The following is a 132941-nucleotide window of genomic DNA, read 5'->3' as shown; positions in this document are numbered from 1 at the left end:
CCAATGTTTTGATCATGAAGTGATATTGTATTTTTTCAAAGGCCTTTTCTGCATCTATTGAAATGATCATGAAAATATTGGCAAACAGAATACAAGAATGTATAAGAAAGATAATTTACCCTGAACAAGTAGGCTTTATCACAGAGATGCAGTAATGGTTTAACATAAGCAAATCAATAAATTTAATACGTTATATAAATGGACTCAAGGACCAAAATGACATGATCATCTCATATGCAGAAAAAGCTTTTGACAAAATCTAACATCCCTTCATGATAAAAGTCCTATGGAAACCAGGAATAGAAGGAACATATCTCAACATAATAAAGGCTATTTATGACAGAACTGCAGCCAACATAATACTAAATGGAGAAAAACTTGAAGCTTTTCCTCTAAACTCAGGAACCAGACAAGGGTGTCCAATGTCCCCATTTTATCTAATATAGAACTGGAAGTCTTAGCTATAGCAATAAGGCAAGGCACATACATAAAAGGGATACAAATTGAAAAGGAAGAGATCAAATTATCATTGTTTGTAGATGATATGACTCTATACATAAAGGACGCTAAAAAGTCTACCAGCAAACTGTTAGAGCTGATAAACACATACAGCTGTGTAACAAAATACAAAATACACACACAGAAATCAGTAGCCTTACTATATGCTAACAACAAACAGCATGAAATGAGAGAATCACTCCTATTTACAATTACATAAAAAATACTAAATAAAGAACCTTGGAATAAACCTAACCAAGGAAGTGAAGCATCTGTACAATAAAAATTTAAAACCCACAAGTGAGAAATTGCAGAAGACACTAGGAAATGGAAAAACATTCCATGTTCTTGGATTGGAAGAATCAATGTTGTGAAAATGGCAATCTTACCAAAAGCAATCTGCACATTTAATGCAATCCCCCAAAATTCCAATGTCATTCTTCATGGAAATAGAAAAAAACAATCCAAATTCATTTGGAAGCACACACACACACACACACACACACACACACACACACACACACAACCTTCAAATATCTAAAACAACTTTGAGCAACAAAAATATGGCTGGTGGTATCACCATACCTGATTTTAACCTATATTAAAGAGCCATAGCAGCAAAAACACCATGGTAATGGCACAGAAACAGACGGGTAGATCAATGGAACAAAATAGAATATGCAGATGTAAGTCTGGGTAGATACAACCACCTGATCTTCAACAAAAATGCCCAAAATACTCATTGGAGAAAAGACAGCCTCTTCAGCAAATGGTGCTGGGAAACTGGATATGTAGCTGTGGAAGGATGAAAATAGATCCTTATCTCTCTCCATGTATAAGAATTAAGTCCAAATGGATCAAAGATCTTAACATCAGACCTGAAACTCCGAAACTGCTAGAGGGAAAAGTAGGGGAAAGTTTTCAACATATTGGTATAGGCAACAACTTTCTGATATAACCTCAGTTGCTCAGGAAATAAAACCACTGATCAACCACTGGGACCTCATGAATTACAAAGCTTTTGTATAGCAAATGACACTTTGAATATAGCAAAGAGGCAACCTATAGCATGGGAGAAAATCCTTGCCAGCTATACATCTAACAGAGGGTTAATACCCAGAATATACAAAGAACTCAAAAAACTAAATAATAAAAAATCAAACAACCCAATTAAAAAATGGGCCATGGAACTAAATAGAGAGTTCTCAAAAGAACACAGATGGCACATAAACTTCTAAAAGAATGTTATACAGCCCTAGTCATCAGGGAAATGCAAATTAAAAGTACCTTGATATTCTATTTCACTCCTGTCAGATTGGCTACCATCATGAAAACAAATGACAATAAATGCTGGCAAGGATGCAGAAAAAGAGGAACACTTCTACACTGTTGGTGGGTATACAATCTGGTGCAGCCATTGTGTAAATCAGTGTAGAGGTTCCTGAGATAGCTAAAAATAGATTTACCATATGACCCAGTGTGGTGGTTTGATTCAGGTGTCCACCATAAACTTGAGTGTTCTGAATGCTAGGTTCTCAGCTGATGGAGATTTCAGAATTAATGCCTCCTGGAGGCAGTGTATTGTTGGGGGTGGGCTTATGGGTATTATAGCCAGTTTTCCCGAGCCAGTGTTTGGCACATCTGCCGTTACTGTTATCCACTTTATGTTGCTAGGGGTGATGTCCACCCTCGGCTCATGCTATTATTTCCCCCTGTCATCATGGAGCTTCCCCTCAAGTTTGTAAGACAAAGTAAGCCCCTTTTTCCCCAAAAGCTGCTCTTGATTTCTGCCAGCAATGTGAACCTGACTGCAACAGTAATAGTTGGTACCTAGAGTGGGGTTGCTGCTAGATAACTGACTGTGTGGCTTTGGCATTTTGGAGCTTATTTTCAAGAGGAATGTGGAAGGATTTGAAACTTTGGCCTAAGAGACACCTTGCAGTGCTGTAAGTATAGCTTGCTGGAGTATATTGGTCAGAGTTGAAAGACCTGAATGTGGTAAGGACTATGGACTGTGAGATTTGGTTTATGAGGGTAAGAAAGAGTGGTTTATGTGAGAGACTTGCTGTCATGCCTGTGTCCTGAGAACTTGTGTAGTGTTGCATTGCATAGAAATGGACTGGTGTGAGCAGAGAGATATGACACAGAAATGAAATCTTTGGGTGAAACTGCTGACCATTCAGCTTCAATTGAGAGATTACAACCATTGAGATTGGGCCAGATGACCTGCAGTGTAACAAAAGGAAGAATGTAGACTCTTTTGAAGGGGCCTGAATGCTCAAGGAGTGTTCTGTTCTTCAAAGTCTTCTTTATTCTCCTCTGGATTAACAAATTGTCACCCTACCTGTTATTATGGAGTATAAGAAATGCAGGAAAGAAAGGGTCATTGAATTTGCAACACAATCTTGTGTTTTGGAAATGGCCATGGGCAGTGTGTAGTAGGTTTGCTGGACTGCCTGCATGGAGACCTGATGGAGCTATGAGGATGGACCATGGGTTGCAGTGGAGACCCAGTGGAGATGCCGGGACCATGAGATGACTGCTAATGAGAGCTTCTGGCCCTGATGAAGTTTTACAGGACTGTGAGTCGCCTAGCTGGAGGGGTGGAATTGGAAATCCAAAGACTTGTTGCTGGTTAGAATTATTGGACTTGGAGACTTGTCAATGAGTAGAGTTACTGGATGTGTAGCTACAGAGTTTGATGTTTGACCTGTTTAAATCTTTTATTGGCTCAATATTTCTTTGCTATGCCTAATGCCATCTTTTGCAGTGTGAATATTTATTCTGTGCCATCAACGGTTTTGGTATTATGGCTCAGTTAGACCACCTTGTATTGGGCTAGAGAGATGGCTTAGTGGTTAAGGCACTTGCCTGCAAAGCCTAAGGACTCAGGTTTGATTCTCCAGGTCCACGTATGCACCAGGTGGCACATGCATCTGGAGTTCATTTGCAGTGTCTAGAGGTCATGGTACACCCATTCTTACTCCGCTCTCTCTCCCTGCCTCTCTGTCTCTAATGAAAAAAGAGACCTTGGATTATGGGGAAGTTTGAATATCATTAGGATTGATAAAAGTATGGGAACTTTTAAAGTTGGACTGAATCTATTGCATTTTACATCATGGGTGGTTATCAGTTTATGGGGGCCAGGGGTAGAATGTGGTGGTTTGATTCAGGTGTCCTCCATAAACTTAGGTGTTCTGAATGCTAGGTTCCCAGCTGATAAAGATTTGGGAATTAATGCCTCCTGGAAGCAGTGTATTGTTGGGGGCAGGCTTATGAGTATTATAGCCAGTTTCCCCTTGCCAGTGCTTAGCACACTCTCCTGTTCCTGTTTTCCACCATATGTTGGCTGGGAGGGTGATGTCCACTCTCTGCTCATGCTGTCATTTTCCCCTGAATGATGGAGCTTCCCCTCGAGTCTGTAAGCCAAAGCCAACTAAGCTTTTCCCAAAAAACTGCTCTTGGTCGGGTGATTTCTGCCAGCAATGCAAACCTGATGCAACACCCAGCTATACCCACTGCAAGGCATATGTCCTAAGGACTTGTCTCACTTTCTTTTCTTTTCTTTTTTAATTTTTAAATTTATTTATTTGAGAGCTACAGACACAGAGAGAAAGACAGATAGAGGGAGAGAGAGAGATGGGCGTGCCAGGGCTTCCAGCCTCTGCAAACGAACTCCAGACATGTGCGCCCCCTTGTGCATCTGGCTAACGTGGGACCTGGGGAACCGAGCCTCGAACCGGGGTCCTTAGGCTTCACAGGCAAGCGCTTAACCGCTAAGCCATCTCTCCAGCCCTTGTCTCACTTTCTTAGAGATACTTGATCAACCATGTTTATTGCCACTCTATTCACAATAGCTGGGAAATGGAACCAGTCAGATGTCCCTTAACTGATAAAGATGTGGCACATTTATACAATGGAGTTCTACTCAGTAGGAACGAAAAATGAAACTATGCAATTTGCAGGGAAATGGATGGATCTAGAAAGGATTATACTTAGCGAGGTAACCCAGGCCCAGAAAGCCAAACATCTCATGTTCTCTCACATATGTAGATCCTAGCTACAAATGATTAGACATATATGTAAGTTGGAATAAAACTCAGTAGCAGAAGCCAGTAAACTAGAAGGGGGATATAAAGAGATTAAAAAGGGAGGGAGGGGGGACTTAATAGGATGTCACTGTATATATGTAAGTAGAAGAACGATTAATGGTGGCATAAAGGCCTAAATGAGGTCAGGGGAAGAGATTTAGTAAAAGAAAGGTGGAGGGAGGGTCAATCGAAATCTAAGAGGGTATGAATAAGTCATATGGAAGTCTACGTTTTTGGATAATGGCACACCCAGAAGCCATAGATTGTTACTAGAAAGTTTTCAGTGCCAGGGATGGGCTCTTGGATTCCCACCAGGAATAGATGGTAAGACCCTTGTTGTTGCTACTTCTCCAGCAAGGTTCCTTTAAGTTCCACAGCCCTCTCCAACAGTGCCACCATGTGGTTCCAAGTGTTAAAACAGTTGAGCCTAGGGCTGGAGAGATGGCTTAGCGGTTAAGCGCTTGCCTGTGAAGCCTAAGGACCCCGGTTAGAGGCTCGGTTCCCCAGGTCCCACGTTAGCCAGATGCACAAGGGGGCGCATGTGTCTGGAGCTCGTTTGCAGAGGCTGGAAGGCCTGGCGTGCCCATTCTCTCTCTCTCTATCTGTCTTTCTCTCTGTGTCTGTCGCTCTCAAATAAATAAATAAATAAATTTAAAAAAAATCACTTGAGCCTACAGGTGACATATTCAAACCACTACACCTCTTTTTTAAAAAAAATATTTATTTGATGGCTGGAGAGATGGCTTAGCGGTTAAGCACTTGCCTGTGAAGGCTAAGAACCCCAGTTCGAGGCTCAATTCCCCAGGACCCACGTTAGCCAGATGCACAAGGGGGTGCACGTGTCTGGAATTCGTTTGCAGAGGCTGGAGGCCCTGGTGCTCCCATTCTCTCTTTCTCTCTCTGTCGCTCTCAAATAAGTAAAAATAAACAAAAAATTTTAAAAAATATTTATTTGAGAGGGAGAGATTGGACACAACAGGGCTTCTAGCTACTGCAAACAAACTCCAGACACATGTGCCACCATGTGCACCTGGCTTATGTGAGTACTGGCGACTCAAACCTGGGTCCTTAGGTTTTGCAGGCAAGTGCCTTAACCACTAAGCCATCTCCCACTAAGCCATCTCTCTAGCCCTCAAAACACTGCACCTTTAAAAACAATAACAACAAAAGAGGCCATGCTTTGCAAGACTTTGCTTCAAAACAACCAACCCAAAGCAGGGCGTGGTGGTGCACGCCTTTAATCCCAGCACTCTTGGGAGGCAGAGGTAGGAGAACAGCCATGAGTGCAAGGCCACCCTGAGACTACGTAGTGAATTCCAGGTCAGCATGGGCTAGAGTGAGACACCTCAAAAAAACAATATATATATGTGTATATATATATATTTATACACACACACACACACACACACACACACACACGTATGTATGTATGTATTTGCAAGCAGAGAGAGACAGAGAGAAGAGAGAGAGAGAATGGGTATTCCAGGGCCTCATGCCGCTACAGACATACTCTAGACACATGTGCCACTTTGTGTGTCTAGCTTTACATGGGTGCTGGGAAATCAAACCCAGGTGGTTAAGCTTTCCAGGCAAGCACCTTTACTGAGCTATCTCTCCAGCCCTGGACTTTGTTTTTTTTTTTCAAGGTAAGGTTTCGCTGTACTCCAGGCTGATGTGGAACTTACTATATAGTCTTTGGATGGCCTGGAACTCACAGGAATCCTCCTACCTCTGCATCCCAAGTACTGGGATTAAAAGCGTGCGCTACCACACCTGGCATAACAGAGGGATTCTTTTTTTTTTGTTTTTTTTGTTTTTCGAGGTAGGGCCTCACTCTAGCCCAGGCTGACCTGTAATCCTGTAATTCACTATGTAGTCTCAGGGTGGCCTCAAACTCATGGCGATCCTCCTACCTCTGCCTCCCAAGTGCTGGGATTAAAGGCGTGTGCCCCCACGCCCGGCTGATTCTTTTTGTTCTTGTTGTTTTTATGAGGTAGAGTCTCACTTTTACGTCAGGCTGACCTGGAGCTCACTCTGTAGCTCCAGGCTGGCCTCCAACTCACAGTGATTCTCCTGCCTCGGAAGTGCTGATTAAACATGTGTGCCACCACCCCTGGTGATTTTAGACTGTGGAACAGTGTTGGAACTGTCGAAGACTTTGAGAAGTTTTTAAAATATATTTTTTATTTTTATTTATTTGAGAGAAAGAGAGAGAATGGGCACACCAGGGCCTCCAGACACTGTCAACAAACTCCTGACAAATGTGCCACCATGTGCATCTGGTTTATGAGGGTACTGGGGAGTTGAACCTCTGGGTACTTAAGCTTTGCAGGCATGTGCCCTAACTCTCCAGCCCACTTTGGGAACTTTTGAAGTTGGACTGACGTATTTTATGTCATGAGATGTCCATGAAGCCTACAGGGGCTGGGGAGAGACGTGCTCTGGTTCTTGTGTTTGAATACTCGGTCCCCAGCTGGAGGTGCTGGTTTGGAAGATGCAGAACCTGTAGGAGGCGGAATCTTGTTGCTGGAAGCGGGTTGCTGGGGGTGGGAATTTGAGGTTTTATACTCGGGTTCTTTGCCTTTTCTGAGCATTGCAGCTTCCTGCCAATGTGACAAGCCTCTTTTAGCTCCTTCCTTGTCTTCCTCCACCATCACAAAACTTCTTGAAAGTGTAAGCCAAACTAATAATAATAAAATAAATAAATAAACCCTTTACTTCCCTAAGGTGCTTTTGGTCATATATTTGTTCACAGCAATCAGTAGGTAACTGATATAATCACCACAAAGCAGTCTACAGATTTAATGCAATTCCCATCAAAATTACAATGCTACTTGTAAAACAAAACAGATTCTCCAACCAAGCATGAGAGCAGTTTGAGTTAAAGGGGGTATGCAAAGTTGTTTATGAGATTTTTGGTGTACCAGCCCACTCTTTCCTGACTATGGGATTTGACCTGATTTCCAGTACTACATATGAATTCTCTCCTACTGAGTGGGCCTCATATCTAATCAGAGAACAGTTGGTTACCCATAGAGGCTATAAGCCACTATTAGACAAGTATGTACTTCTTGTCCAGTTGGTTGATGTCATAGTCTGCAGAGTCCCCTGTGGTACCCAGGGTAATGGGAGTTGGGGTGAGGCAATAAAAGTGCTAGGGTGACCAGCACTACCAGATGCATGTGCTGAGAAAAACACCAAGAGTTATGCTGAAAATGTGTTTGCAGATTGTTAATTATAATAGTAAAAAATTGAAAACAAGATAAAAAGATATTTATTAAATAAACTTCAGTACATATAAAAAAAAATTACCATGTTAGGGCTGGGAAAATGGCTCATTAGCTGAAGGTGCTTGCTTGAAAAGTCTGTCAACTCAGGTTCAATTCTCAGGCTGCCCATGTAAGCCAGACACAAAAAGTGATGCAATCCAGCAATGGTGGTGCATGCCTTTAATCCTAGCATTCAGGAAGCAGAGGTAGGAGCATCTCTGTGAGTTTGAGACCAGCCTAGGACTACAACATGAGTTCCAGGTCAGTTTGGGCTAGAGTGAAACCACAACTTGAAAAAAAAACTACAAAAAAGTGATATAAGTGTCCAGTGTTTGTTTGATGTAAGTGTCCAGTGAGAAATCCTGGCATGGGCACAAACACACAAACATATGCAAATAAATAAACAAATAAGAAGCTGGCAGAACATGGTGGCATATGTCCTTAAGCCCAGCACTTGGGAGGCTGAGGTAGGTAAGAATGAGTTTGAGCCAGCCTGAGACTACATAGTGAATTCCAGGTCAGCCTGGGCTAGAGTGAGACCCTACCTCAAAAAACAAAAACAAACAAATAAACAATAAAACAGGGGCTGGAGAGATGGCTTAGCAGTTAAGGCATTTGCCTGCAAAACCAAAGGATCCTGGTTTGATTTTACAGTACCCATGGAAGCCAGATGTGCAAGGGAGCACATGCATCTAAAGTTTGTTTGCAATGACTAGAGGCCCTGGTGTGTCCATTCTCTTCCTCTCTCTCTCTGCCTCCTTCTCTCTATCAAGTAAATAAATAAAATAAAAGCCTCAGTTAAAAAAAAAAAAAAAAACAAAGACAAGTAAACAATAAAAATTAAGCCAGATGTACAAAGTGGTACATGCATCTGGAGTTTGTTTGCAGTGGCAGGAGGCCCTGGTGTGACACTTCTCTCTTTTCACAAGTAAATAAAAATATCTTAAAAATTACAATGTTATTCTTCACAGAAATACAAAAAAAAATTCACTTGGAAGCACAAAAACACAAAATACCTTGGCTAGCCAAAGCAATCTTGAGGGGGTGCAGAATGAGACTAGAGGTAGCATCAAACTTGATTTCAAGATGCAGTCTTCTGCTGGGCGTGGTGGCACAGGTTTAATCCCAGCACTTGGGAGACAGAGGTAGGAGAATTGCAGTGAGTTCAAGGCCACTTTGAGACTACATAGTGCAGGTCAGCTTGGGCTAGAGTGAGACCCTACCTCAAAAACAAAAAAAAAAGAAAAGGGCTGGAGAGATGTTGTAATGGTTGTGGTGGTTTGATTCAGGCATCCCCCATAAATTTAGGTGACCTGAATGCTAGGTTCCCAGCTAATGGAGGTTTGGGAATTAACGCTTCCTTTGTGGGGGCAGGCTTATAGGTGTTATAGCCATTTTCCCCTTGCTAATGTTTAGCACACTCTCCTGTTGCTTTTGTCCACCCAATGTCAGTGAGAAGATGATGTCCACCCTCTGCTCATGTTGTCATTTTCCCCTATCATTGTGGAGTTTCCCCTCGAGTCTGTAAGCCAAAATAAACCTTTTTTCCCCACAAGCTTCTTTTGATCAGGTGATTTCTTCCAGCAATGTGAGCCTGTCTGCAACAGGAAAGTTGGTACCAGAGGAGTGGAATTGCTGCTAGACACCTGATTGTGTGGCTTTGCCCTTTTGGAGTTGGTTTTCAAGAGCAATATGAAAGGATTTGAAACCTTGGCCTAGGAGATACCTTGAAGTGCTATAAGTATAGCTTGATGGACTATTCTGGTCAGAGTTGAAAGACCTGAGTGCAGTAAGAACTATGGACTGTGAAGTTTGGCTTGTAAGGGTGAGAAAGAACTTTGCCTGGACTGAGCTAGAAGCAGTTTATGTGAGAGGCTTGCTGTTATGTCTGTGTCCTGAGAACTTGGGCAGGGTTGCATTGCATAGAAATGGATTGGTGTGAGCAGAGGGATATGACACAGAAAAAAATGAAATCTTTCGGGCTGGAGAGATGGCTTATCGGTTAAGCGCTTGCCTGTGAAGCCTAAGGACCCCGGTTCAAGGCTCGGTTCCCCAGGTCCCACGTTAGCCAGATGTACAAGGGGGCGCACGCGTCTGGAGTTCGTTTGCAGTGGCTGAAGGCCCTGGTGCGCCCTCTCTCTCTCTCTCTCTCTCTCTCTACCTCTTTCTCTGTCTGTTGCTCTCAAATAAATAAAGAAAAATAAACAAAAACAAACAAACAAAAATGAAATCTTTGGGTGAAATTTCTCACCATTCAGCTGCAATTATATGAGGGATTACAACCATTGAGATTGGGCCATCTGACCTGCATTGGGATGACAGAAAGGGAATGCAGTAATTTTTTTTTTTTTTTAAAGTAGGGTCTCGTTCTAGCCCAGGCTGACCTGGAATTTAGTATGAAGTCTCAGGGTGGCCTCAAACTCACAGCGATCCTCTGTCTCCTGAGTGCGCCACCACACCCAGTTTAAGAATGCAGTCTTTTGAAGGGGCCTGAATGCTCAAGGAGTGTCCTATTCTTCAAAGTCTGCTTTATTACCCCCTGGATTAACAAGCTGGCACCTTACCTGGTATAGTGGAATATGAGAAATACAGGAAAGAGGAAGGTCATTGAATTTGCAACAAGGTCTTGTGTTTTGGAAATGGCCATGGGCAGTGTGAAGCAGGTTTGCTGGATGTGTGTGTGGAGACCTGATGGAGCCATGAGGATGGACTGTGGGTTGCAGTGGAGACCCAGTAGAGATGCCAGGACCACAAGATGACTGCTAAGGAAAGCTGCAGGCCCCAGGTGCTTTTCAGGACTGTGAATAGCCTAGCTGAAGGGGTGGAATTAGAACTCCAGAGTCTTCTTTCTGGTTAGAATTATCAGACTTGGAGAGTTGTTACTGACTAGAGTTGTTGGACTTGAAGCTACAGAGTTTGATGTTTGCCCTGGTTGTTTTAAATTTTGTATTGGTTGTATATTTCTTTGCTATGCCCAGTGCCATCTTTTGCAGTGTGAATGTTTATTCTGTGCCATTATGGGCTTTTTTGGGGGGGTGGAGGGAGGTTTGTGTTATGGCTCAATTAAAAGATCTTGGACTATGAGAATGTTTGAACATCATTAGGATTGATAAAAACTATAGGGACTTTTAAAGTTGGACTGAATACATTGTATTTTATATCACATATGGTTATCAGCTTAAGGGGGCCAGGAGCAGAATGTGGTGGTTTGATTCAGGAGTGCCCCATAAATTTAGGTGTTCTGAATGCTAGGTTCCCAGCTGATGGAGATTTGGGAATTAATGCGTCGTGGAGCAAGCGTATTGTTGGGGGTAGACTTTTGGGTATTATAGCCATTTTCCCCTTGGCAGTGTTTGGCACACTTTCCTGTTGATTTTGTTCACCTGATGTTGGTCAGCAGGTGATGTCCATTCTCTGCTCATGCTGGCATTTTCCCCTGCCACCATGGAGCTTCCCCTAGAGTCTGTAAGCCAAAGCAACCTTTTTTTTTGTTGTTGTTGTTTTTTCCACAAGCTGCTCTTGATCAGGTGATTTCTGCCAGCAATGTGAACCTGACTGCAACAATGGTTAAGGCACTTGCCTGCAAAGCCTAAGGACCCAGGTTTGATTTCCCAGTACCCACATAAACCAGATGACCATGGTTGCACATGCATCTGGAGTTTGTTTGCAATGACAAGAAGGCCTGATGTGGCCATTCTTTCTCTTTCCCTTTCTCTCTCTCTCTCTCTCTCTCTCTATATATATATATATATATATAAATATAAAATTAAAAATAAAACATCAAAACAAGAGTCAGGTATGGTGGTGCATGCCTTTATCCCTAGCACTCAGGAGGCAGTGGAAGGAGGATTGTCATGAGTTCGAGGCCAGCCTGAGATTACATAGTGAATACCAGGTCAGCTTGGGTTAGAGTGAGATTCTACCTCAAAAAACAAAAATCAACAACAACAACAAAAAAAACTCTGTCTTTTACTCTCTTGCTCTCTCATATATTTTTTTTTAATTTTAAAAAGGGGGGGTGAAGAGATGGCTTAGCGGTTAAGGCACTTGCCTATGAAGCCACAGGACACAGACTCGATTCCCCAGTACCCACGTCAGCCAGATGCACAAGGGGGTGCATGCATCTGGAGTTCATCTGCAGTGGCTAGAGGCCCTGGCTCACCCATTCTCCCTCTGTCTCTTCTCTATCTCTTTTTCTGCTTGCAAATAAAATAAAATAAATTTAAAAAGGGGGGGCTAGAGAGATTGTTTAGTGGTTAAGGTGAAGGTGCTTGACTGTGAAGCCTAAGGACCCAGGTTCACTCCCCAGAATCTACATAAGCGTGAAACATATGTCTGAGTTAGACTGCAGTGGCTAGAGGCCCTGGCATGCTAATTATTTTTCTTGTTCTCTCTTTCACTCTTTCATAATAAAATAAAATGAAAAACCAAGAAAAAAAAAGATATAGTCTTCCAATATGGACTAATACCAGCAGCTTTCTAGGGATCCTCCATGTCCTGAGTACCAGATAGTGAATGCTGAGGCACGTAGCCTTTGTGGACTGAGCAGCTGCTGGGTTCTCAGGCTCCCCAGCTTGTAGACAGCCATTGTTGGAGTGCCTCACCTGAGTTGTGTAAGCCAATCTACTAAGTGTCCTTTATAATATATATCCATTCTATTGGTTCGCTTTCTCTAGAGAATTATGACTAACAGAATCCTTGGCAAAAGCAGCCATTCGAGTGGGTGTGGTATAGTAACAGACTTAACTTTGAGCCCTTATCTCCTGTAAGCTAACCGATCTTGGACAAATTATTTCAGCTCTCTTATTCTCAATTTCCTCATCTATAAAATTCATATAGTAACTATTATATAGGGTAGTTGCCAAAATTAGAAAGAATCTACAAAACATTATTGACATGTAGTATGCCCTTAGTTGTTACAAAGAACGGAGGCACACAGAACTGGCATCCGAGACAGAGTAAAGGACCAAAATAAATGTTTATTCTTACACCAGCATGGGTACTGAGCTTTGATGGCTGACTTTTTATAAGACATTATAGCAGGCAGCTTGACATTGCCTTGAGTTCGTCACAATATTGGTGGGTAGACTTCTGGAATACAAGCCTGGAGATTACAAGTGGAAAATTACAGGCACTCGGGGGAGTTTGCCTATGACTGCACTAGCCAGATAACATATTGCAAGCAGGGTGTAGCTGCATAGGTTGGGAGGAGACTTAGGGTAATGCTATCTCCCTGATAGAGGCTTACACAGTAGAAACTACAAAGCAAGGGCCTGTAGAGATGGCTTGGCGGTTAGAACATTTGCCTGTAAAGCCCAAGGACCCAGGTTTGATTCCCTAGTACTTCCTTAAAGCCAGATGCATAAAGTGGTGCATGCATCTAGAGTTCCTGTGCAGTATTAGAGACCCCAGCATGCCCATGTGCTTGCTCCTCTCTCCCCCTCTCTCTCTGTATCTCTCTGCTTGTAAGTAATTAATTAAGAACCCACAAAGCTGTCAGGCAGGGTATGGCCTTGGCACAAAAGGGCTTTAGAGCATTATCTGCGTATAATTTCTTTGTTAAATTTCACCCATCACAAGTAACTAGCATCTTTTTTTTTTTTTTTTTCCCCGAGATAGGGTTTCACTCTAGCCCAGGCTGACCTGGAATTCACTATGTAGTTTCAGGGTGGCCTCGAACTCATGATGATCCTCCTATGTCTGCCTCCTGAGTACTGGGAAAGGTGTGCGCCATCAGCACTCCCGGCTTACCCATTTTTGTTTTATCGAGGTGGGGTCTCACTCTAGCTCAGGATAATGAGGAACTCACTATGTAGTCTCAGGCTGGCCTCAAACTCACAGCAATCCTCCTACCTCTGCCTCCCCAGTGCTGGGATTAAAGGTGTGCACCACCATGCCTGGCTCATCCAGTTTTAAAATTTTTTTGTTGTTTATTTTTATTTATTTATCTAAGAGTGACAGACAGAGAAAGAGGTAGAGAGAAAGAGAGAGAGAATGGGTGCACCAGGGCTTCCAGCCACTGCAAATGAACTCCAGATGCATGCATCACCTTGTGCATCTGGCTTATGTGGGTGCTGGGGAATCAAGCCTTGAACCAGGGTCTTTAGGCTTCACAAGCTAGCGCTTAACCACTAAGCCATTTCTCCCACCCCTCATCCATTTTTAAAGGCTTAGAGAGACTTTATTAGATTAAGAGAAGGAAAGAGGAGAAAGTACTGGGAACTCCTACCCATGAGAAGGCAGGAGGGGGTAGAAACCCCCCATTTTTATTATTATAATCGAAAGCAGAGTGTAGAAGTTGGGCATGGAGCTACACATCTGCAATCCTAGCACTCAGGAGATTGAGGCTGGAGGATCATAATTCAAGGACCACTTGGGCCACACAGTAAGATTTTCTCAAAATAATGAAGGAAGGTAAGAAAGAATTAGAACAAACTGGGCATGCTATCATACACCTTTAATCCCAGCAGAGGTAAAAGGATTACTGTGAGTTCGAGGCTAGCCTGGGACTTCAGAGTGAGTTCCAGGTCAGCCTGAGCTAGAGTAAGACTCTACCTTGAAAACAATCAAACAAAACAAGGAATTAAGAGTACTAAAATTCGAGTTGAATGAAAAAACATGATCCCAAGAATGAGACTCTCAAAGCAGTAGCAAGTTCTAAAAAAATTTATCAGACAATAATTGTATTTATCCAACTCATGATACTGATCTTACTGTGATGCCAAGTATACATTTGGCACAACTTAACGTTTTTCACAACCTTTCTTTGTCTAATTATATAATTACAAATGATGCCAATGAGAAAGAAAATCAGAAGCATGAGGGAAAATATTCATGCTGTAGAAGTTTCCTGATTAACTGAATTGTGTGTGCTGAGTCTTGAACTCAAAGTGTTATGCATACATGGGCTACCACTGAGTTACACCCCCAGCCAGTTAGCTGAAATATTAAACAAGGAACAAGCCAAACATTTCAGGTTTTGATAGTACAGCTCAGTTGATATATTATTAAGCACTTTATACAGGGTACATTCTTTCATTTTTTAAATTTGGGTCTACAAGTTATTAAACAATGACTTTAGACAATTAGACAATGTCAGTTTCCTGGTTGTCCAATCTTCAAATAGCCTTTGGAATTTGGGAAACAGGCCATTGTGTGAAGTGGTATCCTGGATCCCATTCATGAAAGCTCAAGGCCCTGGTACCCATTTTCTCTGATTGCTGACTGTTTGGAATACAAGCATGGCTGAGCAGCCATTTTGCTGTGGTTTGAATATGAAGTGTCTCTTTACAAGGCTTGGTCCCCACTAGTGGCACTATTAGAGGGTGATTGAATCATGAGGACCTTAACCTCCTCCATGTGTTGATATATTTTTTAGTTCATAGGAGAATATCTATCAAGAGGTGAGGCTTATTTGGAGTGTCTCATCCCACCTCACTTCCTTGTTTTTCTCTCTGCTTCCTGACTGTCTTGTGCCAATCAGCTTTGCTATGTTCACCATGATATTTCCTTTCCTTTTCTTCCTTTCCTTCTTTCTTTCTTTCTTTCTTTCTTTTTTTTTTTTTTTTGTGTGTGTGTTTTATTTTTCAAGGTATGGTCTTGCTCTAGCCCAGGCTGACTTGGAATTCATATAGTTTCAGGCTGGCCTTGAACTCATACCAATCCTACCTCTGCCTCCTGAGTGCTGGAATCACCATATTTCTGCCTTATTGCAACAGAGCTAGCTCACCAGCAATTGAAACCTCTGAAGCCATGAGCCTGAATACATCTTTTCTCCTTTAAGTTGTTTCTCTCAGTTATTTTGTCATAGCAGCAACAAAAAAAACTGAGTAATATACTATCCATATTAAATTGTGATTCTGGAGTGATGAGCAAAGAAAAGCAGGCTATGGGTAAAAGAATTCAGGCAGTTTTTGTGAATTCTGGCCATGCTGTCATGTAGCATCTGATGTTGGCTGAGTGATCTATGGTCTACATCCAGAGTCCAGCAAAAGCATCTTTTCTGCTGGGTGTGGTGCACACCTTTAATCCCAACACTTGTGAGGCAGAGGTAGGAGAATAGCCATGAGTTCAAGACCACCCTGAGACTACATAGTGAATTCCAGGTCATCCTGACTAGAGTGAGACCCTACCTCAAACCCCCCTCCCCAAATAGATAAAATAAAATAAAAGCATCTTTCCTGTGGGGTTATTTCATCCTCCTTCTTTGCTTTCTCTTCTTTTTAAATATTTTTTATTATTTAAAACTTCCATAATTATAAACAATAAAGCATGATAATTCCCTCCCCCCCACTTTTCCCTTCACAACTATACTCTCTATCATATCCCCTCCCCTTCTCAATCAGTCTTTTATTTATTTATTTATTTTTGTTTTTTTAAAGTTTTTTGGTTTTTCGAGTAGGGTCTCACTCTTGCTCAGGCTGACCTGGACTTCACCATGTAGTCTTAGGATGGCCTTGAACTTATGGCGATCCTCTTACCTCTGCCTCCTGAGTGCTGGGATTAAAGGCGTGCACCACCATACGTGGTCTCTTATTTTGATGTCATCATCTTTTCTTCCTATTATGATGGTTTTGTGTAGGTAGTACCAGACTACGAAGTCATGGATATTCAGGCCATTCTGTTTCTGGAAAAGTACATTGTAAGGAGTCCTACCTTTCCGTTGGCTGTTACATTTTTTCCACCATCTCTTCCGCAGTGGACCCTGAGCCTTGGCAGGTGTGGTAGGATTGTTTCAGTGCTGAGCGCTCCTCTGTCACTTCTCTGCTCTATTTTAAATTTTTTAGTCTTTTTAAAAAATACTTGTTTGATGGGCTGGAGAGATGGCTTAGCAGTTAAGTGCTTGCCTGTGAAGCCTAAGGACCCCGGTTCGAGGCTCGGTTCCCCAGGTCCCACGTTAGCCAGATGCACAAGGGGGCGCACGCGTCTGGAGTTTGTTTGCAGAGGCTGGAAGCCCTGGCACGCCCATTCTCTCTCTCTCCCTCTATCTGTCTTTCTCTCTGTGTCTGTCGCTCTCAAATAAATAAATAAATAAATAAATAAATTTTTTAAAAAAATACTTGTTTGAGAGAGAGAGACAGAGAGAGAGGGAGAAAGAGGCAGATAGAGAGAGCGAATGGGGCCTCCAGTACTTGCAAATGGACTCTAGATGCATACACCACCTTGTGCATCTGGTTTTATGTGGGTACTGGGGAGTCAAACTTGGATCCTTTGGTCTTTCAGGCAAGCACCTTAACCACTAAACCATCTCTCCAGTCCCCTCCTTTTAATTTTTTTAAACTTTTTTTTCTCAACATTTTATTATTAACATTTTCCATGACTATAAAAAATATCCCATGGTAATACCATTCCCCCCATTTTCCCCTTTGAAATTCCATTCTCCATTATATCCCCTCCCCATCTCAACCTTTTTTAAAAAATTTTTTTGTGTCATTTTTTTTTTAAATTTTTTTATTTATTTAATTGAGAGCGACAGACACAGAGAGAAAGACAGATAGAGGGAGAGAGAGAGAATGGGCGCGCCAGGGCTTCCAGCCTCTGCAAACGAACTCCAGACGCGTGCGCCCCCTTGTGCATCTGGCTAACGTGGGACCTGGGGAACCGAGCCTCGAACCGGGGTCCTTAGGCTTCACAGGCAAGCGCTTAACCGCCAAGCCATCTCTCCAGCCCTTTTTGTGTCATTTTTAAATTTTATTTATTTGAGAGCGACAGACATAGAGAGAAAGACAGATAGAGGGAGAGAGAGAGAATGGGCGCACCAGGGCTTCCAGCCACTGCCAACAAACTCCAGACGCGTGCGCCCCCTTGTGCATCTGGCTAACGTGGGTCCTGGGGAATCGAGCCTCGAACCGGGGTCCTTAGGCTTCACAGGCAAGTGCTTAACCGCTAAGCCATCTCTCCAGCCCCCATCTCAACCTTTTTAATTTTTAAAAATATTTTATTTATTTGAGAGAGGGAAAGAGAGAAAAAGGGTATGCCAGGGCCTCTAGCCACTGCAAACAAACTCCAGACACATGTGCCACTTTGGGCATCTGGCTTATGTGGGTTCTGAGGAATTGAACCTGGGTCCTTAGGCAAAGCCCCGGAGGATTCATGAACACAAGTCTGTCAGAGATCAAACAATAGACCAAAGCATGATTATACCAAAGTTCAACTTGGTGAACCCGTGAGTTTACCGGGGTTACTGAGAACAGGGTGCGGGCTGATATGGGAGCACCGCTGACGTGTAGGCAGCGGGGTCACCAAGCCCACCACAGCGGAAGTATGGACTTGCAGAGGTTGCATCTCTGTGGCACAGCCTGATGGGACAGCACTGCTGTTGTAACCTTGGGAGTTAAGTTTCAGCTTTCCTAGACTTGCTTACCTCCTCAACGTCTTGATCCTCCTTTCTCCCTCCAGGAGGGAATGTTTCTATTCGGAAGAAATTGCCAAATAACATTTAAGCACACAGTAAGCAGTACCTACCCTGAACAGGCAGTATGCCAGGTACCAAAGAACTCCAAAGATCATTATGACACAATCCTGACAGCATACCATGGAACCATCAGTTTTGTTCTGTTTTGTTTTGATTTTTCAAGGTAGGGTCTCACTCTAGCCCCGGCTGACCTGGAATTCACTATGGAGTCTCAGGGTGGCCTTGAACTCATGGCGATCCACCTACCTATACCCCACTAGTGTTGGGATTAAAGATGTGTGCCACCATGCCCAACTCAGAACCACCTTTTAAAAAAATATTATTTATTGATTTGAGACAGAGAATGAGAAAGAAAGAAAGAAAGAAAAAAAGAAAGGAAGGAAGGAAGGAAGGAAGAAAGAAAGAAAGGAAGGAAGGAAGGAAGGAAGAAAGGGACAGGGCATGGGTGCACCAGGGCCTCTTGCTATTGCAAACAAACTCTAGAAGCATGTACCACATTGTGCACCTGGCTTTACATGTGTCCTAGGGAATCAAACCCTCCACTGGCAGGCTTTGAACTGCTGAGCCATTTCTGCCTTCCTTTGAATTTTTTTTTTTCCAAGACAGGGTCTCACTTTAGCTGTTGTAGTCAAGTTCGCATTGCTGGCAGAAATCACCCGACTAAGAGCAGCTTTTAGGAAAAAAAGTGTTATTTTGGCTTACAGACTCGAGGGGACACTCCATGAGAGCAGGATGGCATGAGCAGAGGGTGGACATCACTCCCTGGCCAACAGTAACAGGAGAGTGTGCCAAACACTGGGAAGGGGAAACTGGCTATAACACCCATAAGCCTGCTCCCAGAAATACACTGCCTCCAAGAGGTGTTATTTCCCAAATTTCCATCAGCTGGGAACCTAGCATTCAGAACACTTATGTTTATGGGGACACCTGAATCAAACCACCACGTTCTGCCCCTGGCCCCCATAAACTGATAACCATTCATGATGTAAAATGCAATGCACTTAGTCCAACTTTAAAAGTCTCCATAGTTGTTAATCAATCCTAATGATGTTTAAACATTCCTATAGCCTGAGATCTTTTTTTTTTTTTTTTTTGGTTTTTTGAGGTACGGTCTCACTCTGGCTCAGGCTGACCTGGAATTCACTATGTAGTCTCAGGGTGGCCTCGAACTCTCGGCTACCCTCCTATCTCTGCCTTCTGAGTGCTGGTATTAAAGGCGTGCACCACCATGCCCGCCTAGCCTGAAATCTTTTAACTGAGCCATAATACCAAAAACATAAACCAAAACCCCATAATGGCACAGAATGAACACTCACACTGCAAAAGATGGCACTGGGCATAGCAAAGAAATATTCAACAAGTACAAGATTTAAAACAGTCAGGGCAAACATCAAGCTCTGTAGTTCCAAGTCTAGCAACTCTAATCAATGACAAATCTCCAAGTCCGATAATTCTAACCAGCAGCTAGTCTCTGACATTCCAATTCTGCCCCTCCAGCTAGGCTACACACAGTCCTGGAAAATTTCATCTGGGCTGGCAGCTCTCATTAGCAGCCATCTCATGGTTCTGGCATCTCCACTGGGTCTCCACTGCAACCCATGGTCCATCCTCATGTCTTCATTGGGTCTCCATGCAGGCATCCAGCAAATCTGCTTCACACTGCCCATGGCTATTTCCAAAACACAAGACTGTGTTGCAAATTCAATGACCATCTCTTTCTTGCATTTCTTACACTCCATAATACCAGGTGGAGTGCCAATTTGTTATTCCAGGAGGGAATAAAGCAGACTTTGAAGAACAGGATAGTCTTTGAGTATTCAGGCCCCTTCAAAAGAGTCTACATTCTTCCTGTTGCCCCAGTGGAGGTCATCTGGCCCAATCTCAATGGTTGTAATCTCTCATATAATTGCATTTGAACGGTCAGCAGTTTCACCCAAAGATTTCATTTTTCCTGTGCCATATCCCTTTGCTCACACCAGTCCATTTCTATGCAATGCAACTCTGCACAAGTTCTCAGTACACAGGCATAACAGCAAGCCTCTCACACAAACTGCTTCTAGCCCAGTCCAGGCAAAGCTTTCTTACCCTCATAAATCAAACCTCATAATCCATAGTTATTACTGCATTCACGTCTTGCAACTCTGATCAGAATAATCCATCAAGCTATACTTATAGAACTGCAATGCATCTCTTTGGCCAAGGTTTCAAATCCTTCCACATTCCTCTTGAAAATCAGCTCCAAAAGGCCAAAGCCACACAGTTGTCTAGCAGCAATCCCACCCCTCAGTACCAACATTACTGTTGCACTCAGGTTTGCATTGTTGGCAGAAACCACCCGACCAAAAGCAGCTTTGGGGAGAAAATGGTTTATTTTGGCTTACAGACTCAAGGGGATGATCCATGATGGCAGGGAAAATGATGGCATGAGCAGAGGGTGGATGTCACCCTCTGGCCAACATAAGGTGGACAACAGTAACAGGAGAGTGTGCCAAACACTGTCAAGGGGACACTATCTATATACTCATAAGCCTGCCCCCGATAATACACTGCCTCCAGGAGGCATTAATTCGCAAATCTCCATCAGCTGGGAACCTTGCACTCAGAACACCTAAGGGGCACCTGAATCAAACCACCATACAAGCCCAGGTTTATGTGGCATTCATTCTGTAGTCCCAGGCTGGCCTTGAACTCATAGTGATCCTCCTACCTTAAAGGTGTGCACCTCCACACCTGGTCTGTCATTGAATTTTGAATGAGGCAACTATATTTTCCTTTAAAAGACAGATAAAATTTGAAAATCAATCACTATTAAAGGTAGAAGTGATGGAATACTTTTTGATCTTTGTGTTAGTTTTACTAGCTGTGAACTGATGTTCATTTCTCCATAAATATACTAGAAATCAATTCCACTCCTCCCAAAATAAGTAGTTCTCCTAAAAGATTTTTGACAGGCATCAAAATATTTTTTATTTTTTTGTTTATTTTTATTTACTTGAGAGCAACGGGGGGGGGGGGAGGGAGAATGGGTGCATCGAATGGGTGCATCAGGGCCTCCAGCCACTGCAAACGAACTCCAGATACATGTGCTGCCTTGTGCATCTGGCTTATGTGGGTCTAGGGAATCAAGCCTTGAACCGGGGTCCTTAGGCTTCACAGGCAAGTGCTTAACTGCTAAGCCATCTCTCCAGTCCCAGGTATCAAAATATTTATGAGGAGGATGAGAGATGGGGAAATTAGTGCCAGAGCAATAGAGGTTTCATTCCAAATAAGCCAGAGTCCTAAAATGGAATCAAAGAAACATTAATTTCAAATGAAAACTTAACCTGTTCATTTCTTCTTCACTTACCAAAGCTGTATTGGGACCAGAAGTTGCCCAGAGGGTGTTGACCCATGTTTGAAGACACAGAACACTTAACCCAAACAAGGAGAAGTGTGAAGTGAAGTAGGAGGCTCTGATAACAGCATCCTGGAGGGTTAGTCTCCATCCCATAAGGAATTTAGAGGTGAGATAGTTGTAGCAAGGCAGAAGTAAGAGTTTGTTGGTAGTGCTCACTTTGGCAGCACATATACTAAAATTGGAAGGATATAGAGATTACTATAGCCCCTGAACAAGGATGACATGCAAATTCATAAAGCACTCCATATTTAAAAAAGGGGGGGGGCTGGAGAGATGGCTTAGCGGTTGGGGTGCTTGCCTGTGAGGCCAAAGGATCTAAATTCCATTTCCCAGGTCCCACGTAAGCCAGATGCACAAGGTGGCGCATTCATCTGGACTTTGTTTGCAGTGGCTGGAGGCCCTGGTGCGTCCATTTTCTCTCTCCTTCTCTCTCACCTCCTTTCTCTCTGTCTCAAATAAAAATAAAAAATAAATAAGCCAGGTATGGTGGCGCACACCTTTAATCCCAGCATTCGGGAGGCAGAGGATGGAGCATTGCCATAAGTTCAAGGCCACCCTGAGACTCCATAGTGAATTCCAGGTCAGCCTGGGCTAGAGTGAGACCCTATCTCGAAAAACCGAAACAAAATAAAATAAAATAAAATAAAATAAAATAAAATAAAATAAAATAAAAACAAATAAATAGATAAATAAAAATGTTTACTGATAGAAAAGTTCTCCCTCCCTCTTTCCCCTCCCCTTTCTGCTCCATTCCTTCCTTCTCCCACAATAGGGAGAATAGGGAGATGATCCCCTTTTTGTTATTTTTAGAATGTCCCTCCCATTTCCCTTCCTTGTCTTTATTGGTCTTCAGGGAATGCAGGCTCTTTGCTGTGCTGTTTTTGAGCTAGATCCCCTACCTTAGTCCATGCCCTGCCTTGCTTTACACTCGAGTCAGTGGGAGGGCAGGATCTGGGCCTGGCAGCTGGATTTGATATTATCTTGAGAAAATGGAAGCCACACCTGGGGGAGATCTTAGCCTGGCAGCCAGACCTGAGTCATCCTGCCCTTTTAGGGTGCCTGCCATTTGGATTACTCAGGGGCTATTGGTCTCAGTTCCACACAGAAAGAACTGGGTAGCCACACTTACTGAAAAATGAATCACACACAGGATCCTTACCCAGGACCTATAGGAAACTTTGATCTATGAGCCAGACTCAGTTTGGTGGGAGGAGTCAGTTCTTCATTTCCCAATTAACTTTGGATAAACCACCTCACCTTGCTAGACTCAACATTTTTCAAAAAAAAATATTTATTTATTTGAGAGAGAGAGAGGGAGGGAGGGAGGGAGGGAGGCGGAGAGAGAATGGGCACACCAGGGCCTCTAGCCACTGAAAATGAACTTCAGACTCATGCACCACCTTGTGCATCTGGCTTATGTGGGTACTGGGGAGTTGAACCTGGGTCCTTAGGCTTCACAGGCAAGTGCCTTAACCACTAAGCAATCTCTTCAGCCCTCAACATTTTTTCTAAATATTTTTTTTTTTGAGGCAGGGTCTCATTCCAGCCCAGGTTGACCTAGAACTCACTCTGTAGGTCCAGGGTGGTCTCGAACTCATGGTGATCCTACTTCCTCAGCCTCCTGAGTGCTGGGATTAAAGGCATGTGCCACCAGGCCCAACTGCATTTTTTTTTTTTTTCGTGGTAGGGTCTCACTCTAGCTCAGGCTGACCTGGAAATGACTATATAGTCTCAGGGTGGCCTCGAACTCATGGTAATCCTCCTACCTTTGCCTCCCAAGTGCTGTGATTAAAAGCATGCGACCCCACGCCCGGCATTTTTTATTTATTTGCACGTGTGTGCCGTTGTGCTCGGGCCTCTTGTTGCATTGCAAACACCGGATGCTTTTGCTACCTTTGGTACAGTTTACATGGGTGGATTGGGATTGAACTGTAGACTTGCAAGAAAGTGCTTTTAACTTCTGAATAATTGTCTTGTCAATTCGTAGTTGGGTGACCATGGGCAAATCACTTACACCTCTGCCTTCCCTTTCTCCCTATAAATGATAATGACACTCTGAGACAAAAGGATTAGAACGTGGAATTGAGCGGTACTACCATTGTCACCACCACCACCGCCAGGAATAAGGGTAATTAATAAGGCCTAATAAGAATTAGAATGAAAGTTAGGACTGTCAATGATTGGAGAGATTAACCGAAGTTTTGTGCGGTGACACACCTGTATTCTTAGCACAGGAGGTGGAAGCAGGAGGATTAGAAACTTAACATCACTCTTGACTACATAGCAAGTTCGAGGCCAGCCTGGGCTTATGAGGTCCAGCCTGTCCCCACAACCACGCTTAGATTGCCCTGATAATTGCCATGAAATGTGCAGGGAAGAACGACACTTAGTGAGTTCAAAGTCTAAGGCCAGGGAAGAGGGACCTTATCTAGTTAATTACTGGTCCTCAGTGCCCTCAACAACTTGCTCACTGCAAGAACCAGGATGCCACAGTCGACACTGAGAATTAAGGTCCCAGACTTTAGTGACTTAACTGCACGTGGCCTGAGTGACGCCAGGCAGGTTGTCCGCGAGCGTGGCGCTAAACCCCGCCCGCGCCGCAGCCGCCCGACCAGAGAGCGCGAATAGGAAACAACCTGTCCGAGAAACAAAGAACCAGGGCGCAGGCTGGCGGCGGGCCGGGGGCGGCGCGCGCAGGCACGCACGCTCCGAGCGGCACCGGGCGCCCAACTCGGCGGACGGGCGCAGCCGGCGAGCGGCGCGTGCGCGGTGAGTCCGCCCGGCCCGGGGGGGGGGGGGGGGGGGGCGGGGGTCGCGGTGGCGAGCTGACCGCGGGGGGCGGGCGACGGAGACTCGCTCCCGAGCCAGCGGGAGGTCCCGAGCCCCAGGGGCGTGCGGACCACCTGATCCTTGCGGCTCAACAGGGTCCTTTTCCAGGTGGGAAACGGCTACAACAAAATAAGGATTATTCGTAGTCTGGCTTTTATTTTATCTATTTTTATCTCGTTGCCTGTGTAGAATGTGAGGAGGCTTTTCATAAGAATTCCTGTGTTAAAAAAAAAAAAAAGGCAAACAGCCCGGTGTGGTGGCGCACGCCTTTAATCCCAGCACTCGGGGCTGGGGGGCAGAGGTAGGAGGATCGCTGTGAGTTCGAAGCTACCCTGAGACTACATAGTACGTTCTAGGTCAGCCTGGGCTACATCGAGACCCTAATTTAACAGCAAAACAATGGAAAGATTAAAAAAAAAAAAGAGTAATGAGTCCTTGCTGAGGAATTATAATTATGAATGCACCGTCTAGGCCAGGGGAGAAGGAAGGAGACATCCGAGATTAAGCCGCGAGTTGGCCACGGGCCGTAGAAAAGTGGGACCAGGACTGTCCCGAAGGCAGCTCTGCGGCTTCTGCGTGCTGGGCAGGGGCCGGCGGCGGAGCGCTCGGCGGCTCGGGCCCTGGGCCCCGTGGGAGTCCCCCAAGGAGGGTCTGCAGCGTCTCGTGCAAACTTCGGGTTTGGCCTGGGCAGTGCTGGCACCATGCCTCAGAGCGGCTTACCTGCTCCGGCGAGCGGAGCGACCGCGTGCAGGCGTGGGCAGCGTCCTGATGCTGCTGGCTGTGTGATCCAGGATGCGTGGTTTTGGGACATTTTCTCTGGTATGGACTCCAGGGACAGTCTCCATTCTTACGTCCCCGTTCCCAAAAGAGAATTCACACCGACATAGAAGTAGTAGAACAAGCAGTTAGGAGTTAATGTGAGAAAGCAAGGATGCAGGCCTCTCCCTTTTTAGAGAGCAGCAGGGCACTGATCTTGGCGGGCGGCGGGGGTTTACAGTCTTCTTTTCCCTACTTTCTCCTCTCCAGTGCCTCTCCCAAGGTGGGCCATTCTAGAAAAGGGGCGTGCTTTGTCCGGAAGCCCATTTTTACCCAGAATTCAGTCTGCTTTAGACAGATATGTAACATGCAAGACTGAATATAGAGGTTTAAGCATCCCTAAACTTGTAAAAATTGCTAAGGGAAAGGGGAACACCCCTTGGCACATTCTCCTCTATTGGCTAAAATCGACCACCACAAATTACTGTTTAATCAGCCACTACTATTACCTTTGCGGTCTGCCTGCAGGCCCTGAGCTGCTTCATCTAGAGTGACCAGTTCTTTTTTTTTTTTTTTGGAATTTTAACAAAATTTATTTATTTATCTATTTATTTGACAGAGAAGGAGGGAGGGAGAGAGATTGAAAATGGGCGAACCACTGCAAATGACACTTGCGCCCCCTTGTGCTCACGTGGGTCCTGGGGAATCGAACTTGGGTCCTTTGGCTTTGCAGGCAAGCACCTTAACTGCTAGGCCATCCCTCCAGCCCTCCAATTCCTTTATTTTTTAAAATTTGTTTATTTGAAAGAGAGAGAGAGAAAGAGGCAGAGTATGGGCGGCAGGGCCTTCTGCCACTAAAAATGAACTCCAGACACATACTGGCTTTACATGGGTATTGGGGAATCGAACCCAGGTCATCAGGCTTTGCAAGCAAGCTCCTTTAACCGCTGAGGCCATCTCTACAGCCCCTGAAGTGACCTTTCTGTTCTGTTTTGGGGCCCTGTTGGTCAGTCTCTCCTAGAGTAACCTCTTGTCTAACAGATTGACCTCTTCAAGGTCCAACTTTATTTCTGAAATAGAGATGGAACATTCTACTTCACTCTCTGGGTTGTTGTGAATGAGTGTGAAGCCGCGCACTGGTCACAGTGGGTGCCCACTGAGAGAGCTGCTCTGCATAGCCTAGGCAAACAGTGGTGCCAGGTAGGAAGGGTGACAACCTGGAAGAAATAGGACTGCGTACAAAGTAATATAAAATTAAAAATTGTAAACACCAACTTTAAGTTATCCCCAACATGACTGGCAAAGCCATGACACATACCTTGGCTGTAGTCTCCTAAACAAAGGTGCCACTCAGTCTTTGACCCAAGGTCAAGTCTAAAAGAGGAAGCTACTAGATATTCTAATGAGGATGGTTCCTAGCTTTCTCTTGCCTCTTTTAAATGGAGCAAGCACCATATGGTTTATTTTATTTTTTTGAGGTATGGTCTCACTTTAGCTCAGGCTGACCTGGAATTCACTATGTAGCCTCAGGGTGACCTGAATTCATTGCAATCCTCCTACCTCTGCCTCCAGAGTGCTGAGATGAAAGGTGTGTGCCATCATGCCTGGCATTTTTTTTTTAACTTCCATTTTTCAAGGTAAGGTCATGCACTATCCCGGGCTGACTTACATTTCACTATGTAGTCTCATGGTGGCCTTGAACTCACAGTGATCCTCCTACTTTTGCCTCCCAAGTGCTGGGATTAAAGGCCTGGGTTATTTTGGGGGGGGGGGTCAATTTTAATTTTAAGTTTTTTTTCTTTTCACAATTTTTATTAACATTTTCCATGATTATAAAAAATATCCCATGGTAATACCCTCCCTGGTTTGTTTTTAAATGAGAGGAAGAGGACTAAACTTGGATGTGGATAACCATCAGTCTTGCCCAGTAGCAAAGGCTCATTGCATTTCTGCCAGGGCACAGGAGTTGCCCACAGCTGGCTCATATCCCTGTTGGTCAGCAGATTACTGTGGTAAACAGTGCCTCAGTTGATTCTGCTCTAGATCAGATGAATGGCCTTTTTATTTAGCTACTAAGAAGGGTGCATCTGAGGGCTGTCACTGAAGCAACATGGCATTTGTCAAGCTTGACTGTCCCCAGCCTAGTTCTTGTTTATTGACAGGCTTGAGAACTTTACATCTTGGATCTATAGTTGTGAGGACAGGGTCTGGCAGGCCCACTGACTTATAAAAAGAACTGCTTTTAAAAATACTATGTTGTGGGCTGGAGGGATGGCTTAGTGGTTAAGGCATTTGCCTGCACATTCAAAGGACCCAGGTTTGATTCCCCAGGACCCACATTAGCCTGATGCACAATGTGGCGCATGTGTCTAGAGTTCATTGCAGTGGCCACAGGCCCTGGTGCGCCCGTTCTCTCTCTCTTTCCCTCTTTCTGTGTCATATATAAAGATAAATGAATAATAAAAAAAAAAAATACTGGAGCCAGGCGTGTTGGCACATGCCTTTAATCCCAGTACTTGGGAGGCAGAGGTAGGAGGATTACCACCACCCTGAGGCTACATCATGAATTCCAGGTCAGCCTGAGCTAGAGTGAGACCCTACCTCAACACGCCCCCCCCCCCCAGAAACCCTACATTGGAAAAAAAATACTTCCGGGCATGGTTTCACATGCCTTTAATCTCAGCACTTGGGAGGCAAAGGTAGGAGGATTGCTGTGAGTTCAAGCCCACCCTGAGATTACATAGTGCATTCCATGTCAGCCTGGGTTAGAGTGCGACCCTACCTCGAAAAACCAAAAACAAAAACCAAAACAAAAAAACAAAACAAAACCTGTGTTGTGAGCTGGAAAGATGACTTAGCTATTAAGGCACCTAACAGCAAAGCCAAAGGACCTAGATTAAATTCCCCAGGACCCATGTAAGCCAGATGCACGAGGATGTCTGGAGTTCGTTGCAGGGGGTAGAGGCTCTGGCATGCCCATTCTTTCTCTATCTGCCTCTCTGTATCTCTCAAATTAAATGTAAACTAACACTGTGTTGATTGCATGAGAAGGGTGAGTCATTTTCTTCAGTGGTATAGCCACTGCTAAATTGCCCTTGTTCCAGTAAATAATTCTCCATCCTTGCTCATGTAAGCAACCTTAATCCAAGGCAGTGACACACGCACATGTAGAATGGGGACTAATTGGGAAGAAGAAAGTGTCCAGCAGGAGTGGGAGGGGGATAAGACCAATGAGAGGTGAGTATGATCAAACTGCATTATATCCATGTGAAATTGTAAAGAAATAATTAGTTAAAAAAATCACACAAAGCTGGGTGTGGTGGCACACTTGGGAGGCAGTGGTAGGGGGATCACTGTGAGTTCAAGACCACCCTGAGACTACATAGTGAATCCTAGGTCAGCCTGACCTAGAGTGAGACTGTACCTCAAAACAAAGCAAAACAAAACAAAACAAAACAAAACAAAACAAAACAAAACAAAACAAAATGAAACAAACAAACAAAAAATACCAAAAAAGGCACACATGTCTGGAGAGATGGCTTAGTGGCTAAGGTGTTTGTCTGCAAAGCCAAAGGACTCAGGTTCGATTCTCCAGCTGGAGTTTGTTTGCAGTGGTAGCAGCCCTGGCGTGCCTGTTCTTTCTCCATATGCCTCCTTCTTTCTCTCAAATAAATAAAGAAAACATTTTAAAAATCACACAAATACTATGCCGTCTCCTTTTTCTACCTTTTCTAGTCTTCTAAATTGAGCAAGGGAAATATGGTTAAGGGTAAATAGCTGCTGGGTTAATACACATACTGCCTGTCTGGTGGGTTACAGTTCTCTACATGTAGTTAGTTATGAAGGGAAGAAGTCGTACTGTATGTGTGTGTGTGTGTGTGTGTGTGTGTGTGTGTGTGTGTGTGTGAGAGAGAGAGAGAGAGAGAGAGAGAGGGGTATTCTTGCATTCTTTCTACTTTGCTCTCTATTCATTCATTTGTCAACCAAAGGGTCCTTTTACTTTAACCCTGGTGACTTTGGCAGGTTGCTTCCTTCCAGGCTCTGTGATCTATTTTTGTTTAGATTTTTTTTTTCTAATTTGGCCTTTAGGTTTCAAACTGTAGGTGCTCTAAAGAGGATTGCTGGCGTTTATGATCAAATGAGGATAGCTGTGTAGCCCCTCTGTGTTCTTCCCTCCATCCCACTTCCTTGTAGAGTAGAATTTCTCAAGAAATAGTTTACATACCTTTTGAAAATATTTCTTTAGCTTTTTTGGTTTAAAAACATTTATTTGTATGTGTGTATGTGAACCAGGTCTCTTGCCACTGCAAACAGATGTGCCCCTTTTTGTGTCTGCATTTACATGGATGCTGGGGAAATGAACCTGGCCTAGAAGGCTTTTCAAGCAAGCTCCTTTAACTGCTGAGCTCTCTCCTCAGCCCTGATTTATAAACTGTTCATATTTGGATTTCTTAGAGGTTGTTGAAATGCCATCCCAAGCCACTGAGTCAGAATCTTTAAGAATAGGGCAAGAATTTCCATGCTTGGTATGTATGTGTTCCTGAAGATTCTTAATATGCACATGATTACTTGTGTGCTGTGGAATAGGGGCTAGTATGGAGGCCTGTGACCTCTTCTCTATACCTTCTGTGTTGTTTGTCTAGTTGTATATTGAGCAAGAGCCTCTTTCATAACTGAAGTACATTAAAAAATATATGGGTGGCAAATAAGCACTTGAAAAAGGTACTTCAGATCATTAACAGGGAAGTGCAAATTAAATCCACATAAGGAATTCTCAGGCCACTTGGGATGGCTCGGGTGTATGGCTGACTGTACCAAGGGTTGAGCGGGAGGCCGAGGACCTCCTACACTGCTGGTGGGGGTGTCAACTCACAGGACTACTTTTACAAAGTGCTTAGCATTTCCTTGTAAGTTAACTAATGTCCTGTAGCCCAGATTTCCATTTCTGGGTCTAGCTTTTTTGAAATAATGAAACAGGAAATAGTCAGCTGTTACTCAATGTGTTGATAAACAAACTGATGGATAAACATACAACATATGTAGTTGTAGCATATGAGTTTGAGGCCCTGAGACTACGTAGTGAATTCCAGGTCAGCCTGGGCTAGAGAGAGATCTTACCATGAAAAACAAACAAAAAACATCTAAAGAGGATTTATATTCCTTTTCTGACCTTAAACTTTTTTTTTTTTTTTTTGAGGAAGGGTTTCACTCTAGCCCAGGCCTCGAACTCATGGCAATCCTCTTACCTCTGCCTCCCAAGTGCTGGGATTAAAGGTGTGCACTACCACGCCCAGCTTGACCTTAAACATTTTGATGTCTTCCAAGCAAAACCAAAGAGTTGTATAAGGCCATAATAGTCTAACTTCCAACAGTTTAATTAGTAACTTGGCTATGATTCTTTGCATTCATTTACATTGTTATTCAATTAATTAAGCACCTATTATGTGCTGAATCTAGAGTAGACACTAGATAGTAAACTGATGAAAAACACGGGGGGGGGGGGAGTTGGAGAGATGGTTTAGCAGTTAAGGTGCTTGCCTGCAAAGCCAAATGACCTCGGTGTGATTCTCCAGGACCCATATAAACCAGATGTAGAAGGTGGCACATGCATCTGGAGTTTGTTTGCAGTGGTTGGAAGCCCTGGCCTGCCCATTCTTTCTCTGTCTCTCTCTGCCTCTTTCTCTCTCTCAAATAAATAAATAAAAATTAAAAATAAAAAAAAATGAAGATAGTCATGGGGATGTAGTTCAGTGGTAGAGCCCTTGCTTAATATGTTCAAGGATCTAGGTTTTCTCTCTGGAACCACAAAAACAAAATAACAAGAATAAGACATGATTACTGTCCTTATGGAGTTTATATTCTCCTGAGTGAACAACTGAAAAGTAAAATAAATAGAATAGCAAAATAATTATTAGAGGACAGGAATCATCTTTGAAAGGGATGGAAGTCAAGAAAAACTGGTCTAGGTTTTAAGTAGAGAAATAAGGTGACCAATTTCATGATTTTCTGTTTTCGAGGGGATAACCCAGGTCTTTGCACATAGTAAGCATGAAGTCTACCACAGAGTTACACTTCAATCCTCACGGTTCCAAGGCCACTGTGCTCCGGTATGGCACATCCAGTGAGGAGGTCATCGTACAGGAGGAAGGTACTCAGGTATTATTTGACATAAAAAGCACTAGAAGAATTAGTAGGTGTTTTCATACAGCAGGGCACTGGAAGAATTAGTGGGTTTTTCCATATAGCAGGGCAGAGCCCAGAGGTTAGCATTGACCAAGGTCTCATGAATTTAGTCATTTTGTCAGTTTTTTTTAAATATATTTTTAAAATTATTTATTTATTTGAGAGTGACAGACACAGAGAGAAAGACAGATAGAGGGAGAGAGAGAGAATGGGCGCGCCAGGGCTTCCAGCCTCTGCAAACGAACTCCAGACGTGTGCGCCCCCTTGTGCATCTGGCTAACGTGGGACCTGGGGAACCGAGCCTCAAACCGGGGTCCTTAGGCTTCACAGGCAAGCGCTTAACCGCTAAGCCATCTCTCCAGCCCTATTTTGTCAGTTTTTAATGCATATCAATGTCTGTCACTTCCCTCTCCCCCAGCCTCTACCACCACATTTTTTTTTTTCAAGGTAAGGTCTCACCCTGGTCCAGGCTGACCTAGAATTCACTGTGTAGTCTCAGGGTGGCCTCAAACTCATGGTGATCCTCCTACTTCTGCCTCCCTAGTGCTGCGATTAAAGGCGTGCACCACCACCACCACATCTTAATCCTTATTTCTAAAGATGTCCTGAGAGAATACAAGATCTTGCTGGACGAGATATGCTAGACTACATTCCTTTGATCTGCCCATGCAGTTAGCTTTCAGTAAGGGAATGAGGATACTCTGGCAAGACCTGCTTTTTTTTTTTTTGATTTTTTTTTTTTAATTAACCTGTGCTGTGGTGTTTCCTTTTCCAAGGGCTAACAAACAATTTGTTTTAATCGAGTGGCAGAAACCCAACTTAGTATACCTTAGGCCAAGGAATAGGTGGAGAATAAAAAATGTATTAGTTTACATGACAACAAAACCCAAAGGGAATCAGCCTTCATCATGGCTGGATTGAGTCACATACTCAGCCTTAGTCTCAGTTCTATTTCTAAGCATTGGCTGCATTTTCAAGTTCTGGTGCCTAGTTCTTTTTCCAAATATGTGTTTGTGTGTATGTGTGTGTGTGTGTATGAAATTTCTTTGCAAGCGCGCATACACACACACCCAGAATGGGTGGGTCAGGGCCTCTGGCTGCTGCAAATGAACTCCCAGATGCACCACTGCATCTGGTTTTACCTGGATACTGGAAAATTGAACCTGAGTCCTTGGGCATTGCAGGCAAGCACCTTTTAGCTGTTGAGCCGTCTCTCCCGTGCTCCCCTTTGTTTTTGAAGCAGGGTCTCACTCTAGCCCTGGCTGAACTGGAACTCACTCTGTAGGCCAAGGTGGCTTTCAAACTCATGGTAATCCTCCTACCTCAAGCTCCCAAGTGCTGGGATTAAAGGCATGTGCCATCATGCCCAACTGTCTTTCTTCTTATTGATGAAGAAGACTATTATTGTGGTTAGTTAGTCTTACCATCTGATTGAATTTGATTGGCTGTATCTAATCTAAATCAGCCAAGTGACCTTAGTCAACTTCGCTTCCACCTGATCAGTGATCATACTAGCTTTTCCAGTTTAACAAAAATAGTTACAATGAAACAACAGCTCCTATTTTCCAGAGCTTATCATGTACCGGACACTATGCTGCACATTGTGTATAGATCCCCTTATAAAATCTTATAAGAACCCCTATAAGGAAGGTTAGATAAATATCCTAAGCAAGCTAGTCAGTGGTTGCAGAATAAATTTGAATAAGCAGCTAGGTGTGTCAGTGTGTTTATAAGCCCAGCACATGGGGAGGCAGAGGCCAAAGAACCAGGAGTTCAAGGTCATCCTTGGCTACATATTGAGTGTGATGACAACCCTGTCTACATGAGACCTGCCTAAAAAATTTATTTTAGGCCAGACATGGTGGTACACACCTTTAATTTCAGCACTTGGGAGGCAGAGGTAAGAGAATTGCTGTGAGTTTGAGGTCACCCTGAGACTACATAGTGAATTCCAAAAAATTTTTTTAAAATTTTTATTTATTTGCAATCAGAGATACAGGGGGGGGGGTGCATGGAGGGAGGGAGGGAGGGCAAGAGGGAGAGCACAAGCAAACACAAGAGGACCTCTAGCCACTGCAAACAAATTCCACATATCTGTGCCACTTTGTGCATCTGGTTTATGTGGGTATTGGGGAATCAAACGTGGGTCAGCACTCTGGTGGCAACATCTTTAACCACAGAGCCAAATCTCCAACCCTGCCCCCCTTTTTTTGAGAATTTGAAATAAGATTCTTCTGGCTGTGGAATTTGGGCTTTTAACCTTCATAGCACCTCTCACAGCCACCTTTTAGGACCAAGAAGAGGAGAGCAGAGCCATTCAAATAGTGTGCATGTCCTTTGGTTTTGAATGAATGAATCTGAAAAATATACTTGAGGGCTGGAGAGATGGTTTAGTGGTTAAGGTGCTTGCTTACGAAGCCTGAGGACCCAGGTTCAATTTCCCAGTACCCATGTAGGCCAGATGCACAAGGGGACACATGTGTTTGGAGTTTGTTTGCTGCAGTTGGAGGCCCTGGGAGCCCGTTCTCTCTCTTTCTCTATCTGCCTAGCTCTCTTTTTTTCTCAAATAAAATAAATAACATACATTAATTAAAAAATAAATATACTTGGTAATGCCGGGTATGGTGGCTCATGCCTTTAATTCCAGCACTTAGGCGGCAAAGGTAGAAAGATTGCCATGAGTTCAAGGCTACCCTGAGACTACATAGTGAATTCCAGCCTGGGCTTGAGTGAGACACTAACCTTGAAAAACCAAATATATATACTTGGTAGTCATAGTAGGAACAGGGCTTTGGAAGAAAGCCCTATAGTTTTGTCAGCCGCAGATGCTTCTGAGTTTTAAAGTTCTGGAAATTATTTATGTATGTAAAGGCCACAGGCTGACATCAGGGGTTTTCCTCAGTTGTGATCCTTATTTATTTTTTTTTTGAGGTAAGGTTTCACCCTAGTCCAGGCTGACCTGGAATTCACTATGTAGTCTCAGGGTGGCCTCGAACTCAGTGATCCTCCTACCTCTGCCTCCCGAGTGCTGGGATTAAATGTGTGAGCCACCACACCTGGTTTGTTATTTTTTTTTAAAATACTTTATTTATTTACTTATTGGACAGAAAGAGAGGGAGGAAGGGAGAGAGAAAGAAAGAATGAGTACACCTGAGCTTTCCAGCCACTGCAACCAAACTCCAGATGCATAAGTACCTCTAAACACATGGACGTCTACATGAATACATACACAAAAAGATGATTAAAAATTTTTTATTTTAGAATATTTTATTTATTTATTGGAGAGAGAGAGAAAGAGGGAGGGAAAGAGAGCTAGAGGGGAGAGAGAGAGAGAGAGTGAGAGAGTGAGCGAGCGCACACCAGGGCCTCCAACCATAGCAAAGGAACTCCAGGCACATGCACCACCTTGTGCATCTGGCTTAGATGGGTACTGGGGAATCAAACCTGGGTCCTTTGGCTTTGTAGGCAAGTGCCTTACTAAGCCATCTCACCAGCCCAAATTATCTTTAAATTTTTTAAAATTAATTAATTTATTTGAGAGGGAGAAAGAGAATGGGCTTGCTAGGACCTTTAGCCACTGCAAACGAACTCCAGACGCATGTGCCACTTTGTGCATCTGGCTTACATGGGTTCTAGGAAATTGAACCGAGGTCATTTGGCTTTGCAGGCAAATGCCTTAACCACTAAGCCATCTCTCCAGCACCCCCCCCCCCAATTATCTTTTTTTTTTTTTTGAGATAGGGGTTTACTCTAGCCCAGGCTGATCTGGAATTCACTATGTAGTCTCAGGGTGGCCTCGAACTCACAGTGATCCTCCTACCTCTGCCTCCCGAGTGCTGGGATTAATTGCATGCACTATCATGCCCCATTCCCAAAATTATCTTTTAGGGAGAGAGAAGTCTTGTCTCAAAAGAAAAAAATGGTAAAAAAAAAAAAAAAGTGCACCCTTCAATAGCTCAGCTGGTAGAGCGGAGGACTGTAGATGGACACACACTTGTGGACATCCTTAGGTCACTGGTTCGATTCTGGCTTGAAGGACGTACCTCCAGCTTTTGCCAGGCGTGGTGGCACATGCCTTTAATCCCAGCACTCGGGAGGCAGAGGTAGGAGGATCGCCGTGAGTTTGAGGCCACCCTGAGACTCCATAATGAATTCCAGGTCAGCCTGGGCTAGAGTGAGACCCTACCACAAAACAAAACAAAACAAAACAAAACAAAACAAAACAAAACAGAACAAAACAAAAATCCAAACAAGGGCTGAAGAGATTGCTTAGTGGTTCAGGTGCCTGCCTACAAATTGGCTATAGGCCCTAGCCTGCCCAGTACCTACAGATTCTCTCTAAATCAATCAATCAATCAATCAATCAATAAATAATTTAAAAAAAGGTCCAAAGAGGGCCAGGCATGGTGGCACACTCGTTTAGTCCCAGCAGTTGGGAGGCAAAGGTTTGCTGAGTTTGAGGCCAGCCTGAGACTACATAGTGAATTCCAGGTCAGTCTGGGCTACAGAGAGACCCTACCTCAAAAAACAAAAAAGCAAACAGAAAGCCTGAAAGACAAACAAACACAAAATGTCCAAAGAAGCTTGGCATGGTGGCCCACATCTTTAATCCTAGCACTTGGGAGGCAGAGGAGAGAGAGAAAAAAAAAGAGAATATGGGCACTCCAGGGCCTCTAGCCATTGCAAAGGGACTCCAGATGCATGCACTACTTTGTGTATATGGTCTACGTGGGTACTGAGGAATTGAACCTGAGTCCTTAGGCTTCACAGGCAAGCACCATAACTGCCCTGCTGTCTCCCCTGTCTTAAAATTTATAATAAATACATAAAAACAAATAAATAAATTATTTGAGCTGGGCATGGTGGCTCACGCCTTTAATCCCAGCACTCAGGAGGCAGAGGTGGTTGGGTCGCCATGAGTTCAAGGCCACCCTGAGAATACAGAGTGAATTCCAGGTCAGCCTGGGCTAGAGTGAGACCCTACCTCAAAAAATAAAACAAAAAAAATATTTATTTGAGAGAGAGAGAGAGAGAGAGAGAGAGAGAAAGAGATAGAGAGAGAGGAGAGCATGGGCATGCCAGGGCTTCCTGTCACAGCAAACAAATTCTAGAAGCTTTGCAAGTAAGTGCCTTTGGTTACTGAGCCATCTCCTCAGCTCTCTCTCTCTCTCTCTCTCTCTCTCTCAATTTGAGGTAGGGTCTCACTGTAGCCCAGGCTGACCTGGAACTCACTCTTTAGTCCCAGGCTGGCGTTGAATTTACAGTGACCCTCCTACCTCTTCCTCCCAAGTGTTGGGGTTAAAAGCATGTGCCACCACTCCCAGCTTCCCCAGTTCTTTTTTTAAGAGAGGGAGGGGATATGATGGAGTATGGATTTGTGAAGGGGAAAGTGGGGGAGGGGAGGGAATATTGTCTGTAAGTATGGCTGCTGTCAATAAAAAAAAGAGGGCTGGGCATGGTGGCGAACACCTTTAATCCCAGCACTCAGGAGGCAGAGGTAGGAGGATTGTCATAAATTTGAGGCCACCCTGAGACTACATAGTGAATTGAATTCTAGGTCAGCCTGAGCTAGAATGAAACCCTACCTCAGAAAAAAAAAAAAAAAGAAGACAGTTGATACCATTGGAAAGTTCCCCAAAATGATCTATATACATACATGATATATATGTGTGTGTGTGTATAATTTTTTGTTTGTTTGTTTGTTTTTTTGAAGTTGGGTTTCACTCTAGCTCTGGCTGACCTGGAATTTAGTATGTAATCTCAAGATGGCTTCAGTTTCACAGCAATCCTCCTACCTCTGCCTCCCAAGTGCTGAGATTAAAGATATGAGCCACCACACCCTGTCAAAAATATGTTTTAAATCCTCAGTTAAAAAATATTTTATTTATTTAGTTGATAGAGAAAAAGGCAGTGAGAAAGAAAGTGTATTATACAGAGAATAGAGAGAGAGAGAGAGAGAGAGAGAGAGAGAGGGAGGGAGGGAGGGAGAGAGAGAGGGAGGAAGGGAATGGGCATGTCAGGGTCTCCAGCAAATGAACTCCGGACACATGTGCCACCTTGTGCATCTGGTTTGCATGGTATTGATGAATCAAACTTGGGTCCTTAGGCTTCGCAGGCAAGCACCATAACCATTAAGCCATCTCTCCAGACTTCTTTATTTTTGTTTTTCACTTTTCTTTATTGACAACTTCCATACTTATAGACAATAAATGATGGTAATCCCCCCTTTCCCCTTCACACTCCATTCTCCATCATATCCCCTTCCCCTCTCAATCAGTCTCTTTTTTTATTTTGATATTATCATCTTTTCCTCCTATTATGATGGTCTTGTATAGGTAGTGTCAGGCACTGCGAGGTCATGGATATCCAGGCCATTTGTGTCTGGAAGAGTGCACTGTAAGCAGATCTACCCTTCCTTGGGCTCTAATATTCTTTCCACCACCTGAACCTTGGATGGTGTGATAAAGATGTTTCAGTGCTGAGCACTCCTCTGTCACTTCTTCTCAGCACTATAGTGTCTTCTGACTCATCCCAAGGTCACTGCCATCTGAAAAGAGAAGCTTCTCTAGCCAAAAGTGAGAATAGCATTAATATATTGGTATGAACATTAAGAGAAGTGCTTATCAGGCAGTTTTGGCCAGACACCTGTAGACATTACAACCCTAGGGCTCGTGACTTCCCCTGTCATAGTTTTTTAGTATCAGGGATTTATTCCCTCCTATGGAGTGGGCCTCCATTCCGATTAGAGAGAGATTGGTTTCTCCCCTAACAGACATAACACTATTGTACCAGTTGGCTCATTTGGCCTGGCTGGCCCAACTTAAGGCTTACAATGTCTACTGTTGTTTATCTCCACTGGTGACTCTTTCCCATGGAACTGCACGCAGTGTAGGTTTTTCCAGCTTTCTGTCATCTGGTCTGTACAGAGGAGGTTTTCAGCTCAGTGCCAGCAGGATTTCTCAGTGACCTTGCAGCTCAGGCATGTGGAATCTTCAGCAATAGGGTCTTGCCATCTATTCCTGGTGGGAAACCAAGAGCCTCAGCAATGTCCTGTAATGTTTTGGGGGCACTAGGGACCTCCCTGGCTACCAACACACTGGAAGGCATCCCATCCCTGTTACTGAAAATTTTCTAGTAACAATCTATGGCTTCTGGGTGTGCCATTGTCTAAACAATTAGGTTTCCATATGACTGTTCATACTCTCTTAGATTTTGATTGACCCTCCCTCCTCCTTTCCTTCACTCAGTCTCTTCCTCCGACCTCACTTAGGCCTCTCCACTCCCATTAACCTGTTCTTCTACTTACATATATAAATTACCATCCCCTTAAGTCCCCCCTCCCTCCTTATAAACCCCTTTCTAGCTTACTGGCCTCTGCTACCAAGTTTTTTTTTCAGCTCATATACAAGTTCTCCAGCCCTGTTATTTATTTATTTATTTATTTATTTATTTATTTTTCTTTTTTCTGAGGTAGGGTCTCATTCTAGCCAGGCTGACCTAGAATTCACTGTGTAGTCTCAGGGTGGCCTCGAACTCACAGTGATCCTCCTACCTCTGCCTCCTGAGTGCTGGGATTAAAGGCGTGTGCCACTAAGCCTGGCCAGCCCTCTGTTCTAATGTTTTTTAAAAAGTTATTTATTTATTTATTTATTTATGAGAGATATATAGAGAGTAAGAGACAGAATGCCAGGATCTCCAGCCACTGCAAACAAACTCCAGACACATGTGCCACCTTGATCATCTGGTTTATGTGGGTCTTGGGGAGTTAAACCTGGGTCCTTTGGCTTTGCAGGCAAGTGCCTTAACTGCTCAGCCATCTCTCCAGCCCTTTTTAAATTTTTTTGTTGACAATTTCCTTACATATAGACAATATATCATGGTCATAGTTCTCTTCCACTAGCCTTCCCTTTTCTTTCTCCTGGATCCCCCTTCCACCGAATCCCTTCTTCTTTCCAAAAAAACTTTCCTCTGTTTTGATGTACATATTCAATATTTTAACTTAAAAAAATTTTTTTTGAGGGAAACCCAATGGACTAGCCTTTTTTTATGAGAGAGAGAGAATGAATTGGTGCTCCAGGGCTTCCAGCCACTGTATCAAACTCCAGATGTGTGGCACCACCTTGTGTGCATGTGCGACACTGTGCATGTGTCACCCTGTGCATCTGGCTTAAGTGGAATCTGAGGCGTCACAGGCAAGTGCCTTAACTGCTAAGCCATCTCTCTAGCCCTTTAATATATTTTCTAAACACTATGTATGTTCTTTTTGGGGGAGAGAAGAGGGGCAGGTGCTGGAGTTGAGCCCAGAGCTCTGTGAGCGTACTGTCACTGGCCTACACTCCCAGCTCCAGATTTTGGCTCTTTAAATGCCTGTCACAAGACTTCAGTTCTTTTTCTAGCCCTGTCCAGGCACCTGACTTGCCTTATGGCAAGCCACGTGTTTCTGGAATGTGTCCTCTGAGACAAACCTCCTTCTCAGGCAGGGCAGGTCGAGGAAATGGAACAAGAGCACTCAGCCTGCTCTCCCAGGCTGTTCAGCTGTATTTATTCTGAGATTGTTACAGAGATAGTAGGGAATTTAAGTCATGTAGTATTTTGTTTGTATTATTATTGTTAATATTAGTAGCACTAATAGTACTATTATTTATTTGATAGTACTGGGGATGGGACTCAGGGCCTCCCCCATGCTGAGCAAGCTGTCTACTAATGAACTATTTTCAGCCTTATTTAATATTTTTTATTCTGAAATAATTCTTGCAAACATGAAGTTACAAGGATAGTCCAAAGAAGTCCTGTGTCCCCTCTCCCTCTGCTTTGCTAATGGTTATATCTCCTATCCAAGTACTAACCAGACCCAACCTTGCTTAGATTCTGAGGCAGACAAATCAGGTACATTCAGGGTAATATAGCCACGGACTCTAATGATTATATCTTATTTAGATAAGATACAACTTCAAAACCAGAAAATAGAGACTGGTATAATACATATGTGTAATTTTTCTATGCTGTTATATCTTATAGCAGACAGCTTCAGGTTCGCTGAGATGAACTTCCAAACCAGTCACAGTTATGGAGGAAGGAATATTTATTGAGGCTTACAGATCCAGGGGAAGTTCCATAATGGCAGAACTTGGCCCTCTCTTAAAGGACCATACAGAGAAAGAGAGAGGGAGGGACGGAGGCAGGGAGGGAGGCAGGGAGGAAGGGAGGACCACAAGCCACAAGCCATACCACACAGCGCACTTCAGGAACTCCAGGAGGAACTAAGGTACTTTGCATACCTTTAGATTGGAATTTCCAACTCACCACCACACCTTAAGATCCACCCAATTGATACCTCCTCCAGCCAGGTGGCTGCAGATCCAAATTACAAACTAATAAAACACTGAATATATTGGGGGTCATCTATTCAAACTTCCACATATCCAATGAGAAAGATTAGTGAAATTTTCACCACCATTAAGATAGATCCTTCTACCTCTGTAGAGCGCTCCCACAAGCTATCCACTTTATATCCTCCCAGAGTGCTCCAGCTCCATTCCTAACCAATCTGCTCCCTATCTCTGCTACTTCCTGTGTTATTAGATGGAATCACCCAGTATGCAACCTTTCTAGATTGTTTTTCAAACAACATAATTCCTTTTAGAGCCATCTAAGTTGTTGCTCTTTACCAGTACTTACCTACCTTCCTTTCTTCCTTCCTTCCTTCCTCCCTCCCTCCTTCCCTCCGTCCCTTCCTCCCTCCCTTCCTTCCTTTGTCTCCTCTCCTCTCCCTCTCTCTCTCTTTCTTTCTTTCCTTCCTGTTCTGAGTATTCAGTGGCATGGATGTATGAGATTGCTTACTCATCTGTTAAGAGTCATTTTTATTGTTTACAGGTATTGTGTATTGTAAATAAAACTTCTGTGAACATACATATATAAGTTTTTATATGGGTATAAGTGTTCTTTCCTGTGTTAGATGTTGTTGCAATCAGGTTCGCATTGCTGGCAAAAATCACCTAGCCAAGAGCAGCTTGTGGGAAAAAGAGGTTTATCTTGGCTTATAGATTCAAGGGGAAGTTCTATGATGGCAGGGGAAAATGATGGAATAAGCAGAGAGTGGACATCATCTCCTGGTCAACATTAGGTGGACAAAAGGAACAGGAGAGTGTGCCAAACACTGGCAAGGGGAAACTGGCTATAACACCCATCAGCCCACGCCCAACCATATACTCCTTCCAGGAGGTGTTAATTCCCAAATCTCCATCAGCTGGGAACCTAGCATTCAGAACCCCTAAGTTTGTGGGGGACACCTGAATCAAACCATCACAGATGCCTAGAGGTATGATAAGTGTGAGGTTTGGGGGTGACCAATACCACTCAAACTACCCTGAGGCAAAGATGGAAGCTTTTATTTGGGAAAAGCAAGAGCTGCCAGGGCTGACTCTCAAGAGCGGAGCTCAGCCAGCTTGAGTGTTCAGTAGTGGGCTCTATAGGTTTTTCTCAGTTGGGGGAAGGTGAGGAAGGAAAAAAAAAAAAACCCTCATCTGTTAAGTTGAATAGAAAAGTTCCTTTTGAGGACATCCTTACATTAACCATTTAAAATAGCTGGGGTGTGACAACAGAATAGTGACCATGGCCTGGGGCATTGTTAGGCAAGGAGGGATTTCTTAAGGAATGTGGATAATCTACTTCCTTATGCCTCTGTCACCATTCTGCTGATCATGGTGACTCCATCTTGGGAGCCCTTCCTGTCCTAACATAACTATGTTTTATTTTTTATTTATTTATTTTTAATTTTGTTTGTATACTTATTTATTTGAAAGCAATGGACACAGAGAAAGAGGCAGAGAGAGCAAGAGCGAGAGCGAGAGCGAGAGCGAGAGCGAGAGAGAGAGAGAGAGAGAGAGAGAGAATGGGCACGCCAGGGCCTCCGGCCACTGCAAACAAACTCCAGATGCATGCACCCCCTTGGGCATTTGGCTAACATGGGTCCTGGAGAATTGAGCCTCGAACTGGGGTCCTTAGGCTTCACAGGCAAGCACTTAACCACTAAACCCTGTTTTATTTTTTTAAATAATTAATTTATTTTTTATTAACAACTTCCATGATTGTAAACAATATCCCATGGTAATGCCCTCCCTCCTCCCATTTTCCCCTCTGAAACTCCATTCTCCATCATATCCTCTCCCCCTCTCAATCAGTCTCTCTTTATTTTGATATCATGATCTTTTCCTCCTATTCTGATGGTCTTGTGTAGGTAGTGTCAGGCACTGTGAGGTCATGGATACCAGGCCATTTTGTGTCTGAGGAGCATGTTGTAAGGAGTCCTACCCTTCCTTTTGCCCTTACATTCTTTCCGCCACCTCTTCCACAATTGACCCTGAGCCATGGAAGGTGTGATGGAGATATTTCAGTGCTGAGCTCTCCTGTCACTTCTCTCAGCACTGTGTTGCCTTCTGAGTCATCCCAGGGTCACTGACATCTGAAAAGAGAAGCTTCTGTAGCCAAAAGTGAGAGTAGCATTAAAATATGGGTATGAGCATTAAGAGAAGTGCTTACTGGGCAGTTTGGTGATCACAGTATATACATTTAGCCAGACAGCAGCAGACGTTATGCCCCTAGGACTCGTGACTACCCCTGTTGTAGGTTTTCAGTATCAGGGATGTATTCCCTCTCATGGAGCGGGCCTCCAGTCCAATTAGAGGACAGTTGGTTTCCACCATGACAGATATTTTTTATATTTTTATTTACTTACTTGAGAGAGAGAGAAAGACAGAGACAGAGACAGAGCACAGGCACACCAGAGCCTCTTGCTGTTGCAAATGAACTCCGGATACATGTGCCACTTTGTGGGCCTGGATTTATGTGAATAGTGGGACATTGAACCTGGGCCAGCAGGCTTTGCAAACAAGTGCCTTTAACCATGGAGAAATCTCTCCAGCCATCTTTCTTTTTGTTGTTGTTGTTTTGATTTTTTTTTTTTTTTTGAGTTAGGGTCTTTCTCTAGCCCATGCTAACCTGGCATTCACCATGTAGTCTCAGGTTGGCCTTGAACTCACAGCGATCCTCCTACCTCTGCTTCTTGAGTGCTGGAATTAAAGGTGTGTGCCACCATGCCTGGCATGAGATATGTGTGTGTGTGTGTGTGTGTGTGTGTGTGTGTGTGTGTGTGTATATATGTATATTTATTTATTTATTTTTTGAGGTAGGGTCTTGCTGTAGCCCAGGGTGACCTGGAATTGACTGTGTAGTCTCAGGGTGGCCTTGAATTTATGGCATCCCTCCTACCTCTTTCTCCCGAGTGCTGGCATTAAAGGTGTGCAGTACCACACCTGGCTTTCATGTTTCATTGTTTTAAAAATATTTTATTTATTATTATTTATTGAGAGTGAGAGAGGCAGAGAGAGAGAATGGTCGCACCAGGGCCTCTAGCCATTGCAAACAAACTCTAGACATGTGCACCACCTTGTGCAACTGGCTTTACATGAGTGCTGGGGAATTGAACCTAAGTCGTTTGGCTTTACCAACAAGTGCCTGACCTGCTAAGCCATCTCTTCAGCCCTTTCATGTTTCTTTCTTTCTTTTCTTTCTTTTTTTTTTTTGGTTTTTCGAGGTAGGGTCTCACTCTGGTCCAGGCTGACCTGGAATTAACTCTGTCATCTCAGGGTGGCCTTGAACTCATGGCAGTCCTCCTACCTCTGCCTCCCGAGTGCTGGGATTAAAGGCATGCTCCACCACACTTGGCTTCATGTTTCATTTTTAAAGAAACTACAAAGTCATGTTCCAGAGTGGCTGTAACCCACTGTATGTTCCCACCAGGAATGTATGAGAGACCCGGTTTTTTTACATCCTTGCCAGCATTTGGTATTATAGAAATTTGAGGGGAGAGGACTAAGTTTTATTGAGATATAATTCACCCATTTTCAGTTTATCAATCATGGCTTTTACATATATTTGCAGACCCATGTTACCATTACCACAATCAGTCAATTTAGAAAATTTCCACTTGGGTGGCTAAGGTAGAATGGATCACCAGTTCTAGGCTAACTTGGCCTACGTTGTGAGACTCTGTCTCAAAAAGAAAATCCCCAAACCAAGCTGAGTGTGGTACTACATAACTATAATGACAGCACTTTGGAGGTGGGGACAGGAGATTCAGAAGTTCAAGGCCAGCTTCAGCTGTATAGTGAGTTTGAAGTCAGCCTGGGCTACATAAGACCCTATCTTATGTTGAACTTTTAACCCACTCTGCACCTGCTTTACTGGCACTGTGCTAATTTCTAGTAGTAGATACATTTCATTAATCTGTTTTTTTTTTTTTTTTTTTTTTTTTTGAGGTAGGGTCTCACTCTAGCCCAGACTGACCTAGAATTCACTATGTAGTCTCAGGCTGGCCTCAAACTCACAGTGATCCTCCTACCTCTTAAGGCTTAAGTGATCCTCCTACCTCTTAAGGCTTGTAGTGTCCACTGTTGAGTATCTCCACTGATGCTTTCTCTCTCTCCCATTAAACTGCATGCAGCATAGCTTTTTCCAGCTTTCTGTCAGCTGGTCTACATGAAGAAGGTTTTCAGCTCAGCTCCCACAGGATTTCTCAGTGACCTTGCAGCCCAAGTATGTGGAGACTTCAGCAATAGGGTCTTAACCATCTATCCCTAGTGGGAAACCAAGAGCCTCAGCGATGGCCTATAATATTTTGGGGGTATCAGTGACCTCCCTGGCCAACAACTCACTGGAAGGTATCACATCCCTGGCACTGAAAAATTCTAGTATCAATCTGTGGGTTCTTAGTGTTCCATTGTCCAAAAAAGTAGGTTTCCATTTGACTTATTTATACCCTCTTAGATTTTAATTAGCCCTCCCTCTACCTTTCCTTTACTCAGTCTCTTCCCCTGACCTCACTTAGGCCTTTTCACCCCCATTATTCTGTTCTCCTACTTACATATACACAATACCATCCTCTCAAGTCCCCCCTCTCTTTCTATTTTCTTTATATCTCCTTTCTAGCTTACTGGCTTCTACTACTGAGTTTTATTCCTACTTAAATAGAGGACCAATCATCTGTGTATCTAGGATCCACATATGAGAGAGAACATGGAACATTTGGCTTTCTGTGCCTGAGTTACCTCACTAAGTATAATCCTTTCCAGATCCATCCATTTTCCTGCAAATTTCATAATTTTATTTTTCTTTACTGCTGAGTATAACTCCATTATATAAATGTGCCTCATCTTCATTATCCACTCATCAGATGAGGGGCATCTAGGCTGGTTCCATTTCTTAGCTATTTTGAGTAGAGCAGCAATAAACATGGTTGAGCATGTATCTCTAAGGTAGTGAGACAAGTCCTTAAGATATATGCCTAGAAGTGGTATAGCTGGGTCATATGATAAATCTATTTTTAGCTATCTCAGGAACCTCCACACTGATTTCCACAATGGCTGGTCTAGATTGTATTCCCACAAATAGTGTAGAAAGATTCCTCTTTCTCCGCATCTTCACCAGCTTTTATGGTCATTTGTTTTCATGATGGCAGCCATTCTGACAGGAGTGTGAGATATAATTTCAATGTAGTTTTATTCTGCATTCCCCTGATGGCTAGGGATGTAGAATACTTTTATTTAGCTGTTTATATGCCCTTTGTATTTCTTCTTTTGAAGAAGTCTCTATTTTGTTCCATAGCCCATTTTTTAATTGGGTTGTTTGATTTCTTATTATTTAGTTTTTTGAGTTCTTTGTATATTTTGGATATTAATTTTCTGTCAGATGTATAACTGGCAAATATTTTTTTCCCATTCTTTAGATTGCCTCTTTGCTCTATCCACAGTGTCCTTTGCTGTACAAAAACTTTGTAATTTCATGAGGTCCCAGCAGTTGATCCGTGGTTTTATTTCTTGAGCATTTGGGTTTATATTCAGAAAGTCTTTGCCAAGACCAATATATTGAAGGGTTTCCCCTACTTTCTCCTCTAGCAGTTTCAGATTTTCAGAGCTGATATTAAGGTCTTTGATTCATTTGGACTTAATTCTTGTGAATGAAGAGAGATAAGGACCTATTTTCATCCATCTACAGATTCATGTCCAGTTTTCTTAGCACCATTTGCTGAAGAGGCTGTCTTTTCTCCAATGAGTACTTTTGTAATTTTTTTTTTAAAGTCAGGTGGTTGGGCTGGAGATATGGTTTAGCTGTTAAGCGCTTGCCTGTGAAACCTAAGGACCCTGGTTGGAGGTTCCATTCCCCAGGACCCACGTTAGCCAGATGCACAAGGGGGTGCACGCATCTGGAGTTCATTTGCAGTGGCCGGAGGCCCTGGCGCACCCATTCTCTCTCACTCTGCCTCTTTCTCTCTCTGTCTGTCTTCTCAAATAAGTAAATAAATAAATAAAAATTAAAAAAAAGTCAGGTGGTTGTAGCTACTTGGACTTATATCTGGATTCTGTCTTTTGTTCCATTGATCTACATGTATTAAGTAGTATTTGAATATGACTTATATTTTTCCAGATTCCTTATATGTGTGCTTTTATTTCCTTTTAGCATGGATGATCCTTTCAAGTATTTTCTGTAGAGCTGATTTTGTCTTCAAATATTCCTTTAGCCTGCTTTTGTTGTGGAATGTCCTCATTTCTCCATCTATTTGAATGGAATGATTTGCAGGATAAAGTAACCTTGGTTGACAGTTATTATCTTTCAGAACTTGGAATGAATACATCATTCCAAGCCCTCCTGGCTTTTAAACTTTGTGTTGAGTAATCTGCTGTGATCCTGATGGGCTTGCCTTTGTATGTGACTTGATTTTTCTCTCTTACTGCTTTCAATATATTTCCTTTGGTTTTTGTGTTTGGTAGTTTGATTATAATATGTCAAGGAGAGGCTGTTTCCAGGTTTTGTCTGTTTGGTGTTTTAAAGGCTTACTGTATATACATTGGCATCTCTTTCCCAATTGGGGGGAAGTTTTCTTCTCCTTCTACTATACCCTGAATTCTTGTTTGGTCTTTTCATAGTATCCCAGATATCTTAAAATTTCCATTCATACCTTCCTATTAGTTTGTCTCTCTCTTTGTTGGGCTGTATTAGATCTGCCACGTGGTCTTTTAGTTTAGATATTCTGTTCACTCCTTCATCCATTCTATTGGTGAGAATTTCTACAGAGTTTTTTTATTTGACTTAGTAAGTTGTTCATTGCTAGTGTTTCTGATTGGTTTTCTTTATTATTTTTATTTCCTTATTCATGTCTTGTATTGACCTCCTTATTTCTTTAAATTGGTTTCCTGTGTCTTCTTTGATTCCTTTGATTTTCTCTTTGATTTCTTTGAGCATATTTAAAATCATTCTTTTGAAATATTTCTCAGGCATTTCCTCTAAATAAGTCTCATTGGAGGTCATTGCTAATGGATTTACAATTTTTGGTGTATTTATATTGTCTTGATTTTTTTTTGTGTTTCTTGTATTATAATACAGAGATTTTTGTATCTTGGATTAATTTAATGTTTGAGTTTTCTAATTATCTGCAGTTTTATTAGATGTGTCACTCAATCTGACATTATATATCTTCAGGGTAGGGGCTTAAGGTACTAGGTGTGGCTCTTAAGGCTCTCAGAGTAACCACAAAGGTGACCTAGGTATTGGGTTTGCCTGATATGCAAGTATTCTAATAGGCTGGGTGGAACAAAATACAGGCAAATTCTAAAATTGAACTAAACAATATACACATTCAATGAAAACCAGCACAGAGTATTTATGCAAGAGTAGGTATTATGACAAACAGATCCTCTAACAAAGTCAAAGTCCCTAAGGATGTGTGTTGTCCCACACCCTTAATCCTGTAAGCTGGGAAGCTGAGATTTCTGGTTCTGTATAGGGTTCCAAGATCAGCTTGTGACCAAGAGAGACACTGCCCCAACAAATGACAGTAGAGGAGACAAATGCACTGTAAATCAGGAAGTAACAAATGACAGGCCCCAAATATAGCTTGCTTAAGAATGGCAAATCTGACCATCCATCAGATTTAACATGTAATTTACCCTGACACGGAAAGTGCAATTAGCACTTCTGATGCAAGCCTATATAGCAGGCTTTTTGGGCAGATACTCAGCTGGTATAATCTCATTTGCCTTTTGGGATGGCTTTAGTCTCAGTTATGCTGCGCACCTGCTTGGGTCCCTCTTTGCTGCTCTGTGGGCTCATGTAGGCTGGTTGGGTTGGTGGGTTGCTGCTCTGATAGCCTGTTTCTGGGCTGTGTAGGTGAGCTCCCTTCCCCAGGTCTCTGGTGCTGGTGCTTGGGCCAACAATGTAGGCAGGTCTCTGCCATACACCCCTTCATGTTTCTTGAGTTTTTGTGGAGGCTGGTTGAGTGGAAAATCCCCTCACTGGCTTTTCCCGTGGCTCAGGCTGAGCCCAGTGGCTACAGCTGCAGGGACTTTGTGCTATCAGTGCTGGAGGGACTTCTGCCTGCTTCTGTGGGCTCTAGATGTTCTGGATCTCTCCCATTTCTCTACTGTGGTTGACAATTTCTTATACACCTTCTCTCTCTCTCTTTTTTTTTTAAATTTATTTATTTGAGAGCGACAGACACAGAGAGAAGGACAGATAGAGGGAGAGAAGGAGAGAGAGAGAATGGGCGCGCCAGGGCTTCCAGCCACTGCAAACGAACTCCAGATGCGTGCGCCCCCTTGTGCATCTGGCTAACGTGGGACCTGGGGAACCGAGCCTCGAACCGGGGTCCTTAGGCTTCACAGGCAAGCGCTTAACCGCTAAGCCATCTCTCCAGCCCTACACCTTCTCTCTTTAGTAGAAGAGTGTGTTTTGCTATTTCCCCCACACCCCGCCCCCAGGCTGCTTTGGCTTAGTTCCTATGTTGCCATCTTAAAAGTTTTAATTTTTTTAAAATTTTCATTTGTGTGTGTGGGGGGAGGGAGGGAGAGAGAAAGGGAGAGACAGAGAATGTGCATGCCAGAGCCTCTAGGTGCTGCAAATGAACTCCAGACTCATGTACCACCTTGTGCATTTGCCTTACGTGGGTCCTAGAGAATTGAACTTGGGTCTTTTCGCTTTGCAGGCAAGCATCTTACCCACTGAGCCATCTCTCCAGCCCATCTTTTTTGTTTTGTTTTGTTTTCGAGATAGGGTCTCACTGTAGTCCAAGCTGACCTGGAATTCACTATGTACTCTCAGAGTGGCCTCGAACTCTCGGTGATCCTCCTACCTCTGCCTCCCAAGTGCTGGGATTAAAGGCGTGTGCCACCACACCCGGCCCATCTTTTTTTTTTTTTTAATTTTTATATATTTGTACACAGAGAGAAGAGAGACAAAAAGAGTGAGATTAGGCACACCAGGGCCTCTAGCCACTGCAAACAAACTCCAGATGCATCCTTGTGCAGATGGCATTATGTGGGTACTGGGGAATCAGACCCTGGGTTGTTGGGCTTTACATGCAAGCACCTTAGCTGCTGAGTTATCTCTCCAACCCCTACATGACATTCTTGAGGTGACATACTATAGAAATAGAGAAATGACTTGTGGTTCCCAAGAGTTGAAGTGGATAGAGGTTGAGGTCATGAGGGGAAAAGGAAACCATAGCGGCTACTTATGAAATTGTTCTGCATTGGAGTGTATCACTGCCAGCATGCTGGTTGTCATACTGCAGTATCGTTTTGCAACTGTGACCGTACAGGAAACTGCAAAAAGAATCCGTGGAACTTCTCTGTGTGTTTCTTATTGATGCATGATTTGTAGTTCAGCAAAGGCCTGTGAACTCCAACTTTTGGGTCCTTATCTAATTTTAGCAAAGAAGTGATAAAAACAAACTTCAAGAAAGGGAATTTATGAGTGATGAGGTTTATTGTGGGGGAAGTAAGATTCAGGGAAGAGGCTAGCTGAAAGACTAAAGCCAGAGGAGAATTCTCCTTCTCTGGCTAGAAAGGGAGATGGCAGATTAAGAGAATCTCCATCACAGGGAAATCTCGGGAATTAAAGGGCTATGGAGGAGGCAAGTGCATCAACACACATGGAAGGCAAAGAAAGCATTAGAACCAAAAGGCCCCCCTTCACATAAAAGACCAGAGATGATTAAGAAATAGTGAATCCCAAGTGCTGGGATTAAAGGTGTGCACCATCATTCCCAGCTCCAAGGAGATCTTTGATAGTACCTCAGTTCTATCTCTTGCTTCCCTTTCTATAACTTACTGCCATTCTTATCTTATTGCTTTCTATTTTTATTTCTTTTGTATAGTATAATTTGTGTGTTATGTTTGTGGTTGTGTGATAGGTATTGAATGGTGCCCCATGTGCACGTGCAGAGGCCATGGGAGAATGTGGGGGGTGTTTCCTTCTCCATCACTCATCCACATGTCTCTTTGAGATGGAGTCTCTCAGTGATTCCCAGAGGTTGCTGTTATTGTGAGCTTCAGCAATCCTTCTGTCTCTGCTTCTCAAAGGATTGGGATTATAGACGTGCTTGGCTGTGCCCAGCTGTTGATGTGGTTCTAGGAAATCAAACTCAGATGTTGTCAGGGCCCCCTTTGGCCTTTATAACTTGTATGGAAGCACTCTTACCTGCTAAATATCTCTCTAGCCCTGCTTATTTTTTTAAAAGAATATTTATTCAGTTATTTGAGAGAGAGAGAGAAAAAGAGATATGGAGGGAGAGAAGGAGAAAGAATGGGCATGCCAGGGCCTCTAGCCACTGCAAACTCCAGAGGCAAGTGCAACCTTGTACATCTGGCTTACATGGGTCCTTAGCCGTCACAAGCAAGCACCTTAATAATTAAGCCATCTCTCCAGCCCCTTGTTATTTATTTTTTGATTTTTCAAAGTAGGGTCTCACTCTAGCCCAGGCTGACCTGGAATTCCCTATGTGGTCTCAGAGTAGCCTCAAAGCCACATCTTCCTACTTCTGCTTCTCAAGTGCTGGGATTAGAGGCATGTGCCAAGTCTGGCTATTTTTAAAGTTTATTTATTTGTGACAGAAAGATGGAGAGCGGGGGAAGGGAGGGGGAGAGAAACGGACAGAAACTGAGACAGAGAACACACATGCCAGCACCTCTGGCTATGGCAAACAAACTCCAGATGAATGTGACATGATGTTCATCTGGCTAACATGGGACCTGGAGAATTGAACCTGGGTCCTTAGGCTTCACAGGCAAGTGGCAGTGTTCAACATATATCACACAACCACATACATAACACACATATTATGCTTGCACAAAAGAAATAAAAATAGAAAGTAATAAGATAAGAATGGCAGTAAGTTATGGAAAGGGAAGCGAGAGATAGAACTGAGGCACTATCAAAGGTTTCCTTGGTGATAGTGAATTTTTTAAACTATACCTGTTGTACATACTTGCAATTATCTAAGAAATATATAGGATAATATTACATATTCTAAGCCAGGTGTGGTGGTGCATGACTTTAATCCCAGCACTCAGGAGGCAGAGATAGGAGGACTACAGTGAATTTGAGGCCACCCTGAAACTCCATAGTGAATTCCAGGTCAGCCTGGACTAGAGCAAAACTCTACCTTGAAAAAACAAAACAAAACAAAATAATAATATTACATATTCTAAACTGTAGAAAATACTATCATAGTCTTTGTACCATTCTGGGTCTTGCTTTTTTTCTTTCATTGTTCTTTATGTTTGTGGAAAACCCATGTTGATATGTGAAAACAGTTCATTTTTTACTGTTTAGAGTTCCATTGGTGGTATAACTATGACTGTACTGTAAGTTATCTGCTTTCTTGTTGTTGGACAACAGGAGATGATAATTTCTATATTACTAACAGTGCTTCCTGGAATATTCTTGTTCACATTCCTTGTGTATATGTAGAGAAATTAAAAAAAAATCTAAATTTATTTTTATTCATTTATTTGAGAGAAAGAGGCAGTGAGAGCAAGTGAGAGGGAAGGGAGGGAGAGAATGAGCACTCCAGGGCCTCCATCCACTGCAAAAGAACTCCAGGCACATGTGCCACCTTGTGTGTCTGGCTTTATGTAGGTCCTGAGGAATAGAACCTGGGTCCTTTGGCTTTGCAGGCAAGTGCCTTAATTACTAAGCCCTCTCTGCAGCCCAATGTGGAGAAATTTCTTGAAGGCAGGTTGTATTTAGCAGTAGAACTGCATGGCTTAACAAATGCATGCGTTTTCCATTTTTCTTGATAGTGCCAAATTGCTCTTGAGTGTTTGCACCAATTTACATGATTATACCAGTAGATGCGACTGCTTACAATTCTGTTTGGGTTGGGCTGGCTTTCTTTTCTCACCTCACCTTGCCTCGCCCTGCCCCGCCCCAGCCTGCCCTGCCCCGCCACGCCACGCCACGCCACGCCACGCCACCACACCATCTCCTACATTCTTTTTTTTTTTTTTTTTTAAAAATATTTTTATTTACAAGAAGAGAGAGTGGGGGCATGCCAGCACCTCCTGCTACTACAAACAAACTCCAGATGCATGTGCCACTCTGTGTACCTGGCTTTACATGGATACTGGGGAATCAAACCTAGACCTTTAGGCTTTGCAAAGAAGCACCTTAACTGCTGAGCCATCTCTCAAACCTGCCTGTCTGTCTTTCATTCTTTATTATTTTTTCTTTCTTTCTCTCTCTCTCTCCCTCTCTCTCTCTCTCTCTCTCTCTCTCCTCTCTTTCTTTCTTTTTTTCTTTCTTTCTTTCTTTCTTCGAGGTAGGATCTCACTCTAGCCCAGGCTGATTTGGAAGTCACTCTGTATTCTCAAGGTGGCCTTGAACTCAAGGCGATCCTCTTACCTCTGACTCCCAAATGCTGGGATTAAAGGTGTGCACCACCATTCCCTGCTCCTACTTCATTCTTATAGATACTTCAAAAATATATTTTTGTCTATCTGATAGGCATGAAATAATATTGTGGTCCTAATTGTTTATATTGGCATTTTTGCTAGCAATTTGATCTTTTTAATTTTTTTTAATTTTTAATTTGATTTTTTTAAAAAAATTATTTATTTATTTGAGAGTGACAGATGGAGAGATAAAGAGACAGCGAGAGAAAGAGAGAATGGGCACACCAGGGCCTCCAGCCACTGTAAACGAACTCCAGATGCATGTGCCACCTTGCACGTCTGGCTTACATGGGTACTGGGGAATCGAGCCTCCAACCAGGGTCCTTAGACTTCACAGGCAAGTGCTTAATCACTCCAGCCCTGATTTGATCTTTTTATTTGGTTCTTATTCATTTAAATTTTTTATCTTGTGAAATATCTGTTTATATCTATATTAGCTAAGGATTAGGTGGGGATTAACACAAGTCATTCTGTTGTTGGAGGGTCTGAAGAGGTGGGCCACAGAATTGTCCCTAAGGATGACTTCTGAGCAATACTGAAGGGACGGCTCTCTAGAGGAGCTGCTGTCCTCTTCAACAGTAAGGAAACTGGAGTGTTGGGAGAGGCAGTTTCCAATTCTGGTGGCTTCAGGCCTTCACGACTTCAGCCATAATCTATTACACTGCCAGAATTGTTGACTTCAGAACAATGCAGTATCTGTCTTGGTAAATGGATCTCTACTTAGCTTAGGTCTAAATTCAGGCTCAAACAAAACCATCTGGTTGATGAGGGTTTGTGGGAAGTTAGTTTTTAGCTCTCCAGTTTCGGTGTAATAACAAGACCCAGGAGAAGGAGATTAAAACTGATGGTGCATACCAAAATACTGTATTCTCAACAACAGCATTCTCTCTCCGTGTGTGGTTTCTTTTGTTTTTTTTGAGCTAGGGTCTCTCTCTAGACCAGGCTCACCTGGAATTTACTCTGTAGTCTCAGGCTGATTTAGTATTGCTTTTTCTGCAGATTCTGTGCCTCTATATTTATGAAGCTCGATGTTATGGTTTTGAGAATTATCTATGAGATCTAATCCATTTGATAAGATAACATAAATGAACCACTGTGTGGTGGGACAATCCTTCCTCAATTTGTTACTACAAACAAAGCTGTAATAAGAAGTTTGCACATGTCTACTTAGCCTGATACTATGTAGTAGGGGACAGTGACCTCCAGGTATGATGGTTGCTCTGTCCATTTCTTATGTTAAGTCTACAAAATGTTCTTCATGTTCATTATTGTAGGCAGATTTTGAATATTATTACTTCTTTGTGAGTTGAACGTCTCGTTTCATCTATGTAATCATCTTTATCACTATGCTTTTTTTTTTTTTTCATCTGAAAATTTAATCTCAAAAACCAACTGTGTGTGGCCTCTGGCCCATGCTGCTGAGTAGAATCAGCCAGGGAAATCTACTTTTGAGACTCATTCTGACCAAAACAAACAGAATAAACAATCCATGAGCCCAGGTTCCCAAAGCCTGGTTCACAACTGAAAATGACCCTGGGGTCTCTCTCATTCCCAGAGCCAGGACACAGCTACAGAGAGCAGGAAGCTCTTGGCAGAACAGATTCTCCTCGCTGGGGCACGGCTGGGAACTTGTCAGAGATGCCAGTTCTCCAGTTACCACCCAGAGTTTCTGAATTACGACATACATTTCCCCAGATGCGCAGGAGCCTCTTCTGTACACTCAGGGCTGAGAACCACCAAAAAATGTAGCACCTCATTGAGCCAGTGTCTCCAGTGTCTGAGAGTTCAAGGAGAAAGACAGTTCTGGCCTCTGGCTGCATCTCCTGGACTCCATGAAGTCACTGCTGTGCACAGAATTAACATGCAGGCAGAGGAACAAGATCAAGCCCAAACCGGAGATTCAGGCTCCACTGGAGCTTTAAAGAAAGAGTAGCAGGTGACTTTAGTATAAAACACACTGACCATTTGCTGGCCGAGCAAACACAAACATGAAATGAGCTGCACGAGCGGGAAGAGCCGGGACAGAGGCCGCCAGGGTTTCCCGGCACCTCACGCTGGAGCTTCTCATTCACTCTCGGCTCCATGTTCTGCCGCCTCTGGCAAGGGCCAGGAAACTGGCTACAAGACCCAGGTCCAAGGCCACAGCAGCATTAAGGCTCTCTGATGCTAACTGCTTGTATGTTCCAGTTTGTAACTACAATATCAAAAGCACTGTCAAATAGCCCCACCCACTGACCTTTACAATCCTTGTTCTTACAAGTTCCCTTTGAGACTCTACGAAATGTCAGTATAGCTTTGCCTGCGGCACAGCACCAATGTTAACACCCACAGGCAGGTTCAAGTAGAAAGGCTTGTTTCAGGACAGCCCAGGTGGCAGTAGTGTTGAGAACTCTGTAGTGTCTCCTGGGTGACACACCCTTGGACAAGCTGGGCAAATGAAGGCACAGGTGCAGACACCTGTCCACTGTCACACTTGCTCCCCAATTAATCTGGACACTGCCCCTCAGTCAAGGCCCAAATCTTGACAGCAGTGACCCTGGTCTACCAAAGTTGCAATTGTTTGAAACAGGAATCCATTTCTTGTTGTTTTTCATTAATGACGATTTCCAAAGGTGTCTGGCATATTCTTAGGAGGCATCCTGGGACGGAGCGGAAGGGTCCTGGCTCTCGGGTTCTGGAGGTGGCGCTGGCACCACTTCCTTCTTCTCGGCCACTAGGAACTCATGAATTGCTCACTCAATGTGAGGCCGGAAAATGTGGTTCAGCTTTGGATCCACCACCTGAGAGATAATCCTGTCCACGCCTGCTTCCAGCATGCCTGACTGAAGCACACTCTGCCGAAGACCATTTCGTAACTGGTTCTTGTTCATTGCAGGATTCCATTCTTGTTTGTCCAGATGTGTTGACACAAAGTTATCCACTTTCTGTCGCAGGTTTTGATAGGCTGGCTTGGTGTCCACGTCGGCCAGGCAGTCCCGGCGGAAGCTGTCGAACAGGCCGCGGCTCTTGAGCTGCTCCACGATGACGGCGATGAGCTGCGGGTCGCCCGGCGGCAGCGAGGCCGGGTTGACGGGACCCCCGCCGCCGCCCCCGGCCCCGCCGCCGCCCCGCCGCCCCGCCGCCCCCGGCCCCGCCGCCGCCCCGCCGCCCCCGGCCCCGCCGCCGCCCGCCATGCCTGCGCCCCGGGCCGGCGACGGACGCGGCCGAGCACGGCTGCTGCTTCTCCCGGACGCGAGGCCCGGGGCTCCGAGACGAGGCGGGGGGGGGGGGGGGGGGGGGGGCACCGACACAGCGGCGGAGGCAGGGGGCGCGGGGGTACGGGCGGCGGGTAACGGTCGCTGGATCTATCACTATGCTTTTGCCCTCAAAAAGGCTTTTCTATATTACTATAGCTACCTTAGCTTGCTTTGGATTATTACTTACCTAATCTGACTTTTCCAAAATAATATGGAGTTATTTTGTCCCATGATGTTTGTTTTCCCTTTTAAGGAAAAATCTCTCTCTCTCCATTCTATGCAACATGCCTTTAACTTTTCCTACATTCTGTAAGATATACAAGGGTATCCTTATTTCCTTTATCTTCTACATTACATATTATAGTTTTATATTACATAAGTGATCATAATGAAATTGTAACATATTTGATTTAAAAGGTCAGGATCTAACTCTATAGTCCAGGCTGGCCTGGAACTTTCCATATGTCTCAAGCTTATCTCAAACTCACTATGTAGCCCAAGCTGGCCTTAAACTTGTGGCAATCTTCTTATTCTCTTGCTTCAAGCCTGCAATAGCAGAGTGACCCATATCACTATATAGACTTCTATATCTTTCTTTTTTATAATTAAGAACGTCCATGCTTGTAAAAAGTATCCCATGGTAATTCCATTCCTCCCCCCACTTTCCCCTTTGAAACTCCACTCTCCATCATATCCCCTCCCACTCTCAATCAGTCTCTCTTTTATTCTGATGTCATCATCTTTTCCTCCTATTATGATGGTCTTGTGTAGGTAGTATCAGGTGCTGTGAGGTCATGGATATCCAGGCCATTTTATGTCTGGAGGAGCACATTGTAGGGAGTCCTGCAACTTCCTTCAGCTCTTACAGTCTTTCTGCCACCTCTTCCACAATGGACTCTGAGCCTTGGAAGGTGTGATCGAGATATTACAGTGCTGAGCATTCTTCTATCACTTCCTCTCAGTACCTTGATGCCTTCTGAGTCATTCCAAGGTCACTGCCATCTGAGTTCTGGCAGGGCTAAACTAGGCTCAGCTATAAGTCCTCAATCCATGAATTAAAGGGAGAATTAAAGGGAGAAATTATGGTTATCAGTAGAAGGCCACACTGTCTTCTGAGCGGCTATTGTCCTGTTGTGGGGGAGCGCAGACTGCTTCTGGGTCCCAGTGTTCCCCCGCCAGAGTTTAGGCTGCTTCAGTGCTTGGTGCCTCAGTGTCCCTCCTAGTGCAAGCGCAGGCAGTTTTGGCGCATTACTGCTTGAGAGCTCAGGCAACTTTGGCGCCCCAGCCAGGCAGTAAATCAGATGGCTTTGGCCAGTTTTTATTTCTTAAATGTCCTTGTTTGTCTTTAGGAAAACTAGCATTATCTCTGTAGGAAGTTTTGTCAGCCAGAAACACAAAATAGGTCCCAGCATGAGGCCCTTATTTTCTTTCCCATGCTCCTTGAATTTTCCTGCCTTTCTATCCTGTCTCAGAACCGTATCCATTGTGACTGATCTATATTTTCAAACTGTTCTTAAATTCTTAATTGTTCTAAAGAAACATCAGTACCACCTGGCAACTCCTTAGAAAGAAACACAAACCCTCAGGTCTTACTACTGACCTGAAGAGTCAGAGCTGTGCCTGGGGCTGGGAGGGGCAAGTCAGTCATCCTATTTTAAGAAATCCTTTATGTCTCTGACCACTTTTGGGAACTTCGGCTGTGGATCCCAGCATCCTGTCACCTAAAGCTAGACCAGCTTCATTTGCGTTATCCTCTAGACATGGTGTAGAGTTACAACTACTGACATACTTTTGCTTTTTTTTTTTTTTTTTTGCCCGAGGCAAGGTCTCACTCTAGTCCAGGCTGACCTGTAATTCACTGTGTAGTCTCAGTGTGGCCTCAAACTCACAGAGATCCTTCTACCTCTGCCTCCCAAATGCTGGGATTAAAGGCATGCACCACCAGGCCTGGCCTGCTTTTGCCTCTTTGCTTCTCAAATAGCTTGACCAGAACTTGAATTTAATTTGTAGATCATGACGTTCACCCTTCCTTCCTGTACTGGAGGATGCAATGATGAACTGAATTCTAGAAGCCATATGGAGACCCTGAGGTGTGAGCCATAATAATAAAGTGAGAGCACAAGCTTGCAGGATGGAAGACTATGAGGTCTTTGAATCTTGATAATGTTGTGGGACCACTGACTAGCTCCAGAGCCATCTGTATCATCTACATCTAGATATCTTATATAAGAACTAAGCAATGATAGAACTTAGGCTACTATTATTTAATTTTTTACATAGAAGAGCATACTAATATTTTAGAAATTATTTGCAAGGAAAGAAAGAGAGGGGGAGAGAGAAATGGGTGTGCCAGGGCCTCTAGCCACTGCAAATGAACTCCAGTTACATGCACCACTTTGTGCATCTGAGTATACATGGGTACTGGGGAATCAAACTCTGGTCATTAGACTTTATGGGCAAGTACCTTAACCGCTGAGCCATTTCTCCAGCCTAAGAGCATATTAATAATAACAGCATTAAAATACACGTTCTTATACTGCCTTCCATAGGCTCTGTATAGTTGTTTCACTTTAATAAAAACCTCTAAGTTTATCAAGTTTGGGCCTTTAGACTATGGTAGACCCTGAGAAAACATCCATCCTCCTGTTGAAATGTCTGTCACAGCTTGGACAAGACTAGGCCTTTCCTGCAGGGAAGCCTCCTCTGTGCCACTCCTCCTGTGATAGTTTAATCATACCACCAAAAAAAAAAAAAAAAAAATCTATCATTTCAACTGCGCAGGGTGACACAGTCCTATGATCTGAGCACTTAAGAGGCTGACACATGAGGATCACAAGTTCAAGGCTGGCCTTTGCTACATAGTGAGACTCTGTCTCAAGCAAACAAACAACAATCTTTCCCTCCTCACAGTTGTCACTCATAGCACTTTTAAGATCCTAACAGAAAAAATATCTGATTGACATTGACAAACTAAACTCTTAGTTCTGTTAGGAAAAAGGTTGTGTCAATTTTATCCAGTAATTCTGTGATATTAATGACCTTTGTCTCCCAAAATTCATATATTGGATCTAACCTCGAATATGAAGGTGCGGATTTGGCATTAAGGTCTGAAGGTAGAGCTCTTGTGAAGGGTATTAATTTTCTTATAGAAGAGTGAGGAGCCCTCTTTTACTTTTGCTGTAAGAGAACACAGTGAGAAGTTGGTGGCCTACAACCTGGAAGTCAACCCACTCCCAAACCTGACATCCTGATGTGTGAATCACAGCCTGAGGAACTCTGTCACCAGACTATGTTAATTTGTGACAGTGTTCCACAGAGACCAAGACGCCATTATTCCCTATTGTCTACTTAAGCTCCTCCTGGCCTAGAGTTCTTATTGAAAATAAAGCAAGTAGTAAATGAGAAAATACCCAAAACAAACAAAAAAGAAATCCTTTATGTGATTATGAAAAGTTCATGTTCACTTGAACGTGCTTAAGTATTCGTGATCTACTGGTGACAGCTGGCCCTCTGCATGCGTATATGTGGACAGCGCAGAGCCAGGCCGCGGGCTCTCAATTCCAGTATCTGTGCCCTCAGCCTGTGCGATCCTCCTCTGACTGACATTGCTGTGGAAGTTCACCAATGCATATACTTAGTATTTTTATAACTACTACCCTTCGCCAGGAACTTCCTGGGGATATTGGCATAAAATGAACATCCTAAAAGAATGGAATGTTCATTAAATGCATAAAATATGGACTTACAGCTAACATCAACATAACAACTTAAGGAGACCAATTATTAAGCGTCTTCAGTTTTGTGTATCATCATGTCTTTGAGGGACATTGGAAGAGGAAGAGGAGGCATGTGTGATTTTCTGGCATTTTGAAGCATAAAAATTCCAGCCACATGCCACTGCTGTGTGAACAGTACAAGTACAGGGATGACATCAAAGGGGAACATAACGTGGCTGCGCTGTGCAGGTGTGTTACTGGAGCGACCTCACTTCCTCCCGAATGGGCTCTTTTTCAGGGCCTCCTTCCCCTGGCATCCTGGTCCACTGCACTCCTTGTGCCATTCATTCTCTGACAGCAGGTGACTAGGATGGGTAGGGTCCTAAGCCACCCTAGCTGCGCGCACAGCCCCAGCCCAGCTCAGGGCATCAGCTGTCTGATTTTGTTTTTGTTGTTGTTGTTTTGTTTTGTTTTTTGAGGTAGGGTCTCACTCTAGTCCAGGATGATCTGGAAGTCACTGTATCATCTCAGGGTGGCCTCTAACTCACGGCGATCCTCCTATCTTTGCCTCCCGTGTGCTGGGATTAAACGCGTGCGCCACCACACCTGGCTTCAGCTCTCTGGTTTTTTCCACTTAGGGTTTTAAAAAAAAGTTCCAAGATGGGAGATGCAAATGAACTCCAGCTATGTACACCACTTTGTTCAGTGCTTCTATGTGGGTACAGGGGAATGGAACCCAGGTCACCAACAAAACAAAACAAAACAAAACAACAGAAACACCAGGAAGCACCTTTAACTACCACTGCAGCCCCAGCACTTGTCTTTTATTATGGAAGTACATCTGTCTGCCATCAAGACTAAAGGTCAAAGAAATTCAGGTAGTAGGCATTACAGTCAGGTTCACATTGCTGGAAGAAATCACCTGACAGAGCAGCTTTTGGGGACAAAAGGATTTATTTTGGCTTACAGACTCAAGGGGATGCTCCACAGTGGCAGGGGAAAACAATGGCATGAGCAAAGAGTGGACGTCACCCCCTGGCCAACATAAGGTGGACAACAGCAACAGGACAGTGTGCCAAACACTGGCAAGGGGACACTAGCTATAACACCCATAACCCTGCCCCAACAATACACTCCCTCCAGAAGGCATTAATTCCCAAATCTCCATCAGCTGGGAACCTAGCATTCAGAACACCTAAGCTTATGGGGGACACCTGAATCAAACCACCACATTAGGTTACTAATTTTTGTTTGTTTGTTGTGAGGTAGGGTCTCACTTTGGCCCAGGGTGACCTGGAACTCACTCTGTACTCCCAGGATGGCCTCAAATTCACAGCGCTTTTCCTACCTCTGTCTCCTGAGTATTGAGATTAAAGGTGTGAGCCACCATGCCTAGGCCCAGCTGCAGGTAACTGATTAAGAAACTTAGAGTGCATCTGATAATTATTAATTTTTTTTGTTTCTTTGAGGTAGGGTCTCACTCTAGCCCAGGATGACCTGGAATTCACTCTGTGTCTCAGGCTGGCCTCAAACTCACAGTAATCCTTCTACCTCTCCAGTCTCCTAAGTACTGGGATTAAAGGCATGTGCCACCATGCCTGGTACCTAATTTAATTTTTTATGTATTTATTTGGAGAGAGAGAGAGAGAAAGAGAGTATAGGGGCATGTCAGGACCCTTTGCCACTGTAAACAAACTACAGATGCATCTGCTACTTTGTGCATCTGGCATTATGTGGGTGTTGGGATATTGGCTGGGAGGCTTTGCAAGCAAGCAAACTCTTGGGCCATGTTCCTAGCCCGGAGGATTTTTTTTTTTTTTTTTGGTTTTCAATTTTTCAAGGTAGGGTCTCACTTTAGCCCAGGCTGACCTGGAATTCACTCTCAATTCTCAGGGTGGCCTCAAACTTGCAGCAGTCCTCCTACCTCTGCCTCCCTTGTGCTGAGATTAAAGGCGTGTGCCACCAGTTTTTAAAGGCTAATCATCAAAAGATCACTAAAAAATGTAGTGGGTTTATCCTATCCAGAGAAAACAGAAAAGAGTCAGGAAATTTTGCCAGTACCATGTACAGAGGTGGTGAAGTGATGCCTGACTGGGCAGGTGCCTGATGTGTCAGCTTAGGGAAACAGAACAAAAAGACAGCATACAAGACTAATGATGCATATACATTGTTGCGAATTAGTGCTGTGCCAATAAAGTACATATTAGATGGGCTCAACTTAATGGTGGTGGAGATGGCTCAGTGGTTAAAGCACTTGCTTGCAAAGCCTGATGGCCTGGGTTCAATTCCCCGGTACCTATGTAAAGGCAGATGCACAAAGTGGTGCATGCATATGGAGTTCCTTTGCAAGAGGTCCTGGTGTGCCCATTCTCTCTTGCCTTGCAAATAAATAAATAAAATGTTTAACTCCAGCAGATTTCCTCTACAAGCTTACAAGCTGTGCCATCCAGTTAGGTATGTGTGTTTGGTGACAGGAAGAAGTTTTTTTTTGGGGGGGGGTCATGTGTACACTGTTAACCCTGTGTGTGTGTGTGTGTGTGTATGTATAAATATATAATTTAGAGATAAAGGGGAGGTAGGCATTTCAGAGGATCAAAGGAGGAGGATCAGGATTGAGTTTAGAGGAGAGGAATGCTAGAGGGAGGTAATATGGAGGAAGAACATAGCAGGTCAGGAGCACAGAGCAGAGGCTGCATGTGGAAAACAGCAATGTGGGTCTTGGGCAGGAAGGGAAAATTAGGTAGAGTTAAGGCTAAGCTCTGAGGAAGGGAAAATTAGGTAGAGTATAAGGCTGAGCTCTGAGGAACTACTAGCCCAGACTTTACAGTGGTTTTTCTGACTAAACTTCAAGTTTTTCAGATCTTTCTATCAGCTTTTTGCTCTGGTCAGCAGTTACCTCAGGAGCACCACACATGAGACACCATGAGCATGATCTTTACTGCAAATTAACCAACCACCAGTTGCTTAAATATTTGCCGGTTGGTGGGATGAAAATTGACTTGTGCATTTGGGCAGGTTGTGCTCCCTAGAGGCTGGAGAGATGGCTCAGCCTGCAAAGCATAACAACTTGGGTTTGATTCCCCAGTACCCATGTAACGCAAGATGCACAAACTAGTGCATGCATCTGGAGTTAATTTGCAATGGTTGGAGGCCCTGGCATGTCCATTCTCTCTCTCTGCTTGCAATTAAGTAAATAAAGATAAATAAACCAAGTGTGATAGTTCATGCCTTAATCCCAGCACTTGGGAGGCCGAGGTAGGATTGCCTTGAGTTTGAGGCCACCCTGAGACTAAATAGTGAATTCCAGGTCAGCCTGGGCTAGAGTGAAACCCTACCACAGAAAAACAAATAAATTTTTAAAAAGGGGAGGGGAGTAGAAAGAACAAAGAAAAACAAAGGTAAATGCTATTAGAGTAAGGTAAATAAATCCTAAATCCAGCATGGGAGATACATAGCTCACGTTTACTAGACTGACACTCTCCCAGATGTACTGTGGTAGAGAGTCAGACTAGCAAATGTGAGGCCATAGGTTCAGTCCTACTTAAGATTTTTTTTTTGTTGTTGTTGTTGTTGTTTTTTGAAGTAGGGTCTTGCTGTAGCCCAGGATGTTCTGGAATTCACAGTGCAGTCTCAGGTGGCCTCAAACTCATGGCAGTCCTCCTACCTCTGCCTCCTGAGTGCTGGGATCAAAGGCGTGCACCACCATACCCTGCTTCTTGTTGTTTTTGAGGTAGGGTCTCACTGTAGTCCAGGCAAACTGGAAAATCACTCTGTAGTCCTAGATGGGCCTCAACCTCACAGTAAGCTTCCTATCTCTGCCTCACCAGTCTGGCAATAAATTTTATTTTATTAATTTACTTATTTAAGAGAGAGAGGAGAGAGAATAGGTGTGTCAGGGTCTCTAGCCACTGCAAATGAACTACAGATGCATGTGCCATCTTGTGCATCTGGCTTACCTGGGTTCTGGGGAATCAAACCTGGGTGCTTAGGCTTCACAGGCAAGCACCTTAACTACTAAGACATCATTCCAGTCTTGGGATTTTCTTATAGTAGCAAACTAAATATAGATAGGATATATGTTCAATTTTTCTTCTTACATAACTGAAAACCAGCAGAAGCTAAAAGAAAAGTGGTTCTTCCAGTTAAGATGGCATTGTAGATATCATAAAAAAGGAGCCCAGGGGGGAAAAAGACCAAAAAACCCCAGCAAAATAACACACTTTTACTAAAAAGTGAGGTATAAAGGAAATTGAAGCAGCAGCAGAAAAGTAGAAGAGATCCAGAGCATCCAGAGCCTGCACAGGCGGGAAAAGCGGCCCTGGCAGCTCCGCCAACCGCTGCGGCCCAGGCTCGGCTCCAGCCGCAGGAAAAGCCAGGTGCGGGAGCTTCCCCTCACACCGCGCTATCCGCAACTCAGGAAACGTGAAGGGAGAGTGGCAGTAAGCAGCGGAGGAGCAGACCGCGAGGTAGAAGAACACTTGGAGCAGCGAGAGAACCAGAGCAGCTGCGGCTCCCTCCACTCCCCCATTGCCTGAGCCCAGCTCCAGTGAACAGAGCAGCGTCCCGGGACCCAGCCACGCCAACTTGAGCCGATAGAGGGACCCAAGCAGGAGCAGAGTCCCGCAGCAACATCAGTGGCCCCAGCAGCAGCAGCAGCTTCAGCAGCAGCAGTGACAGACCCCACAGTGGCAGCTTTAGCAGCAGCAGTTCCAGCAATGGGAGTGCTGATCTGCAGGGCCACAGTTGCCAGGCTCGGTTTGCCCCGCAGGAAAAGCCAGGATCCAGCTCCAGAAATCAGAACAGCAGCCCAACGACCCAGGCAGCAACTTGACTGAGACCAAAATCATCCAGGTTAACTGGGATTGCACCAGGGAAGGGTCTCACTTGGTCACAAGCTGACTTGGATCCCTCAATAGACCAGAAATCTTAACCTCTTTGTTGATAGAGAATCTGCTTGTTATAATAACTACTCTTGCATACATACTCAGGGCTGTTTTTGATTGAATGTGTACAGTGTTTAGTTAAATTTTAGAATCTACCTGTATTTTATTCCACTCAGCCTACTTGAATACTCCCATAGCAGGGAAACTCAACCCCTAGGAGCACCTTTGTAGATACTCTCAGAGTCTTTAGAGCCACACCTTACACCTTAAGCTCCTACCCTGAAAATATATAACATCAAATCAATTGATACAGCTAAGAATACCCAGCTAGCTAGAAAATCTAAGCTTTAACTTAATCCAAGATGCAAAAATATATACATTATAACACAAGAAACACTAAAAAGCAAGACAATATAAATCCACCTAAAAGTACTAAAGCATCAGAAATGACCTCCAGTGAGAACAAGTTAGAGGAAGTGCCTGAGAAAGATTTCAAAAGAATGATTGTAAATATGTTCAAAGAGGTCAAAGAACAAATCAAATGAATCAAAGAGGAAATCAAAGGAATCAAAGAGGGAATCAAAGAAGACACAGGATACCAATTTAATGAAATAAAGAAGGCAATACAAGACATAAATAAGGAAATAGAAATAATAAAGAAACACCAGGCAGAATTACTAGCAATGAAGAACACAGTTAATGAAATAAAAAAAATTGTAGAAAATCTCACCAGTAGAATGGATGAAGGAGAGGACAGAATATTTAAGCTAGAAGACTAGGTGGCAGATCTAATACAGTCCAACAAAGAGAAAGACAAACTTATAGAAAAGTATGAGTGGGAAATTCAAGATATTTGGGACACTATGAAAAGATCAAATATTAGAATTTAGGGCATAGTAGAAGGAGAAGAATTCCACTCCAAAGGCATAGTAGGTGTCTTCAACAAAATTATAGAAGAAAATTTCCCCCATATTGGGAAAGAGGTGCTAATGCAGATACAGGAAGCCTTTAGAACCCCAGCCAGATAAAACCTGGAAAGAACCTCTCCTTGCCATATTATAATCAAACTTCCAAACACACACCAAAGAAAAAATATTGAAAGCAGTTAGAGAGAATAATCAAGTTACTTACAAAGGCAAGCCCATCAGGATTACAGCAGATTATTCAACACAAACTTTTAAAGCCAGAAGGACTTAGAGTGATATATTCCAAGTTCTGAAAGATAACAACTGTCAACCAAGGCTACTTTATCCTGCAAAGCTATCCATTCAAATAGACGGGGAAATAAGGACATTGCATGACAAAAGCAGGTTAAAGGAGTATTTGAAGACAAAACCAGCTCTACAGAAAATACTTGATAGAATCCTCCATGCTGAAGAAAAGGAAAAGCACACATATAAGGAACCTAGAAAAAACAAGCAATACTCAAATAGTAGTTAACAGAAGAGAGCACAGGTAGAACTGGAACCACAAAAAAAAAAAAAAAAAAGCAAACATAAATACACACCTTTCATATCCCTTAATATCAATGGCCGCAATGCCCCAACAAAGAGACAGGTTTGCAGACTGGGTTAAAAAGCAGGATCCTACAATTTGTTGTCTCCAAGAAACTCACCTTTCTACAAAGAATAGACATTATCTTAGGGTGAAAGGTTGGAAAATGGTGTTTCAAGCAAATGGGCCTAGAAAACAAGCAGGGGTTGCTATCCTAATATCTGACAAGGTAGACTTCAGTCCAACATTAGTCAAGAAAGATAAGGAAGGTCACTTTATATTGATTAAGGGCACACTCCAACAGGAGGACATTACAATCCTAAACATATATGCACCTAACATGGGGGCTCCCAAATTCATCAAACAAACACTATTAGAACTAAGGTCACAGATAACACCAAACACAGTGGTGGTGGGTGACTTTAACACCCCACTCTCATCAATTGACAGGTCATCCCAGGGGAAAAAAATAAACAGAGAAGCATCTGGACTAAATGAGGTCATAGAAGGAATGGACCTAACAAATGTCCTAACAGGACATTTCATCCAAAGGCTGCAGAATGTACATTCTTTACAGCAGCACATGGAATATTCTCTAAAATAGACCATATATTTGGACACAAAGCAAATCTTAACAAATTCAGGAAAGTTGAAATAATTCCTCGCATTCTATCCGACCACAATGGAATTAAACTCCAAATCAGTAGCAAGAAAGGCTATAGAGCATACGCAAAATCATGGAAACTAAACAATACACACTACACTACTAAATGATGAATCGGTCAATGAAGAAATCGAGAAGGAAAACAAAAAATTCATAGAGTCAAATGATAATGAGAACACAACATATCAAAATCTCTGGGACTCGCCGGGTGTGATGGCGCACACCTTTAATCCCAGCACTCGGGAGGCAGAGGTAGGAGGATCGCCATGAGTTCGAGGCCACCCTGAGACTACATAGTGAATTCCAGGTCAGCCTGAGCCAGAGTGAGACCCTACCTCGAAAAACCAAAAAAAAAAAAAAAAAAAAAAAAAAAATCTCTGGGACACAATGAAGGCAGTTTTAAGAGGTAAATTTATAGCCTTAAGTGCCTATATTAAGAAACTAGAAAGGGGCTGGAGAGATGGCTTAGCGGTTATGCGCTTGCCTGTGAAGCCTAAGGACCCCGGTTCGAGGCTCGGTTCCCCAGGTCCCACGTTAGCCAGATGCACAAAGGGGCGCATGCATCTGGAGTTCGTTTGCAGAGGCTAGATGCCCTGGCGCGCCCATTCTCTCTCTCTCCCTCTGTCTTTCTCTCTGTGTCTGTCGCTCTCAAATAAATAAAAAATAAATAAAAAAAGGACTCTTGTAACTTAAAAAAAAAAGAAAGGATAAATAAGATTGATAAACCCTTAGCAAATCTGACCAAAAGAAAGAGAGAAGAGACACAAATTAATAAAATCAGAGATGAAAAAGGTAACATCATAACAGATTCCAGAGAAATTCAAAAAATCACAGGGACATACTATAAAAGCATATACTCCACAAAGTATGAAAATCTGAAAGAAATGGATGATTTCCTTGATTTATATGACCTACCTAAATTAAATCAAAATGAGATTAATCACTTAAATAGACCTATAACAAACATGGAGATCTGAACAGTTATCAATAATCTCCCAACTAAAAAAAGCTCAGGCCCAGATCCATTCACTGCTGAATTTTACCAGACCTTTAAGGAAGAGCTAACACCATTGCTTCTTAAACTTTTCCAGTAAATAGAAAAAGAATGAATTCTACCAAACTCTTTCTATGATGCCAGCATCACCCTGATACCAAAACCAGGCAAAGACAGAACAAAAAAGAAAATTACAGACCAATCTCCCTCATGAACATAGATGCAAAAATTCTCAAGAAAATATTGGCAAGTAGAATACAAGAGTATATCAAAAAGATCATTCACCCTGACCAAGTAGGCTTTATCCCAGAGATGCAGGGATGGTTCAATATATGCAAATCTATAAATGTAATACATTATATAAATGGATTGAAGGACAAAAATCACATGATCATCTCATTAGACGCAGAAAAAGCATTTGACAAAATCCAACATCCCTTCATGATAAAAGTCCTACAGAGACTGGGAATAGAAGGAACATATCTCAATATAGTAAAAGCTTATTTATGACAAGCCTACAGCCAACATATTACTAAATGGGGAAAAACTGGAAGCTTTTCCACTAAAATCAGGAACAAGACAAGGGTGTCTACTGTCCCCACTTTTATTTAATATAGTTTTGGAAGTCTTAGGCATAGCAATAAGGCAAGAGACACATATAAAAGGGATACAAATTGGAAAGGAAGAGATCAAGTTATCATTATTTGCAGATGACATGATTCTATACATAAAGACTCTACTAGCAAACTGTTAGAGCTGATGAAAACCTACAGCCATGTAGCAGGATACAAAATAAATACACAGAAATCAGTAGCCTTCGTATATGCTAACAACAAACACACAGAGGATGAAATCAGAGAATTACTCCCATTCAAAAAAAAAATAAAGTACCTTGGAATAAACCTAACCAAGGAAGTAAAGGATCTTTACAATGAGAGCTTTAATTTTTTTTTTTTTTTTTTTGGTTTTTCGAGGTAGGGTCTCACTCTAGCTCAGGCTGACCTGGAATTCACTATGGAGTCTCAGGGTGGCCTTGAACTCATGGTGATCCTCCTACCTCTGCCTCCCGAGTGCTGGGATTAAAGGCATGAGCCACCACGCCCGGCTCAATGAGAGCTTTAAAACACTCAAGCGAGAAATTGCAGAAGACACTAGAAAGTGGAGAAACATCCCTTGTTCCTGGATTGGAAGAATCTATTGTGAAAATGGCAGTCTTACCAAAAGCAATCTATACATTTAATGCAATCCCTATCAAAATTCCAAAAGCATTCTTCATGGAAATAGAAAAATACAATCCAAAACTTCATTTGGAATCACAAAAAACCTTGAATATCTAAAATAATGCGGAGCAACAAAAATAAGGCTGGTGGTATCACCATACCTGATTTTAACCTATACTGCAGAGCCATAGTAACAAAAACAGCGTGGTACTGGCACAAAAACAGACATGTAGATCAGTGGAACAGAATAGAGGACCCAGATGTAAGCCCAAGTAGCTATAGCCACCTGATATTCAATAAAAATGCCAAAAATACTCATTGGAGAAAAGACAGTCTCTTCAGCAAATGGTGTTGGGAAAACTGGATATATATCTGCAGAAGGATGAAAATAGATTCTTCTCTCTCGCCATGCACAAGAATTAAGTCCAAATGGATTAAAGACCTTAACATCAGACCTGAAACTCTGAAACAGCTAGAGGAAAAAGTATGGGAAACCCTTCAACATACTGGTCTTGGCAAAGACTTTCTGAATACATCCCCAATTGCTCAGGCAATAAAACCACAGATTAATCACTGGGACCTCATGAAATTACAAAGATTTTGTACTGCAAAGGACACAGTGAAAAAAGCAAAAAGGCAATCTACAGAATGGGAAAAAATCTTTGCCAGCTATATATCTTATAGAGGATTAATATCTAGGATCTACAAAGAACTCAAAAAGTTAAATAATAAGGAACCAAACAAGCCAATCAAAAAATGGGCTATGGAGCTAAATAGATCATTCTCAAAGGAAGAAATACGAATGGCATATAAGCATCTAAAAAAATGTTCTACATCACTAGTCATCAGGGAAATGCAGATTAAAACTACATTGAGATTCCATCTCACTCCTGTCAGATTGGCCACCATCATGAAAACAAATGATGATAAATGTTGGTGGGGAAGGGGCAAAAAGAAGAACCCTTTTATACTGCTGGTGGGAATGCAATCTGGTCCAGCCATTGTGGAAATCAGTGTAGAGGTTCCTAAAACAGCTGAAGATTGATCTACCATATGACCCAGCTATAGCACTCCTAGGCATATACCCAAAGGAATCATCTCATTTCCTTAGAAGTACGTGCTCAACCATGTTTATTGCTGTTCAATTTATAATAGCTGGAAAATGGAACCAGCCTAGCTGTCCCTCAACTGATGAGTGGATAATGAAGATGTGGCACATTTATATGATGGAGTTATACTCAGCAGTAAAGAAAAATGAAGTTATGAAATTTGCAGAAAAGTGGGTGAACCTGGAAAGGATTATACTCAGTGAGGTAACCCAGGCCCAGAAAGCCAAGCACCACATGTTCTCTCTCATATGTGGATCCTAGCTACAGATGATTGGGCTTCTGCGTGAGAATGAAAATACTTAGTAGCAGAGGCCAGTAATTTAAAAAGGAGACATAAAGGAAAGAGAAAGGAAGGGAGGAGGATACTTAATAGGTTGATGTTGTATGTATGTAAGTACAATGATTGAGATGGGGAGGTAATATGATGTTGAATGGAATTTCAAAGGGGAAAGTGGGGGGGGGGGAGAGGAGGGTATTACCATAGGATATTTTTTATAATCATGGAAAATGTGAATAAAAATTGTGAAAAGAAAAACAAAGTGCTTAATAAGCTCTCCAGAAATTGATCAATTCTAATATTTGGAAATCTTAATTTACATTATCAGGGGAACATGTTATGAGTTTGTTGTGGACATGGTAAAACTCTAACCAGAATTATTCTAACCTATATAGAAAGCATGTAGACAGTGGAAGGAAGATAGTCTCTTGGGACATTAATGTAGCTCAGTGCTAAAGGGCTTATCTAGTATGTTCATGTCCTGGGTTCTATCCCCAGAACTGTAAAAATAATAAAAAATAAAAATAAACACACTGAAAAACAAACACACTGGGCCTGGTGATACACACCCCCAGCACTCAGGAGGCAGAGGTAGGAGGATTGCTGTGAGTTTGAGGCCAGTTTAGGACTACAGAGTAAGTTTCAGGTCATCCTGGGCTAGAGTGAGACCCTACCTTGGAAAAGCTCCCAAATTAAAAACAAACAAAGAAATAGTCATGTGTACCTACCAAATAAGGACAAACTCTTTCCCAGCTTAAAACTCTTGATCTGCTCTCCCTACTACACTGTCTGTGAAATGGATAAAGTAATGTTTGAATACAAGTATATTAAAACCAACAACAATTATAACAAGCTAAGAGACTTAGGCCTATGGTTCTAAAATACAAATCTATATTTTTGGTTTTTCGAGGTAGGGTCTCACTGTAGCCCAGGCTGACCTGGAATTCACTATGTAGTCTCAGGGTGGCCTTGAACTCATGGCAGTCCTCCTACTTCTGCATCCCGAGTGCTGGGATTAAAGGCATGTGCCACCATGCCTGGCTTCAAATACAAATCTTAAAAAAATTATTATTATTTATTTGCAAGGGGAGAGAGAGAGACAGAGAGACTGGGTACACCAGAGCCTCTAGCCCCTGCAAATGAACTCCAGGTACATGCACCACTTTGTGCATCTGGCTTTACATGGGTAATGAGCAATTGAACCTGGGTTGTTAGGCATTGCAGGCAAGTTCCTTAACTGCTAAGCCAAGTCTCCAGTCCCTAAAATATAAATCTTACCATTAAGAGTCCAAAGCCAGGCTGATGTCTCAGCTAGCTTAGGAGCTGAGCTTCAACTTAATCCACCTGAAAATAGTGGAGAGGATACTGGATGCCATTAATTAAGATGAGGTAAATGCTATTAGAGTAAAGTAAATCCTAAAATCCACTGTGTAGAAGTGGCTCAATGGTAAATAGTGTTAGCCTAGCAAGTGTGAGGCTATAGGTTCCAGCCCAGTTAGGAAGAGGGAGTGGAGAAAAGAGGTGAGCCATAGAGCCCCCCAGAACCACAAGAAGCTAACTAGGACGATTTTGTTTCTCCCAGAACCTGAAGACATGGCTGATCCAGGGACAGATAACCCCTCCTCTAGGTCGGAGAGTCCCAGCCAAGAAGGTGGAGGCTCAGAGGACAAATTGCTGCTCCATCAGAGGCTGGCCATCAGGGAGCTCATCGACACCGAGGACTCCTACTTGCACTTGCTCCGACTCTGTGCCTCTGACATAAGGAGTGGGCTCCAGCAGGTACTCAGGTGGGGCTACCGATAGTCTGTCCTTACAGAGGCACATGTGGGTCTCTCTACTTTCCAGAACTCACATCCATTCCTGGACAGGCTTGATGGAAAGTAAGCATGGCAGGTGTAAGTCTGATAACTTGGATATAAGCCCAAGACTTTATTGATTGGCTATGCAACCTCCAGCAAGGCTTTGAATGGCTTGAGTCTAGGACATTCATCTGCTAAATGGAGAAAGAAGCAATCAGCTCAGAGAAGTAAGCGAGCCATTTGACAGGCTGTTTTCTAGTTTAGAGCAGATTGCTTAAACTGACCTACATTTCATTTGTCTCATTTGCAAAGTGTTGACATGGAAATTACCATTCTCATGGCTTTCTACTCCAGTGTTCATTTTTTACTGATTTTTTTTTTTTTGCTTGTTTCAGAAATAATACAGGCTCTTCCTAGTGTTCTGTTGGCTGTAGATTTGTCATATTATATTTGTCATGTTATGTTTTTCATATTACTATATTGAGCTATGTTCCTTCTATTCCCAGTTTCTTTAGGATGTTGGATTTTGTTGAATGCCTTTTCTGTATCTATTAAGATGATCATGTGATTTTGGCCTTCAGTCCATTTATGTAGTATATTACATTTATTGAATTGCAACATCTCTGCATCTCTGGGATAAAGCCCACTTGGCAGGGGTGAAGGATATTTCTGATATATTCTTATATTCTGTTTGCCAATATTTTGTTGAGAATTTTTTGCCTCTATGTTCATGAGGGAGATTTGTCTGTAATCTCTCTTCAGTCCTCTAATTTCTTAATGTAGGCACTTAAAGCTATAAATTTCCCTCTTAGGACTGCCTTCATTGTGTCAAAAATTTTGGTATGTTGGGTTCTCATTATCACTTGAGTCTATGAATTTTTTGATTTTCTTCTTGATTTCTTCATTGACACATTCATCATTTAGTAGTGTATTGTTTAGTTTCCATGATTTTGTGTATGCTTTGTAGCTTTTCTTGCTGTTGATTTGTAGTTTAATCCTATTGTGATCAGATATAGTATAGAAATTATTTCAATTTTCCTGTATTTGTTAAGATTTGCTTTGTGTCCTAATATATGGTCTCTTTTAGAAAATGTTCCATGTGCTGCTGAAGAGAATGTGTATTCTTTAGCATTTAGATGAAATGTTCTGTACATATTGGTTAGGTCCATTTGTTGTATGAACTCATTTAATCCAGATGTCTCTCTGTTTATTTTTTGTTGGGATGACCTGTTAGTTGATGAGAGTGGTGTGTTGCTAACACCCACTACAGTTGTGTTTGGTGTTATCTGTGATTTTTAACTCTAATACTCTCATGAAATTGGAATCATAAATGTTTAAAATTGTAATGTCCTCCTCACTAATGGTGGTTTGAAGTCTATCCTGTCAGATATTAGGTTGGCAACCCCTGCTTGTTTCCTAGGCCCATTTGCTTGAAATACCATTTTCTATCCTTTCACCCTAAGATAGTGTCCATCTTTTATGGTGAGCTTCTTGGAGGCAACAAATAGAAGGATTCTGCGTGTGTGTGTGTGTGTGTGTGTGTGTGTGTGTGTGTGTGTGTGTTTGTTTTTCAAGGTAGGGTCTCACTCTAGCCCAGGCTGACCTGGAATTCACTGTGTAATCTCAGGGTGGCCTTGAACTCCTCCTACCTGTGCCTCTGTAGTGTTGGGATTAACGGTGTGTACCACCACACCCAATGGATTCTGCTTTTTAATCCACTTTTCCAGCCTGTGTCTTTTGGTTGGGCATTGAGGCCATTGATATTAAGAGTTATTATTGAGAAGTGTGTATTTGTTCTTTCCACTTTTCTTCTTTTGTAGTTCTCCCTGCATTTCTTTTACTCTGCTGTATTGACTATTATTTGAGTGTGGTTTATTTTTTCCTGTTTCTTTATGTGTGTGCTTTTCTTTCTCTTTAGTATGAAGGATCCCTTCAAGTATTTTCTGTAGGGCTGATTTAGTGGTTACATATTTCTTTAGTCTGTTTTGTTGTGGAATGTCTATATTTATCAATTTGGATAGATAGCTTTGCAGGATAGAGTAACTTTGGTTGACAGTTGTTATCTTTCAGAACTTGGAATACATCACTCCAAGCCCTTCTGGCTTTTAAAGTTTGTGTTGAGTAATCTAAGTTATCCTGATGGGTTTGCCTTTGTATGTAACTTGATTTTTCTCTCTAACTAACTGCTTTCAATATATTTTCTTTGGTTTGTGTGCTTAGTAGTTTAATTGCAATATGGCAAGGAAAGGTTCTTTCCTGTGGTTTTCTTTTCTTTTTTTTTTTTTTTTGTCTGTTTGGTGTTCTAAAGGCTTCTTGTATCTGTATTGGTATCACTTGATTTTGTTGAAAATACCTACTATGACTGTGGAGTGAAATTCTTCTCCTTCTACTATACCCTGAATTCTTATATTTGATCTCTTCATAGTGGCCTGAATGTCTTGAAATTCCCACTCATGCCTTCCTATTAATTTGCCTTTCTCTTTGTTGAACTGTATTAGATCTGCTACCATGTCCTCTAGTTTAGATATTTGGTCCTCTCCTTGACCCATTCTTTTATTATTATTATGATTTAATCAAAGTGCTCAGTGAAAGCTGTACACAAGATGACTCTACTCCTTCACCTTGTCAAGGGTTTTCCTTGTATTTGCCCTTTTTCTTTTCTACTTGGTGAGATTTGGCTTTCTGTTCCAGGATTTTCTTGTGATCTTTATCCAGTTTTAGCCTGGTGATAACAACCTTGCTGGGGTGAATGCCCACATGGACAGTTGTGCCATTAGCTTTTCCCTCTGTACATGTTCAGTGAAGATGATGTATTCTTCCTATAAACTTAAACTACTGACCATTGCAGTGTCCTTGTACAACCTGAACTTCATCATCCTTTCAGATAGGCATAGAACAAACATTGCACCTCTATCTCAGCTCTTTGGAAAGAGGGAAAGACGTAATCTTCCTCTAGATGTGGGACGGTGCATTGAAATTCCTTTTATGGTTCTTGCTTCAGTCAGAAGTCACCAAGGGATAGAACTTCATTTTGGCAGCTGTCATTCAGGTGATGGCTGCTAAAGGGAGGAGAGCACCTTGATCCATTCTGCTTGTGAGACTTTCTATGGAGTTTTCTATTTGACTTATACTCTGTTTTGTAGTTATAGTAATTCTGATTGGTATTTTTTCATCATTTCTATTTTCTTACTCATGTCTTGTATTGACCTACTTATTTCATTAAGTTGGTTTTCTTTGTTTTCTTGGGATTCCTTCAGGTGTTTGTTTTCTTCTTTGATTTCTTTGAACAGAGATCTAATCATTCTTTTGAATTATTTATCAGGCATTTCATCTAAATCAGTCGCACTGGAGGTCATTTCTGATGGATTGATAATTTTTGGTGGGATTGTATTGTCTTGATTTTTTGTTTCTTGTATTACTACGTAGAGGTTTTTGCATCTTGAATTAATTAGATGCTTGGGTTTTCTAATTATCTGCACTGTTCTTAGACATGTAAAAGCCACTTTATAAATCTTCAGGGTAGGAGGTTAAGGTGCCAGGTGTGGTTCTTATGTTACTCCCAGAGTAACAGCAGAGTGACCCTAGGTGCTGAGCTTGTGAGCTATTAAGTATTCTAGTAGGCTGGGTAGCAAATTCTAAAATTTAACTGAATAATATACACATTCAGTCAAAACCAGCATAGAGTATTTATACAAGAGTGGGGATTAATACAAACAGATAATCTAATAAAGTCAAGGTCCTTAAAGGAATGTGTTGCCCCACACCCTTAATCCTGTTAACCTGGAGGCTGAGATTTGTATTCTGAAATGGGTTCCAGGTTAGCTTGGGGCCAAGAGAGAATCTGCCCCCAATAATGACAGAAGAAAAAGACAAAGGCCCTATAAATCGGGAAACAACAAAGGGAACAATAGTCAACACCAAAATATAGCTTATTTGAGAATGTTAAAGCCAACCAAGAATATGCCAGTCAGATCTAACACTGCTCTGACATGGAAGGTGAAATTAACACTCCCAATGCAGGCCTGTGAACCTGGCTTTGTATAAGTAGATCCTGGTGTCTTTTGGGATGGTTTCCAATCTCACTTATGCTGAATGCCCACCTCACTCCCTCTCTGTTGCAATGTGGATTCTGTTAGGCTGCTTGGGTGACTAGATCTGGTGTTCTGATTAGCTGTGCTGGGTGCTGGGTGGCTGGGGGTGGATGAGTTCTTTGGTGGTTCACAGCACTGGCTACTGGGGGAAGGGAGGCCGTGTAGGGTGACTTGAGCTGTACCAGAGCTACTCATCTGGTCCCACGTGCATTCTCATTCAGCACTTGCTCAGCTGCTTCCTGCTGTATTCTCTTTTGGGTTTCTTGACTTTGCTAGGAGGCTGATGTGAGTGGAAAATCTGTTTTCCTGGCTTCTGCTCCTGTGGCTCTGTGCCGGGAGGGTGGGCACATGGACTGGAGCTAATTCTGCCTGCTTGAAGCTCTCAGTCTCTTCTGCTTCTCTGCTGTGGTTGATAATTCCTTATATAACTTCACTTTTAGGTAGAAGAGTGTATTTTGCTGTTTTTATGCTTATTTCTCCTCCTAGTCTGCTTTGACATGGCTCCTATGCTGCCTTCTTACCCAGAAGACTACCCCATTAGTAATTTTTTTTTTTTTTTTTTGGTTTTTCAAGGTAGGGTCTCACTCTGGCCCACACTGACCTGGAATTCACTATGGAGTCTCAGGGTGGCCTCGAACTCATGGCGATCCTCCTACCTCTGCCTCCCGAGTGCTGGGATTAAAGGCGTGCGCCACCACGCCCGGCTCCCATTAGTAATTCTTGAGTGAGTTAAATACCAACATAGATAATGTAGAAGGTAAAAGACCTTTCTTATTTCAGAAAATAAAACTTTTGTCTGTAGACACTAAATAGAACATGTTGTTTATTTTATAAAGAGTAGAACATGAATAGTGGCACATCCGTTATGGGGAAAACCAACTGCTCTCTAACTGGACTAGAGAATGGCTCTATGGCAGGGAATCTATACCTGGTACTGAAAACCTAATCAAAAGCCTATGGTGGGGGAGGTCATGAGCATTAGGAGTGTAATGCCTGCTCTTGTCTGGCTAAATGCATATGTTATGCTCACAAAACTGCCCTGCAAGCATTTTACTTAATGTTCATATCTATATATTAATGCTACTTTCACTTTTGGTTAGAGAAGCTTTTCTTTTCAGATGGCAGTGAACACTGGGATAACTCAAAAGGCCCCATAGTGCTGAAAAGACATGATGGAGGAATGTTTAGCACTAAAACATCTTTATTACACCTTCCAAGGCTCAGGGTCTGTTGCGGAAGAGGTGGTGGAAAGAATGTAAGAGCTGAAGGAAGGGTAGGACTGCTTACAACGCAGCCGTCCGAGACAGAAACTGGCCTTGAAATCCATGACCTTTCAGTGCCTAACACTACCTTCACAAGACCCTCAGAATAGGAGGAAAAGATGATGACATCAAAACTAAAGAGAGACTAATGGAGAGAGGGAGAGGATATGATGGAGTGTGGATTTGTGAAGGGGAAAGTGGGGGAGGAGAAGAATTATCATGGTTTATTATATATAAGTGTGGGAGCTGTCAATAAAAAAGACATATTTATTTAGAGAATAAAATGTGTTGATCCTGGAATAAAAACTTCACCATGTTTCACTGTTTTCTCATAGGTTGCAAGAAGTTAAGGCAGTTTTAGACCTCTGAGACTATTCCCTGGTGAAGGCCTAAAATAGGCCTCTTTTCAAATTTCTCTCATTGACTCCAAGATGGAAAGCCACTCCTACCTTTCTAGTTGCATTATTTTGAAAAGGTCAAGAACAAAACCTTTTTTGCAAAGATGATAACTTGGGGAGAAACACTAAGAATAGCTTGTGTGGAGAACAGTATGGGCTGAGGTTACATGAAATACCACAAATCAAGTTCTTTCAAGGAATCCCAGAAATAAAGCCACAGACTTTGGACCATTTAAAAAAAAAAAAAAAGTAAGAGCATGGAAGCTCGGTAAGCTGGGTATGGTGGTACTCACCAGTAATCTCAGCAGTGGGTGGGGGAGATAAAGCATTGGGTCATGAGTTCGAGACCATCCTAGGACATGTACTAAAAGCGCATGCTCTGGACATTGTTCTGCAGCAGTTCTCACTGTCCCAACCTGATTGTGTAGCCAGTGCATGCTTGCAAGCCTTGGATACACATAGATGTCTCGCGCCGTGTGTGTGTGTGTGTGTGTGTGTGTGTGTGTGTGTGTGTGTGTGTGTGTTTAAATATTTTTATTTGTTATTTACTTACAAGCAGAGGCAGAGATAGGAGACAGACACAGAGAGATTGGGCATGACAGGGCCTCCAGCACTGGCATCTGAACTCTAGATGCATGTGCCACTTTGTGCATCTGGCTTTACATGGGCACTGGGGAATGGAACCCGGGTCATTAGGCTTTGCATGCAAACACCTTAACCACTGAACCATCTCTCTAGCCTACTTTTTTAAGTTGAGAGACTTTATTAGATTGAGAGAAGGAAAGAGGAGAGAGTGTTAAAAACTCCTGCCCATGAAAAGACAGGAGGAGTTAAAGCCCTCCTGTATGTTTTCAAATACTGATAAAGTCTGGTTATAGGAGCTGGAATTTGCAATGGCTCTTCAGGTAATGAGTAAATACCAAGCATGTCAGGGGCTGAAGAGATAGATTAGTGGTTAAGGCACTTGCTGGGAAGTGAAAGGGCCCAGGTTTGATTCTCTAGTACCCTTGTAAGCCAGATGGTGGCACATGCATCTGGAGTTTGTTTGCAATGACAAGAGGTCCTGGCAGCCCATTCTCTCTGTTTTTATTTGACCCTCTCTTTCTCTCTTCTTTTTTTTCTCTCTCTCTCTAAAATAAATAAATAAAAATTAAATATTTTAAAAACAAGCCTGTAGTATCCATCCCATTGTCAGATGACAAATGAGAAGCTGGGAAAAGCAAACCGATAGCAGTAGACCTAGGATAGCTCCTCACCCTTCCAGATCAGCTAACTCGCTCGCGCTTCCTTCCTTCGTTCCTTCGTTCCTTCCTTCGTTCCTTCCTTCCTTCTTTTTATTAACATTCATTGTTATTTTTATTCCATTTGCTTTTTTTATTGACAACTTCCATAATTATAGATAATAAACCATGGTAATTCCCCCCCCAACTTTCCCCTCTGTAATTCGACTCTCCATCATATCCCCTCCCCCTCTCAGTCAGTCTCTCTTTTATTTTGATGTCATCATCTTTTCCTCCTATTATGATGGTCTTGGGGAGGTAGTGTTAGGCACTGCGAGGTCATGGATATCCAAGCTATTTTCTTTCTGGACAAGCACATTGTAAGGAGTCCTTTCCTTCAATTGGCTCTTGCATTCTTTCTGCAACTTCCACAATGGACCCTGAGCCTTGAAAGGTGTGATAGAGATATTTCAGTGCTGAGCAATCCTCTGTTACTTCTTCTCAGTACCATGGTGCCTTATGAGTTATCCCAAGGTCATCACCATCTGAAAAGAGAAGCTTCTCTAACTAAAAATGAGAGTAGCATTAATGTATGGGTATGGGCCAGGTGTGGTGGCGCATGCCTTTAATCCCAGCACTTGGGAGGGAACTCACTGGATGGTATCCCATCCCTGGTACTGAAAATTTTCTAGTAAAAATCTATGGTTTCTGGGTGTGACATTATTCAAAAACAATAGGTTTAGATCATCTTTCACTCCATGCTAAAGACTTGCTGCCTTCCTTTCTTCTTTTATATTAATAAGAATACCTAATTTGTAAGATTTCAAAATCCTTCTAAATATTCACTGGGCAGTCAGCCTTTCTGAGTGCAGTGGTGTGTGGGCTGGGGTCTATTATCCAATAGAGTCCCTCTACCAGACTCCTAGCTTCCTTCATAAAAGAATTGTTTCTTCTAGCTGCCACAGGGAGATCTGGATATCCTGTTCTCAAACATCAATGACATCATCCAGGTGAGCAGCAGATTTCTTCGTGGGCTGCAGGAGACAGCTTCCCAGGAAGAGGAGCAAGTACAACTAATTGGTAAGAAAAAGACCCAGGGACTTGTTGGCCTTGGCGTCTCAAGGAATTATCCTCGATGAATGCTCATTGCAGAACTGTCTCCAGAGTGTCAGGAAAATGCAGTACAGGAAAGTCTGTTTGAAGCAAGTCTGTTTGGGGATCCCTGAAGCACAGCATGTTAGGGGCAGCAGGGCCCCAAGAGAATGTCTGATCCTTATGGCCTACTCCCCTGTGAAGCCTAAGGAGCCAGGTTTGATTCCCCAGTACCACAGAAGCCAGATGCACAAAGGGGCCATATCTCTGGAGTTTGTTTGCAGTGCTTAGAGGCCCTAGCCTGTCCATTCTCTCTCTATCTCTCCCTATTAAATAAATAAATAAATAAATAAAAATTTTTAAAAGTTTAAGACCAGCCTGGGCTACATACAGAGACCATCAGGGTCTACAATGAAGCAAATCAAAGCAGAGTGAACAAGGGCAAAGCACAGCGAATCAAGGATAGGTTGGGGCCCCTGGAGAGCTTGCAGGCAGCATGCACTAAAGGAAGTGCATCCATGAGGCATGGTTCCATTTCTAGACTCAAAACAGAAATACTTCTGAGTGTCATGAGATGAAGACACTTATGAGTGTTGTTGATGAAAACGGCAGTGCTCACCTTGAGCAGGTTGGGGAGATGGTACGTGCAGGAGGCAGAAATGACCCAGCGGCAGGACCTCCTGAGATCTGCTCTCTGCGGTCCACAGGGTGCTCTGTAGATTCAGATATGTCCATGGCCTGGTTGTCCCTATCTATGGCCATGCTACCTCCATCTTGATACCCAGAGTCATAGCAAGGACCAAGAGTCTGGAAGGTTTCTAGGCCTGAAGGGAGCTCCTGGTAACAGTGTAAGGATGGAATATCTGAGGCTAGTCAGTCCTCTGGCAGTTGGGCTGCTCTCTTTGTTGGTACACCGCACCAGGTGACAGCAGAAGGAGCGGAGGCTCCTCTTTGGCAGGACCTGCCAGGGCTGAGTGGAAGGAACCTGCCACGCACTCAAGCCTTCTGCCCTGTTGCAGAGGAGCATCTTGTAGAAGCTGAGGGACAACAGGCTTAGCCCACCAGCCACTGCCCTCAGTGCTGGTGCTGGAGTAAAGCCCGTGTAGCCTCACACCTAAAGAAATGGCAGCAGCTGGTGCTCCCTCTGGTTGAGTCTGGCAGCCTGGGCTATTAAAACATTGCACTCGGGGTAGCAGTCCACCCTGAGATGTCTCTGTGGTGCTGATCCTTGCTGTAGATCTTGTCATGGGGACCCAGCGATAAGGAGCCCAAGCAATCACTACCTTCTTGTTTCTTGGCTTTTGCTATGTTGTGATATTTAAAGATTTTCTCACAGTTTTCTTTTTTGAGCATTCCTGACCACTGGTGAGTTGAATTCATGAATGTGAAGAGACCCCTGTGTTGTGTGTTTTAGTAAATTGAGGTCCTGGGCGAGTTTGTTACAGTTCATTAAAAAGATAAAATGAGATAATGGTAGCTTGGTGTGGTGGCACATATCTGTAATCCTATCATTCTGGAGGCTGAGTCAGGAGGATTGAAGGTTCAAGGCCAGCCTGGGCTACATGAAACCTTGTGCCAAAAAATCTAGGTGGGCTGGAGAGATGGCTTAGTGGTTTAAAGCACTTGCCTGAGAAGCCTCAGGACCCATGTTCAATCTCTCTCCAGAGCCCATTTAAGACAGCTGCACAAAGGTGATGCAAGCACAAGTTTGCATGGACGCACTAGGTGGTGCGAGAGCCTGGAGTTTGAGTGCAGTGGCCGAGGCCCTGGCATGCCAATTCTTTCTCTCTCTTGCTCTTGCTTGCTCTCTAAAAAAAGAAAAAAAAATCTAGGGGCTGGAGAGATGGCTTAGTGGTTAAGGTGCTTGCCTGTGAAGCCTAAGGACTGAGGTTCAGTTCTCCTTACCCACTCAAGCCAGATGCACATGGTGGCACATGTGCCTGGAGTTTGCAGTGACTAAAGGCCCTGTGTGCCATTCTCTCTCTCTCTCTCTCAAATAAATAAAAACAAAGCTGGATGTGGTGGGGTACACCTTTAAGCCCAGCACTTGGGAGGCAGAGGTAAGAGGATTGCTGTGAGTTCAAGGCCACCTGAGATTACATAGTGAATTCTAGGCCAGCCTAGGCTAGAGTGAGACTCTACCTCAAAAACAAAAACAAAAAAATCTAGTGTGGGCTGGAGAGATGGCTTAGTGGTTAAGGTGCCTGTGAAGCCTAAGGACCCAGCTTCAATTCTCCAGTACCCACATAAGCCAGATGCACAAGGGTGGCATGTGCATCTGGAGTTCGTTTGCAGTGGCTACAGGCCTTGGCATGCCCATTCTCTGTCTTTCTTTCTCTCTCTCTCAAACAAATAAAATTAAATTAAATAAACAATCCAATAGTCATGTGTGTGCTTTAAAGCTATAAAGCACTGTCCAAATGTAAATGTGCATGTCATGATTTTTATGATGGCAGTTTCAGCTACTGTATACTAACAAGAACAGGTTTAAATTATTCCTAAAGGCTAAAGCCTGAAAAATGCAAAATATTTTTGTTTCTGTGTGTGTGAAGTATGTATGTGTGCTGTGTGTATGTGTAGTACACACATGTGTGTGCAGATGTGCTTGATGTGTGCAGATGAACGTTGAGTGTTCTCTATTGGTTTTCTCCATTGTTTCCTGGACATAGAGGCACTGATCCTGAGCTGCCATTGTCAGTCAGACTGACTGACCATGAGCCCCAACAATTCTCCCAACTCCATCACCCACCAGATTGGTGTTACAGGTATATATGACCATGCCTAGCTTTGTTTTTTTTTTTTTTTTTTTTTGAGGTAGGATTTCACTCTAGCCCAAGCTGACCTGGAACTCACTCTGTAGTCTTAGGTTAGCCTCAAACTCACAGTGTTCCTTCTACCTCTGCTTCCCAACACTTGACAATTTTTATAAAACTCAAGTCAACAACTCAAACAATTTTTTTATTGACAACTTCCATAATTATAGACAATAAACCATGGTAATTCCCTTCCCCTCTTTCCCTTTGCAACTCTACTCTCCATCATATTCTCTCCATCATTCAATCAGTTTCTCTTTTATTTTCATGTCATCATCTTTTCCACCTATTATGATGGTCTTGTGTAGGTAGTGTCAGGCACTGTGAAGTCACGGATATCCAGGCCATTTTGTGTCTGGAAGAGCACGTTGTAAGGAGTTCTACCCTTCCTGGAGAGATTTCAGTGCTGAGCACTCCTGTCACTTCTTATCAGCACCATAGTGCCTTCTGAGTCATCCCAAGGTTACCACCATCTGAAAAGAGAGCCTTCTCTAACCAAAAGTGAGAATAGCATTAATATAAAGGTATGAACATTAAGACAAGTGCTTACTGGGCAGTTTGATAAGCATAGTATATACATTTAGCCAGGCAGCAGCAGACGTTACACCCCTAGGGCTCATGACTACCCCTGTTGTAGGTTTTCAGTATCAGGGATGTATTCCCTCCCATGGAGTGGGCCTCTAGTCCAATTAGAGAGCAGTTGGTTTCCACCATGACAGATATGCCACTATTGTACCTGTTGGCTCATTTGTCTTGGCTGGCCAAATTTAAGGCTTGTAGTGTTCACTGTTGTTTAACTCCACTGTTGATTTCTCTCCCTCCCATGGAACTGCATGCAGCATAGCTTGTTCCAGCTTTCTGTCAGCTGGTCTACATGGATGAGGTTTTCAGCTCAGCTCCAGCAGGATTTCTCAGCAACTTTGCAGCCCAGTATGTGGAGTCTTCAGCAATAGGGTCTTAACCATCTATTCCTGGTGGGAACCAAGAGCCTTGGCAATGGCCTGTAATGTTTTGAGGGCACTAGGGTCCTCCCTAGCCAACAACTCGCTGGAAGTATCTCACTCCTGGCACTGAAAATTTTCTAGTAATAATCTATGGATTCTGGGTGTTCCATTGTCCAAAAACATAGGTTTCCATATGACTGTTCATACCCTCTTAGATTTTGATTAGCCCTCGTCCTTCCCTCCACCTTTCCTTTACTCAGTCTCTTCCCCTGACCTCGCTTAGGCGTTTTCACCCCCCACTAATCTCTTTTTCTAGTTACATATATACAATACCATTCTCTTAAGTCCCCCTCCCTCCCTTTCTATTCCCTTTATAGTTTACTGTCCTCTGCTACTGAGTTTTATCCAAACTCACACAGAAGTCCAGTCACTTGTAGCTAGGAACCACATATGAGGGAGAATATGTGACATTTGGCTTTTTGGGCCTGAGTTACCTCACTAATTCTTTCCAGGTCCATCCATTTCCCTGCAATTTTCATAACTTTATTTTTCTTCACCACTGAGTAGAACTCCATGTATAATTGTGCCACATCTTCACTATCCACTCATCAGTTGAGGGACATCCAGGCTGGTTCCATCTCCTAGCTATTGTGAATTGAGCGGCAATAAACATGGTTGAGCACGTACTTCTACAGTAATGAGATGAGTCCTTAGGATATAGCCTAAGAGTGCTATAGCTGGGTCAAATGGTAAATCTGTTTGAAGCTGTCTCAGGAACTTCCACACTGATTTCCACAATGGCTGGACCAGATTACATTCCCACTGACAGTGTAGAAGGGTTCCTCTTTTTCCACAATTGTCATTTTTCAACAGCAATTTACAAAATTTTTTTGTTTATTTTTATTTATTTATTTGAGAGCTACAGACAGAAAGAGGCAGAGAGAGAGAGAGAGAGAGAGAGAGAGAGAATGGGCACGCCAGGGCATCCAGCCACTGTGAACGAACTCCAGACGTGTGTGCCCCCTTGTGCATCTGGCTAACATGGGTCCTGGGGAATCAAGCCTTGAACCAGGGTCCTTAGGCTTCACAGGCAAGCACTTAACCACTAAGCCATCTCTCCAGCCCTCAATAGCAATTTTTAAAATCAAAACAATTTTAAAATCAAACATTATTTTTAAATATTTTACTTATTTATTTTTTTGAGTGAGAGGGAAAGAGGAAGATAGAGAAAGAATGGACACACCAGGGCCTCTAACCACTGCAAATGAACTACATATGCATGAGCCACTCTGTGTTTGTGGCTTATGTGGGCATTGGGGAATCAAACCTTGATCCTTGGGCTTCACAAGCAAGCACCTTAAGCACTAAACCATCTCTTCAGCCTAAATTCAACACAATACAATTCAAAGGTATATTAATATATTTATATGCTGAGGAATGATGGTAAGAAATACCAAAAGTCTTTGGGCTAGAATGAGACTATCTTTAAAAAAAAAAAAAAACAAAAACCAAAGTCTTTGTTTTCTATAATCCAACATTATGTTCCAGTCTTTCTCTCTCTGTCTCTCTGCCCTCTCATCTCCCGTGTGTGTGTGTGTGTGTGTGTGTGTGTGTGTGTGTGTGTGTGTGTGAGAGAGAGAGAGAGAGAGAGAGAGAGAGAGAGAGTATGTATGTGCTTGCGATGACACATGTGGAGGACACCTTGGGATGCAGGTGGTCACTTTTCACCGTGGTGGAGATGGGTCTTTCTGGCTGTTTTCTGCCGTGTATACAGGCTAACTTGCCGATGAGCTGCCAGTGTTCTACTGGTTCTGCCGACCACCTGGCTGGTCCTGCGAGGATTCCTGTGCTGCAATGTCTGCCTTTGATGTGGGCTCTTGGGATCTGAACTCTACTCATCAGGCTTGTGCAGCAAACACTTTTAACCACTGAGCATTCTCTCTCTCTCTTGTAAATTTATTTATTTGCAAGCAGAGTGTGAGAAAGAAGAGAGGCAGACAGAGAGAGAATGGGTGTGCCAGGGCCTCTAGCTACTGCAAACATACCCTTTGTGCATCTGGCTTGCATGGGTCCTGGAGAATCGAACCTGGGTTCTTTGGCTTCACAGGAAAATGCTTAACTGCTGAACCATCTCTCCAGCCCTCTCTCTCTCTTTTTTTTGAGATAGTGTTTCATGAATCCTTTAAACTTCTAATCCTAGCCAGGTGTTGTGGTGCACACCTTTAATACCCAGCACTCGGGAGGCAGAGGTAGAAGGATTGCCGTGAGTTCGAGGCTACCCTGACACTCCATAGTGAATTCCAGGTTATCCTGAGTTAGAGTGAGACCCTACCTTGATCCCCCGCCCCCCAAAAAACAACTTCTAATCCTCCGTGTCCATCTCCTGAGTGCTAGGATTACAGAGCCATGTGCTACCATGCTTGGCTTTATGTGGTGCTAGTGATGGAACCAGGGCTTCCTGCATGCCAGGCAAGTGCTCTGCCATGTCAGAGAGGTGCTCTGCCCCTAAATACAGCATTGTTTCTTTTTAAAGATATTTATTTGCATATGTGTGTGTATGGGTGGGTCAGGGCCTCTTGCCACTGCAAATGAATACTAGATGCTTATGTCTGGCTTATGTGGGTGGTTTGGGAATCAAAGGCTGGCAGGATTTGCAAACAAATGCCTTTATTGCTGAGCAATCCTACCAGCTCCTAAAGCATTATGTTTCTCTAAGAGCAGAAAACTGTGTGTGTACTGTAAAAACACTGTAATTCATAAGATACAGCAGTCTGAGTCCGAGCTAAGGTGTTTCAGGCAGCGCTGGAGGTTGCATGGCACAACAGCATGTGCAGTATAAACAAGGTGTGCACAGCGTGTGTTCAGAGCCAAGGCTGCACTGAAGACACGGGGGGTAACAGGTGAGCGCATCCAGAAACACTTTGGATTCATTACACATTTGCTTTTGAATGAATTTTTCGTCTTTGGGTATTATTGCCAAATTTTTTTATAATTTGTCCCACAACCCCACATTCATTTATGTAACCCCACTTGGGGGCCCCATCCCATAGTCTCAGAAGCTGTGTTCTCCACCATTCTGTCACTCCATCTTTTAGCAACCTTATGAAACAGGTAGTAAAGAGAAAGAGGAAGGCAAGGTAGCCTACTCAGTGACATGTGGGTGAAGTCTCACTGCAGAGCTGGGTGGCTCATCTACTACCTCTCTGTTTCAAGCAGGGGACATGCAGACATGCCCTTTGTAATCCTTGTTGCTTGTTCACCATCAGGTAACTTGTTCCTGCAATTCCACGAGGAGTTCGAGCAAGTCTATAAGGTCTACTGTGCTAACTACGACCAGGCCCTGCTGCTGGTCAATGCATACAGGAAGGAGCCAGAGCTGCAGCAGGAGATCCAGGGCATCATTGAGGCAGTGGTGTGAGTAGCATGACCACAGAGCCCTCATTCCTGTCCCATTGGCCCCAGTGCCCATATCAGTCAGGATAGTCCAGGCCATTCTGCCAAGACAAGCAGCCCTCAGATCTCAGTGGTTTCAAACAACAAAGCTCTAAATCTTCCTTACACTCCCTTGTAACCATTTCCTTTTCACTGTAGAGTTCTTATATATTTTGCATGTATGAGCTATTACACATGTGTAGTGTTATTTTTGTAACTTTTATTTTAAGATGTGTTTTTAGGTGGGCATAGGGGCACACATCTTTAATCCTAGCCTTAGGAAACAGTGATAGGAGGATCACTGTGAGCTCTAGATCAGCCTGAAACTACAGTGAGTTCCAGATCAGCCTGTACTAGAGTGAGAGCCTACTTCAAAAAAATATAAACATCTATAAAAATATTATATTTATTTGTGTATGTCTGAGAGAGGGAAAGAGTGAGTATGGGCACACCAGGTCTTACAGCTGCAAACATACTCCAGATGTATGTACCACTTTGTGCATCTGGTTTTACGTGATTACTGAGGAATTGAATCCAGGGCCAGTAGGCTTTGCAAGCAAAAGCCTCTAACTACAGAACCATCTCCCCAGCCTCGTATTTCCCTAACTTTTTTTTGAGGTAGGGTCTCACTCTATCTCAGGCTGACCTGGAATTCACTATGTAGTGTCAGGGTGGCCTTGAACTCACAGTGATTCACTTACCTCTGCCTCCCAAGTGCTGGGATTAAGGGTGTGCTCCACCCTGCCTGGCTTTCCTAACTTTTATTATTATTATTATTTATTGACAAATTCCATAACTGTAAACAATATCCCATGGTAATTCCTTCCTTCCCCCCACTTTCCCCTTTGAAACTCCGCTCTCCATCATATCCCCTCCCTCTCTCAATCAGTCTCTTTTATTTTGATGTCATGATCTTTTCCTCCTATTATGATGGTCTTGTGTAGGTAGTGTCAGGCACTGTGAGGTCATGGATATTCAGGCCATTTTGTGTCTGGAATAGTATGTTGTAAGGAGTCCTATGCTTCTTTTGGCCCTTACATTCTTTCTGCCACCTCTTCTGAAATGGACCCTGAGCCATGGAAGGTGTGATGGAGATATTTCAGTGCTAAGCACTCCTGTCACTTCTCTCAGCACTGTGGTGCCTTCTGAGTCATCTCAGGGTCACTGACATCTGAAAAGAGAAGGTTCTGTGACCAAAAGTGAGAGTAGCATTAATATATGGGTATGAGCATTAAGAGAAGTGCTTACTGGACAGCTTGATGAGCATATTATATACATTAAGCCAGACAGCAGCAGATGTTACACCCCTAGGGTTCATGACTAGCCCTGTTGTAGGTTTTCAGTATCAGGGATGTATTCCCTCCTATGGAGCGGGCCTCCAGTCAAATTAGAGGGCGGCTGGTTTGCCCCATAACAGATGTGCCACTATTGTACCCATTGGCTCATTTGGCCTGGCTGGCCAAATTTTCCTACCTTGTAGATAAAAGCTTGTGTTTTTATTTAGCCAATATGTGCATATCTCTCTTAGAGGTCTTTCCATTTCAACATATACTATTTGTGTTGAATCTTCAACATCTTCTTGTTCCAGGTGGCCTGGCCAGTTTAAAGAGAGAGGTGGGGGGGGGGGAATGTGTGGTGTATTTGCTTTATTTTGGTTCTCTTGATATTGAGGTAGCACTACAGAATTTATTTCAGAACTTCAGTGGTCTTACATCTTTACAAGTCTATGTGTAAAATATATTTCCAGCCAGGTATGGTGGTACACGCTTTTAATCCTAGCACTCAGGAGGCTGAAGTAGAAGGATTGCAGTGAGATCCAGGCCAATATGAGTTGATGAATTCCACACATAATAAATTCCAAATCAGCCTGGGCTAGAGCGAGACACTACCTTGAAACACCAAAAGCCAAACAGCAGCAACAACAACAACAAACATTTCCAGAAATTGAATTGCTAGATCAAAGGACAAAAAAAAATCTACCAATATTTTGATAAGCTATAAAATTCCCTGAGTAGAGGCATGTCAGTTTATATTCCTATCTGTAATGGACAGAGTCTGTTTACCCCACCTTTTCTAATACAGTGTGTTATTAAACTTTAAGATGTTTGAATTGGGATAGGTGAAGATGAGGGTCTCAGCATTGTTTCATAGTTTCACTTATTGGTTATTGTTCTGGATATTTAAGAGTCCTTTGTCCATCCTTTCTTGTGAATTGTATTGCTGCTCCTTTTTACCCCCAAGGTAGTGTCTCGCTCTAGCCTGGGCTGACTTGGAATTCACTATGTAGTCCTAGGGTGGCCTTGAACTCATGGTAATCCTCCTACCTCTGCCTCCTGAGTGCTGGATTAAAGGCGTGCACCACCATGCCTCGTTTACTGCTTCATTTTCTGTATCAAAAAGGCTATGGTTGCTGGGTGTGGTGGCACACGCCTTTAATGTCAGCAGTCGGGAGACAGAGGTAGGAGGATCACTGCTAGTTTGAGGCCACCCTGAGACTACATACTGAAATCCAGGTCAGCCTGGGCTAGAGTGAGACCCTACCTTGAAAAACCAAAAAAAAAAAAAAAAAAAAAAAAAAAAGTGTGGGTGGGGGGAGGTGCTATGGTTGGCACATAGCTGCGGCTGAGGAAAGAGGATTGCTGTAGTTTCAAGGCCAGCCTGGGTGACATAGCAACCTGTCTCAAAGAAGAAGAAAAAAAAGAAACTGAAACAAAAGTAAACAAAGAAGTGCTATGTTTTTCTCGCTGGCCACGCTCACTGCCTGAAGATGGAGGCAGGTTATTTTCAGAAAGCAGAGAGTGCAGGAAGGGCACAGGGCATTGCTGTCACCGGATGCAGATGTTCCTTTTACACCTGAGAGAATGAGCACCAAAGCGGGTGTTTACAGATCAGATTGTCCCACAAGGAGCCACCTCCTTCCCTTCTCTTCTCACTGTTCAGCCTCCCTCTTCCCTCAGCGTTGCCTTTCCAAGTGCTTATGTTCTGGATGTTCCCTCCCTCCACACAAACTGTACTCATTTCCCATCATCTGTCTCACAAAGGTAAGTTTTTGCAAGGGTCATTGAGTACCTTTCTTTCTTTTTTGTTTTATTTTTTCAAGGTAAGGTCTTATTCTATCCCAGGCTGACCTGGAATTCATTATGTAGTCTCAGGCTGGCCTTGAACTCACAGTGATCTTTCTACCTCTGCTTCCCAAGTGCTGGGATTAAAGGTGTGCGCCACCAAATACATTTCTATAGGAGGGAGACAAATTACAAAAACCAAGGAAGCGAGGTGCCCACTGAGAGTCAGAATGGAGTATTAGAGACTGTGGTAAACTGGAGATGACAGACCCTGTATAGGATGCAGCTGTAGCCTGTCCTTGGTGGGGGGGGGGCGGTGTTGTTGTAGCTTTTGCTAGCTAACAAACCACCCCAAACAGTAGCTTAAAACATTCACTTAGCTTCCACTGCTGCATAGCATCAGTTTATTTGGGCTCAGCAAATGATTCTTCTGGTCCTGACTGAACATCTGCAGTATCTATAGTCAGCTGCAGGTCAGCTGTGCTGATCCTGCTGGGCTCTTTCATGTATGAGACACAAGAGCAGATTCAGCTCTAGTCACATGGTCTCTGTCCTGTTCAGAGGATGGTGGCAGGGCTCGCCACAGGTAGAGAGCAAAACCTTTGCAACTCTGTTGTCCCTCAAATCAAGTCCCACCCCAGCCTAGTCTTAGGGTTAGGGAAACACTCTATTTCTTGGTAGCAGGAGGGGCTTCAGAGTTACTTTCAAAGGGCAGTTCTGCCTAGGTTACCTGATAGGCATGTGAGTCTCCTGTGGCCACAGCCTCAGATTTTTCTAGAGAAAAATCCAGTGTTGGCATCTAGTTCAGACAAGTGAGAAGCACTGACTGGTTGGCACAGAAGCTGTTGTTTGTCCCATCCTCTTGCAGGCTAAGCTGTTCCTGGCAGCCCTGAAGCCAGGCTGCCTAGTGACAGATCTGACTCAGCCCCTTACTGTGAGTGCCATTTCACATCTCAAACCTAGTTCCATTATGAGTCAGATGGGAGTCAACAGCACCTGGTGGAACGGAGACATATGGCACACAAGGGACACTAAATATGTCCCAGCTATTCTAGTCATCTTGGCTAAGTGGGAGTTCTGTTTTCTGTGAGCTCATACTGTGGCTCTCAACTCCATTAGTGCCAATACCTACTTTTACAATAAATATTAATCGCACTTATTATCCTGCAGTATATCTGAAAAATACATCCTGCCTACATATGCAAATGAAAAGTCAATATAATGATTACAATAATATAAAGGAGAAATAAAAGGAAAATTGGAGAGATGGCTTAGTGGTTAAGGTACTTACTTGCAAAACCTAAGGACCCAGGTTTGATTCCCCAGAACCCACATAAGCCAGGTGCACATAGTGGTGCATGTATCTGGAGTTCATTTGCAATGGCTGGAGACCCTGGCATGCCTGTTCTCTTTCTCTTTCTCTTTCTCTTTCTCTCTCTCTCTCTCTCTCTCTCTCTCTCTCTCTCTCTCTCTCTCTCACACACACACACACACACACACACACACACATATAAAGTTAATATTTTTTTGTTTTTTTTTTGAGGTAGGATCTCACTATAACCCATACTGACCTGGAATTCACTATGTAGTCTCAGAGTGGCCTCAAACTCACAGTGATTCTCCTACCTCTGCCTCCCAAGTCTGGGGTTAAAGGCATATGCCACTATGCCTGGCTAAAAAAATATTTTTCCAAATGGAAAATCAGGGGCTGGAGAGATGGCTTTGCAGTTAAGGCACTTGCCTGTGAAGTCTAAGGACCCAGGTTCAATCCCCAGTACCCATGTAAGCCAGATACACAAAGTGGCATATGCATCTGTAGTTCGTTTGCAGTGGCTTAAGGCCCTGACATGCCCATTCTCTCTCTATCTCTCATAAATAAATAAATACAATAAAATAAAATAGAGGAAAATCATTTCTAATTGAATTTCATTGTGAGCTTGTGTTACCATCTAGAGTTCAGGTTTATTTTCTCCAGATTAAAGAATCAAAAGGAAGCCAGGTATGGGAATCCCAACACTTGGGAGGCTAAGGTAGAATCCCCTTAAGAGGCCAGCGTGGAGCTACAGAGTGAGTTTCAGGTCAGCTCATGCTAGAGTGAGACTGTTTCAACACCCCTACCCACAAAAATTGAAAGGCAGGGAAAAAATATTAAAAGCAAACCAGGATAAAGTTTATTTAATGTGAAATAGGCACAGAGAACACAGACTCCTGGGAGGAGGAGACCCAGAGCTGGTAACCCACCACGCTATGGGAGCTGAGTCTTTCTTGGCTAAGGGAAGTCTCTCCACCCCATGTCCCAATTGGTCATCTCAAACAGATGTGGACATTGATTGGTCCCTTATGTACCACCCAGGTCCAGAAAACCTGCCAAAAGAGTCTGGAAGCAGGAAAATTCACCCACTCAGGGGAGAAGAGCCAGGAAGTGAGCTGTCCTCTCGACCATCGCAGGTCACCACTTTGGGGCACGCTGGTAAAAGAGTAGAGCTGCTGTAACTTGGGCTCTTTTCCCTATCCAGCTCCCAGGCAAGGGAGCTATCTAGACCCTATAGTCCCTCACTAGGGCGCCATGATGTTAAAGAGTAAAATGAAGCATTCTGATTCTTGCTACTTATAGTGACTAAAGTTGCATTTGAGGAAAGAAAAGCCTGAAGCCATACTGTGTAACAAGAACAAGGAGCTGAAGGAACAGAGAATGTGTGTACCCAAGAACAGCAACTAGGAGTGGAAACCATCCAGACTTCTTGCATATGACACACAAAAAAGGAAAAGAATACAGACCTTCTCAGAGGAAGGAGGCAGAGAGGAAGAGGAGGGCTGGTGTTCTTGCATGTGACCTGAGTCTGAGGAATGAAAGATAGAATCCCAGCCCAGTAGTCCCCAGTGCCCTGTCATGTGATGATAGAGTCATAGTGTCAAAAATCTATTTTGGTTCTTGGAATTACAGTACATTTTGAGGCCCTTACTCAGGTTTTGAATGTGCAGGGGGACATGTAGAACCTGGAGTTATTCTGTGTAGGACAGGTCTGTGCATGTAAGACATCCAGGTGTCTGGTCCTTGCCCACTAAATACCTGTGTCCCTCACGACTTGTAGGTACAAGGCTGTGCCAGGAGTGATATTCTTCCCATCAGCCTGACTGCTGATCTCCTCTACCTTATAGTAACGATCTTGGCTGTTTCATGCCTTTCTTTGACCAGAGAATTCTTTCTTGAGTATGACTTGCTAGAATCACCAAACCACACTAGCCATAAACTGTTCCTTCTCAGCTGCCCACATAGATGGTATTTCTAGGTTCTTTATGATTTCAGAATGCAGGCTGCCCCATCTTTGAGTGGGTGAGCTGTGGAGGGTTTGGCCTTAGCCTGATTTTGAAGGCAGCTGTACCGCTAAAGAGCCAGGACTCAAAAGTCTCAACATTTGCAGAGACAGGGAGCTCTGCTTTATCAGGGGAGGCAATTCCACAGCATGGGGCAGAGGAGGGCCCAGCAGAGATGAATCATCCCTGGAATCTGTAAGCCACAGTGCTAGAAAGAGGCAGCTCACCTATCTGTTTTTCCTTATCAGCTAATTGGGTTTTAAAAATATAAACATAATGTTCAAAAAAAAACATAAATATATCACACAAGTCCACTCTCCCTTGTTCACCTATTTGTTCAGCCCTCCCCCAAAAGTTATTCTCCATCATATTCTCTTCTATTTAATTCTAGACAGGTGGATACAGGTAGATACCTGTCTCTATCTAGACAGGTAGATAGAGACAGATGTGCAGATTTAAAAATTTTTATTTATTTATTTGAAAAAGAGAGAAAGAATGGGCATGCCAAGGCCTTCAGCCACTGCAAAGGAACTCCAGATGCATGTGCCACCTTGTGCATCTGGCTTGCTTGGGTCCTGGGGAATCAAACTTGGGTCCTTTGGCTTTGTGGGCAAGCACCTTAACTGCTAAACCATCCCTCCAGCCTGCTCTTACTATGATCTTACTATGCATACTATTCTAGAACTTTTTCACATAATCATAGCCATGAGTAGCTTTTTAAATATTTTACATTTATTTATTTATTTACTTATTTATTTGAGAGAGAGAATGAGAAGCAGATGGGGGGCACATCAGGGCCTCCAGCTACTGCAAATGAGTTCTACACGCATGTACCACCTTGCACATCTGGTTTATGTGTGTCCTGGGGAATTGAACCTGGGTCCTTTGGCTTTACAGGCAAGTGCCTTAACCACTAAGCCATCTCTCCAGTCCCATGAGTATCTTTTCACAATAGTATGAACAGTTCTCCCATATTCCTTTTTTTTAAGATTTATTTTTATTTATTTATTTCAGACAGCGTGAATGGATGCGCCAGGGCTTCTAGCCACTGCAAATGAACTCCAGACACATGCACCACCATGTTTATCTGGCTTATGTGGGACCTGGAGAATTGGACCTGGGTCCTTAGGCTTTGCAGGCAAGCACCTTAACTGCTAAGCCATCTCTCTAGCCTCATGAGTATCTTTTTACAATAGTATGAATAGTTATCCCATATTCCTTTTAAAAATATTTTTATTTATTGGTTTTCAAGCGGGGGGTGGGGGGAGAGGAGGAGAGAAGAGAGCAGAGAGGGAGAATGGGAGCACCAGGCCCTCCAATGGCTGCAGATGAACTCCAGATGAATGTGCCACTTTCTGTATCTTGCTTTATATGGGTGCTGGGGAATCGAACCCACGTTGTTAGGGTTTGCAGGCAAGTGCCTTGACCACTACGTCATCTCTCCAACCCCTCTGTGGTGGTTTGAATAGATGGCCCCCAATATATTCAGTCCTTTATTGTTTGTAGTGTGCATTCTGTAGCCACCTGGCTGGCTGAAGGCAGTGTCACTGGGTGGATCTTTAGGTGTGGTGGTGGGTTTCAGATTTCAATCTAAAGATATGCAAAGTGTGCCTAGCTGGAGTTCCTGAAGTGTGCTGTGTGGCTTTTGACCTTTAGGCTTGTACTTCCCTCTCTTTCTCTGTTTGGGCCTGTGATGGCAGACCAGCTTCTTCTGCCATTATGGAACTTCCCCTGGATCTGTAAGCTTCAATAAATCCCTTCCTCCATAACTGTGCCTGGTCTAGAAGTTTATCTCAGCGAACCTGAAGCTGTCTGCTACACCTCCCATGCTCTTTTAATGGCTATGCAGAGTTCTTTCCAACATGGCTCACAGTCTCTGGGTGACTTTTTGTCTATAGATGGCTTTTGAGGTTGCTTCCAGTTTTCTTTTCTGCAACTCTGGAGTTGCTGAATAATCTACCTTTACCCTGGTTTGCTTGAGCCCAGATTTCTGCTGGCAGATATCTAGGCTGGAGTTGGTGGAGCAAAGGGTTTGTACATTTTTGCAAACTGCTTAGCAGTTCTGTGAGCAGATCTCTCCCAGCAGTACTCCCAGGAGAATGTCAGAAGTCCTCTTTCCTCATCTTCCCCCAACCTTACATATTATCTTTCCATTCTTCTTGACTGTCTGATGGGCCACATAGAACATTTCTCCAAATTACTTTAGAAAGGCTACCAACATGAACACTTCCCACCATTCTGTAGTGATTGATGACTGTTGGTCACTTCTTAAAGGACCCTTTGTCCTCTGATTTGTAAGGTGACAGGTGTCCCCAAGAGGCAGCTGGCTCTTTCCCATAAATGCCCAGAGGATGGAGTTTTACAAATATCTGCTTCTGTTTCCATTTCCACTGCTCAGGGTCAGCCAAGCTCAGGAAGCCCTTGGGAGAGCAGATGGACAGTGTAGGCGTACCCTGGCCATAATCCCCCTGCCCCCCCCCCCCCGACTCCCATAGCCGCTGTGGGCTCCCACCTGCTCTGTCTATTCTTAGCTGCAGGCTGATCTTTTCTGGACAAAGGATCTGGAGATTTTTCCTTAGGAAGAAAAAGAGACAAGAGCTTCATTGTGGAAGTGCTGGAGGTTCTGAGGAGCGTTCATGAGGCTTCTTGGAGTTGAGCAACTTGGGCCAAAACTCTGTAGGCTCTTCAGAAGCTGGCAATCAAGGAAAACATGCTAGAACCTCTGCCCAGTTGCCCTTGACCTGGGGCTCCTGACACCCATCAATAAAAAGGCTAGAAATGATCATGTAGGCATCAGTGGAGTGGACCTATATAAGTAATTCCCAACCTATAAAAATAGGATAATGTAATGAACATTCCCACATTTACCTCCATAAATGAGCAAAAGTAAACATTTAAAAATATATATGTTTTTCAATGTCGGGTCTCAATCTAGCCCAGGCTGACCTGGAATTCACACTAGATCTTAGCCAAAAGGTCGAGAAGCGATGATGACCTGGAATTCACTATGTAGTCTCTGGGTGGCCTCAAACTCACAGCGATCCTCCTACTTCTGCCTCCCAAGTGCTGGGATTGAAGGCACGCACCACCACACCTGGCTTCTGCTGTTCTTTTTGTTGTTGTTGTTGTGGTGTGTGTGTGGTGTTGTTGCTGTTGTTTGTTTTGTTTTTCTAGATAGGGTCTCCTTCTAGCCCAGGCTGATCTGGAATTTACTCTGTAGTCTCAGGGTGGCCTTGAACTCACAGCATTCCTCCTACCTCTGCCTCCTGAGTGGTGAGATTAAAGGTGTGCAATACCACGCCCTGCTCTTTCAGACTATTTATACCATCTGTTGGAATGAGGCAGGGTCCTGCTGATCATGTGGCTTCCCTTGGAAGCACTGAGGATCTTTTCCTCCGTCTTGACCCTCCTTTTGCAGACTGTCTACTGGTTGGAGCAAATCTCTGGGTCCCCATTGCCTCTGATTAAGAGGACAGATGACTTACCAAAGCTGTAGGACCTTTTTGTAAAAAAAAAAAAAGAAAGAAAAAAGAAAAACAATTATTTATTTATTTGCAAGCAGAGAGAGATATAGAGGAGAGAGAAAGAAAGAAAGAAAGAAAGAAAGAAGGGAGGGAGGGAGGGAGGGAGGGAGGGAGGGAGGGAGGAAGGAAGGAAGGAAGGAAGGAAGGAAGGAAGGAAGGAAGGAAGGAAGGAAGGAAGGAAGGAAAGGGCTGTCAGGGCCTCCAGCCACTGCAAACAAACTCCAGATGCATGTGCCACTGTGCAACTGGCTTAAGTGAGTACTGGGGAATGGAGCCTGGATTGTTAGGCTTTGCAGGGAAGATTCTTAATCATTGATCCATCTCTCTCCAGTCCCTGTAGAACCTTTTAAAACTGTCCTGTCGTCTCAGAGGGCCTGCTTGACCTGGGGACAGGGACCAACATATTGGTTGTTCTTTTAGTTCCTACATCTTCATAGGCTTTTGGTTCCAAGAATGATTATGGAACACACAGAAGATCAGTTATACAAGTCTTAAAAAAAAATCATGGTTAACACATTTGGTTAACTTTGTTCTTTTATTTGAATTCATAAGGCAGCATTTTAATGTGATAAAATCTTGGCATCTCTGTTTTAAAAGATTTTTTTGTTAATCCATATCTCTGCAGGTAAGCTTATTAATTACTTAAGGAAGCGGAATAGAGAGATAACCAATTGTCTCAATCTAAAAGAGCCTAGGTCATCCCCCAGATGAAGGCAGCTACTCCCGAGGTACCCTGGAGCAGGAACTTCACCTATTTTTATGCTAAACTATTAATTTCAAAGAGGTTAGGACTTTTGTCCCTAAATACTTTAAATGCATCTCTAAAAATTATGTCCCTGTGATTTAAAAACTATTTTTAAAGCAACAGACCATTTTGTTAAACAAACTACTATGTAGATAGCTACTTAGGGTTGTGCTTGGGGATAGATTTGATTACAGATATAAGGTTGCCAATTGAGTTGTATAGTGTGTCTGAAGCCCTACAGGGAAGATGGAGGTGTAGATGTGGATGTGGGGTATATTTAAAGTCATGGGCCGGGGAGGGGGTGACTGAAGAGATGGCTTAGCAGTTAAGGCACTTGCCTGCGAAGACTAAGAACGCTTGTTTGAATCTCCAGGTCCTACTCATAGCCAGACACAAGTGTGCAATGTCACATATATGCACAAGGGGGTGCATGTCTGGAGTTCATTCACAGCAGCTGAAAGGCCCTGGCATGCCCATTCTCTCTCTCTTTCTCTGCCTCTTTCTTGCTCTCTATCTTTCTCTCAAAAAAAGAAAAAAATAATAATGAAAGAAAAATATAGGACCAAAGGAGGTTACCAAGATGAGAGGAGGCTCCAGAACACTCCAGCATCAGGGAAAGGCCAGCAGAGGAGGCAGAGAGAGTGGCCTGTGGAGTGGTGAGACACTACTGGACAGAGGGATCTGGGGCCTACTGAGGAACACTGGTCAGGGACGAGGGCTTGATGGCCTAGTCAGCAGTGTCTGCTGCTGAGAGTTGAGGGAAGCTGAGCAGAGACCAGAGCACTGGATTTGTGACAGACCAAGAAGAAAGAGCCAGGACTAGAATTGCCCATCTAATATAAAGACCTCACAGACTACAGGGGGACCACAGGTGACCTGCTTGAGGTTTCGCGGTGACTAGGTGGCAGGGCTGGGCCTGTACCCACGCTTCTCCACCCTAGCAGGCCCAGAAGGATGGATTTTGCCGGCCTAATTATAATTTTATTCCTCAGGCCACAAGCTGGACCTTCAGGTCTCAGTTTCGTACTGGTCATCCCCTTGCAGAGGATTACCAAGTACCCTCTGCTGCTGCAGAAGATCCTGGAGAACACATTGCCCAGTGCCAGTGCCTACCCTGTCCTTCAGAGGGCCACCTCTGCGCTCCAGGACGTGAACAGCAACATCAATGAGTACAAGATGCGCAAGGAAGTGGGTAAGGGCTTGGGGCATTTAGGAGGTACTCAAGGAGAATGCATTGTCACAAACTTGTTTCAAACTGGCTTCCCAAAGACAGTGAAGAAGCCTGTGAAATGACAAATCCAGAGGCACCATGGCTTCATTTCTCTGTAGCTTTCTTGTTTCTGTTCTGTACTGGCAATGACTTGATTTTCTCACCATAATAAGTAGCTATTGCTGGACTAAGACTTGCATCTGGATATCACACTCTTCGAGTTAAGGAGAGTTTTCTCCCCTTAGCCATCAAAATCCAATCAGCACTTCATTCTGGTAAGTCCTACTTTGAGTCATGTGCTTACCACGAAACAATTATTGTAGTTAGGAGAATACCTAAGAACTAAGAACTAACTGGTTTAGGCCTGGGATATTTGCCCTTCATGGACCCAGTCAATGTTGACGACTGGATGGGCTTATTCTGGTCCTCACCACCCCGTAAATAATTACTTTAATGGTACAAATATCTGTGGGGTACAGTGTGCTGATTCAGTATACATCCACAATGTGTGGTAAGCAGATCAGAGTGGCTGGTAGTTTTTGAAGACCAACTCTGCTATGCTTTTTCTTATGATACCTTATTTGATTCCTGTGCCAGTCCCCTGAGATTGGCTCCATTGGTCCCACTTCACAGTTGGGTAAATGAGAGCTGTAAGATTTGCTCCTGGTCACAGAGCTGGTAAGAGACAGAGGTTTCCAACTTGGACCTGGAGTCTTGGGCACTGCACCATGCTATACTTGGTGGCTTTGGATTCCCCTGTGCTTGCTTGTCCATCCATGTGGTGCGGTCATGGAAGGTGTGAAGCCCTGCGCCAGGAGGGAGATATTTGACACCCCACTTGGCCTGGCCACAGCTGGCTAAAGAATCCCAGGGAAAGGGCCTCTTGCTGGTTCTTTCTATTTAGGATGTCTCTTCACATCTCCTGTCTTATATGACCGTCCCAACATTCCTAAAAGGTGGCAAGCCTGCTTTATACAAGGAAACCAAGGCCACAGGGAGTGGTGACTTACCAAAGTCCAGCAGGCAGGACACTTCCAGCCTGGGATGGAGGACCCCAAGCAGTGGGTTTTCCCTGTGATCTACCATCACCATGGATCTGATCTGATGGAGCAGCTTGCCAGGTCAGCTATGACAGGGTCTTGTTTTCCTGGGTCAGCTTTGGTCACCCAGGAGACCCTCCTCTTCTCTGTTGCTATAGCCTCAAAGTACACCAAAGTGGAGCAGCTGAGCCTCCGCGAGCGGCTGGCACGCATCAACACCCATACCCTGTCCAAGAAGACCACTCGGCTGAGCCACATGCTGAAGCAGGAGGCAGGGCTGGTGCCCAGGGTAGGTGTGTGTTATGGAGACTGTCACCCCACCACTCACAGGCACCAGACCAGGTGCTGGATGAGACGGGGGGGGGGGGGATCCTGTGGAAAGTGAGGCAACTTAGGCAGAGAGTGAGGGGCTAGGAAGAGGAATTCTGCCTGATTCATAAGAGCTAATGTTAGGAGCCTCTTTCTCATGAGCTGCTTTGCAGACAGGCGAGCTGGGCTCTGGGCTGGAACAAAGAGCCAGATCCAGATAGTGACTAGCTGTAGCCAGGCTGAGTGCTTCTCCTGCAGCAGCATTATTTGATCCACACGGTCAAATAGGTGTTCTTATTCTTCCATTTGTTTCTGTTTTTCAAGGCAGGGTCTCACTGTAGCACAGGTTGACCTGGAATTCACTGTGTAGTCTCAGGCTATCCTACCTCTGCCTCCAAAGTGCTGGGATTAAAAGGTGTGCACCACCACACCTGGCCTCTCCATTTTTTTTTTTTTTTTTTTTTTGAGGTAGAGTCTCACTTTAGCTTAGGCTAACCTGGAATTCACTATGTAGTCTTAGGGTGGCCTGGAACTCATGATGATACTCCTACCTGTGCCTTCCAAGTGCTAGGATTAAGGTGTGCACCATCACACCTGGCTTCTTTCCATTTTTAAAAAAATTTTTGTTTATTTTTTATTTATTTGAGAGCAACAGAAAGAAAAAGAGGCGGATAGAGAGAATGAGCATGCCAGGGCCTCCAGCCACTGCAAACAAACTCCAGATGTGTACACCCCTTGTGAATCTGGCTAACATGGGTCCTGGGGAATCGAGCCTCAAACCAGGGTCCTCAGGCTTCACAGGCAAGCGCTTAACCACTAAGCCATCTCTGCAGCCCTTCTTTACATTTTTTGTATGTGAGTGTGTATATTATATATTCATGTATATTCTGTGTATGTGTATGGGTTCATGTGGAGGCCAGAAGGTGTCTTCCTCAATCAGTCCCCACCTTATTTTTAAATTTTTATTTATTTATTTGAGAGAGAAGGAGGCAGAAATATAGAGAGAATGGGTGTGTCAGGCCTCTAGCCACTGCAAATGAACTCCAGACACATGTGCCACCTTGTACATCTGGCTTTATGCCTGTACTGTGGAATCGAACCTGGGTCCTTAGGCTTTGCAGGCAACACTTAAGCCATCTCACGAGCCCATTTTGCTGCCCTTTAACTGTCCCACTTAGCTTTGGAATAGAAAGAACCAGCTGGAGGTGGGAACATGGAAAGGGTGTCCCCAGTGAGGACCTAGGACACAGACACCAGTTGCACATGTCCCTGTGTGCATATTCTCAGCTTTTGCATGTCTGCCTTGATTTACAGACAGAAGACAAGGAATTTGACGGTTTAGAGGAGAGGTTCCAGTGGGTGTTGCTGTGTGTGACTGAGCTGAAGAGCAATATGGCTGCTTACTTGGAGAATCTGGAGGTAACCCTGTTGGTTCACAATGGGTGGTCTGGGCTGGTGGCTAAACCCACAAGCAGCAGAGGTATCAAGTACAGTGGCCCCTGTGGGCATCAGTTAAGATGCTGGTAAGCACGCTTTAGCTGACAGCTGAGAGACTTCACAGGGTTCTTCTGAGGCAGTGTCAAAAGTCACTAGGAGATGAGCTTGGTGGCACATGCCTTTGATCCCAGCACTCTGGAGGCTGGGGTAGGAAGATTTCTGTGAGTTCAAGACCAGCCTGGTGCTACAGAGTGAGTTCAAGGTCAGCCTGGGCTAGAGTGACACTGCCTCAAAGCAATATACAAACAAACAATTCACTGGGGGTCAGAGCCCCTAGGAGGACAGACCCTAAAGCAAGGGAGTCAGATTTAGTGGCCAGAGGGGGTACTGATGAAGGAGGGAAGCAGAACACATGCAGGATGGGGTAATTGGAGCCTGGTATCTTTTTTATTTTATTTATATATTTGGTTTTTCAAGGTGGTCTCACTCCAGCACAGGCTGACCTGGAATTCGCTATGTAGTTTCAGGGTAGCCTCGAACTCACAGCGATCCTCCCACCTCTGTCTCCCAAGTGCTGGCTCATCTTTTTGTCAGTATTTTGTTGAGATCTGCATATATGTTCATGAGGGAGATTGGTCTGTAATTTTATGTTTTTGTTCTATCTGGTTTGGGTCAGTATAATGTTGGCTTTGTAGGAGTTTGGTAGGATTCCTCCCTTTTTAAAAATATTTTATGGAAAAGTTTGAGAAGCATTGGTGTTAGTTCTTCCATGAAGATCTAGTAAAATTCACCAGTGAATCCACCTGGGTCTGGACTTTTTTGAGTTGGAAGACTTTTTTTTTTTAATAACTGCTTTGATTTCTGTAGATCTGCTTAAATAGTTTATCTCATCTTGATTTAATTTTAGTAGGTCATATATGTCTAGAAAATCATCCATGTCTTTCAGGTTTTCTCCATCAATTTGGGTGGATAGTTTTGCTGAATAAAGAGGTTGTCAGTTGTTATCTTTCAGAACTTGGAATACATCATTTCAAGCCCTTCTGGCTTTTAAAATTCATGTTCAGTAATATGCTGTTACTCTGATGGGCTTGCCTTTATATGTGATGGGCTATTTCTCTCTAATTGCTTTCAATGTATTTTCTTTGGTTTGTGTGTTTAGTAGTTTAATTATAATATGGCGAGGAGAGGTTCTTTTCTGGTTTTGTCAGTTTGGTGTTCTAAAAACTTCATATATCTAGTTGGTATCTCATTCCCTATTTGGAGGAAATTTTCTTCTGTGATTTTGTTGAAAATACCAACTATGCCTTTGGATTGAAATTATTTTCCTTCTAATATACCCTGCTTTCTTATGTTTGATTTGTTTATAGTGTCCTGAATGCCACTCATGCCTTCTTATTAGTTTGTCTTTCTCTTTGTTGGACTGAACTAGATCTGCTACCATGTCTTCTAGTTTAGATATTCTGTCCTCTCCTTGATTCATCCTATTGGTGAGACTTTCTACAGTTTTCTGTTTGACTTACTCTGTTTTATATTTGTGGTATTTCTGATTGGTATTTCATTATTTCTATTTCCTTACTCATGTCTTATATGTCTTATTTCATTAAGTTGGTTTCCTATGTTTTCTTGGGATTCCTTCATGTGTTTTATTTTCTCCTTTGATTCCTTTGAACATATATAATCATTCTTTTGAATTCTTTGTCAGGTATTTGGATTTATAATTTTTAGTGGAATTATATTGTCTTGATTTGTTGTTCTTTTATATTATAATGTAGAGATTTTTTAAAATTTTTTGTTTATTTTTATTTATTTATTTGAGAGTGACAGAGAGAGGGAAAGAAGCAGATATATAGAGAGAATGGGTAAGCCAGAGCTTCCAGCCACTGCAAACGAATGCATCTGGCTAACGTGGGTCCTGGGGAATCAAGCCTTGCACTGGGGTCCTCAGGCTTGACAGGCAAGTGCTTAACCACTAAGCCATCTCTCCAGCCCTAATGTAGAGATTTTTGCAGCTTGAGTTATTTTGGCACTTAGGTTTTCTAATTATCTGCTGTATTATTAGCCGTGTAAATCGTATGTTACATATCTTCAGGGTAGGAGTTTAAGGTGCCAGGTGTGGCTGTCATATTACTCCAAGAGTAATAGTACAAGGAACTGTAGGTTGAGTTTACCTGCTATGCAAGTATTCTAGTAGGCTGGGTGGAGCAAAATACAGGCAAATGCTAAAATTCAAATAAGCAATATACACAATCAAAACCATCATAGAGTATTTATGTAAGAGTAGGGATTAAAACAAACAGATAATATAACAAAACCACAGTCCCTAAGGGTGTATGTTGATCTACACCCTTAATCTTGTCTACTGGGAGGCTGAGATTTCTGGTTTGTAATGGGTTCCAAGTGAGTGAGACCCTGCCTCCAAGAAAGATGGAAGAAGGCCCTATAAATCAGGAAATATCCAAAGCAGCACAAGTCACCACATGGTAAGGCTGACCAGGAGTAAATCAATCCAGTGTAACACATATCCTGCCCTGACATGAAAGGTGCGATTAACACTTCCAGAGCTAACCTGTGTATTAGGCTTTGGGGCAGGTATTAACCCAGAGTAAGTAGGGCATGTTAACCTTTGGGATGGGTTCTGCCTCATGAATGGACTTGGCTAGGCTGGCTGGGTCAGTGGGTCTGTTGTTTGGCTTGGCTGTGCTGGATGCTGTGTGGCAGTGATCTCAGAGTTCTCCAGCGGTTGCCAGTAGGGGAGGCTGTGGAGGGTGCCTGAAGTACCAGGGCTGCCCAGATGGTCCCTGTTGTCTCTTTCAGGTTTCTTGACTTTGTGGAGCTGGTGTGAGTGGCGAATCCCTTCACTGTGGTTGTGCTCCTATGGCTCAGGCAGGCCAGGTGTGCACATAGCCCTTTGCAGAGGAGCGGCCCCTGGCACCGCAGTGGAAACTGATTCTGGCTGCTTGTGTGGTTGCTAGAAGCTCTGGGTCTCTTCTGCTTCTGATAATTTTTTATACACCTTCACTTTTCGGTAGAAGAGTGTATTGTGCCATTTCTCGGCTCATTTTTGCCCTATTCCCCCAGGATGCTTTGGCTTGGCTACTACACTGTCATCTTAACCGGAAGTCCTGCTTGGTTTTTTGAGGTAGACTTTCAGTGTAGCTCAGGCTGATCTGGAGCTCATCCTGTAGTCCCAGACCACTCTCAAACTCATGCTCATCTTCCTATCTCTTCCTCTGGAGTCCTGGGATCAAAGGCATGTGCCATCATGCCTGACAATTTCTCTAATTTTTTTTTTTAATCTTTTTTTCTTCATTTTTATTTATTTGAGAGTGACAGAGACAGAAAGAAGCAGATAGAGAGAGAGAGAGGGAGAGAATGGGCGCGCCAGGGCTTCCAGCCACTGCAAACGAACTCCAGATGCATGCGCCCCCTTGTGCATCTGGCTAACGTGGGTCCTGGAGAATTGAGCCTCGAACCGGGTCCTTAGGCTTCACAGGCAAGCGCTTAACCGCTAAGCCATCTCTCCAGCCCTCTAATATTTTTTTAAAAGCTTATTTATTTACTTATTATTTGCAACTGGGAGGGTGGGGGAGAGAGAAAGAGGCAGATAGACAGAGAGAGAATAGGGTGCATCAAGGCCTCCAGCCACTACAAACATACTCCAAATGCATGCACCCCTTGTGCATCTGGTTTTCATGAATACTGAAGAATCAAACCTGTATCCTTGGGCTTTCCAAGCAAGTGCCTTTACCACTAAACCATCTCTCTAGCCCAGTTCTTCTATTTTGAAAGGAAAAAAGAAACCCTGGAAAGTTAGAATTTTGGATGTAATCTCCTGGTATATCAGTGTAAGCATTTAGTTAAATAAATTGAAGTGATTTGCAGGCCCAAGAAGTTTATCTCCTCGAACTTGATTCAGCCCATAGGACAGCTAATTTATGTGCATTCCCACCTATTTTTGTCAGCCAGAATCAGAATTGGTGCTGCCTTGGTGTATCCACCTTGGCCCTCGGTGGCAGTGTTCTCAGTTACCTCCATCTTCACAGAGCAGCTCATAAGAAGGGGGGTATGGGTTCATGCCCCTCCATGTGTGGATGTCAGGGATCCCTGCCTCATTTGGGTCCCCAGTGGAGAGATTAGAACAGCTGGAATCCTGTTCTACCACAGTTAACCTGGGGGGGGGGGGCACTCAGGACATGGGAAAAGAAGGAAGGGCCTATTGCAGATTTGGCCTTGAGAGACAGAAGCCAGAAAGTTAGGTGAATGTGCAGAAACAACGAGGAGTCCCTTAGTGAGGAAAAGAGCCCTGCCTCTAGCCTTGTGACTGGTTCAAAAAGCCTCTGCCTACATGTCTTTTAACACATGCGAGAGTGGGGGTGCTCAGTGGACAGTGATTCCCAGGAGGACTTAGTAACATTGTTTGGTTTTTATAGCAATTATTTTCATATATCTGACTATGTGAATTATTACTGGTTTTTCCTTTATAGATGCATCATAAGGGTTTGTTGTTGTTGTTGTTGTTTGTTTGTTTGTTTGTTTTTCATGATAGGGTCTTGCACTCGTAGTCCCAGGGTGGCCTCAAGCTCACAGCAGTCCTCCTACCTTTCCTACACTTGGATGTTTTTTTCTTTTGCTACATCAATTTAAATAGGAGCAGTTAGTTTATTTAAAGAAAAACACTAAAGCTGGGTATGGTGATTTACACCTTTAATCTCAGCACTTGAGAGGCTGAGGTAGGAGGATTACTATGAGATTGAGGCCAGCCTAGGCTGCCTAGTGAGTTCCAGGTCAGCTTGGGGCTAGAGTGATATCTTGCCTCGTGGAAGAAAAAGCACACTAATAGAGTCTGTGGAATATGCACGTGGCAGAAGAGTCACCCGTGCTGCACACATACCGGTGGCATTTGGAAGCACCTCCAGAGGCACAGGGGAGGGTACAGGCTTGGTCTCAGGAATGCCCTTCTAACCCCCTGGGCTGAGCCAGGACAGAAGAGTCTGCGTTTGCCTGTCCTGGGGTGGGGTGTGCAGAGGGCCTGGACAGTTACTGGGGAAGACCTGCTGAAGGGGACGTGAGGCATACGATGGCCATGGTGGGCCCTGACCACCTGTTTTCCGTTGGCCCTGGGCCCAGGCTTTCCTCCGCTTCCGGCCGCATGAATGCGGTGTGGACATCCCTGGGGGCCCTGCAGAGCAGTACTCCAGCCTGGCGAGAGACCTGCAACATGAAGTCTTCATGGAGTTTGTGAGTGGGACTTTGTTTCTTTGTCAGGCAGGTGGCAAAACCAAGAGTAATATTAAAAAGCCGGGTATTTTATACACTTGTCACATCCAGCAGGAAGGGATTGCTATTCCTGAACTTCCTGGTAAAAACTGCTCAGCTGATGTGCAGTGAGCTGCACTTTCTGACGGCGCCATGCCCCTGCCAGTGCGTCACCTCACTCTGTCTTCAGCGCATGCTGTCGGGGAGGTACTGTTGACAGGCCCGTTCTGGAGATGGAGCTCCGGACTCAGGGAGCGTGAGCTCCCGGGCTGCTTACACAGGTGGCCAGTGGTACACTGGGTCTGAGTCCCAAAGACTGTGCCCCTGACTATCATTCTAAATTACTTAATTTGTAAGCAGAGAGAGAGAGACACAGACAGCAGTATGGGTGTGCCAGGGCCTCTTGCCACTGCTAACGAACTCCAGATGCCTGCACCACTTTGCACATCTAGCTTTACGTGGGTACTGAGGAATCAAATCTGGGTCACAGGTTTTGCAAGCAAGCATATTCAACCAGTGAGTTATCCCCTGAGCCCTCTGACCATCATTCTGTACAAAAAATTTCAACACCACCAGGAAGCTTCTACTGTGCTGCACTCCGTGATGCTGGCTGCAAGCCATCCTGCTTTCAAACCAGAGAGGCCCAGAAAGGTCAGAGTAGGACTCCACTCATGACATCTTTTTGCCTGATATGTATATATTTGATTTGATTTTTTGGGAGGGGGGGGTTAAGGTAGGGTCTCACTCTAGCTCAGGCTGACCTGGAATTCACTATGTAGTCTCAGGTTGGCCTCGAACTCACAGCAGTCCTCCTCCCTCTGCCTCCCAAGTGCTGGCATTAAATGCATGTGCCACCACGCCCAGATATTTTTGGTTTTTCAAGGTAGGGTCTTACTCTAGCCCAGGCTGACCTGGAATTCACTCTGTAGTCTCAAGCTAACCTTGAACTCACAGCTATTCTCCTACCTCTGCTTCCTGAGTACTAGGATTAAAGGTGTGTGCCACCACCCTTAGCTTGCCTGAGGTAGCCCTGGATATATAAATATATATGTTATTTACAGATACTAAATCATAAAGAACTTTACTTAAAGTAAAGTGATTATGATGTAGGTCATTCTTTGAGACGTGTGTGTGTGTGTGTATGTGTGTATATATATCTATATCTATCTCTATCTCTATCTCTATCTATATATGCCACTAATTAAAGGTGGAAGTAAGTATGCATACTAATGAAATGGATGTGCTTGTTTATTTTTACATAAAGAATTAAATCGTGCCAGGTGTAGTGGTACACACTTTTACTCCCAGCACTTGGGAGGCAGAGGTAGTCAGCCTTGGCCAGAAGAATGAGACCCTATCTCCAAAAACAAAAGCAAAAAAAAAAATAAATAAATAAAGAATTAAATCTTAGGGCTGGAGAGATGGGTTAGGAGGCAAGAGCACTTGCTGTACAAGCATGAGGATGTGAGTTGTATCCCAAGCACCCACATAAAAAGCTGGGTATGGCCACACATGTGTGTGACCCCAGTGCCGAGGGGGATGAAGACAGGAGGATCACTGGGTCTCTCTCCTGTTCAGCCAGCCCAGCTAAAAAATGGAGAGCTTCAGGCTCACTGAGAGGCTGTGTCTCAGAGAAGTAAGGTGAAAGTGCAACTGAGGAGGACACCAGATCATAATCATGGAGTGCACACATACACACACAGAGGAACTAAATCTTAGCTGAGAGCCAGGCATGGTGGCACACACCTTCAATCCTAGCAGTCGGGAGGCAGAGGTAGGAGGATCACTGTGAGTTCGATGCTGCCTTGATACTACATAGTGAGTTTCAGGTCAGCCTGGGCTAGAGTGAGATCCTACCTCAAAAAATGGAAAAACCAAAAAAAAAAAAAAAAATCTTAGCTGAGTATTTGATGCTATAGAACCTAGAGCATGTTTAAGGTTTGTTAGAGCTGAATGATATTTTGATTTAATAATAACCAATGCTGACAATGCCACTTTGCATTTTGAATAAACACATAGAACAAAATTAATCATTGGGCTGGGCGTGATGACTCATACATCTAAGCAGCACTCAGGAGGCAGAGATAGGCAGATTGCTGTGAGTTCAAGGCCACCCTGAGACTACATAGAGAATTCCAGATCAGCCTGGGCTGGAGTGAGACCCCATCTCAAAAATTAAAAAGAAAAATCATTAATCATTGTGCATTCAGAAAACTTTTTTTGTTGCCAAAATTTTTGTAACCCTGCCCCCCACGTTCAGACATGCAACCCCATATCTACAGGCTAGGAATCTAAGAGACATACTACAAGTCATAGCTTGGCTACAGAGGGGCCTAGGACCTGTGCTATCTGCCTCCAAGGCCCTGTCTTCCAGTCCTTGCCTTCTACCTCCCTCCAGCCCTTGTTCGGGCTCCCAGGTACCCCAGCTCTCCTCTTCACAGAAGCAGCGGCTAGAAGGCCTTGTGTGGCAGCCACTGTGCAGCCTGGCCAGCGTCCTGGTGGGCCCTCAGAACCTGATCAAGAAGCGTCAGGATAAACTTCTGGACTTTGAACGAGTGGAAGAGAAGCTGTTGGAAGCGGGCACTATTACCTATGAGGAGGAGGCAAGCCGGCACACTTACCAGGCACTCAACTCCCTGCTGGTGGCTGAACTGCCACAGTTGAACCAACTGGTCATGCAATGGCTGGGCCAGATTGTGCGCACATTTGTGGCCCTCCAGAAGGACCTTGCAGATCAGGCGCTGCAGAAGGCAGAGAGCAGCATGGCCCAGGTAAGGCTGCTGGGGTCAGGCCCCACCGTGGAGCCGAGCCAGCCAGGGCCCCTTCAGACAGCTGTTGGTTAGGTGGGGATGGAGTGAGAGTGAGCCTTCCCAACAGGCTGTGGCGCCTCCAGGAATGCAGTGGGGAGTTTTGAGATCTTTTCTTGCCCGTCTCCCCTCCTTCAGTGGAGTCAGACCATGAAGGCAGGGATAGGACTAGGACCCAGGCCATCTTAAGTCTTGGGCTCAGGACCAGAGGAGGGTTTTCTGGGAAAACAACAATCCGCCCATCCCTGGAGGATGTAAGTTGGTGACTGAAAACACTATTCAGTCATTCTCTAGCTGGAGTTGCTACCACCTCCTGGCTGGCGCTTGTTATGCACATATTTGGAGCCCCATCTCACTTAATCCTCAGGTAGCCCTCCAGAGCATTGTCCTCATTTCCAAAGCAAAGAAGCCAAGGCTGGGAGATGAAGCAGCTGGTGTAAGAACACACTTGACTGTGGCTTTGCACCCTGACTGCCAGTTGAAGGCATACAGATTCCACAGAGTGCTGCACAGACCCCCCAGTACAAACTTGCAGGGCAGAATTTTGAACAGGTTGGTCCAGGGGGGAATATGCAGCTGGTTCCGCATCATGCTCTGTGGTGTCATTGTCAGCGGAACAGCTCTTCATCCCAGCCCTGCCTACCGTGTTCCATTGCCATCTGACCCCCGTCCCCTCCACGCATCTCCCTCTCCTTCAACTTTCCAACCCTAGCCTCACTTTGTTCCTGTGACCTTCCCCTCCAGCACACTGCTTCTGAGTGTGACCATAGTCGCTTTGCACAACTGACTTCGTAGCCTGGAACGTCCCCTCTACGGTCTTTCACAGTTTTAGCATATAGTAACAGGTGTCAGAATTCCCGTTTCCCTGGTGTGGTGAGGATCCACAACCCCTGTGGTCCACAGACCCTAGGGTATACTCTAGGATACTTCCGGCTCTGGGTGATGACCAGAGCCCACCTTCTGCTGGGGGGAGTGGGGCGTGGGGGCCATGTTTCTTCTCATCAGGGGGTCGGGGAATGACTGCAGCATGGGTGCTCCCTTTTGTAGTCCTATAAGCATTTAGGATAGGGCTCTGCCTAAGACAGTCTTTCTGAGTTGAAGTTAGGCCCCATTCTTATGCAGAAAAAAGAGCACTGATCTTTCTGAAGACAGAAGAGTAAATCTGATTGGATGATCTTTTCTCTCTCCTCCAGTCCACCCTCCACCTGTAGCTGGGAGGAGCAAGGTTGGGAAAGCCAATAGGATGAGGTCAAGTTTATAGTCACAGAAAGGGAAGAGCAGGGCGCATCTCCTGGTTGGTCCTATACTGTGGGCAGTTGGGGCTTGTGTGGGATTGCTGCCAGCCTCCCTCATCTTTGTCTTATTATGTCCAGTGTTCTGTTCACCTGGACCTCTTCCTGTGGCACTTGGGCCAGGCCTGCACAGCAGACACCGTCATCTCTCTGAAGCCTGAGAGAAAGGGTCTGGGGCACAACTAAGAGCAGCCAGTGTGGTGACAACTCAGAGAGCCAGACATGTGCTTGTTGGCTGTGGGGTCTCGCTCACTCCTAGACTGTTGATAAGAATTCAGGAGAGCCTTAATAGGGTCAGGTTCTCAGGACAGAGCATCACTTAGGCACTCCATGGTTGCAGGTGACATAAGCCCAACCTGAATTGAAATAGCTGGAGCATAAAAACCTGACTGTCTTGCATAAGCAGAGGCCAGGAGGGGCTTGGGCCTCAGGCATGGCCTCCTGCGGACATGGAGTGTTGCCAGGGCGCTGTCTTTTTCTCCTTTGCTTCCTTCTCCAGGTAGTTTCCTGTTCATGCAGACTTTGTTTCTGCATGACGGAAGACGGTTAGGGCGGGTTACCGGCACACACCCTCACAGTCCCGTGTCTTAGCCTTCCCATCAGATGGGAGGATTCCCACTGGCCTGGTCCCCTCTCTGTTGTCATCCTGTGGGCACTTACAGTAGCTGGGGAGAAGGGGTGCCAGAACTGCCAGTCCTATGACTAGAGCATCCTGACTAGCAGAGCTACTGCACCCCCTGGAGGGATGCTTTCTTAACAGAATGGGACCAGCAGGCAGACAAAAGCAGCACTTGGTCCTGATAAAAAAGCCCATTGTGACACTTCTGGGGCGAGAGCGCAGGTGGCCAGGGACGCCCTGATTCCCAGCAGAGGCTGTGCTGACCACGTCTTCTCACCCAGCTGCCCCACCAGCACATCTCGGAGCCAGACTTCCGGAAGCTGCTGGAGGACACACTAGACCGGACCAGTGGCCAGCTTCACTCGTTTAGAGAGAGCTTGGAGAAAGCACTGCCCCCCACCACCCAAGTAAGTGCTCCTCCCTTCCTCCCTTCACCTGCAGCAGGCTGAGGCTCAAGCCCCTTCCTCTCCTTTGCTCTCCTCATTTTTTTCTGGTACTCATGGGAGCCTGTTCTCTTCCAGCTTCCTGTTTCTTTCTGTGAGTTGGGGTTGGGTAAGATGCATGACCACACATTCATTTATTCTTCATGGGTTTGATTCCCCAGTACCCATATAAAGCCAGGTTATACAAAGTGGTACATGTGTCTGGAGTTTGTTTGCAGTGGCAATAGGCTGTGGTGCACCATTCTCATTCTCTTTCTGCTTGGAAATAAATTTTTTTTTTTTTTTTTTCCTGAGTCAGGGTTTCACTCTGTTGTTTCAGGCTGGCCTCAAACTCATAGCAATCCTCCTACTTCAGCCTCCTGAGTGCTGGGATTAAAGGTGTGTACCACCAAACCAGGCTAGAGACATTTTAATATGAAGGTGAAATTAGACCAAAGGATGGTGATAAGTGGCATTTGTATCTAGAAGCCTAGAACTCCTTCACATTTTTCCTCAAAATGTATCCTTTTCTCTTACTGACTTCTAATCCCAGCTTCAATACTATATTACTTACTTTTCTTATTTATTTATTTGAGAGAGAGAAGCAGAGAGAGAGAGAGAGAGAATTGGCACGCCAGGGCCTCCAGCCACTGCAGATGAACTCCAGACGCTTGTTCCATCTGGCTTACATGGGTCCTGGAGAACCGAACTGGGATCCTTTGGCTTTGCAGGCAAACCCCTTAACTGCTAAGCCATCTCTCCAGCCCTGCTTACTTTTCTTATTGCCATAACAAAATATCTAACAAGGCAAGTTAAGGAAGGAAGGGTTTATCTTGGTTCACAGTTTGAGGGCACCATCCATGATGGTGGGAAAGGCCTGGCACAGAGAGCCTCGGGCTCAGCTTTTGCAGCAGGAACTTATGTGGCTGGTTAGGAAGCTGAGATGAGTGGCGGTACTCAGATTGCTTTCTTTTGATTCAGTTTGGCACCCCAGCCCATGGAATAGTGCCCCCCACATTCAGGGTGGGTCTTCTCAGTTTAATCTCTCTAGAAACCCCCTCATGGTCACATCTAGATGTTTGTTGCTTAAGTGATCCTACATCCTGTCAAATTGACAAGACCATCATCACAAATACCAACATTCAAAAAAAGTAAAGGTAAGATTAGGCTGAAGGACGTAGCTCTGTGGCAGGAGGTTTGCCTCGCTGTGCAGGGCCCTGGGTTCAACCTCCACTGTCCCCTTAAAAAACACAAAAGCCATAGATCATATTGTTTGTTTGGATAGGATTTTTTTTAATTTTTTAAATTTTATTTATTTCAGAGAGAGAGAGAGAAAGAGAAAGATAGGTAGATATGTAGCAAGAGAGAGAGAAATGGAGAGAGAATGGGCATGCCAGGGCCTTCAGCCACTGCAAATGAACTCCAGACACATGTGCCATCTTATGCACCTGGCTTACGTGGGTCTTGGGGGAATTGAACCTGCATCTTTTGGCTTTGCAGGCAAGTACTTTAATTGCTAAGCCATCTCTGCAGAACTGAATATATTTTTAAGTTGCAAAGGACACTATTACCACACGATGGCTTATAAACCTTTGGTAGGCTAATTTTTTGCTTGTTTTTGTTTTGTATTATAATATTGGGGATTGAACTCCAGGCCTTGAGTATGTCTGGCAAGAGCATTACCTCTGAGCTACCTCCACTGCCCCTCGCTGGCTAGTTTTTAATATTTTTCTCTAAAATGGAAGTCCAGTCATAGAGTACACTCAGGTGGCCTGTGTTTGTTTTACTTTATCATTTCTTTCTTTTCTTTTTCTTTTTTTTTTTTTTTTTGTGAGACAGGATTTGTAGCTCAGGGTGACTTTGAACCTGCTATGTACCTATGTTTGTTTTTTTTTTTTTCCCCGTGGTAAAGTCTCAGTTTCAGTCTAGCCCAGTGACCTGGAAGTCACTCTATAGTTCCTAGCTGGTTTTGAACTCACATTGACCCCCCTACCTCTGCCTCCCAAGTGCTGGAATTAAAGGTGTGTGCACCACACCGATGGCCTGTTTTGAAGGTAACTGTAGAGGGTCTGGGAGATGGCTCAGCAAGTAAGAGCAATTGCTGTGCGAGGGGGAGGACCTGAGTTCAATCCCTAATGAAAACAAGAAACAAGCGGCAAAAGAAGCCTGATGGGGTTGTACACACCTGTTATCCAGGGCTGAGGAGGTGTTACTGGAGGGTCGCTGGGCTCCCTGTCAGCCAGTGAGAAGTCACTGTAGCAGTGTAGGCAGTCACTCACATAGAGTGGACAACCTGGACTTGAGGAAACTGAAACTGCGTTCAGTTAATTACATGTGAGATGTGAACAATCCCAGGATAGCGCCGTGATTCCCCAGAAGAGAACAGAGGTCTAGAGGTATGGAGAAGCAAGTGAAGGGCCCAATCGCGTGGGGCAGGTAAAGATGGCCTTCTTGCTAAGAGACAGCAGAGAAGGTTGGGACTAGGAAGGGGAGGACCATCTGGGACCAACTGCCCCACCTCAGCCTCCCAGTTCTCTCTCTCTCTCTCTCTCTCTCTCTCTCTCTCTCTTTTTTGGTTTTTCGAGGTAGGGTCTCAGGCTGACCTGGAACTCACTATATAGTCTCAGGGTGGCCTCAAACTCATGGTGATCCACCTACCTTTGCCTTCCAAGTGCTGGAATTAAAGGTGTGTGCTACGACACCCAGCTCTTTTTTTTTTTTTTAATTATTTGAGAGAGGGAGAGGCAGATAGAAAGAAAATGAGTGCACCAGGGCCTCTAGCCACTGTAGATGAACTGTAGGCACTTTTGCCACCTTGCGCATCTGGCTTACATGTATCCTGGGGAATTAAACCTGCTTTGTAGGCAATCACCTTAACCCCTAAGTAATCTCTCCAGCCCTATTACTTTAAATTATTTTTTTGTTTTTCTTTTTTAAAGAATTTTATTTTGATTTGTTTATTTGGGAGAGAGAGAGACAGAGAGAGGCAGAGTGAGGCAGAGAGAGACACAGACAGAGAATGGATCTGCCACTGCAAACAAACTCCAGATGCCATCATGTGCATCTGGCTTACATGGGTTCTGGGGAGTTGAACATAGGTCTTTAGGCTTCTCAGGCAAGCGCCTTAACCACTAAGTAATCTCTCCAGTCCTTTTGTTTGTTTTTCGAGATAGGGTCTTGCTTTAGTCCAGGATGACCAAGACTTCACTATGTCATCTCAAGCTGGCCTCAAACTCACAGTGATCCTCCTATCTCTGCCTTTTGAGTGCTGGGATTAAAGGCATGTACTACCTTTTCTTCTCTCTCTCTCTCTCTCTCTCTCTCTCTCTTCCTTTCTCTCTTTCTTTTTTCTTGAGGTAGGGTCTTGCTGTAGCCCAGGCTGACCTGGAATTCACTATGTAGTCTCAGGGTGGCTTCGAACTCATGGTGATCCTCCTACCTTAGCCTCCCGGGTGCTGGGATTAAAGGTGTGTACCACTATGGTCAGTTTCTTTTTTTTTTTTTTTCTCTAAATACTGTATTTATTTGTTAGTTTATTTGCAAGCAGAGAGAGAGAATAGGCACCCCAGGGTCTTTCGTCACTGCAAACAAACTCCAAAGGTATACACCACTTTGTGCATCTGGCTTGATGTGGGTACTGGGGAATCAAAACCAGGCCATCAGGTTTTACAAGCAGGTGCCTTTAACCTTTAACTGCTGAGCAACCTCTCCAGCCCCGAGAAGAGAAAGAGAAAAAGAAAAAGAGAGAGAATGAGCACCCCAGGAACTCTTGCCACTGCAAACAAACTCCAGATGCACGAGCCACTTTGTGCTTTACCTGGGGAGTTGAACCTGAGCCAGTAGACTTTGCAAGCAAGCACCTTTAATTATTGAACCAACCCTCTAATCCCTCCTCCCACTTTGCTTTGTGGTTTTTTTTTTCTTTTCAAACTTTTTCTTATTAAAAACTTCCATGTGATTATAAAAAATATCCCATGATAGGACTGGAGAGCTGGCTTAGCAGTTAAGCGCTTGCCTGTGAAGCCTAAGGACCCTGGTTCAAGGCTCGATTCCCCAGGACCCACATTAGCCAGATGCAAAAGGGGCGCATGTGTCTGGAGTTCGTTTGCAGTGGCTGGAGGCCCTGACATGCCCATTCTCTCTCTCACTGCCTCTTTGTCTTTCTGTCTGTCGCTCTCAGATAAATAAAAAAATTTAAAAAAATATATCCCATGATAATACCCTCCCTCCCCCGACTTTCCCCTTTGAAATTTCATTCTCCATCATATCCCCTCCCCCTCTCAATCAGTCTCTCTTTTATTTTGATGTCATGATCTTTCCCTCCTATTATGATGGTCTTGGGTAGGTAGTGTCAAGCACTGTGAGGTCATGGATATCCAGGCCGTTTTGTGTCTGGGGGGAGCACGTTTTATGGAATCCTATCCTTCCTTTGGCTCTTACATTCTTTCCGCCACCTCTTCCGCAATGGACCCTGAGCCTTGGGAGGTGTGATAGAGATATTGCAGTACTGAGCACTCCTGTCACTTCTTTCCAGCACCATGATACCTTCTTAATCATCCCAAGGTCACTGTCATCTGAAACGAGAAGATTCTCTACCAAAAGTGAGAGTAGCATTAATATAACATTAAGAGAAGTGCGTCCTGGGCAGTTTGATAAGCAAAGTATATACATTTAGCCAGACAGCAGCAGACATTATACCCCTAGGGCTCATGACTACCCCTGTTGTAAGTTTTCAGTATCAGGGATGTATTCCCTCCCATGGAGCGGGCCTCCAGTCCAATCAGAGGGCAGTTGGTTTCCACCATGACAGATGTGCCACTATTGTACCCATTGGCTCATTTGGCCCATTTGGCCTGGCTGGCCAAATATAAGGCTTACAGTGTCCACTGTTGAGTATCTCCACTGGTGATTTCTCTCTCTCCCATTGAACTGCATGCAGAATGGCTTCTTCCAGCTTTCTGTCAGCTGGTCTTCATGGCCTCCTCCCACTTTTCAATGAGAATTAGGCCAGCAGAGGTCTCACAAGGGTGGCCATGGAACCTACAACTTGGAAAAAAAAAGTAAAGGGGCAGAAAATGCATCCTGGAACCTTCCTTCTATGTAAAGTAATATTTTTCTTCTCAGAAAAGCATTAGAAATTTGGCTGGAGAGATGGTGGGGGGGGTAGAGTTAGGGTGATTGGACCCTTGGAGATAAAAAGGGAAAGTTTGCACTCCCTGGAAATCAAAGATGATCTGACTTCTTATCTTTTGCCTAGTTCCCTAGAGTCCAGTTTTTCCACAATCAACACGTGTTGACTCTTAGCTCAAGCTCCTTTGTCTGTCTCTGCGCCCCCCCCCCCCCCCCAGCCACTCCTTCCAGGCTCTGAGCGCCAGATGCAGGCTCTCCTTAGCAGGTATGGCCCTGAGAAGCTGTACCAGGTGACAAGCAGTATCAACGGGACTGGGACTCTGGATTTGACACTTCTGCGGGGTCAAATTGTAGCCCTTCTACAAAACAAGGATACCAAAGGCAACAGAAGCCGTTGGCTGGTGGATACCGGGGGTAGGTAGGCCTTTATGGATCCTTCCTCTCCTGCGAAAGCCTGCTGACAGGGATCGGTGGGGAGGCACAGGGCCTCTATGTGCCAAGGTCTGCCTGTGCCAGCCCAGGATGGGGTAAGCCCTGAGACAGATGCAGATTGGAGCTCAGTCAGCTCAGAGTGACTCAGCACTGCGTGAAATGTCAAAAGAAAAAAAAAAAAGACTTAGTCTTCTGTCACAGCCTTCACTCAGAACTGTGCTATGTGGATAAGACAGAGCCCTGCCTTAGGGACCTCATAGACTGCTGGGCTGGTCGCATGTGTGGGAGGAACTTGGGCTGCTCCCTAAAAAGTACAGGGGAAGGGGACCTTGATCTCAACCACATTGACAAGAATGACTCCTGAGAGGAGGGGAGCACAGGGTTATTGAAGACAGGGAGCACAGTTTCCTCCTTTAAATGTTGTATTGTAATTTTTACTTAAGTATTTTAAAGTGCATTAGAAAAAAGTATAAATAGTCCCTAAGCCTGTGATTATATCTGCATTGTTGTATAGAATAAGACCAGGTTTTAAAAAAGTGTGCCATTTAAATAATCAGTAAAGTAGAGCCACTTGCAAGACACAGGCAGGTGGATCACCGCATGTCCAGGACAGCCAGGGCCACATAAGCAGTTAAGGCACTTGCCTGCAAAGCCAAAGGGCACAGGTTCAATTCCCTAGGACCCATGTAAGCCAGCTGCACAAGGGGCACATGCTCTGGAGCTTGTTTGCAGTGGCCAGGGGCCCGGGAACATCCATTCTCTCTCTCCCTCTCTTTCCTCTCAAATAAAATTTTTTTTTTTTGTTTGTTTGTTTTTGTTTTTGTTTTTCGAGGTAGGGTCTCACTCTGGTCCAGGCTGACCTGGAATTAACTCTGTAGTCTCAGGGTGGCCTTGAACTCATGGCAATCCTCCTACCTCTGCCTCCCAAGTGCTGGGATTAAAGGTGTGCGCCACCATGCCCGGCTAAATAAAATATTTTTTAAAATATTTTTATTTATTTATTTGAGAGAGATGGAAAGAAGCAGAGAGAGAGAGAGAGAAAGAAAGAGAGAATGGGCGCTACCAGCCACTGCAAATGAACTCTAGGCACATGTGCCACCTTGTTTGTCTAGTTTACATGGGTCTTGAGGAATTGAACTTAGGTCCTTTGGCTTTGCAGGCAAAGACCTTGACAGCTAAGCCATTTCTCCATCCCCTAAAATATTTTTTTTAAAGACGAAAACAGAACCAGGCATGGTGGTGCACTCCAGCATTTGGGAGGCAGAGGTAGGAGAATCACCATGAGTTCAAGGCCAGCCTGGGACTACAGAGTAAGTGCCAGGTCAGGCTGGATAGAGTGAGACCCTACATTGAAAAAAATTTTAAATGTTATTTATTCATTTATTTATTTATTTGAGGGAAGGAGAGAGAAAGAGAGAAAATAGGCATACCAGAGAATGGGCCTTTAGCCACTGCAAATGAACTCCAGGTACATGTGGCACCATGTGCATCTGGCTTATGTGGGTTCTGGGGAGTTGAATGTAGGACCTTAGGCTTCACAGGCAAGCACCTTAACCACTAAGACATCTCTCCAGCCCTCAAAAACATTTTTTTTAAATGAAAACAAAAATAAAAATGTGGTACCAACAGTTCTAAGCCAGTGAAGTGAGGAAATAATGTTAAGGAATATTAAAGCAAGGTCTTCAGGGCCTTAAGGATCAGGTTGGATCTCAACTCTGCTCTTTCCTAACTGAGTGTTCTCAGAGACGTAACGGGGCTTCTCAGCATGAAATGAAGGTAGTGATACCAAGAGACCTCAGGGTTGCTGAGAAGACCGTAACCACCTGCTGGCTCTGGTGATTGGAAAGTGGTGCCCACTTGCAGTGACAATAGCCAGGCAGCACTGGGAGAGCTGCTGTATGAGAAGGAACCCAGAAGGAACACGGTAAGAAGCAAAGCAGGGTCTGGAGAGATGGCTCAGCAGTTTGTTTGCAAAGCCTGATGGTTGGGGTTCAGTTCCCCTGTTCCCACTTAAAGCCAGATGCACCAAGTTGGTGCATGCATCTGGAGTGCATTTGCAGTGGCCATAAGCCCTGGCACATTCATACATTTTTTTCTCTTCCTCTCTTTCTCAAATATATATATATTGGTTTTTCAAGGTAGGGTCTCCCTCTAGCCCAGGCTGACCTGGAATTCACTATGGAGTCTCAGGATTGCCTTTGACCTCACAGTGATCCTACTACTTCTGCCTCCCAAGTGCTGCAATTAGAGGTGTATGCCACCACACCTGGCTTTAAAATTTTTATTTTATTTTTTGGTTTTCTGAGGTAGGGTCTTGCTTCTAGCTCACACTGATCTGGAATTCACTATGTAGTGGCCCGGCATTGTTATTATTGTTTTTTTTTTAATTTTTTTTTTTTTTTAGTTTTTATTTATTTATTTGAGAGCGACAGAGAGACAGAGAATGGGCGCACCAGGGCTTCCAGGCACTGCAAACAAACTCCAGATGCGTGAGCACCCCCTTGTGTATCTGGCTAATGTGGGTCCTAGGGAATCTAGCCTCGAACTGGGGTCCTTAGTCTTCATAGGCAAGCGCTTAACCACTAAGCCATCTCTCCAGCCCTATTATTATTTTTAAATATTTTTATTTTTATTTATTTATTTATTTGACAGAGAAGGAGAGGGAGGGAGGGAGAGAGAATGGGCACACCAGGGTCTCCAGCCACTGCAAATGAACTCCAGACATGTGTGCCCCCTTGGACATCTGGCTAATGTGGGTCCTGGGGCCTTAAATCTTAGTCCTTTGGCTTTGCAGGCAAGTGCCTTAACTGCTAAGCCATCCCTCCAGCCTTAAATTTTTTTTTTTAATAAATGATGTCGGGCTTAATGGTTAAGATGCTTGCCTACAAAGCCTAAGGACCCATGTTCGACTCTTCAGATCCTAGTAAACCAGATGCTCAAGGTAACGCAAGCACGGCAGGCTCTTACATGTGCACACGATAGCGCAGACGTCTGGAGTTCCGCTGCAGTGGCTGGAGACCCTGGTGTGCCAACTCTCTGTTTCTTTCTCTCACTTTCTTGCATAAAAAATGGCCAGCCTGTCAGGCTTGCCTCAAAAATAAATAAATAAATAAAAATAGGGCTGCAGAGATGGTTTAGCTGTTAAGGTGCATGCCTGCAAAGCCTAAGGACCCAGGTTTGGTACTCCAGGTCCCACATAAGCCAGATGCACATGGTGGCACATGTTTCTGGAGTTAGTTTGCAGTGGCTAGAGGCTCTGGTGTGCCCATTCTCACTTTGTCTCCCTCTCTCTGTCTCTGACAAATAAATAAATAAAAATAAAATCTTTAAAAAAAATTAAAATACTTGAAAAGAAGCAGCAGCAGCACAGCAATCCGGTGCTGGGAGGAGAGGGAGCCGAGCCTTGCTCAGGGCAGCAACTCGGGCGCCCCAAGCGGCGGTGCCACCATCAAGAGCATCTCATACCAGCTCAAGGATGACCGCCGTCCCTGTCACTTGTTTCAGATAGCGCGGGCTGTCCCATCAGGGAGACCCCATCTTGGGGTCAAGCCAGGAGCTGCTGTAAACGGTGAATGCAGAGGGGGATGGGGTTGTGAGGTTCCTTGAGGATCCTCTTGTGTCCCCTTAGTGGCCAGAAGCTGCGCTGGAGCATGCATATCACTGACATCCCTGGAAAGGACGGCAGTGAACCTTTTCCATGTTCCCTAGGACACCGTGGGTATGTGCCTGCTGGGAAACTGCAGCAGTACCACGTAGTACCCAGTGAGAAGGAGCCCAGAGGGCAGGTGGGGCTGCTGGAGGACTCCGGGCTTCTAACACCAGAGCCCACCCAAGTCCCTGTTTCTGCTGCCCCAGCTGTGACCCAGGTGAGTCTGGGAGAGGGCGGAGGGCGGGCCTCTCTTGGGCCATGGGACTGAGGCTTGAATTTCTGTCTTCTGTCAAAGTGTACCCTGCTCCTATCCAGGGCTCCCCTCCCCGTGAGGCCTGGCCATGGTCAGTGATAAGTCCCTGTCCTGCTTAGAGAAAGGGTCTTCCCTCTTCTGCCACATTAGCAACAGAGAGCTCATGCCTCATCCCCCATCAGCGCAGCAAGTGGAAGCCCTCCACTCATTCATTCATTCATTCAATTTGCCTGATATGGTACTACACAGGAGAGACGGTGATGGACAAGAGCACACCAAACTTGCAATCTGAGGGAAAGCAAAGCTCACTAGATGCATGAATACGAGGTAGGAGGATCGCTGTGAGTTCGAGGATAGCCTGAGACTACATAGTGAATTCCAGGTCAGCCTGGGCCAGAGTGAGACCCTACCTTGAAAAATAAAAACAAAACAAAAAAACACAACCCCCCCCCCCCCGCAAAAAAGAAACAGAAGCAGTTGAAAAGTGAGTCCTAGAGACTCAGCCCCGAAACTGGCATAAATGCAGGGATAACCTGAAAGTAATCAGCTGTGGTAAGGGCCAGGGGCCTAGGTGCAGAGAGGATTTCCTGAGAATGATGCCTTTTCTCAGAGGGAAGGGCAAGTAGGATTAACGGACAAAGGGAGTGTAATGGGGTGCAGGTGGCATACATTCTCCAGAAAAGCATATACAACACATGTAAAGCACAGTGACAGGAGAGGATCATGAACTGAATGAAGCCAGTGGTTAGAGGAAGAGTAAGGCATTGGGATGAGGCAGAATGGAATATGGCACTGCAGGCAGAGTCTACAGAGCAGGCCAGCAAGGCCCTGTGGCTTTGGTGAGCGTGTCAGACTCTCTTTCTCTCCTCCTTTTTTTTTTTTTTTTTTTGTAATTTTTTCTTTTATGAGAGAGAGAGAATTGGCACAGCAGGGCCTCAGCCACTACAATTGAACACTAGATGAGTATGACACCTTATGTGTATGTGTGACCTTGTGTGAGTTGAACATGAATCTGTAGGCTTCGTAGGCAAGTGCCTTAACCACTAAGCCATCTCTCCAGCCCCAGGCTTTCTCTTAAAAAGCAGTGGAAACAGGCATGTGTGCTCGTGGCAGCATTATTCCTAAGAACTCAAATGTCTGTCAACTGAATGAACAAACAAAATGTAACAGAAATAGAATAGGGTGTTATTGGGCCATGAAGAGGAAGAAAATGGGCTGGAGAGATGGCTTAGCTGTTAAGGCGCTTGCCTACAAAGCCTAAGGACGTATGTTTGATCTCTCTCCAGATCCCACGTAAGCCAGATGCACAAACATAAGGCAGGCACAAGGTTGCACATGTGCACTAGGTGGGGCAAGTGTCTGGAGTTCCATTGCAATGGCTGAGGCCCTGGCACACGAATTCTCTTTTGCTCACTCCCTCTTTCTCTTAAAAAAAAGGAAGGAAATACATCAGTATCAACATGCTTGAGCATATACTGCTAAGTGAAAAAAAAGGCACAAAGACCACATGGGCTAGGATTCCATTTACATGAGTGTCCAGAATAGGCCCAGGCTAACCTGGAATTCACTATGGAGTCTCAGGCTGGCCTCAAACTCATGGCGATCCTCCTACCTCTGCCTCCTGAGTGCTGGGATTAAAGGCGTGTGCCAACACGCCCAGCTTTTGATTTCCTTATTGATTTGTTCATTGACACATTCATCATTTAGTAGTGTATTATCTTCAGGGTTCTTATCCATGTTAAGGCATCTTTATATATCTTCAGTATAGGAGTTTAAGGTGCCAGGTGTTGTTCTTCTACTCCAAGAGAAGTAACAGAAGCGACCCTAGGAGTTGAGTTTGCTTGCTGTTCAAGTATTGTAGTGAACTGGGTGAAGAAAATTACTCGCAAATTCTAAAATTCAACTGAGCAATATAGATACTCACTCAAAACCAGAGTATTTATACAAATGTGGGGATTAAACTAAACAGATAATCTAATAAAGCCAAAGTTCTTAAGGGTGTGTGTGGCTCCACACCCTTAACCCTGTCAACTGGGAGGTTGAAATTTCTTGTCTGAAATGGGTTCCAAGTCAGCCTGGGGCCAGTCAGTACTTGCCCCCAATACTGATTTAAGCAAAAGACAAAACAAAAAAGACAAGCTGGGTGTGGTGGCACACGCCTTTAATCCCAGCACTCAGTAGGCAAAAGTAGGAACATCGCCGTGAGTTTGAGGCCACCCTGAGACTACATAGTTAATTCCAGGTCAGCCTGGGCCAGAGTAAGACCCTACCTCAAAAAAACCAAACCAAAACAAAACAAAGCCAAAGACAAAGACAAAGGCCATATAAATCAGGAAATGTCAAAGGCAACAATACCACCAAACTATAGATTATTTGAAAAGGGTAAAGCCAACCAAGAATATACTATTCAAATGTAATACATCACCTTTCCTGACATGGAAAGAGAGATTAGCACTTCCAGTGCAGGCCTCTGCATCTGGCTTTGTATAAGTAGACCCTGTTACCATTTGGGATGGCTTCTAATCATGCCAATGCTGAGTGCCCACCTTGATCTGTTTCGGTGCTGAGTGGCCAAGGGTTAATGAGTTCTCGGTCGGGGATGTGAGGCTATGCGGGGTACCTGCAGTTGTACCTGAGCTGCTCAGCTAGTCCCATTTTATTCTCCTTCAGCGGCTGCTCGGCTGGTCTCTGCTGCCTTCCCTTCATGTTTCTTGACTTTGCGAGGAGGCCGCTGTGAGTGGACAATCCCCTCACCGTGTGTCTGCTCCTGCCGCTCAGTGCCTCCGGGCGGGCTCAGAGATGGGGGGGGGGGTCGCTGCTGGCCCCTTGCAGGATTCTGGTCAATTTCCTCCTTTCTGGAAGATCTTGGTCTCTTCTGCTTCTCTGCTGTGGTTGAGAATAACTTGTACACCTTCACTTTTCATTAGAAGAGTGTATTTTGCTGTGTTTCTGTTTATTTCCTTCCCTGGGCTGCTTTGGTGTGGCTGGTATGCCACCATCTTACCTGGAAGTCTGTGACTAAGTTTCTTGACTTCCTTAGTCTCAGTTTCCTTATCTGAAAACAAATGGGACAAATGCAACGATAGAATTGTTGTAAAAATCAAAGCCAGGACTAGACAGATGCCTCAGAAGTTAAAGACACTTGCTTGCAAAACCTGACAGCCAGTACCTATGTACAGCCAGATGCTTATAGTGATGCATGTGCCTGGAGTTTGCTTGCAGTGACAGGAGACCCTGGTGTGCCCGCTCTCTGTCTCTCTCAAATAAATAAATAAACAAATATTGAAAAAAAATAACAAAGCCCAGCAAAGCATTGGTACAGTGGCAACAGCACAGTGATTGTCGGCCAGGGGCCGAGCAGATGAAGTTGTCTTTAGCTCACGGATGTGTGTGAGAGGTGCTGGATGCCTGGCAGTGGAGGCCCGTGTGCGCGGTGATGGCAGGAGCAGGCCGGGAGCAGGATGGCTGCATCGGCACTGAGTTCATCTGTCTGCTGCCCTGACTACTTCTGTCCCTCCTTGTGTGTTTTAGGTGGTGGCAGCATACCCCTTTGTGGCCAGGAGTAGCTATGAAGTGAGTCTTCAGGCTGGCCAGCATGTGAAAATCCTTGAGGCCCAAGACAAGAAGGGGAACCCCGAATGGAGCCTGGTGGAAGTGAATGGACAGAGGGGATATGTGCCTTCTAGTTTCCTGGCCACGATCCCAAGCCCAGCTCCATGGGGCTGGAGTCTGCCCTCTTAGGGTACCCTCCTCGGAGCCCCTTTTGCCAAGGAAAGGCAGAGGCCTGGAGGCTGTGACCTGCAGGCAAGTGGCAAAGACAAAGGTAGGAGAGGAGTGAAGGATAGCCAGGTGGCTGCCTGAGGAGGTGATGGGGTCCTGCAGAGCACCTCACATGGGTGGCAGCCATAATAGGCTCCAGCAGGAGCATTCCTCAGGCCTGCATAAAGAAGTCATTCCAGAGCCTGGGATTACAGAGTGAGTTCCAGGTCAGCCTGGGCTAGAGTGAGACCCTAACCTCTACCAAAAAAAAAAAAAAGAAGTCATTCCAAGCAGGTCCCAACTGATTAGCCAGGGCTTGCCACTGCTTGCACCTGTGCTTCCTTTCTGCCCGTGGGAGCTGGCCACCCACCACCCGGGTGGATATGACTTGTATGCTGATGGCTGGACGGGGCACTGAAGAAGCCCAGAGCTTCCTGGTTCCGTAATTCCCTTTCTGCCGCGCTATCAGGAGCCCTGTAGCTGACTCATCTCTTCCTTCTTCCTGTTTAGAGTTGAGTTGTCTCTGACAGCAACAGGGAGCCCACGCACAGGGACAGCAAGGCTCTGCTCTAGAGTGGAGGTTCCTGGGTGACTCTCTACGGGGACTAGAAGTGGGTATGACCAGCCACACTTTTGGAATGTGTGTGGGCAAACTTGGAGGTGGTTCTAGGGAAGAGGGGGTTTTGAAGATGGATTAGCGGGGTGTGTGAGACTGCTGGCGGCAGAACAGCTTGCCACTGTTCTCTCTGGACTAGGAGACAACGGGACTTGGAGGCAATTATGGCAGAAATCCTGTGAAGTAGGTGACTGCTGGCCTGGTGGATGGGGGAGGTGAGAAATGGCTTGGTTTCTTGGTTCTGGAAGGAAACCCAGTAACCTCAGGTGGCTGTGGGGCCTTGACAACTGTCATTTTCCATTTCACAAATAACTTATAGCACTACAATGAGGATGATGTGAGGCTAAGGACAATGAGGCCATCAACAACTAGGAAGTGTGACACCAGGGTACTGTATGATCAGTGGAACCAGAAAGGCCTCCACCATGAGCTGATACAGGCTGGAAGCAGTCTTGCCACCTCGTACATCCAACAGTGTCCTTTTCCTTAGACCCAGAGTCTTTCTTGGAGTCCTTTTTAGTATATTCAGCATGGATGAGCAATAAAGACATATTCTGAGGCATGTGTTTTAGGAGATCTTGTTTCATATGAGTGTTATAGAACACCTACACCAACAGGGCTATGTCCCTGGGCAATATAACCTCATGGGACCACAGTCCTACATGTAGTCTGTACCTGACTGTCACGTGTCACATGAGAGTCCTACAGTCTCGATAGCCAATGTCCCAGTGTCTTGAAAGAGATGAGTTAGTAGATACAGTCACTGCTCAGCAGCTGCTTTGGGGTAAGAGTTATTGCAAGATCTCCAGAAAATAGAAAAGGAGACTTATGCAGCTAGCAAGTTCAGAATCAACCCTCCTGAGTATGTGTAAAACAGCGCAGTTTAATTTCAAGAATGCCTCCACGTTATAACTAGAGCGCCTAACGCTGCTAGCTGAGACTGCCGAGGGGCTCTGGATCAAGGCAGCCATGTCTGCGTTAGTGTGTAACGGGCCTCCTTGGGGCTTGTTAAAGCTCGGAGACTGCATGATGCATGAGAAAGTCTCCAGTGCCCCTTCCAGCCCCACGTCCACTTCCTGACACTCTCCATGCACTTTCCTTTCTGGGTCCTGCTCAGACTTCTGCTAAAACCAAGAAGTTCAGGGGGACTGGTAACAAAGTAGGAAGTGTACCCCTGGCTTCCACAGATTTTTACTGCTCTGGGACTTGAGCTTGGAGTGCTCAGCACGGCAGCTTGCTGCTGGAGTCACCTGGGCAGCACGGAACTGTGCTGCAAGCCAGGGGCCCAGCTCAGAGGCTGATGTCACTGATCTGAGATGTGGCTGTGGCTTCAAACAGAGGCGTCTCACATGCAGCCACACTGAGGACTTCTGCCCTCTGTGTGTAGAGGTGGACAGCTGGGCCTGGGGTCAGAGGCGGGATGGAGTAAATTTGGATGTGTCCCAGCTGAGCTTTGTACTAGCTGTTTACAGGAAGCTTTAGAAGCAGTTTGAAATAGGACAACCTGTTCTGTCAGCTCCCAGAATGTGCACTTATTAAGTGCCATTAAAAGGGACCAGAACAAAATTGGATGTTCTTGTAGGTATAAGGGAGAAAAAATGAACTCTGTTAGAACCATGGTATCTCATAAAGGGAAAATAAAAATGCATTCAGTAACAAGTGGGTTATGGTTTCTCAGACCCTGGGACTGAGATTACAAGTCACCATAGAGTAAGGAAACATGTACTGAGAAGACGGCGAATGGCCTGGATTATCTCCAGGACACTCTGTGTAATGTGCCTTTTTAGTCCTGTGCCGAGAACCATTGCACTGTGTCTTATTTATTTCACTATTGGACTGTCATATGCAGACTTGCTAAGGTAGTTGCCTAAGAGCAAAATAAAACTCCCAGGAGTTGAAGGACGGTTCACAGTGTGCCCCTTGCTTCCCACAATGAAGTCAGAATACTGCAAGTAACCCTTTGAGCTTCAAATTAGTTTGTGAATGTATTATTGATTGTGACAAGCACTAGCTTGATGAGCAACTGGTGTGTACTGAAAGGTAATAAAAGACTTTAAAGATGATAGTGGCTCTGAACTTTCGTTTGACTCTAACCATTGGTCAGATACCCCAGGGTACTATTTATTCACTGTACTTGGTCATTCATGTGTTATTTGAGTGTTTACTGCACACCCTTGCCTCTGAGAATTGGACTTAGATGCTGGGGATTCATCAAGACATCAGGCAAATGGGCCCTGACATTCCCCAGGTCACAGTCTGGGCAGGGAGTCAGCAGTCAATTCCATGAGGGCCAGGCAGGGCAGGAGCTGGAGACCAAGGGAGGGCTGAGACTTAGTGGCCAAGAAAGGCTTCCGGACAGAAGTCACATCTGGCCTCAGGCCCAGTGGGCACTTGTGATTAGGTGGTCAGAAAGAAATATGCAAAGGGCTACAGGTGACAGCAAACTGAGTAGGTTAAAGGACAGGGTATAGATGGGGTGTTGGTGGAGGCCCAGCATGGTGAAGAGCCTCACATGGGAACTGTGAAGGCAGTGGGGCCCTCTGAAGAATGGACAAGAGCAGTGCATTCAGGAGTGGAAAACAGGCTCTTGCTAGGTGCCTCGTGCCCACGATGCTGCATACTCTGAGGAGGTGGGTCTCCTGTTGGAGTTACCTGCTCGTCACCGGGCTAAACACCCAACTAGAAGCTATGTGAGGAAAAGATTTATTTCAGGCTCACTCATTCCAGGGGAAGCTTGACAGAGGAAGCTGGCTCACTTCAGACATCCATAGCAGAGAGAGTAAACAGCCAGAGCTCAAGAGGCTCTCTACACACGTAGGGCTGGACTCAAAGTCCACCCCAGTGACACACCTCCTCCAGCAGGGCTCTGCCTACTAAAGACAGGAAGCTTGACTGCCAAAACCCCGAGGCTATGGGGACATTTACGTTCAAAACTACCACACTCTCCAAGTCTTTGTCAGAGCCTCACATTAGAGGTGTTCAAAGTATACTGCTTACATAAATGTCCGTGAGGGCGCAGAAGGACCAAAGCCCTGCCTTCAAGTGGTCTGCTGGCTGGAGGCATATGAGCACTATGCAGTTTTCTGGCCCTCTGGGGTGCGATGCCATTGTCATCAGAGGCTGCTATGGACCATGCTTAAAGGTGCTCAGACAAGACAGGAGGCTTGCTGGAGGAGGTGGAGCAGATTCTGGGCCTTATGGAAGGGTAGAATTAGGGAAAGAAAGTAGAGCGCAAACTACCTCCCTTTTTTGTTTGTTTGGTCCCCTTGCCTGCCAAGCAGGGTCTCACTCTTGCTCCAGCTGACCTGGAACTCACTGTAACCCAAGGCTGGCCTCCAACTCAGATCCACCTACCTCAGCTTCCTGAGGCTAGGATGAAAGTCGTGTGCCAGCATGCCTATAATCTTCTTAAGTTGAGAGGAGCTTTGGCTTTAGAAAACCAAAGTTCAGGGGCTCAATGGTTAAAGGTGCTTCCTTGCAAAGCCTGGCAGCCTATGTTTGAATTCTCAGTACCCATGTGAGGCCAGATGCACAAAGTGGTGCATGTGTCTGGAGTTCATATGCAGTGGTAGGAGACCCTGGTGTACCCACTCTCTATAAAATAAAAATAAATAAATAAAAGCCAGGCATGGTGGCGCACGCCTTTCATCCCAGCAACCGGGAGGCAGAGGTAGGAGGATTGTCGTGAGTTCTAGTCCACCCTGAGACTACATAGTGAATTTCAGGTCAGCCTGGGCTAGAGTGAGACCCTACCTCAAAAAATGTTAATTAATTAATAATAAATGAATGAAAATACAAGTCTAAGGCCTCCTTGACCACAGGCAATCAGTAATTCATTTGCTATGGTATTTGTGAAGTAGTTTAATGAGGGCCTCCAACCTGTCCCTCCTCCCCACAAGGACTCATTGAACAGTTCTGGCTTACCTAAGTGGATCCCCAGCTCTCCACCAGGACTCAAGTTCTAACATGGAAGTCATTGCAGAGTGGCTGGAACTCCGAACAACTTCCCTTTTTTTTTTTTTTTGGTGGCACTGGGGACTGACCGTAGGGCCTTGTGCATGCTATGCGGCATCTACCAGTGAGTTTCATCTCCAGACTTGTCCATCTGTTTTCTTAGTAATCATTGCTGAACATAACTCTGCTGTCCAGAAATTCTTCTTACAGAGTTGTTAAAGATTAAATGAGCCGGGTGTGGTGGCGCACTCCTTTAATCCCAGCACTCGGGAGGCAGAGGTAGGAGGATCGCCGAGAGTTCGAGGCCACCCTGAGACTACATAGTGAATTCCAGGTCATCCTGAGCTAGAATGAGACCCTACCTCAAAAGCCCCAAAATAAATAAATAAATATATAAAAGATTAAATGAGACACCAAACCAGGAGTATTACTGATGTGTGTGGACGGACTGTGTGAACTGTGACCACCAGGGGGCAGGAAGGCTCTTCCAGTCTGTTAATGAGGACTGAAGGGCACCTTTAGGGTTAAGCTGAAATGCTCATGGTGTTGAGCAAGTGAGGCAGGGAGAAAGGCCAGAAGAGAGATATTAGGGAAAGGTTGAGACTGTGTAAGACTAGAGTGTGCACACCAGCTCTCCAGGGCTGCAGCTTTCTGGATCTAACCAACTGCCACTATGTCAGAGTGGCACTAGGCAGGCTGACCTTTCTTTCTTTAAATAGCCTTTTTTTTTTTTTTTTTTTTTTTTGGCAGGGGGTGGTCTGGAGGGATGGCTTAGCGGGTAAGGCGCTTGCCTGCAAAGCCAAAGGACCCGTGTTCAATTTCCCAGGACCCACGTAAGCCACATGCACAAGAGGGCACGTGCATCTGAAGTTCATTTGCAGTGACTGGAGGCCCTGGTATGTCCATTCTCTCACTCTTTCTCTGTCAAATATAAAAATAAAAATATTTTCAAAAAAAGTATTTTTTTGAGAAAGAGATAATATGGGCACACCAGGGCCTTCTGCCACTGCAATGAATTCTAGATGCATGTGCCGCTTTGTGCATCCGGTCTTGTGAGGGTACTGGGAAGTCAAACTCGGGTTGGTGCCTTTAACTGCTGAGCCATATTTCCAGCCCCAGACAGGCTGACTTTTAAAAAGAATCCAGAAGCTTTGCTTGTTTTCTTTCTTTTTTTCCTTTTTTCTCATGGTAAGGCTTCATTCTACCCCAGGTTGGCCTTGAAGTCCTCTTACTTCTGCCTTCTGATTGCTGGGATCAAAAGTATGTGCCACCGTACCTGGCTTTGTTTTTTTTATTTTGAGGTAAGTCTCACTTGTAGCCCAGACTGGGCTCAAACTTACAGCAGTCCTCCTGTTTCAGCCTCCTGAGTAGAGGGATTACAGGTATGAGCACCATACTTGGCTTTGGTCTCTTTATTTATTTATTTTTGGTATGTCACATCTTTGGCCGAGAGATTGTGTGCTCTACAACTGGCTCTGTCTTGATGCCTGCTGCCTGACTGGAGGTTGGCTTCTTCTCTGAAGAACGAGCTTTACAATTTTACTTCACTAGACATTAACTTCCTTTCCTTCGGCCTTGGGAAGCATTGTTTCCCTTTATGTTCCTGTTCCTGTTTTGCTATTATTGTCTTCGAATTTCTCTTAGCTCATTGGTCATATTGTTCTGGCCTACCAGTGAGGACCCCAGTGGACCTGTCCCCAGCACATCCCTCTGAGAGAGTAAATGATCAGTCACTTTGCCTGGCACCTAACTCATTTCTGCTGGATAAATACAATTGTTGTTGTTATGGAAACTCAGTAAAGATACAGGACGTTTGGAAGAAGGCTTGCAGGGCCTGTGTACTTTTCTATATGTGGCATGCTGAGCGGTCTGTCCGCTCTCATGTAGAAACCCCGGTGTGTCTACCTGTCACCAGTCCTCAGGGGTCAGGGCCTCCTTGGGACCTATGAATGGCTATCAGGTTCCTCATGGCAGCTGCCTGAGGGGCTGCCCTGAGCTTCAGACAGCAGGACAGAGGAGACAGGCCCCGTAGCGGCCCCCTCTGAGCAAGCCCCTGCCTCCAGCTTTGGGTCCTTGCTTGCTCTTGTGTTTGTTCTCTGTGTGGTGGCTGTACAAGGAACGACACTTCCCAGGCTCCTCTGGTTACCAGGCATGTCGGGCCAACGGGAGGCCCTGGCCAGGGGTGGAGCCAAGGTATTTCCCCCATCTCTGCTAGTCTGTTAGTGGCTGGCCGTCTTCATGGTA

The 132941-nt window shown here is 44.3% G+C and overlaps 1 protein-coding gene, 2 non-coding genes and 1 pseudogene across 6 annotated transcripts; 3 read left to right on the top strand and 1 right to left on the bottom strand.

Annotated features, from left to right (window-relative positions):
• Window positions 1-21817: 21817 nt before the first annotated feature.
• On the top strand, window positions 21818-21921 carry LOC123454324. The gene has a single exon (XR_006633303.1). It is a non-coding gene; the product is annotated as a U6 spliceosomal RNA (small nuclear RNA).
• A 2479-nt stretch (window positions 21922-24400) lies between these two features.
• Arhgef37 (Rho guanine nucleotide exchange factor 37) lies at window positions 24401-127309 on the top strand. Of its 4 annotated transcripts, none has more exons than XM_045133085.1 (13): window positions 24401-24438; window positions 72398-72594; window positions 80542-80665; window positions 87701-87848; window positions 99505-99704; window positions 100921-101051; window positions 102386-102490; window positions 107636-107746; window positions 110209-110535; window positions 112764-112889; window positions 118253-118448; window positions 122175-122332; window positions 125900-127309. In XM_045133085.1, exons 2-13 carry the CDS (start codon window positions 72409-72411, stop codon window positions 126107-126109), a joined length of 2022 nt encoding a protein of 673 aa, XP_044989020.1. In that variant the 5' UTR covers window positions 24401-24438; window positions 72398-72408; the 3' UTR covers window positions 126110-127309. The 4 variants fall into 4 exon arrangements, with proteins under 4 accessions (XP_044989020.1, XP_044989019.1, XP_044989021.1 ...); XM_045133084.1 differs by having other exon boundaries at window positions 110206-110535; XM_045133086.1 differs by lacking the exon at window positions 107636-107746 and having other exon boundaries at window positions 110206-110535.
• Trnay-gua lies at window positions 35383-35475 on the top strand. The gene is made up of 2 exons: window positions 35383-35419; window positions 35440-35475. It is a non-coding gene; the product is annotated as a tRNA-Tyr (tRNA).
• LOC123454244 lies at window positions 55696-56350 on the bottom strand (annotated as a pseudogene).
• Window positions 127310-132941: the final 5632 nt, after the last annotated feature.

Source organism: Jaculus jaculus, chromosome 13, assembly GCF_020740685.1.
Source record: "Jaculus jaculus isolate mJacJac1 chromosome 13, mJacJac1.mat.Y.cur, whole genome shotgun sequence".
Taxonomy (NCBI): Eukaryota; Metazoa; Chordata; class Mammalia; order Rodentia; family Dipodidae; genus Jaculus; species Jaculus jaculus.
This window is presented reverse-complemented; position numbering and strand designations above follow the sequence as displayed.

Excerpts from the sequence above, each read along its gene's own strand:
- Arhgef37 (XM_045133084.1), top strand. The coding sequence starts at position 72,409 with ATGGCTGATCCAGGGACAGATAACCCCTCCTCTAGGTCGGAGAGTCCC. Across the intron at positions 72,595-80,541 it reads TAAGGAGTGGGCTCCAGCAG|CTGCCACAGGGAGATCTGGA; the intron begins GTACTCAGGTGG and ends TGTTTCTTCTAG. Across the intron at positions 80,666-87,700 it reads GGAGCAAGTACAACTAATTG|GTAACTTGTTCCTGCAATTC; the intron begins GTAAGAAAAAGA and ends GTTCACCATCAG.